Below are 144179 nucleotides of genomic sequence, written 5' to 3' on the forward strand. Positions count from 1 at the left end.
CTGCCACAGGCAATGCATGGCCATGAGCACATGATGGATGAATCCATCCATGCCATGAGTGCTGCCATGCCTCAGGCGTGTGAGCACATGGCTTCCTCCATCGAGAGGTTGGTGACCTTTATCGAGAGCCAGAGCCCACAAGTGCATGCAAACCTGCACACCATTGCCTTGGCCATGATCCCTATGCTGCAGATGTCTTTCTGGGTGTTTATACGATCACTAGTTCTATTATTCGGTCCAACAACTCAGCTTCTGAGAAATTGCATTCTTTGTCCTTACTACGGCATCTGCTGACCAACTGCTCTATTGATTCCTGTGGCTATTGCCCGTAGGACATCAATTCTAGGCGGTGAATTCTAAAATTCACTCTTAATCTGAGTTCATCTTCCAGCACTTTCCATATCTTTGGGGATCTTTCTGGTCCTCTTCAGATATACCTGAGGAATTTATTCTGTGTGATCCCTTATTTCCAATCGCTACCTTTATTTTTACAGCCTGTTTTTCTGGTTCTACCATGTCTTGGTTTGTAAAGCACAATTACATGCTCTGTTGGAAAAGTTTGAACTCGGATAGAATATCCAAGGCTTTCCAGTTCATGCTGGGAAAATTGGTATCCGTCTTCCTGCTGTTCCTTTTGTTATAAAAAGGCAATCACATGACACTAGCTGTTTGTCAATTCAAATTGCAGTCCCACGCATCGTGACAGCAAGGCTGCCTTGGAGCTTTCCTGCCACTAACAAAATACAGAACCAATGTCATGATGTCAGGTCTCCGGGCGAGTGCGTCCGCACTGATTTTTCAGCCCCCCACGTCTCCACTCCCACTCCTGCTAATCGGATAAAATCCAGCCCATTGTGTGCAATCTTGCTTCTTTGAATTATTAAAACTTCTGCCTGTCTTAATATTACCATTTTAGACGACACTGTTTGATATTTCTGTTGCATCATATGCCCAGCGCCTCCTAGGACAGGGTTTTAATTAATTTTAAATCTGTGGAGAAAATGAGATCAAATGCTTTAGTGTGATTAATATGAACCAATACTATGAATATTAATTCAAGAAAAGGAAAATAGAATAACTTTTATTTTCTACACCTCTCATTTCAATGTTTAATTATTTTTTGAACTGAAAGAAAGAAGCAAGAAGAACATGCATTTATATAGCACCTTCCACAACTTCAGGCCATCGTAAAGCACTTTACAGCCAATGATCTACATTTGAAGTGCAGTCACTGTTGTAATGCAGGAAATGCAGCAGCTAATTTGCGCACAGTAAGCTCCCACCAACAGCAATGTGGTAATGACCAGAAAATAGGCTTATTAGTGGTGTTGGTTAGGGGATAGATATTGGCTGGGACACTGGGTAGAACTGGAATATAAATATCAGGAGACAATGTACAGACTGGGTCTCTGTTCTCTTGAAAAGAGAATGCTGAGGGGTGACCGAATAGAGGCCTTTCAAATTATGAAAGATTTTGACAGACAGAGAGAGAATGTTTCCACTTATGGGGAAGAGAAAAACTAGAGGCCAGCAATATAAGATAGTCACGAAGAAATCAGATAGAGAGTTCTGAAGAAACTTCTTTATTCAGAGAGTGGTGAGAATGTGGAACTTGCTGCATCAGGGAGTGGTTGTAGCAAATAGCATTAATGCATTTAAAGGGAGGTTAGATAAACATATGAGGGAGAAGGGAATAGGAGCTTATGCTGATAGATTTCGATAAGAAAAAACAGGAGGAGGCTCGGTGGAGCATATACATTGATATGGACTGGTTGGGCCGAATGGCCTGTTTCTGTGTTGTATATCCTATATAATCCCATGTAAACTCCTCTGCTCTTCTTCAAATAACACAACAAACAAACAAGATATACTAATAATAAGTATGCTTTTTAAAATGGTGCTAAAAAGAATATTTACATTGTTCCAGGTTATTAAATATATTTACAATAATAAACAACCACCTTCTCATACCACAAGTCTGGAGTGTGATGGAATACTCTCCACTTGCCTGGATGAGTGCAGTTCCAACAACACTCAAGAAGCTCGACACCATCCAGGGCAAAGCACCCCATCCATCACCTTCAACATTCACTCCCTGCACCAACGACACATAGTGACAGCAGTGTGTATCATCTACAAGATGCATGGCAGCAACTCACCAAAGCTCCTTAGACAGCACCTTCCACGACCTCTACCACCTAGAAGGTCAAGAGCAGCAGATGCATGGGAACACCACCACCTACAAGTTCCCCTCCAAGCCACACACCATCCTAACTTGGAACTATATCACCGTTCCTTCACTGTCGCTGATCAAAATGCCGGAACTTCCTCTCTAACAGCACTGTGTATGTGCCTACAACACATGGACTTCAGCGGTTGATGAAGGCAGCTCACCACCGCCTTCTCAAGGGCAATTAGGGATGGGCAATAAATGCGAGCCGAGCCAGTGACACCCACATCCTGTGAAAGAATAAAAAACATTCTTCAAATAAGATGATTTTTTTTCTGCTTTTGGCCTGAAATTATAAATTACAGTTTAATTTTCTTCATTTTTAGAAAGTTCCTTTTTACACTTTCAGTAAATATCATTTGAATGATGGTGTTATTAAGGTTTGAGAATATCCTTGTTCGGCAAATTTTCCTCGTTTTAAAAAGAGACTCAAGATATTCTCAAGAGAAATTACATTTTCTAAGGAAAAGAAACAGAGAATACATTTCTCAGAGTCTGCCAAGGATTATAATTTTTGTTTCCTCAGCATCCTTTTTAATTCTGTTCCATGTTAATGCTTTTCTGGTGTTCACAGTTTCAGTTCAATTTCTACTTTCCCTCCACCTATTTTATTCACATGCATTAATGATTTATCTTACAGGTGCTGCATAACCCCCTTCCCAGATAATTACAGAAGAGAAAAAGATGATAATTTTAAAATCTAAATAAACACATCCATATTACTAATTCTTTTGGGCCTCCTTATCTCGAGAGACAATGGATACGCGCCTGGAGGTGGTCAGTGGTTTGTGAAGCAGCGACTGGAGTGGCTATAAAGGCCAATTCTGGAGTGACAGGCTCTTCCACAGGTGCTGCAGAGAAATTTGTTTGTTGGGGCTGTTGCACAGTTGGCTCTCCCCTTGCGCCTCTGACTTTTTTCCTGCCAACTACTAAGTCTCTTCGACTCGCCACAATTTAGCCCTGTCTTTATGGCTGCCCGCCAGCTCTGGCGAATGCTGGCAACTGACTCCCACGACTTGTGATCAATGTCACACGATTTCATGTCGCGTTTGCAGACGTCTTTATAGCGGAGACATGGACGGCCAGTGGGTCTGATACCAGTGGCGAGCTCGCTGTACAATGTGTCTTTGGGGATTCTGCCATCTTCCATGCGGCTCACATGGCCAAGCCATCTCAAGCGCCGCTGACTCAGTAGTGTGTATAAGCTGGGGGTGTTGGCCGCTTCAAGGACTTCTGTGTTGGAGATATAGTCCTGCCACCTGATGCCAAGTATTCTCCGGAGGCAGCGAAGATGGAATGAATTGAGACGTCGCTCTTGGCTGGCATACGTTGTCCAGGCCTCGCTGCCATAGAGCAAGGTACTGAGGACACAGGCCTGATACACTCGGACTTTTGTGTTCCGTGTCAGTGTGCCATTTTCCCACACTCTCTTGGCCAGTCTGGACATAGCAGTGGAAGCCTTACCCATGCGCTTGTTGATTTCTGCATCTAGAGACAGGTTACTGGTGATAGTTGAGCCTAGGTAGGTGAACTCTTGAACCACTTCCAGAGCGTGGTCGCCAATATTGATGGATGGAGCATTTCTGATGTCCTGCCCCATGATGTTCGTTTTCTTGAGGCTGATGGTTAGGCCAAATTCATTGCAGGCAGCCGCAAACCTGTCGATGAGACTCTGCAGGCACTCTTCAGTGTGAGATTTTAAAGCAGCATCGTCAGCAAAGAGGAGCTCTCTGATGAGGACTTTCCGTACTTTGGACTTCGCTCTTAGACGGGCAAGGTTGAACAACCTGCCCCCTGATCTTGTGTGGAGGAAAATTCCTTCTTCAGAGGATTTGAACGCATGTGAAAGCAGCAGGAAGAAGAAAATCCCAAAAAGTGTGGGTGCGAGAACACAGCCCTGTTTCACACCACTCAGGATAGGAAAGGGCTCTGATGAGGAGCCACCATGTTGAATTGTGCCTTTCATATTGTCATGGAATGAGGTGATGATACTTAGTAGCTTTGGTGGACATCCAATCTTTTCTAGTAGTCTGAAGAGACCACGTCTGCTGACGAGGTCAAAGGCTTTGGTGAGATCAATGAAAGCAATGTAGAGGGGCATCTGTTGTTCACGGCATTTCTCCTGTATCTGACGAAGGGAGAACAGCATGTCAATGGTCGTTCTCTCTGCACGAAAGCCACACTGTGCCTCAGGGTAGACGCGCTCGGCCAGCTTCTGGAGCCTGTTCAGAGCGACTCGAGCAAAGACTTTCCCCACTATGCTGAGCAGGGAGATTCCACGGTAGTTGTTGCAGTCACCGCGGTCACCTTTGTTTTTATAGAGGGTGATGATATTGGCATCGCGCATGTCCTGGGGTACTGCTCCCTCGTCCCAGCACAGGCATAGCAGTTCATGTAGTGCTGAGAGTATAGCAGGCTTGGCACTCTTGATTATTTCAGGGGTAATGCTGTCCTTCCCAGGGGCTTTTCCGCTGGCTAGAGAATCAATGGCATCACTGAGTTCCAATTTGGTTGGCTGTATGTCCAGCTCATCCATGACTGGTAGAGACTGGGCTGCATTGAGGGCAGTCTCAGTGACAGCATTCTCCCTGGAGTACAGTTCTAGGTAGTGCTCAACCCAGCGGTCCATTTGTTTGCGTTGGTCAGTGATTATGTCCCCCGATTTAGATTTGAGGGGGGCGATCTTCTTGATGGTTGGCCCAAGAGCTCTCTTCATGCCATCATACATTCCTCTGATGTTTCCGGTGTCTGAGGCCCACTGAATATGACTGCATAGGTGTTGCCAGTAGTCATTTGCGCAACGCCTAGCTGTTCTTTGTGCAGTACTTCTGGCTGCTTTAAGTGCTGCGGATGTTAAATCGCTGGGGGCTTTCTTGTAGTTCAACAGTGCAATGCGCTTAGCGGCTATGACAGATTCCAGCTCTTCATTATGAGATTGAAACCAGTCTGCATTTCTCTTCGCACTTTTGCCGTAGGTGGTCAAAGCTGACTCATAGATGGCGTCTCTGATGTGGGCCCACACCACATCAATTACCAATTACATTCTATTTTATAGGAGAGTGATGGTTCATATTTAATAAGTGACAGTTAGCATTTTTCAAATATTCTTTAAAAAAGAATTGCCCCTCGCCCACTTATCACACAAAGCAAATTTTCATCTCAGGTAAATATATTTTCATTCTTATCGGAGACAACAGAAACTGATTACAGTCTAATCATTCACAAATCCTGGATAGGAAGCTGATCAGAGAAGGACTTAAACTTAAATTGAGTCTATTCAATTCAATTTTGACACTGCTGAAAAATGCTTTGGAAATTTCATGTTGTTCAATTCACTAATCTGATTCTGACCTGAAGTAAGTAGTCAATCTTCAAAGAAACTGAGGAAGGTTACATGAGTTCCTCCTTAACGACCTTTAGTGAAATTTTAATGAGCAAAACAATTGGCTTCCTCTCCCGACATTTTGCCCCTGTTCACAAATCCACATTTAGAGGAATCAGAATCTTCACATTATTGCTGAACAGATAGGACTGTTCCATTTATTACAGTTGCAATATTACTTGAGGAGTAATGTAGGAGGATAAAGGGCAGAAATAAAATAGGATCAAACTGAAAAATCTTAATGGGAGACAACTGTGTTGCATGTTCCTCAGTACAATAAAAGCAACTCAATAGCAGTAATTGGAAAACAGAAAAAGATACAACAACCCTTGTTTAGGTGTAATCACATTAGAAAATTGGAGCATTCATAAATTGAATTTAGGATTTGCAATGTTAGCATACAGCTGGACCGTAACCTAAAACTGTACATCGTCTTTCTGATCCTTCAATTAATTCTGTTCACCTCTTGCGTCCTCATTCCCACAAAAATATCACCATCAGTGCATCCTCCGATATTCTACTCTCAATTCTTGACTTTACTCACTACACCTGTCTCTGAACTTGGACAACAGTTTATCAATGCCTCATGCTGACCTCACGATACCTAGGTCATCATAATCCCACCACTGCACTTTAACTCTGGACTCCTTCACACTATCTCTTATCTCTTTCTTGCTTCCCATTTCCCATCAGGTTTTTATGTATCCTGATTTTTAAGTAACCAGATCTACATAACTTGAGCTTTACCTGCGTCCATTCGCGTACGCATTTTGGCTGCCATTCCAAATCTGAATCTATTCTATTCTACTTCTTTTTCCACTTTTTATGCTCTTTTTAACATCTTTTATCTTTACACCCTCCTAGACCTCTCTTGTCTATCATTATGCCTCCTTTCACTTCTCCACTCTCAGGTATTCTGCCCTCCAACTCCGATCCTAACCTTTCAGTACTCCTCGACCTATCTGCTCTCTTGCCACCACTCAAGGCTTGATAAGCCTATAGCTTCCCTCTGTGCCTCTCCTGGCATTCTCCAAAGGGCTCATTCAGGCATTCAACAGTGGCTTATTACAAGCAGCGACCCCTAGTGTACCACCTACCCTCTCACCACATTTTCCACGCGGCTTGCCTGCTGGGGGCTAACTTTACCAATCTCCTTTCCATCCAACTCACCCCTCCCACTGCTAACCCTGTGGGCTCTGCCAGGAGGTCAGCTTGCACCACCCTTCTACACATCTCCCTCCAGCATGTCCCTTCACTTGTGAACAAGGCCCTTGCCATCCATAAACTTATTGTGGGCGATTGCATTGTGGCCTTAACAGAAATCTGACTGAGGGGTCAGAAGAGGACACTGAGAGGTCAAAAAATTTGGAAGAAGGGTCACTGACCCGAAATGTTAACTCTGCTTCTCTTTCCACAGATTCTGCCAGACCTGCTGAGTGGTTCTAGCATTTCTTGTTTTTATTTCAGATTTCCAGCATCCGCAGTATTTTGCTTTTATTCCTCTAAAGTACCCCGTTACCCTAACCCTGAACTTGCATCTTTCTACATTTCTCTCTTATCTCACCTTATGCCCTCTCTAAGCTTATATTGTCCATTAGATCCATCTCCAGCTCTCTCAACCCCATTCCCACTAAACTGGTGACCACCCAACTGTCACTCCTGGTCCCCATGTTAGCCGATATTTTTCAGGTGCTGTTCCTCTGTCGTTAAATCTGCCATCATCACCCCTTTCTGCAGAAAACCAACCCTTGACCACAATGTTTTTGCAAACTACCATCCAATCTCCCATCTCCCTTTCTTCTCCAAAGTTCTTGAATGTATTGTTGCCTCCAAAATCCATGCTTTCATCTTTCATTCATCTTTCCTGGTAGTCTATGTTTGAATCCCTCCAATAGATTTCCGACCTCCATTGCCTTGCTTCTCCCTACCTCTATAATCTCCTCCAGCCCCATAACCCACCGAGATATCTTTGATCATCTAATTCTGACTTCTTGACCATTCCCAATTTTGCTCCACTATTCTTCAGTTTGCTCCTAATTTGATTGTGCTCTTTATCCTTTCTTTTTCTCTCTTCAAGTAACGTTGCTTGTAAAGTGGATGAAATACTCACAGCTGCTCAGCAATAATGTAAATAGATGGACAAGTCCTGGAACAAGTGAAAAGGTTCACATACCTTGGGCAAATTATCACAGATGATAGTGGTGGTGGGGGTGGGGGTGGTGGGGGAAGGACACGTGATTGTGAGATCTGAAGGGGAATTGAGATAGTCAAGACCAGCTTTGTCAGAATGAAGGATGTGCTAACATCAAAGAAACGGAACCTGAATCTTCGAGGTGCTACATTTTGTCAGCTATGTTATATATGCCTTGGAGACGTGGAAGACAAACAGACTGCTGCTAAGCTGAATGCATTCAGGATGTGGACATCTAGAAGGATGTTCTGCATATCCTACATAGACTAATGAGGAGGAGCTGGAAATGACTGTAGTAAAGCGGAATATTGTGCATAACATCAAAGAGAGAAAGATACAATATTTTGGTCACATCATTAGAGCAGAAGGTAAATAGAGACAATTACTGGAAGGAAAGATCGATGGAAAACGTAGGAGAGAGAAGCAGAGGAGAAAATGGATGGCAGATATAATGGACTGGATACAGTTGACCTATGCAGAATGTAAAAGGGCAGCACAGGACAGACAGACAGAGGTGGAGCTCCTTCTGGGAAGAAGATAACACCAACAAATAAACAAAAGGATTCTGATTCCTCTAAATTTGAATTCATGAACAGTACTGAAGCATTGGGAGATGGAGCCAATTCTTTGCTTGTTGAGATTTTATTAAAAGTCATTACTGAGGAACTCATGGAGCCTTCCTCCGTTTTTTTGAAGGTTGAATATTTACTCAATGGGAACAGAGTTGAAGCTATTAGAATTTATTCATTCAAATGCAAATTATATATATATATATATATATATATATACACACAGTATGTGAGTAATTTGTAAACTTGAAATATAGTAAGTGCAGTATGCTTGGGAGGAAAAGGTAACTTTGGACTTATGGTTCCCAAAGTTCTCCACCACAAGTATTTTTCTTGTCTCATGTCTGGGTCTGATAGAGATTGACTAGTCAATGATTAGTCAACAAATCTATTATCATTGTACATGCTGTTGTGGGTGACTTTAAGAGCAGACCACCTTAAGAAGTTGTAAGTGAAGATCACTGGAGGAAGTGAGGTCATGTCACACATGACCAGTCAGTTCTGGGTGGAGCCTGACAGAGCAAGACATGCTTAGATGTGGCTCGTGCATTAACTGTTTATGTGTATATAGATAAAGTATAAGAAAACCCATGTTTCCTTTGGATATTGCTTATAGTCCTGTGAGTCTTGCAATAGATCACAGACCAAAAGGATCAAGTAATATTTGGGATATAAGTTTTCTGAAGACCACCATAGATTACATTGTGGCAATGGTTTATTTTGTTTTTCTGAAGAACACACCAAGTGCATACAAAGAACAGCAGACTGCATACCTAGAGTGGCTGAAGATCCTGGATGGAAGTCAGCAGAAGCCCCCACAACACTGTAGCAAGCTAGACTGCAGCCAGGACCCTGGGACGTGTTGAAACTCTATGAGTACGGCAGGCAATTTTCTAGGAGACCTCAGCTTTCACTTAGCCTGGCAATAGGTCAAATTTGAAAATCAGGAGCTGAAGCCATTACTGTTTCAGCTTTCCCATTTCATTTTGCTTTGTGAGTGAGGTCTAAGCCAGAAAGTGCAGGAAGAACAGTGTCACTGGAGGTCCAGCACAAAGCAAAAGGCTGGTTGTGGCAGCTGCTGGTACTGCACCTTCCAGCCCTCTAGAAAAAAACTTCTCAGTTTAAAAAAAATGACAGCTCACAATTAAGAAAAACAAATCAGCTGGTGTAAACACATCTGTCTGTTAAAAAAATGTAGTCTCTCACTCTTAAAAGGAATAAGCCTGTAAAGGTGAACCTGTCTCACAAAGGAAACAGAAAGAAGTGTGCTTGTGAAAAAGAAAACCCGTGAAAAAGACTGTTCTTCTTTCTTTTGGGCCTCCTTATCTCGAGAGACAATGGATACGCGCCTGGAGGTGGTCAGTGGTTTGTGAAGCAGCGCCTGGAGTGGCTATAAAGGCCAATTCTGGAGTGACAGGCTCTTCCACAGGTGCTGCAGAGAAATTTGTTTGTTGGGGCTGTTGCACAGTTGGCTCTCCCCTTGCGCCTCTGTCTTTTTTCCTGCCAACTACTAAGTCTCTTCGACTCGCCACAATTTAGCCCTGTCTTTATGGCTGCCCGCCAGCTCTGGCGAATGCTGGCAACTGACTCCCACGACTTGTGATCAATGTCACACGATTTCATGTCGCGTTTGCAGACGTCTTTATAACGGAGACATGGACGGCCGGTGGGTCTGATACCAGTGGCGAGCTCGCTGTACAATGTGTCTTTGGGGATCCTGCCATCTTCCATGCGGCTCACATGGCCAAGCCATCTCAAGCGCCGCTGACTCAGTAGTGTGTATAAGCTGGGGGTGTTGGCCGCTTCAAGGACTTCTGTGTTGGAGATATAGTCCTGCCACCTGATGCCAAGTATTCTCCGAAGGCAGCGAAGATGGAATGAATTGAGACGTCGCTCTTGGCTGGCATACGTTGTCCAGGCCTCGCTGCCGTAGAGCAAGGTACTGAGGACACAGGCCTGATACACTCGGACTTTTGTGTTCCGTGTCAGTGCGCCATTTTCCCACACTCTCTTGGCCAGTCTGGACATAGCAGTGGAAGCCTTACCCATGCGCTTGTTGATTTCTGCATCTAGAGACAGGTTACTGGTGATAGTTGAGCCTAGGTAGGTGAACTCTTGAACCACTTCCAGAGCGTGGTCGCCAATATTGATGGATGGAGCATTTCTGACATCCTGCCCCATGATGTTCGTTTTCTTGAGGCTGATGGTTAGGCCAAATTCATTGCAGGCAGACGCAAACCTGTCGATGAGACTCTGCAGGCATTCTTCAGTGTGAGATGTTAAAGCAGCATCGTCAGCAAAGAGGAGTTCTCTGATGAGGACTTTCCGTACTTTGGACTTCGCTCTTAGACGGGCAAGGTTGAACAACCTGCCCCCTGATCTTGTGTGGAGGAAAATTCCTTCTTCAGAGGATTTGAACGCATGTGAAAGCAGCAGGGAGAAGAAAATCCCAAAAAGTGTGGGTGCGAGAACACAGCCCTGTTTCACACCACTCAGGATAGGAAAGGGCTGTATTTATAAAAAATCAGGATCATTAAGACAATGGCTTTCAGATATCCAGTTATGGACTGGAAGACGTTGGACATAGCTTTTCAATTTAAACTATTCCAACAGTGAATGGTGCTGTATTTCATTGATGAAGAAGTGAGCAGACCAGAGAAACAAGCTGCCAAAATTAAGATCACACTGAGCAACGAGGGTTTGCAATACATTACTATGTAAGGATTGTCAGCTGAGGATCAGGATGACCCTACCAAGATATGGGCATTCCTGGAGCCATGCAGAAAGCCAAACTCAGATGCTGCACACAGGAAAAGGGGCAGATCACAGGCAGAGACAATGTCCTACATGGCAGACTAGTCAGAAAAGTAAAAGTCCATGGGATACAGGGGAATGCGGCAAGTTGGATCCAAAATTGGCTCAGAGACAAGAAACAAAGAGTAATGGTCGACAGTTATTTTTGGGAATGGAAAGCGGTTTCCAGTGGCCTTCCACAGGACTCAGTATTGGGTCCCTTGCTGTTTGTGGTACATTTTAATGATTTGGACTTAAATGAAGGAGGCATGATTGGAAAATTTGCAGATGTTACAAAAATTGGCCGAGTAGTTGATAGTGAATAGGATAGCTGTAGACTCCAGAATGATATCAATGGTTCGGTTGAGTGGGTGGAAAAATGACAAATGGAATTCAATCCACAGAAGTGTGAGGTAATGCATTTGGAAAGGGCAAATAAAGCAAGGGAATACACAATAAACAGGAGGATATTGAGAGGGGTAGAAGAAGTGAGAGACCTTGGAGTGCATGTCCACAGGTCCCTGAAGGTAGCAGGACAGGTAGATAGAGTGGTGAAGAAGGCATAAGGAATGCTTTCCTTTATTGGCCAAGGTATAGAATACAAAAGCAGGGATGTAATGCTGGAACTGTATAAAATGCTGGTTAGGCCACAGCTGGAGTATTGCGTACAGTTCTGGTCACCACACACTGGAAGGGGATAATTGCTCTGGACAGAGTACAGAGGAGATTGAAGAGAATATGGCCAGTGCGTGAAAATTGCAAGTATGAGCAAAGATTGGGTAGGCTAGGGTTGTTTTCCTTAGAACAGAGGAGGCTGGGGGATGACTTAATTGAGGTGCATAAAATTATGAGGGGCATAGATAGACAGGAAGGACCTGTTTCCCCTAACGGAGAGATCAATTACCAGGAGGCACAGATTTAAGGTGATTGTTAGAAGGATTAGAGGGGACATGAGGAAAAGCTTTTTGACCCAGAGGGTGGTGGGTGTCTGGAATTCACTGTCCAGATCGGTGGTGGAGGCAGAAACCCTCAACTCATTTAAAAGGTACCTGGATCTGCACCTGAAGTGCTGTAACCTGCAAGGCTTTGGACGAAGTGCTAGAAGGTGTGATTAGATTGAGTGGCTTGTTTTTTTCAACTGGCGCAGACATGATGGGCTGAATGGCCTCTTCCTGTGTCGTAACTGTTCTATGGCTCTATGGTCTGCAAGACAGGATAGCAAACACAACACGATGTATACCAACATACAACAAAAGCCCAAGCAGGTACATCAGATCGGCAGAGAGACGGACTGCCAGGAGGTCACAGATGAAAAATGCACTTGAGCAAACAGCGAGCAAGCATTCCACATAGTTAACTTGGATCAACATGCCAATTCTATTTTGTAATCTGAGGAATTCACCATGATCAGGATTGTATGTCTGCAGAACAGCGGTAAGCACAAGCTCAGAGTAAAATGTGACACCAGAGCATGCATATATTGTGCATATCTGTATCCTGAAGGGCATGTACTTAAAGAAATGGGAATCTGTGGTGCAACCCACCGCAGCTAGGCTAACTGCCTACAATGGTTCTCCAATCAAGTGCATTGGAACGATAACCTTACAGCAAGGGCCAACACAATTTTTTTATATGGTAAACACAACTGGACTAGCTGTTGCGGGACTTCCAGCATGCCAAGATTACAAATCGTCACAATAGATGAAGTCAGTAACTCACTGAAGATGATAGAAAACACCCAGGTCGAGTGTATCAAGTTGGTCCATGTAAAGGATGACAAAAAGTCTGGGAGTATTGACATGAAGAGGCGATATGACTCTGAATCTCTCCTCGGCTTCAGTTCATTGCAGCAAGTACCCAGAGGCCAGGAGGAATGCCGATGATTGGTGATGTTGCCAGTCATCATTTTCCTCAGCTTTCCAAACAAAGGAAGAGGTTCATGATAACCAAGTCGGGACGAATAAGCAAACCTCCTCTACATTTTAGAGAGTGTTAAATTTGTTTAACTGTAAATAACGTTTTGCTTTAATCATGTATAGTTAGTCTGAAATGCAACATCATCGTTTGTTTTTTATCTTTGGAAAAACAGACCTGAAATGTTAACTCTGCTTCTCTCTCCACAGATGCTGCCTGACCTGCTGAGTATTTCCAGCACTTTCTGTTTTTATTTCATATTTCCAGCATCTGCAGTATTTTGCTTTTATTTAAGATGTATTTAGATGTGGCTCGTCCAGTAACTGTATATATATGTTCCAGTTAAAGTAGCACAAAATCCACATTTACTTTGGATATTACTTGTAGTCCTGTGAGTCTTACAATATATCACACACCAAAAGGATCAAGTAATATTACACATGTGACTACCAGGATAGTAGAAGGTGAACTAGATGGACCTTGGTCTTTTTTTTTCTAGCAATTCTTATGTCCCAATGTTGACTTTACCAGTATCAAAACTAGATTGAAACTGATGTTGTAACTTATGCCTTTCAGTGAAAACATTGACTTGCATTCGTGTCACACCTTTCACGTCTTTCAGAAAAATTTCAAAGTTCTTCACATGCAATGAATGACTTTGTTGACAGCAATTATCATTGTGGCACTGTTGGTGTAAAATGAACTGGGAGAGACACCAATGGAAATGCATGAAACAGCGTTTGCTGTAAAACTGAAATTATATTAGCAGATTCTTACTTTAGGGATTCATGCCTAATCCTAATATATATAGATCTGATATTTCCAGAATCTTTGTCTCCAGTTCTTTAGATTTAGTTCACTATATACAATCTTTGATGGTGATTTTTTTCCCCTTTTCTCACAAATTGAATTACTTCGTCTCCTTCTGTCTTAGTTTTTGATCCTTTACAAGCACACAGTTAGTGACTGCTGGTTGCTCTGTGCACACAAGAGGTGAACCATGGCAGTAAGTGTCATCAGACTAGTCAACTAGAAGTACATCACAGTGAATCCCATCTTGTCTGCATGTCCACATTTCCATCTGGCATCTTGGATAGTGATCACAATTGCAAACTCCAGGCTATCTCCTCTCTCGAACCCAAGTGCGCTAATATTGGTCATAACTCTCTAAAGCTAAATTAGTACACATCAGAGATGATGAATTTTTTTGTGTCAGTTCAATTTTCTCCCCTCCCTGTCTCTGGTTCAACAGACAACAGCCACTCAACTACGTCTCACCCAATGGCCGGGATCTGGTTCTCCTCCCGATGTCGTTCTCCCTGTCTGGGGTTGGGGGTGGGGGATGGCCGGAAGATCAGAGTGGCAGCGGCCTGCCACGGAACCCCGCTCCAGGATCACCAGGCCCAATATTCCCGGCAGCGGGGAAGCTCTGTGGCGGGCATGATTTGAAAGGGACGCCAGAGCGATCTTACCTGCAGTTCTGGATCTTCAGTGTGATGTATGGCATTCACGCGCCTTCACTTTCCCATCCAGGGAAAGCTGGCACCACCGAGGTGGGGAAGGGGGGATCTCTGCATTTTTAGTGTAGTGGTGGGGGGTAGGGAATGGGTGAACTCTGCACAGTGCAGTTGGAGGGGGGAAGGGGTCAACTCTGCATTGGTAGTGTAGTTGGTGGGGGGAGGGACAGGGGAAACTCTGCAGTTTCTTTGTAGGGCTGGCAGAAACAGCTGACACCATTCACTCTATCATCAAGCCCGCCCTCGCCACATGATTGGGGGGAGGGGGGGGCAACCACCCTGTATATGATAATGAGCTGCCGGGTAAATCCTGGCTCGGGTATAAAATTAAAACACGACCTGGGCCCAACCCGACCACAGCCAACCAGAACCCGACTGGTGCCCGAGTCCTTTAATTTTTTTTCATGCCCAACCCAACCTGAAAATGTCAAACATGTTGTCGAAACAGAAAACAATCGCGTCAAAACGTAGATTAAAAAGAAAACAATACCAAACAAAACAGTACAGTCCAGCCCGACCCGACCTGAGCCCAAATATAGACCCGACCCCACCCGAACCCGACACATGCAGTCGGGCTTGGTCAGGTTCAGGTTAGGTAGCCAGGCTTTACTGCCTGGCTCAAGATCACGGTGGCATAGTGGCAGGTGGCCCATGCATGCGGGCTGCCACTTTTTATGCCAGCCGCCATACCACAAGATTCAGCCCAATGTGTGTGTAAGGCTAGACAGAGTGTTGGTACACTGTTTGACTTGGGGGACATTGCAGCTAGGCAGTCATGAGCTGGCATGGGAACAGGAGTAGGCCATTCAGCCCCTTGGGCCTGTTGTGCCATTCAATCAGATCATGGCTGATCTGTGCCTCAACTCCATTTACGCACCTGTGCTCCATATTCCTTCATACCTAAACCCAATGAAAATCTATCAACCTCATTCCTGAAAACTCCAATTAACCCAGCATCAATGCTCTCACTAAGCTGACCGGTGCATGGCTGTGCAGCAACCTCAAAGGTATCGTGCAGGCCTCACTTGTGATCAATAACATGTATGTGCAGCCGCACAAAAAAATTTAAAGTGACCACGCACTGATCATTGCCCAGCCTGCCAGCATTTTGGGGGGAAGGAGTTCTAGATTCCCACTACCTTTTGTTTTAGTACATGCTTTGTGATTTCACTCTGGAATGGCTCTAATTTTAACATTGTGCTTTCCTGTTCTGGTTTCCTCCACAAGTTCCAGGAAGGGTCACTGGCTAAAAACATAGTGGATGAACTCTTACTGATTTTACCCTCCATAACCCATGGTACTGAGGTCAATTGTAGCTCTTCTACCATCTATGGTAAACTAAGGATCACACTTTTGTCTTTTTCTCAGTCTGTGTCAGTTTCAGTGTTAATCTGGGCTGTGCAGTAACTGACTGAACCATCTGAGCAAGCCAATCAACCTTTTGAACATTGAAGAGATTTAAATTGTAGCAAGCATTTTTAGATATTCCTTCCTCACCAAAAGTCTGAAGTGTTTCCGTCCCAGTAATGCAGTCACTGTGCGTCACTGGCTCTGTGGGAAATGTTGAATTGAGCCTGATAGGAAGGCGTGAAATCAGGCAGCCAATTTCGGACCGAAATTCCAAAATGAAATAATTTCTGTACAGTCTAATATGCTGGAATTATACAGTGTTTTGCCCCAATAAGATCTGTTCTTTCTTAATGCAGAAAAAAGGCAAATAATATACACAAACAGAAATGGTGACAAAACATATATAGATAACACTGAAAGCCACACACAATACATTTGCATTTATATTGCTTCTTGTTCACAAGAAGCTTTAACTTCTTGTCTGCCAGGAATTTAACTTGTGTAGTACAGACGTTGTCCATGGTGCACTATGTTTCGCCAGCTTGACCATCTGATCTTCACAGGCCTAAAACTGGGTGAGATGCAGCTGCACATCCATATTGGAGGGTGAGGGAGAGTGCACATGGCTGCTGGGGTGTTAATGAGGCCCTACTGTTAAAGTAGAATAGGCCTCGTACCTCAGTCTTGGTGAGTTTCTATTGTACATCCTGCAGACTCAGCAGCTATGGTATGCCAGTGGTGGAGGGAATGGATGTTTAAGCTGGTGGGTAATGTGCTGATTAAGTGGATTGCTTTGTCCTGGATGTTGTTGAACTTCTTGAGTGTTTTAGCTGAACTCATCCGGGCAATGAACCCTCCTGCCTTGTGCGTTGTAAGTGATGCAGAGGCTTTGGGGAGTTAGGAGACATTAGGCTGGATTTTACAGCCCCCTTGATGTCGGGAGTCATGGCAGAGGGGCCAGAAAAATGCTTCCGGGAGAGACCTACCACGGGCCTTGATGCTGGGAAGGCCCAGCCCGATGTTGCTAGCGGCGGCAAAGTCTCGTGGCAGCACCCCGTCGCTTAGCAACAGGACCAAAATTTACATAGGCAAATTTATTTAAATAACCGTCCATTCCAGTGCCATACTGGCGGCCAGTACTCCCATGGTATCGGGTCTCCGTCTGGAGATCCGAGGTGGAACACTGGTGGGGAGGGGGAGCAGGGAATTTCTCAGTGCGGGGGGTGGGTGGGGAGCAGTGTCAGAATTATTTAATTGGTCTAGGGGATGGTGGGTAGGGGTAAAGTTTAAGGTTGATGAACATTGGGGGGAAGGTCGAGAGCGTTAGCTAAGTGTTTTGGCTGGGGAGAAGGCAGGTTTTTATTTCCATGGTTATTAGGCGTGGGGAGAGGGTCAGGATAAATTTATTTTATTTTCTAAGAAAACTGTATCTTTAAAAATTTAAATTGAAATGAAGGGCTCAAAGCCCTTTAAAATGGCATCGGCGCCTGCACAGCTGGCACCTGATGCCATTGCCAGGGACGGACTGCCTGCCCCCTCCATGTCATCGGGAGGGAGGGGGGTGGTTTGCTCCGGCCAGATAAGTGAGCCGCCGCGTTTAATTTCGTAGCAGCTCTGTGAAGCTTGGCCCGCGCATGCGGGCTGCCATTGTTTATGGCCACTGCCGCAACATAAATTTGAGCCAATTGAATACCATTGAATTACCACTGAATACTCAACCTCTGCCAGGCTCCAGCAGCCACAGCATTTACGTAGCTGGTCCAGTTGAGTTTCTGGTCAGCGAGGACTGCCAAGATATTGATGGTGGAGTATTTGGCGATGGTATTCACTCCGCCATTGGTGGCTGCTCCTTCAGTTGCCTGGACCCCAAGCTCTGGAATACATTCCCTACACCTCTCCACCTCGCTTTCCTCCTTTAAGACATTCCTTAAAGCCTACCTGTTTAACCAAGCTTTTGGCCATCTGACCTAATATCTCCTTTTGTGGCTCAGTGTTATACTATGTTTTATAATGCCCCTGTAAAGTGCCTTGGGACGTTTTATTACGTTAAAGGTGCTAAATAAATATAAGTTGTTGTTGTTTATTGTTGTAATGTTATTGAGGAAGTGGTTAGGCTCATTTTCGTTGGAGTTGGTCATTGCCTGGCACATGTTTGTCACAAATGTTGCTTGCCATTTATTAGCTCGAGCCTGGATGCAGTCCAGGTCTTGCTGAATGCGGGCGATGATGTTTCATTATCTGTGAAACTGCAAATGATGCCCAGGAGTTAAAACATTTCCCTTTTCAGTGAGAATGAAGCTACAAAGTAAAATGTACCCTTCTGTGCAGATTTATCCCTGTTTTTTCAAGCTCACTGACTTGCTATGAGATCTCACAATCCCTGAGGGCCTGTGAGATCTCCGTAAATGGCTTTCTACCCATTTCATTTAATGAGAAAAAAGAGTGATTTTTATTTTTGAAAAGCAAAAGTTCAAATTGGAGGGGAGAAAAGCTTTTAATTAACTGTCGAGGAAAAAGTTTTTTTTTGAGAAATGTTCTGAAAATTAAGCACTGGCATTCATTAGATATCTATTTACAGTATGTTGCCAGCAGCTAGCAATGTTTAAAGTTTTAATTAATGTGTTTAAAAATATAGTCTTGCACTCATAGGAATATAAGAACAGAAGTAGACGATTCGAATTGAGCCTGTTCCGCCATTCAGTTAGATCATGGCTGGACAGTATCTTAACTCTGTCTAATATAAAAGCAAAATACTGCGGATGCTGGAAAAGGTCACTGACCTGAAATGTTAACTCTGCTTCTTTCTCCACAGATGCTGCCAGAGCTGCTGAGTATTTCCAGCATTTCTTGTTTTTATTTCTTAACTCTGTCTACTCACTTTGGTTCTAGAACCCTTAATGCCCACGCCAAACAAAAATTTATCAATCTCAGTTTTGAAATTTTCAACAGACCCCTTTGGCAGGACCTTTCGGTCCCACCAGGGGTGGGAACAGAGGCAGATGGATGCTGATAATAGCAGCGCCGGTCAGCCTGCTGGTTTCCCACTGCTGTTCCTGCTGCTGGCGGGTTTCATCAATGCAGGGGAAGGCCGGCTTCGAGAATCTGCCCGGTTCAGAAATAAGTCCAATTAAGCTGGTTAAAGGTCTCATTGAGAGGGCCAGTTTGAGATTTTGGTGGGAGTGCAAGGGCTGCATGCTGGGTCGGGGGGAAGACCAGCTGCATAGAGGCGGCAACACAGCGGGGAGCCCGTCACAGCCGCCCCATGAAATTAGGTGGTCCACATGAAAGGGAAAATGGCTGCAAGGGACACTCAGCCTTTGGCACACTGGTGCTATCAGGTGTGCACAGGTTGAGGGGAGAGTGGTCACAGTGCAGGGGGTTGTCACCTTCCTGGCATCGTGGGAGCATAAGAGTTGGGGGCAAGGCTTCCAGATACAATTGGGAGGTCACCTGAGTGCAAGGAAGGCAGCAGCTGGCAATGGGAGCATGACTCTCAGATTTCAGGTCTAGTGGCGATGAGGAGCAACATCCTCCGCAGGAAGAGCAGAGCCCGGGGCATGAGGATGGCAGCAGAGAGGAACGAGGGGCAGGAAGGTGACAGAGGCCATGCCCTTGTCTTAGGATCTACAGGCAAAGAAGGAGCTACCTGAAGATGTCGGAGAACCAGTGCCGCAACAGACTGCAGCTTTCCAGGCAGATGATCACAGAGATTTGTGCTCACGTGGTGGAGAAGCTGACTCCTCGCAGCACTGCTCATCATGCCTGCCAGTAACCATCAAATTCACTGTGGCTTGAACTTCTTGGCCTCTGGCTCCTTCCAAGGATCAGCTGCAGACCTTAGTGGTGTGTCGCTATTGGCAGCACGCCACTGCATCTCACAGGTTACTGATGCCCTTTCTGTGAGAGTAGGACAGTACATTCATTTCCAGACAGATGGGGCCTCACAGGGACAAAGGGCCATGGGTTTTTCCTCCATCACTGGAGGAAAAGTGAGCAGCCAGTGAGATTCATCAACAGGAAGGGCTTCCACTCACTCAATGTTTAACTGTCTGCAACCACAACAAGGGCTTCCTTCATGTGTGTGCTCTCATTCCTAGCAGCTGCCATGACTCCTTCATCCTCCAGCAATCCAGGGTGCCACAGCTCTTTGGTCCACCCCATCCCCCCAAACCATGTGGATGGATTTCAAGGGACAAGGGTTGCCCCTTGAAGAGATGGACCCTGAGACGGAGCCACAGAGGCCATAACACCCAAACCCATCTGTTCATAAGGACCACCATCGAGCAGGCCATCATTCTGAAGATGTGGTTCTTGTGCCTGGATCGGTCGGGTTGCACCCTGCAGTACACTCCTGCAAGGATCTCGCACATTGTGGTGGTCTGCTACGCTTTTCATATCATAGCCTTCCAGAGAGGTGTGGTCCCTGAAGAGGGTGAAGTGCTGGATCATCAGAGGAAGAGAAGGAGCAGGACTTGGAAGAGGAGGAGGAAGAGGAGGTAGACGAAGAAGATGCAAAACACAGAGGTGCCCCAGCTGCACAGGGAGGTGAGCAGTCCTGGTGCAGCACTCAAGGATTTCATCAAGATGCCACCAACGTAGGGAACATCTGATCCAGCCACGTTTCAGCTGAGCTCTTCTAACCCGGGACAATGGCACAGTCTGGAAAACACTTTGAGATACTTCCATTGTAGATGCAGCCTGGAATAAATCCACTCTTACTGCCAATGAAGGATGCACATCTGTCTAGATGTTTCACTGTTCTCTTTCAAGGATTCTCGCTCATTTCCACCATTTCATCCCTCTTTTCCTGTCTCGCCATTAAAGAATGGAAGCTCACACATCTGGCATCATGTGTCAATGTTTGCAAAATGTTAAAAAATAGTAAAGTGCACATTTACAAGTGAAACAAATCCCAATGACCCACTCAGTGCTTTGCCCGGCGCGGTGGCTTCAACCTTCAGCCACTTCTGCGCAGTGCTCCCCTTGTGGCCTCGGATGAAGTGGAGGCAGTGTGCTCACTTGTCTTTGCTTGCAGCTGAGATGCATGTGGCGGTCATCCTTATTGTAGAGTAGCCAGTGGGGTCACTTCCAGAGGCTGCTGCAGGGGCATCTCCATCACTTGGCACTGCTGCACAGATGGTCCCACAGTCAGAGGGGCCAAGAAGGCCAGTGATGATGATGGCACCCCGTCAGGGGTTGCACTCTCATCCATCTCGGTGACTGCCTCAGATCTTGGCTAGCACTCTGGATGGCTGGAGGGGAGCACCAGCTGGGGCGCAACTGGCAATCCCTCCAAACATCTCCGCGCCATGAGTGGCACTGGTTGGTCCATGCTACAGAATGTGGCATGCATCCTGTGAACATCAGTGCGCAATTCCTGGATGCACGCCAAGTGCTGACGCATATGGCTGTCCATGAGGTTGGCCATTCTCTCAATGGAGGAGCTCACGCATTCAAAGCCCTGAGCCACGGTGGTGCACATGAGCTGAATGGACTTCTCCATACTCAGCCCATGACCGTGCACTGCCTCAGGGAACTCTGACATGTGGGAGAACATCTGTTGCCGCTTATCTAGGTACAGCCTCATTTCTTGACTCCTGAGGCCATGCATCTGTGTCCAGCTGAGCATGGCTGTGTCTGTCCTCTATCCTCTGAGGGGGGCTGTCCATAGCTGTCTCTGCCTCTGTCACTTCCTCCTGCTTACTCAAGAAGTGCTCATCACCCAGTGATACCCTATCTAAGTGTGTGTGAGGACCCACTGAGGTGACTGTATCTGCGCTGGTGGAGTGTGTTCTTGTAAGGTGTGACGGTGCTTGTGTTGACATCTGTGCTGGCGGCTCTTATCCTTGTGCAGACACAGGAATCGGTCCTTCCCCTCGGCATCTGGATCTGTGGGAGACACAAGAAAAGATCATGAGAACTAGCCTTACAGAGTAGAAACCGCTGCTGTACTGCAGCTTCCTGACGCAGCTGAGTTTGTGGCATGCTGTCGGACAGGGTGTAAGACTTAGGCTTGGGAGTCACAGATACCCAAAGAAGGGGGCCGAACTCATAATGTGATTTTAAAATAGTTTGTTAATAAGCAACAGTTTAAATATAATGTATATTAAGAAGTAGCAGTTTAAATATGATGATGCATAAGCTAAATAGACAGAAGAAGTATAAGGGACATAAGATTTTGTAACCGATTTCTGCAGCTGGAACGGCAGTCTTCCTCTCTGTCTCACTCTTTCTCTCTGTCTTTTCTCCTGCTCCAGTTAGCTGAGGTGTCAGGTAGGTGTCTATCTTCTGCCAGATGGGGGCTGCTGTCTCTGCTCCTCCGAGAATCTATTGGTATACCTTATTTTTAGGGGCTGGCAATCACTTCTTCGAACCTTTCTAACCAATGACTACAGGAAGGTACCCAAGGTGTCAGGGGTCATCCTTGTCCATCATTCTGCCCCCCGAAGTCACTTTTCACCTTATCTTGTGCTTGGTATTATTTGTAAACTTCTGCCTGACACTTGTCTAGACAGGGTACGAGGTTCCATCTTATCAGCTTTAGGAATGTCTTGTTTCGGAGCCTGTGTTAGAGTTATGTCTTTGGCAGAGATAGCAGGCCTGTCCTGGCCTGTCTGCTATAGAATCTTTCTTAATAAGAGAGAGAGAACTATTTCTAAAAGAATTCTATACCATTATGAGAATTATCACAGTGGTGGAGTGCACTCCACCCCCTTCATCTACACATTGCAATATTAATTCACCCTCTCCACCAGGAATGCCCATCTTGCCTTCCCCTACTTGCTCATGGTTAGCCACCCTGGAAATCTCCATTGCGCCCTCCTCCATGGCAGTGACGATGTGTAAGATGGGCACTCCCCGTCTGGTCTGCAGTCTTTCATGGGCATTATGTGCTCTTTTCTCTTGCAAGGACAAAAGAGAAAGATAAGGCACTGCTGGCCTCTATGGCCAATGCCATTGGCTCATTGACATAAGAAGCTGCATGTATCAGTGCTGGCAGGTCCTCAGCAGCGCTATGGCGTGTACCCCAGACACACATTCCTCCCATTTTCAGGAGCAGCATGCGCCCTCAGGCTCCTCAGCTGGAGTGTCTGCTGGAGGTTGAATACCCAGAGGCCTGTCACCAGGATCTGGTGTTGCACTCACCTTGCCAGAGTGTGTAAGGTCATTAAAAACCGTTTCTAGAACTGTACACATTCTTCCTGACCACACTCTGTCAGCTCACGTTCTCAGCCATCTCTATCCATTCTGCTTGGTTTGGGATGATGGCCTTCTCCTGTCACCCTCTGGAAAGAGGATCTCCCTCCTCTCCCTCACTGCCTCAAGGAGGCTGCCCAGGTCTGCATCTGCAAAGTGAGGTACAGCCCTGACCTGGGTTCCAGCCCTCTGCCTTTTCTGCTTCATGTCTGCTGCTGCAGCTGAATGAGAAAAACAGTGGCCACAGAAATGGCTGCCATGGTCTGTTTAAATCGTGCCTGCTCAGTCCCACCTCCATTCTGCTCCCACAGCTGCTAACTGGCTGCCCAATCCACCCTCCAGCAAATTAACACGCTGCCCCCGTGAAAAACAGGGCCTGTGACTGCTTCCCTGGCACCCCTCCACCACCGCACCCTCCCCCCACCCCCCACCCCGGCCCCCCTACCCCCACCAGGGGCAGGATCGGAACATGGAAACAGTACTGATGTCCATTTCCAGACCCCAGAAGGAAAATCAGTACCCTGGCTTCAATAGCATTTTGGAGGAGAGATTTCTAGATTTCCACTACCCTTTGCATGACATTGTGACATCACTCCTGAACAGCCTAACTCAAGTTCTAAGATTATGCCCCCTTGTTCTCTTTAGTTTCTCAATATAGTTTCTCTTTATTAAATCCTTTAATCATCAGACACCTCAATTAGAATCCAAGCCTAGCCTCAGCAACTAGTCCTCATAATTTAATTATTTTTGCCTTAGTGAATGCTGGTGGATTCCAGTGAATCTGCACTGCATGCCCTCAAGGTCAATGTATCCTTCCTGAGGGTAGGTGTCCAGAACTGAATGCAGTTCTCCAGATGGGATCTCACCAGAGCTCGGTGCAGCTGTAACATAACTTCATCCCCTTTGTATTGCAGTTCCCCTTGAAATATAACCAATATTCCTTTAGCCCTTTTATAAGTTATTTTTGAACATGTCCACTAGCTTTAATGATTACTGTACTTAGATTCTTAAATCTTTCTGCTTATCCACAGTTCTTCACTCTCACCATTTAGAAAATACTCTGATTGATCTTTCTGAGGTTCAAAGTGAATGATCTCACACGTTCCCACATTAAACTCCATCTGGCACAAATTTGCCTACTCATTTAATCTATCAACATCCATTTTCATCTTTCTGCTCCCATCTACACTATTTGCTGCACCACCTAACTTAGTGCCCTCAACAAACTTAGATATATGGCTCTCTGTTCCTTCATCTAAGCCATTTATAAATACAGTGAAAAGCTGCAGCCCCTGTACAGATGCCTGGGAGACACCAGTAGTCACATTCTGCCAATTTGAGCATGTACACATTGTCCCTACTCTGTCACCTACCTAACAATTCCCTGCACGCTCATTTTTGTAACAGTCACTTACATGAAACGTTGTCAAATACTTTCTGGAAGTCCATATAAATAATATCCATAGACAATCCCTTATCTACCATTTCAGTTACCTCCTCAAAAATCCAACTAGGTTTGTTAGACATGACGTACCCTTTACCCTTTACCAGTTCATGCTGGGACTCTTTTGAACAGCTCATATGTGTTTAATTCCTTTGCCATTTTGTCCCTAACAACAAATTCTAATAACTTCCCCATTTTCTAACCCAAGGGGACAATTTCTGAATCGAAAGAGTTTTGGAAGATCATGACTAACTCATCAACAATTTTCTCACCTACTTTAAATAACCTGGACTGGAAACCATTGGGATCCTGAAACTTTGTTTATCTTTAATCTCTAGTTTCTCCATCACCATTTTAAACTTTTATTGAATCTAGTTTGTTACTCCCCTTTGTTCTATTCTAGAAAGCCAATTGAATAAGGATGGAAACAAAGCCAATCTTTACACAATTTTATTTGCATTTATTTACAGAGATACTCATTACAAGCATGCATCTCCAAATCCAACAACCAGTTTCAGTCTGTGTCTATTTATAGGGGCACAAGTGAATCTCCAGTTAATGCCCACCACCTGCATACAATTAAACACAATTAATACAAAATTAACACCCTTGATTTATTTTTAATTTTCCTTGCATCTCTGGCAGTTAATCCTCATCCTCTACTGTGAAGACAAATACGAAATAACTATTTAGTAAGTCTGCCATTTCCTGATTTACAATTATAATATCACCTGAGATGGTCATTAAGGGTCCCACATTACACACATTAAGATTCATTGAAGATACAGGGCTGTGTAGTACCAGAATTGAATGTCTTGTGGTTACAGATCTGTAACTGGAGGTGATGAATTAAGTGTATTGTACATGAAGCAAATCATTGGTGTATGAGCATCAATGTGATTTTTTTATTTCTTTGTTTCTATAGTGTTTATTCTAAATGTGCCTCATGACAATTCTGTACGCTTAGCTTTAATTTGTACACCGTTAAGGTAACAGGCCTTGAAATTAGTCAATGTCTAGTTGAGCTGTCCCTGTATTGACAGTTTCTCTGTTCTACCAGTGACTCGTTCCACCTCCTGCAAACAAAATTTTGCCCAGTTTCTTTACAGACTACCCTTGATGCTTCATGGGATTTTTAAAATATACTGTTAGTTTATGATCCACATTCTGAGCCTCACACTCTTCTTTTTATTTTTATCACGACTGTCAGAAACCTCTTGAAGTTCAGCATGCACAGTGAATTACCTTGAAGTGCATTCAAATATCATGTAGATCTGAAGTGCTTAAAGTCAGGCCACAGTTCAACAAAGATGCATCCATAGCACTCTTTATACAGAGATCAGCTACAACATGACTTCTGTTTGCAGCACTTGGCACTGCCAGGTCCCACAGCTATTGATATTGACTGTAAAACACATCCTTGAAAGATAAATTTATAATTTGGGTACTAGACAATTTTATTGGTTAAACAGTCCTTTACCGTTGACACCGGGTTAAGGGCTCAATGTTTTTTTCAAATGTATATTTTCCTACCCCAAGCCTATATTTCCACATTCCTGTCCTCTCCTCACAGTCGAACATATTTTCCATCAGGAGGTAGTGAATAGTGATTAAGAACAAGGGCCCTATCTGATTCTCTGCAGCCCCAGGGTATTGTGGCCATACGGTCCCTTACTGCCAGGCCAGCTGGAGATCAGCCAACTCAGCACTCACTGCAGATCAAATCTGGGGTTTTCCTTCTCTATATGACTTACTGCAATTAACCACTGAGGAACTGGGGGAGTTTGGTCTGCTTAAAACCCACATCAGGAGGTGATAACTTTGACATCAGTACTTACTTGGGCAGAAGGAGAGAAGTGAACAGAGAACTCAGCATCAATTAGTCCATTGGAGACCACTGTTGTAGATTTCAACCATTCTGTTGAGCAGACACATTTGAAATGTCCCCTAGTCTAATCTCTCTTAACTGTACCTGCTCCACAAACCTTTTACAGAAAAAAGCTATTATTTCAATAACACTTGTAACAGTATGAGATGATGGGGGACTGTCTGGTTATGTAGCAATTTTTAAAAAAGATGCTTCAAATGATAACATTTTTGTCCTGCTTCGGACTAAAGCCAAGCTACTTGAAGGGAAAAAAAATTGTAGGGCTATGTGGAGGGACTATGGGTGTGGGACTAGATGAGAAGCTCTTTCAGGGAGGCAGCATGGGCATGATGACACAGAAGCACTAAACGATGCAAGAATACACTTACATAGCAATACATGGAAATATACAGAAATTTCAACACAGTAAATGGGCCATTGGGCCTAATCAGTTCACGTCAGAATTTAAGCTCGATGTGAGCAAATAGTCAAAATGGCATTTACACAGTCAATTCACATATTCATTCATCCTCTTTTCCTTCCTTCACCTCTTAACCTTGAATACTGATATAAAGCAGGGACCTTCTCGGGATTTCTCCCACTGCACTGCTGTAACATTGCTGGAGATTCCGTGGGAATAGCATGGAGTGGGGGAGTCCCAAAAAGATTTACCCCAATGAGATGACAGGATCTGGGGAACATGGCGCGTAGACGTGATTCGGACTATTTGATCACATGCAGGGTCAACGCTGATATGGACTGGTTGGGCCCAATGAATTTTTTCCGTAATTGCCATTTCTTTGTATTTCTGTGTAAATGTTTTCTTGTATCATTTTGGGAGTAGAAATTGCTTTGTGGTTGCAATTTTCAACAATCCATTGAATATGAATATATCGTTTTTGACAGATATGCATTAGAGAGGGTACTGTCAGATGCTAGACAGAGTACATCTCAGGAGTTATAGTCATCTAAATAAGAAAGAAAAATTTGCATTTCTGTAGCATCTTTCATGAATCTCAGGATATCTCAACATGTTTTACAGCTAATGAAGTACTTTCGAAGTGCAGTCAATGTAGGAAGCGCGGCAGTCAATTTGCACACAGCAAGCTCCCACAACAGTAGTGTGATAATGGTCGTATAATCTGCATTTAATGATGTTAGTTGAGGGATAAATATTGGCCAGAACACCAGGGAGAATGGCACTGCTCTTCTTCAAAATGGTGCTATGGGATCTTTTACATCCACTGAAAGGACAAAGGGGACCTCAATTTAACATCGCATATGAAAGATGGCCCCTCTGAGAGTGCAGCACTCCTTCAGTACTGCACTGAACTGTTGATTTAGATTTTCTGCTCAAGTCTTCAAAATGGGACTTGAACTGCACAACCTTCTGATTTAGATGCCGAGAGTGCTACCAACTGAGCCAAAGCTGACACATATCAGGCAATCATATAAACTGCTTTGGTCCCAATTCTGCATCCTCCATAATAGGTACCGATAAGATGACACATGGCAGCAAGTCAAATAAACTTTAATGTGATTGATGCAGATGTGGTAGGGTCAACAACTGGTTGAGTTCTGCACTGGATGGCACATGCAGTGACAGGACCTTATGGAGAGGAACTATTTGCGTAAGGTGAGACATCCATCTAAAACAGGATTTTGAAGCTGGCGTCTGCATTCTGGATAAAATGAAACCAGTGAATGTTTAGGATGTGATGTTGGCAGCATGTATAGGAAACTCAGACACTGATCTGTTTCTGGAACGGTCAAGCTATTAGAGCTGTAGAGTTGGATGATGAGATGCTGTGGGAGCAAAGTTTGTAATGTAAGTAGATGTGAGAGCTTCTCTGTAGTATAATCAGTGGTCTCATAAGTCTAACAACTATTTTAATACAACCAATTATCTCAGAAGCACAGTTTACCAAGGAACAAATATAACTCCATACGAGTGAACTGAATGACTAACATGAAGACTGATGTTGATGATTTAAGCTGAGGTCCCACAGATCTATGTTTTGCATTACTGTCTTTGGTCAGAATCTGTTGTGCTGCTTCATTCAAGGCTGGAAGGACAGTCAAAATGTTGGACGATTTGTTGGTGAGCAGGCTAGATTGACGATCATACCTGTTTAGTACTAATGAGGGGCTCAACATGATCCTGGAGTCAGGGCACGTCCTTAGTTAACAGTAGTGTTACTGTTCATTGACCCTCTCTCTATGAGTCCTTTTATGAGGTGACGGCACTCTTAATTACATGTACTATCCTTAATGTTTTCAACAGTGTGTTACTTCCACTGCCGATAACACATAGCTGGGAGTTAAGCTCTAGTAGTTTATACATTCCAGTGGGATTCATGGCCAAGAGACTACTTTTGAGTAACATGTCTTCACCTAAAACTCTTGGAAGACTTGCTTCTTCATGTAGCCCCCAACCTCTATTCACAGGCTGCTCAGCTATGGGATGTTTGCAGAGCCATGATTCAGAGCTGTGTTTCCTTTCTTACTCTGTCAATGGGAACATACTGGGATGCCACCTGCTAACTGCTCAGTATGAAACGAATGAGATCTGGAGCATATTATGTAGGCTCAGACTGACGACATTCTTTACTTCCTTATTTAAAGAAACTTCTTTATCCAGAGAGTGGTTAGAATGTGGAACTTGCTACCACAGTTGAAACCAATAGCATAGCTGCATTTAAAGCAAAGTTAGATTAAAAACATGAGGGAGAAAGGTCATACTAATAAGGTTAGATGAAGAAATGGGAGAGCAGGCTTGTGTGAAGCATTAACACTGGCATGGGCCAGTAGGACCACATAGCTTGTTTCTGTTCCATGTAATTCATGTAATGCTGTCACTCTGAGGTACATTGTGTTGGAGCATTACCAAGAAAAGCCTTTGGGTAAACTATTACTAGAGATTGTGGCAGTCTATAAAAAAATGAATGCGTGATAAACTGAAAGATGATTGTAACTTGTGACTGGTAACTTCTCTCCTAGTTCTATACCATTGTTTATTATGGGGCAATTTCTGCAGTCTCACATAACAGGGCCATTGATTGGAGACTGTCATATTTATGTAATTGAACTAGTAATCCAGGGAATGTGTGTTTAAATCTCATCATGGAAGTTTGAGAATGTGAATTTAGTTTTAAAAATATGGGAATAAAAAGTGGGTAATAGTAAATGTGACCACAAAAACTTAATTGGTTCACCAATGTTCTTAAGGGAAGGAAACCTGCAGTTCTTCCCTGGTCTGGCCTATATGTGACTCTAGTCCCTTACCAATGTGGTTGACATTTAATTGCTCTCTGAACTGGCCTAGCAAGCACTCAGTTGTATCACCACTTTCTCAGGGCAACTAGGGGTGCGCAATAAATACCCAGCTTCGCTAGCAACACCCACACCCCAAGAATGAATATGAAAAAAGACTCGGCTGGTGGGGACAGCTCACCTGGGTTGTAGTGCTCCCAATTTTTGGTGATTAATCATGAGCAGAAAATCAGATGGGTCGTGAATTTGGCACAGTGAATGCAAAGCCTGATTCTCGGATCTGAGCATTTGCTAAGCAAGGCTGTGAGCCAAGAATTAATGTTGCAAGTTGACTAAAAGTCTACTGGAGAAATTATTACTCCCAGTGAACTGTTTTACATGCTAAAAATGTTTATTTGGAAGTTAGGCACCTGCTGATTTGCAGCCTCCAGTGTATTCTGCTCGTTAAAATTAACGTGAGGATTAGTATCCTATAATATAAATACCAAATGACAGTATAGAGTTAGGGAACAGTGCCATATTTCTTCTCAAGTTTGTTCCATTTGACTGTGTATTTAGGATGTTTGTGGGAAATTTTCTGAGGAAAAAAATGGCAAATTTTATTTAAGGTTTTGGAGGAGATCCCACTTTTCAACTCTGTCTGCAGTCACACCACTCATAGTGTCACAAAGCAGAAAATATCGCTTCACTGTCAAACAAGCATTAATCAGACAATGATAACAGAGTTCTGGTCTACTTTCATCTTGGAGCATGCAAACTTCAGAGGTGCATGAGGGGGTGGAGAGGGGATTGTGGAGTTGGTGGTGGGTGTTCTCAAAGGAAATTTTGTCACCTTAAGGGGTAAATTGGTATCAATCTCCCTCCAATTTGATCTTACGTCTCACCAGGGACCTACACAACCAAGGTCCACTAGTATATTGTCAAGCAACAGATTTGCATCCTTTGCAACACTGAATACTGGCAGATCTCTATAAGGAGTAAATGTTCTATGGAAAAGGAGATTTTCAAACTACTTTCAAACTTTTGGCTGTTCTCCCACATTCTACCCTCTGTAAACATGAGGTCATGCAAAACTCAGCTACCCGTGTTCTTACTCGTACCTAGTCCCATTCCCCTATCACCCAATACCCTGCCGATAGTGGGATGTTCGAACTGTAAAAAATACTCTGACTTCAAACAATGGTTCATTATCACTTCTTCACTTTTTGTGATCAGTGATCAATGACCCTGCATATAAAACTTAGATTCCTGTTTACTCTTTTGTCCACCTTAGATAACGTTGTTGTTATCCATTCCAGCAAAGCCTTGTTTAAATGCTGCAGCCTTGAGCTATTTATTACTGAGCTGCACCTTTTCTAAAAAAAATGTAGTTGTTCACTGGCTTTTTGCCTAATCTCCCCCATCTTTAATTGCTTCACTCTGCAGCCCCAGGATCTTTTCAGATGATGTAACGGCTGTTATGAAAAGACTATTATTTATTTGGCTTGAGCTTAGGGATACCAGTAATACTGTGTCAATTTAAATGCCAGCTGAATGTTCTCACTTCAATATGAGATTCTCTGCCAGTCCTGCTGTGAGGGTTTACATCTGCATGGTGATTCTCTGATCCTCTGTGTGGTGACCTTATGACCCTCTGCATGGTGACCCTGTGACATTTCACATGGTGGCCCTCTGACCGACTGCTGGTGACGCTTTGCACTGTGATCCTCTTCACTGTAACTATCTGTATGACGACCCTCTGACCCTGTGAACAGTGACCCACCGCATTTTGGAAAAAGCTGGAGTTCCCTGCATGGACATTCAGCCTAATCTGTTTTTAATGTCCAAATCGACCAATCTGATAGGTTGATTTGATACTGGGAAGTAGGTACAGGTAGAATTCACTGGCCTCGTCTGCACTAACTACGGTGGCAGTGGCCCAAACAATGATGAGACATGTGAGCCCGAAACACGGGTGAGAATGCCATATGATAACACAGTGTTTGACTTATTTGGTCATCAATGACCCTATTTATAAGCCTATATTCATGACTGGGTTTTTCTGAGTTGATATTTGAATTGTCAGCTTTTCTTTGAGCTGTTCATCAACTTCTATGAATTTTCTGGGCTCCAATGTTGAGAGGGGAGCAGAACACCCGAAAACACTGTCTTTAAAGATCCTGTACATGGGTGGTTTTAAATATTTTGACTTTATCCCATTCATAAAAATAGCATTCAATCTGCCAGCAGGCCAAAACATACTACAGGAGAGGGATACATCTAGAACTTTATAAAATTATAATTTTTATTTCTATAATAGTATAATAATATATTTTATAATTATTTTTTCACAGGATCATTGACACTTACAGAACACCACAGAAGAAGGTCATTGAGCCTATCGTGTCTAGTAATAATTGTCGTAGAGTTATTTATGGCACAGAAGGAGGCCATTCAACCCATCGTGTCCTTGCCAGTTCTCCACAGAGCTATGCAGTCAGTCCCACTCCCTGGCTCAATCCCTGTAGCCCTGCAAGTCTATTTCTCTCAGGGGGACATCCAACTTCCATCTGAAGTCATTGATCATCGCCACATCCACCACCCTTGTGGGCAGCGAGTTCCAAGTTATTACCACCCGCTGCGTAAAAAAATGCTCCCTCATATTCCCCCTGCATCTTTTGCCCAAAACTTTCAATCGGTGTCTCCTAGTCCTTGTGCCATTTGTTAATAGGAACAGCTTTTCCTTGTCTAACTTATCTAAGCCTGTCATAATCTTGTACACTCCTATTAAACCTCTCCTCAATTTCCTTTGTTCTATGGAGAATAACCCATGCTTTTAGAACCTAACCTTGTAACTAAAATCCTTCATCCGTGAAACCATTCTGGTAAATAGGATCATAGGATTATGTGAAATAGGAGCAGGAGTAGGCCATTCTGCCTTTCGAGCCTGCTCCACCATTCAAACTGATCATGGCTGATCGTCTACCTCTCCGCCATTTTCCCACACTATCCCCATATCCCTTGATATCATTAGTATTCAGAAATCTATCGATTTCTGTCTTGGACATGCTCAATGATTGATTTTCGACAGCCCTCTAGGGTAGATAATTCCACAGATTCACCACCCTCTGAGTAAAAAAATTCCTTCTTATCTCAGTCTTAAATGACCTGCCCCTTATTCTAAGACTGTGTCCCCTGGTTCTAGACTCACCAGCCAGAGAAAACATCCTATCCAGACCTACCCTGTCACGCCGAGTAAGAATTTTGTAAATTTCAATGAGATCACCTCTCATTCTTAGAAACTCTGGAGAATACAGGCCCAAGTTCTGTAATCTCTCCTCAAAAGATAATTCTGCCATCCCAGGGATTAGTCTGGTGACCATCTGTTGCACTCTCGCTATGGCAAGAATATCCTTCCTTAGATAAGGAGAACAAAACTGTACACAATACTCCAGGTGCGGTCTCACCAATGCTTTATACAATTGAAGCAATACATCTTTATTCCAGTAATTAAATCTCCTTGCAACCAAGGGCAACATATCATTTGCCTTCTGAATTGCTTACTGCTCCTGCGTACTAGTTTTTAGTGACTCATGAACAAGGACACCCAGGTTTCTTTGGACATCAACACTTCCCAACCTCTCACCATTTAAGAAATACTCTGCCTTTCTGTTTTTTCCACCAAAGTGGATCACTTCACACTTATTCGCATTATATTCCATCTGCCACGTTCTTGCCTATTGAAATCCCCTTGAAGCTTCCTTGCATCTTCCTCACAACTTACATTCCCACCTAGAGCTTAATTCTATGCCACCCCAGCGGGTCGGATGGTGGCGTGGGGGCAGATGGGGGAGGCGTAAAATTGAGTGGGAGGCTCTGGGAGGCCTTCCCAACCCGCTCTCGCCTCCGGCCAAATTTACGGCGGTCAGGGTGGATAAGGCCCGCCTGCCTGCCCCAGGCCAATCAAAGCCCTTAAGGGGCCATGTAACGGCCCCTTAAGGGCATTCGCTGCCTCCACGTGTATTTTACCTGCGGCAAGCGGGCGCACTGGGGATGTGAAAGGCCACCCAGTGATAGCTGCTGGCCTATGCAAGCCAGGGGGTGCCATGGCAATAGGGCACAGGGTGCCCAATTGAGGGCCGCCCTCGCCTCCCAACTCACTCCTGGACTCATGATGCCCCCCTCCCCCCAAATGACTACCCTTGCCTCGCCGCCACGACTGACCACCCCGCTACCCCCCCCCCCCCCCCCCACAATCAAGGCAAGCCCAACTTCCCTGAGGTCCTGGCTCCATGACGCCAGCTGGGTTGCAGTCCCAGAAGTGGCCACCGCTCCTCGTGGCGCTGCTGGGACTAAGTGGCTGGCAGCTCACTGAGGTGGGACCTCCTCCCTCAAGCGGGTGGAAGTTCCGTCTCGGGACAATTAAAGCATGGGGACCCTGCAAAATGTGGGTTGGATCCCCGGGCTAGGCCGAAGCGGGCTCGCCACCAACGTTTACTATGGTGGTGAAGTCCCGTCCTCCTATGGTAAAATCCAGCCCTTAGTTTGTGTCATCTGCAAATTTGGAAATATTACAATTGGTTCCCAATCGAAATCATTTATATAGATTGTAAACAGTTGTGGCCGAAGCACTGATCCTTACGGTACCCCACTAGTAACAGCCTACCGTCCTGAGAAAGACTCATTTATTCCTACTCTCTGCTTTATGCCTGTTCACCAATTCTCAATCCATTGCAGTATATTATCCCCAATCCCATGTGCTCTAATTTTGTTTACTAACCTCCTGTGTGGGACCTTATCAAAAGCCTTCTGAAAATCCAAATACACCACATCCACTGGTTCTCCTTTATCTATGCTATAAGTAACATTCTCAAAAAACTCCAACAGGTTTGCCAAACATGATTTCCCTTTCACAAATCCATGTTGACTCTGCCCAATCATAGTTTCCAAGTGTCTAGTTATGTCATCCTTTGGAATAGATTCTAACATTTTCCCTACTACTGACGTCAAGCTAACAGGTCTGGAGTTCTCCATTTTCTCTCTCACTCCGTCTTAAATAGTGGTGTTACATTTGCTACTTTCCACTCTGCAGGAACCCTTCTAGAATCTATACAATTTTGAAAGATAACCACCAATGCATCCACCATCTCTATAGCCAACTCATTCAATACTCTGGGATGTGGATCATCTGGTCCAGGGGATTTATCAGCTTTCAATCTAATTAATTTTTCAAGTACTACATCTTTATTGATATTAATTGGTCCTCATTTTTACCAATCCCTTTGTTCCCTAGCATTTCTGGGAGATTTTCTGTTTCTTCCTCGGTGATTGTTTAGTCTCTCCACCGTATCCTCAATCTCCACCACAAACCTTCTTGTCTCTACTTGCAATGGACCTACATTCATCCTTGCTAACTATTTCCTTTTCACATTCCTAAAGAAGGTTTTATTGTTCGCCTTTATGTTTCTAGCTAGCTTATATTCATAATCTCTTTTCCCTTTCTCTATCAGTTTTTGGTCCTCCTTTGTTGGACTCTAAATTTCTCCCAATCCTTGGGCTTACCACTTTTACTGGTAACCTTATAAGCCACTTCCTTTGACTAAATGTAATGCTTAACTTCTTTTGTTAGTCACGGTTGATTCACCTCTCCCGTTGGGTTTTTGTATCTTAGAGGAATATATATTTGTTGTAAACTGTGTAATACTTCTTTAAATACTAGCCATTGCCTGTCTACCATCAAATATTTTAATGTATTTTCCCAATCCACCACAGCCAACTTGCCCCTCATGCCTTCATAGTTTCCTTTGTTCAGATTTAAGACCCTAGTTTCAGAATAAACTATATCTCTTTCAAACTTAATGTAGAATTCTACCATATTGTGGTCACTATTTCCTAATGGCTCCTTTACAGCAAGGTTATTGATTAGCCCTTTCTCATTGCATAATACTAAATCTAAAATAGTCCAAACCCTAGTTAGTTCTTCAACATACTGCTCTAAAAACACATCGCGTACACACTGCAGGAATTAATCCTCCGTAGCATTAGTGCTAATTAGGTTTACCCAATCTATATGTAAATTGAAGTTGGCCATTATTACTATATTGCCCATAGTACATGCAGCTCTAATTTCCTGATTTATATCGTGCCCAACATTACAACGACAGTTTCGTGGACTTTAACAACTCCCACCAATGTTTGCTGCCCCTTGCTGTTTCTTAGCTCCACCCAGACTGATTCAACATCTTGCTCCTTCGATCTAAGATTCTCTCTCACTCATGTACTGATATTGTCCCTTATTAACAGCGCTACCTCATCTCCTTTTCCCCTTCGTCTATCCCTCCTAAATGATGAATATCCCTGAATATTCATAGAACATAGAACATAGAACAGTACAGCACAGTACAGGCCCTTCGGCCCACGATGTGGTGCCGAACCTTTAACCTATTCTAAGATCAAACTAACTACCTACCCTTCATTCTACTATCATCCATGTACCTATCCAATAGTCACTTAAATGCCCCTAATGTATCTGCTTCTACTACTACCGCTGGCAGCGCATTCCATGCACCCACCACTCTCTGTGTAAAGAACCTACCTCTGACATCTCCCCGAAACCTTCCTCCAATCACCTTAAAATTATGCCCCCTGGTGATAGCCCTTTCCACCCTGGGAAAAAGTCTCTGGCTATCCACTCTATCTATGCCTCTCATCATCTTGTACCCCTCTAACAAGTCACCTCTCATCCTTCTTCGCTCCAATGAGAAAAGCCCCAGCTCCCTCAATCTTTCTTCGTAGGACATGCCCTCCAGTCCAGGCAGCATCCTGGTAAATCTCCTCTGCACCCTCTCTAAAGCTTCCACATCCTTCCTATAATGAGGCGACCAGAACTGAACACAATATTCCAAGTGTGGTCGAACCAGGGCCTTATAGAGCTGCAGCATAACCTCTCGGCTCTTAAACTCAATCCCCCTGTTAATGAAAGCCAACACACCATGCACCTTCTTAACAACCCTATCAACTTGGGTGGCAGATTCCCAGTCCTGGTCACCCTGTAACTACGTCTCCATAATGGCAATTAAATCATAGCCATTTAGCTCTATTTGTGCCTTCAAATCATCTACCCTATAGCAAATGCTGTGTGCATTCAGATAGAGTGCCCTTAAGTTTGTCTTAACATTATTCCTCATTTCGATCCGATTTGATGCTTGCCTTCGTCTTATCTGCCTTTCAATTTCGCTTACTACTTCTGTACTTCCTGTTCCTAGTTTTGCTTCCCTTCTATCTGAGCTCCCAACACCCTGACAATTTAGTTTAACTCCTCCCCAACAGCGCTAGCAAATCTCCCTGCGAGGATGTTATCCCCAGTCCTGCTAAGGTGCAACCCGTCCATCTTGCACAGGTCCCACCCAGCCCAGAACAGATCCCAATGCCTCAGAAATCTGATGCCCTCCCTCCTGCACCAATTCTCCAGCCATGTGTTAAATCACTTAATCCCCCTATTCCTATGCTCACTAGTACGTGGCACTGGGAGTAATCCTGAAATTACTGCTTTTGAGGTCCTGCTTTTTAATTTCTTTCCTAACTCCTTAAACTCTACTTTCAGGACCTCATCCCTCTTCTTACCTATGTCATTGGTACCAGTGTGGACCACAACCTCTGGCTGTTCACCCTCCCCCAAAAGAATGCCTTGCAGCCTCTCTGTGCTATCCTTGACCCTGGCACGGGGGAGGCATCATACCATCCTGGAGTCACGTCTGCAGCTGTAGAAACGCCTGTCTGTTCCTCTAACTAACGAATCCCCTATTACTACTGCCCTTCTAGCCTTCTTCTTCCCCTCCTGTGCAGCTGAGCCACCCATGATGCCACGCACTTGGCTCTTGCTGCACTCCACTCAGGAACCAGTATTCAAAATGGAAAATGAGTTAACAAGCGAGATCGACTCAGGGGTCTCCTGCACTACCTGCCTGGTTCTCAGACTGCCTGATAGTCACCCATTCCCTCTCTGCCTGCACATTCTTAACCTGTGGTGTGACCACCTCCCTAAACATGCTATCCACGTAGTTCTCTGCCTCGTGGATGCACCACAGTGACTCCAGCCACCGCTTGAGTTCTGAAACCAGGAGCTCAAGCTTCTGCAGCCGGTGACACTTACTGCAGATGTGTTTGTCAAGGACACATGATGCGCCCACAACTTCCCATATACCACAGGAGGCACATTCCACTCAGCCGAGCTGCCCTACCATACCTTAGCTTTACAAACTAATTATTGCTATTGTAATAAGTAGAATAACTTACCAGTTACTCACCAATTAGCTTCTTCCCCTCTCCTGAAGTAAGAACCAAATATTGGAGGCTGTAAAGGCAGAAAAAGAAAAGAAAGAGACAAAGAAGCATTTTGTTCCCCTTGTCACTGAAATCTCTCACATGCCAACTCATAGCCTCTCACTCTGTCCAAGCAGCACTTTCTAATGAATAATTCCTAATAAATCACACCAACTAAAACCATAGTAGTACTAACCTTACCATTTATAAGGTAGCTATTTGAGGGTTAAAAAAATATTTTTTTTTCTGATTTTCCAGCTATATACGGGCACTCTAACAGCAGTTACTCACCAACCAATCAGTTTACAGTTTTCCCGTGATATCACTGTTAGGTTTTTTTCACTCTTCAAACCCAGCGCACGCTGACTCCCAGCCATAGCCGCAACCACAGACTGCCTCTTCGGTATTCCAGGTAACTGTAGGCCTCAAACCCCAGTCTTGATTTATAGGTGCCTCTCCAATGCGATTCCTCCCAGGTCCATTGCCTCTCTGTTCACCCAGGTAAGTCTCCTCTGCAGCCTCTCAAGGACCCTCACATCCTTCCTGAAGTGTGGCAATACTCCAGTTGGGGCCTAACCAGAGCTTTATAAAGGTTCAGCATAACTTCCCTGTTTTTGTACTCAATGCCTCTATTTATGAAGCCCAAGATCCCATATGCTTTACTAACTACTCTCTCAATATGTCCTTTCACCTTCAAAGATCGATGCACATGCAGCCCCAGGTCGCTCTGTTCCTGCACACTCTTTAGAACTGTGACATTAAGTATATGTTGCCTCTCCCTATTCCTTCTGCCAAAATGTATCACCTTACACTTGTCAGGATTAAACTCCATCTACCACTTCTCTGTCCATTTTGCTAGCCTATCTATGTCCTTTTGCAGATGGTTCATATCATCCTCACTGTTTTCTGCACCTCCAAGTTTGGTGTCATCAACAAATTTTGAGATTCTACTCTATCCCAAGATCTAAGTCATTAATAAATATTAAAAAAAACAGTGGTCCCAGCACTGGCCCTTAAGGAACACCACTGTCTACCATCTTTCAGTCTGAAAAGCAACCACAAGCCAATTTTTTATCCAATTGGACACTGACCCTCCTGTTCCATGAGCTTCAATTTTTTTAATCAGCCTTTTATCTGGTATCTTATCAAATGCTTTCTTAAAACTTTACCCACCACTGATATTAGACTAACTGGCCTGTAGTTGTTCGGACTGTCCTTGCACCCATTCTTGAATAAGGGTGTCACATTTGCCATGCTCCGATCCTCTGGCACCTCCCCCCTGTACAGGGAAGATTGGAAAATTATTGCACGCCATTCCACTATCTCCATCCCCACTTCTTTTAGCAACCTAGGATGCAAGCCATCTGGACCAGGTGACTTGTCTAACCTAAGCATAGCTAGCCTTTTTAGTACCTCCTCTTCTCAATTTTTATCCTATCCATTGCCTCTATTCTCTCCACTTTTACTGATGTAATTAAGGATCGTATCTCCTGAGAGTTCCTCTTTTCCATATTTTTCTTGGAAGTGTAAAAAAGGAAGTAAGTGTGATAGAAAAGGGTGACAACATTTTAAAAAATGGTGCTGTATCATTTTTATTACATGCTAAACATGCCTCTTTTTATTACATGCCTCTGAAGAAGGAATTTTCCTCCACACAAGATCAGGAGGCAGGTTGTTCAACCTTGCCCGTCTAAGAGCGAAGTCCAAAGTACGGAAATTCCTCATCAGGGAACTCCTCTTTGCTGACGATGCTGCTTTAACATCTCACACTGAAGAGTGCCTGCAGAGTCTCATCGACAGGTTTGCGGCTGCCTGCAATGAATTTGGCCTAACCAACAGCCTCAAGAAAACGATCATCATGGGGCAGGACGTCAGAAATGCTCCATCCATCAATATTGGCGACCACGCTCTGGAAGTGGTTCAAGAGTTCACCTACCTAGGCTCAACTATCACCAGTAACCTGTCTCTAGATGCAGAAATCAACAAGCGCATGGGAAAGGCTTCCACTGCTATGTCCAGATTGGCCAAGAGAGTGTGGGAAAATGGCGCACTGACACGGAACACAAAAGTCCGAGTGTATCAAGCCTGTGTCCTCAGTACCTTGCTCTACGGCAGCAAGGTCTGGACAACGTATGTCAGCCAAGAGTGACGTCTCAATTCATTCCATCTTCTCTGCCTCCGGAGAATACTTGGCATCAGGTGGCAGGATCGCATCTCCAACACAGAAGTCCTCGAGGTGGCCAACATCCCCAGCTTATACACACTACGGAGTCAGCGGCGCTTGAGATGGCTTGGCCATGTGAGCCGCATGGAAGATGGCAGGATCCCCAAAGACACATTGTACAGCGGGCTCGCCACTGGTATCAGACCCACCGGCCGTCCATGTCTCCGCTATAAAGACGTCTGCAAACGCGACATGAAATCCTGTGACATTGATCACAAGTCGTGGGAGTCTGTTGCCAGCATTCGCCAGAGCTGGCGGGCAGCCATAAAGACGGGGCTAAAATGTGGCGAGTCAAAGAGACTTAGTAGTTGGCAGGAAAAAAGACAGAGGTTCAAGGGGAGAGCCAACTGTGCAACAGCCCCGACAAACAAATTTCTCTGCAGCACCTGTGGAAGAGCCTGTCACTCTAGAATTGGCCTTTATATCCACTCCAGGCGCTGCTTCACAAACCACTAACCACCTCCAGGCACTTACCCATTGTCTCTCGAGATAAGGAGGCCAAAGAAACTCCTATTCTTACTTTTATTGCCTGAACATTTGATAACTCCAATGCTCTATTGCTGGCCTTTCAATGTCCACCATCTAAAGACTCCAACTTGTCCAAAATGTACTTGTTTGCATCCTATTCCACATTGGCCTGTTCATCCATTACCCCTTGATCCCTGTATCCAATGCATCTAATTTAAAATCCCTGCCCTTATCTTCAAATTACACAACCTTGCTCCTCCCTATCTCTACCACCTCCTCTAGCAATGCAAGAAACCTGTCCTTATATTAGATTACTAGTTTCAGCACTAGTGTGTTATATGGTTTAAACATTAATGGCACTAGAAGACCATGAATAAGATCTTAAAGGCTAAAAATTCTTCTGCCCCATTTTGTGGGTGCAGGGGTTGCGATTTGCAACCTGCCCACGCTGATTCGATTGGAGGTGGGCAACGTGGAAACTTGGAGGTCCCATCTTAATTCCATTGGGATCAAGTATGGTCCAAGATATTGACTTCCACTATGCCGCTGTCGCTGCCTCTGCACTTAGCAAGCAGCCAAATAGCATTATGCTAAGAGCATGTGATGTAGCCAGCCTGCTCTTCTTAAAGGCAGTCAGTCCCTCTTAAAGGGAAACTGTATTGAATAATAGTTTGGGAATTTAAAACATGGAAAATAGAACACCAGGGCAGAGGGAGGGTCCCAAGGTGACAGATGTGGCTTTGGTGGTGTGGGTGGGCATGAGGAGAGATGCCATGTTTCCAGGGTGGGACAGACACTTTGCATTAGTAGAAATCTTAAAAATTACCTTACCTACAATTTGGGTGCCTGGCCCTTTAAGGAGCGCAGTGGGGCGCTGGCAACGGTAGCCTTCTCAAGCGGGAGCACTGTGCATGCTGCATCGAATGTGGCACTATGGAGATGAAATTCATGCCTGAAGTATTATGCTCATTAAATCCTTATACCTTCCTATACAAACACCAATTAAATTATTTAATGTAACTATAAAATGTTTATTTGTCATAATCAATGCAGAAATATGTAAACAGGCATAATTGTTGAATTATTGACAGAAGATTTGCATTTATAATGAACACGACTTTTTAATGAATCTCAGTACAGCTCTAACAATAAAACATTTGATCAAGATATAACCTTTTCATTGTAAGTTGACCATCACATGTGCTGAAAAGCTATGTTTTATAGAGCGCTCAGTTTACATGATAGCCCAGGCTTGTACCCAAACACAGATATTTCAGTTGAGTTACATTAATCTTTTTTTGTTTTGCTTCCAGCAATAGTTCTGGCAGATATTCACTCAAATTGGCAAAGATTTAAGCTAAAAACAAATCACACAACTAAAAGCTGCCCTGTAGCACAGGTGGTACGACAGCTGTGGGCCTGAGTCTCAGGGCTACCAATCAGTCCAGCTTTCCTGCCTATGCTGCAATCAGTTTCATTCTTTCTTGTCAAAGCCTCTAGCTGGACTATCACATTACAGTGGAATGGTACATCTTAAAGAGAGAGAAGCCTCTTAGTTTTCTTCACTTCTTACAGGTGCTTCATCCAGTATCTCAGACAGAGGTGGTGCAAGGAAAGCTTGCAAGAAAGGATATAATTGGGCTGGATTTTACAGTGCCCCCACCCCCCCCACTCCGATGTCGGGGGTCGTGGTGGGGGGGGGGCTGGAAAATGCCTCCTGGAGAAGCCCGCTATTCTCCCTGACGCCGGGAAGGCCTGGCCCCATATTGCTGGCGGCGGTGAGGACTCGTGGTGGCCCTCCCGCCACTGGGGAAAGGGAGCCAAATTTACATATTAAAAAATGCAAATGAAGGAATTAATGATGTGCCCACTCCCGTTGTCCATTCCACTCCGATATTGTTGCTGGTGGCCAGCACTCCCGCGCCTTCGTATCTCTGTCCAGAGATCTGAGCATAACACTGGTGGGGAGCGGTGAGCAGACAAGTATTTCAGTGTGGATATGGGGGGAGTGGGTCAAACTCTTCCGATTGGTATAGGGGTGGTGGGAAGGAATAAAGTGCATAGTGTATGAACTTTGGGGTGTGGGGGGTGGAAGTTCAAGTGTACAAGGTAAGTATTTTGGGGGGAGAGAGAGCAAGGAATGAATTGTATGGTTATTGGGGGGGGGGCGTGGGAGAGGGGCTAGAAACATTTATTTGATTTTTTCGGATCTGTTTTAAATCACTATCCCTTTAAAAATTAAAATTGTAACATAGGGCCCGAAGCCCTTTAAAAATGGCATCGGCATCTGCGCAGTGGCACCTGACACTATTTCCACGTCATGGGGAGGGGCAGTCCACCCTGGCCATTTAAAAGAGCTGCCACACTAAATATCATGGCAGCTCCGCGACATGCAGTCCGCACGGGTTGACTACCATTTTTGAAGCTCACCGCTGAGCCAGCCGGACACGCCAAGGCACTTTATAGTCAATGAAGTACTTGTGAAGTGTAATCACTGGGGAGAGCTCCACTGCTGTTCGTCAGAATAGTGCCATGGGGTCATTCACACACAACTGAGAGGGCAGACTGGGCCTTGATTAATATCTCATCTGAAAGACGCGATCTCTGACAGTGCAGCCGTTCCTCAGTACTGAACTGAAGTGTTGACATTGATTTTTGTGTTCAAGTCCTGAAGTTTAAAAATCAATTAAAATCCAAATAAAGAAAGATCTGTTGTCTATATTGCACTTCTCAAATCTTCACCATGACTTTCACTATCAATGAATTTTTGAAGTGTGGTTGATGTTGCTTTGTAAGCAAATGTGGCAGTAAATGTGTACACAGCAAGGCCCCATAAACACCAAGGAAATGAATGACTGGTTGATCTGTCTTAGTGGTATTGGTTGAGGGATAAATGTTTGCCAGAGCATTGGGAGAACTCCCTAGTTCTCTTTGAGTCGTGTTGTGAGATTTTTTACATTCCTAAGAGGGCAAACAGGGTCTCAGCCTTGTCCAAAAGGGACCTCCAACAGTGCAACACCCCACTCCACCCCCTAACTGCATTAGATGACCAGCCTAGAATATATGCTGAAGTCTCTGGAAGGGCCTTCGAACACATGACTTTCTGACACTGAGCCCAGAATTCTAAAACTGAGCCAAGGTAATTGGCACATTGATTGGCATACCTGAGGTTTTATCACATCTACTCTGGAGAGCAACCAGCAGCAAGAAAGGATCCTGCACTTCTATAAAAGCAAAATACTGCGGATGCTGGAAATCTGAAACAAAAACAAGAAATGCTGGATTCACTCAGCAGGTCTGGCAGCATCTGTGGAAAGAGAAGCAGAGTTAACGTTTCGGGTCAGTGACCCTTCCGAAGAAGGGTCACTGACCCGAAACGTTAACTCTGCTTCTCTTTCCACAGATGCTGCCAGACCTGCTGAGTGAATCCAGCATTTCTTGTTTTTGTTCCTGCACTTCTATCCTGTGGCAAGTTTCCCACATGCAGAGCATTGGTGGAAATTGACAACCAAAAATGTTGGCACAGTTTGGCCCAAGTTATCTATTGTCAATGAACCTGGAGACATAATGGCAATTTGTCAGGCAGAAGCTTTAGTTCTGTCTAAAAAAGAGACACTAGATGTTTCCCTGTTCAACACTCCACTTTTAATCCCTTCTATAGGAATAATTTTAACGGATAAATAGAAACTGCACTGTCTGCCCTAGAGATTCACATAATGGTGCACCATCAACTTATTTCAAGAAGCAGTCAACCTGAAGACATAAATTGCAAGATCTGGTGCGTTCTCCATGGAACTATATTAATGCACATGTATCATTTCTAAAGTGCTGTGTTCCTGAATTTTCATTCTACTGGTGCTGTTTAGTAAATAACTAAAGTACATCTGCTGAGTTCTTAGAATTACACACTTCTTTGTTTGTTATGTGGTTTGCTGAAATAAAGATGGAAGCAAATGGAACGATGAGTGTTAGATCTCAGACGGCGTGGAGAGAATTTGTAAATATATATGAAACAGACTTGCATTTATATAACACCTTTCATGACCTCAGGATATCACAAAGCACTTCACAGCCTATGAACTATTTTTGAAGTGTGGTCACTGTTTTAATATAGGAAATGCAGTAGACAGTTTGTACACAGCATGCTCCCACAAACAGCAATGTCATAATGACCAGATTATCTGCTTTTTTGTAATATTGACCGAGGGATAAATATTGGCCCAGGACACCAGGGATAACTCCCCTGCTCTTCTTCAGAATAGTGCCATAGGATCCTTTACATCCAGCTAAGAGAACAGATAGGGAGTGGGTTTAATCTCTCATCCAAAAGATGGCATTTCTAACTGTGCAGTACTGCATTGCAGTGTCAACCTTAATTTGTACATTGAAGTTCTGGAGTGGGACTTGAACCCACATCTTTCTGATTAATGGGCAAGGGTACTACCAACTGAGCCACAGCTGACAGATAATACAAAAAAATGAATAAGTACTGGTCCAATTCCGCAATATAATTATAAAGGTGATTGGATGAAACCATGTGATCCAATTGTAGTTATTTGACAAACCTGTTTTTCTTAGAATTTGCGATTGAACTTTCTGGATTAGTTGCATTTATCAAGAATTACCATTGTGAATAACAGTATATAATTTATTAATAGATTTGATTATTTAAATACAGATACCATGAAATAAAAGTGTTAGCTATTGCTGTATAGTTTTGATCAACTTTATTAGAATGTGATTAAATCAACCAATAATTCAAGCCTCATTCAGTTATTTAGAATACAGATATTAGAATGCACAGTAATATCATTGAATTTGCCCTTGTTTATGTCACTATTTGCCTTCTGGTGTAGGCAAATGAACTCCACAGGAAATTTGGATGTAATTCCCACTTGCAAGATTGGCACAGAACTCAGCATAACCTGCAGTCCAGGAAATTTAAGGGCCAACATGAACTGAGAACGTTTGACATTTTAACTGGACTGACACACTTTGGAAGGCTCCTTTCCATCGCACTTACATACCTGCCCTGTTTCTGGATTTGAAACATCAATTTTGATCAAAGCTTCTATTGATTTGTTGAGTTTCTATTAGTAGAGTTGTACGGCATTCCAGAGAAAGTCTTACGCCGGAATTTTATGCCACCCCAGCGAGCTGGATGGTGGGTTGGGGGGGGTGGTGGAGGGGGGGTTGTTGGGTGGCGTAAAATTGAGCGGGAGGCTCCGGGAGGCCTTCCCGACCCGCTTCCGCCTCTGCCCCATTTTACGTGGGGCGGGGGGGCGGGGCGAGAAATGCACCGCCCGCCCCAGACCAATCAAGGCCCTTAAGTGGCCTTCGCCAGCTCCACAGGGATTTTACCTGTGGCAAGCGGTCGTCCGGGAGACGTGAAAGGCTGTCCAGTGAATGCTGTCGGCCTCTCAGCACCCCAGGGATGGGCCCTGACAAACGGGCACAGGGTGCTTTATTGAGGGTGGCCTCCGCTTCTCCAACCAGCCGTAAGACCCAAGACGCCCCCCCACTTCACCCCAAACGACCACCCTTGCCTCACTTGGGCACGACCGATTTCCCCGGCGAGGCAAACCAAACTTACCTGGACTCCTGACTCCATGGCCTTGGGTGGGCTGCAATCCCAGCAGAGGCCACCGCTCGATGATTGGCCGGCAGCTCAATGAGGCGGGACTTCCTCCCTCAAGCGGGTGGAAGTCCCACCTCAGACCAATTAAAGCCTGGGGACCCGTAAGATGCGGGATGGATCCCCGGGCTGGGTGGAAGTGGGTTCCCCGCTGACTTTTATATTAGTGACCAGCTCCTGTCCGCCTGGTGTAAAATCCTGCCCTTGGACTCTGGTAAAGTTTAACTAACAACTTTTTATTATTTACAATTACTATATACACACTCCACAAGCCTCCTCAGCTATCATCCTTCGTGCTGCTATACCTTCTTCTTCTCAAGGCTATGTAACTGTTACATCATCGCTCATGCAGTGGGAGGGGTCTCTCTCACTGTCTTCTGTATTAACCCTTTATATCTTTATACTACGTCCCCCCCGCAAGTCTTTATCCAACATTTTCCCAAACATATATACATTTATGACTTCTCTACTACTCTCTCTTCTGCCCCGCAACCACCACCTCCACCCCCCCCCTCCCCCCCACCCCTCAAGTTTCTGATTTTACAGATTCAGTCTCATCCGAGGATTGACAGCTCTCCCTGATCCGGGATGATTAATAGTCTTCATAGAAAGCCTGGGTTGCTGATTTGGTTTTTTGTTTCTATGGGTTGTAGTATTCCTTTCAGTTTGGGTTTGTTCCTCTTCATCTGGATCTTGCAGATGGATTACTGGCTGTTGCTTTTACAGAATAGGAATGATATTCCTCCGATTCCTTTGTGTGTTCCCTTCATTTGTTAACATACGATCGCTGATAGTTTTCATGTTTATGGATTTCTGTATCTCAATGTACCAGGTCACATATCCAAACTTTTTGACCATTGTTTAATTTGGTAGGCCTCTCGCTCAAAATCTCCTTCTGTAATTCTGGGTTTGTTTCCTTCTGTAGGAGCTTTCTCTTTCTCGAACTTTCTTGTAGTCTCGAGTCTTGAATCTAGGCATTATTTGTTGAGGCAATACTGGAAGCTGTGTTCTTAACTTCCTTCCCATTAGTAATTCTGCTGGTGATAATCCGCAAAGCAGTGGCGTTGAACAATAAACTAGAAGTGAGATAGGAAGATCTTAATTTTTCTTGAGTAAAGATTTTATGGTGCACATACTTGTTCTACTTGCCAAATGAGTGTGAATACCTCCGTGGGTTCGTAAGATGCTGAAAGCCCATCTTCATGGCAAACTGGGTAAAACAGATATCTATGAACTGTGGACTGTTGTCTGATAATATTTCATCTGGATTCCCATGTGTCGCGAAGATATCTGAAAAGATTCTGATAACTACCTCGGTGGCTGTCGAATTTAATCGTTGGACTCTATCGACCCGGAAAAAGTAGTCAATAATGATAATATATGACTTCCCACCAAACATGAATAAATCCGTGCCTAGCCTTTGCCAAGGTCTGGTTGGAAATTGGGTAGTCAACAGCAGTTCGCGGTATTCTGGTGATGGATGATCTACAGTTGCCTTCGATAACACATTGGCTAACGATTGGAAGGAATTGTTTACCATTATCTGCTTGACTTCGGCTACCTTTTCAATCAAGTGCAGTTCCAACATGCATTCCTGTTCAGTAAAGAAAATTCTTGATTCTGTAAGACATATAAGGTCTCTACCAGTAGTCTGCCTCTGTGCTGAAGAGTTGCTTAGAGTTTGCCTTTCACTTGCCGTTGTGTCCTGACTGCACCATGCAATTGTATATCTGTCAGTTGCAAGTGATATCTGTTCACCCAAGGCTCTTGGTCAGACAATATCGTGGCGCTACTCCCTGTGTCAAGCTTAAAACTCGTGAGGTGTCCATTCATGTAGATGTCTGCTGTCCAGAAATCTTGGTCAGGATTACTGATTTCTCCCAAGAAATCTCTTGGTGCTTTCTCTTGTGGGTATTGCTGTACTTAATTCACTGCTCTTTGCATGAAGGTCTTCTGCTTTGTACCTTTAAGTGCAGAAATTTTGCTGTGGCACATCTTCCCATGGTGTCCAGTTTTTCCACAATTAAAACACTAAGCTTTACTTGCTGGGCACTGCTCTCATCTGTGGGTCTTCTTGGCTCCACAGTGCTGACCAAGTTTTCCTATTTCATCCGCCTTCTCACTTGTATGTTTTTTCTGTTCCTTAAAATTTTTCTCTGACTTTGGCTTAACCAGTTGGACAGGCATTGGACTCCTTCTCATCCACGGCTTGCTTTCAACTCGTAGGATGCCCCTATTCTGTTTGCAAACTTCAGCCTGCCTTATAATTTGAATGGCCTTTTCCAGTGTAAGGTCTTCCTTGGATTGCAACAGGTCTGACAAGGATTCATCCACTATGCTGATGACTATCCTGTCTCTGATTACTTCTGCCTTTAATTCAACATATTCACAACCTTCTGCCAATCTATACAGGTCATTAATATAGGAGCCTACAGATTCACCAATCACCTATGCCCGTTAATTAAATTTGGCTCTTTCCAAGATTTTATTGGTACGGAGATTAAAATATTTATCAAAGGCTTGGAGTACCTCTTTGAATTTATCGGTAGCCTTGTTGCTCCTTTGTCAGACAATTATGTCATCTGCAGTTGCCCCTACTGAATATAGAAGGTTGTTCACTTCAGATTTTGTATGGAATTGTGAAGAGATTATAAACTTTAGGAACTTTTTTCTTCATCATAGCCAATTTTGAATCTGATTGGGTCCCTCTTGATTCTGGAAGCTCTCAATCATTCCCAATTTTGGATCCATATTGCTTTCTTAATAGGCTTTTTATGGTATTCCCCTCTCTTTAAGAAATTCTACTTGTCTTTTTTTCAGGCTTGCTTGCTTTAATGGAGGTCGTCAGCAGTTTTTGCGAGTTCCCCACTGTTTTAATGGGCTTTATAGGGGTTCCCCTTTCTTTAATAAATTCACTGTTTCTTTCAGGCTTGTTTGCCTTAATGGAGGTCCCCAGTTGTTTTTGAGAGTTTGACACTATTTTAATAGGCTTTTCAAGGATTTTCCCCTTTCTTTGAGAAATGCAGTTTGTTTGTGTTTTTTCAGGATTGCTTGCCTTAATGGAGGCGTCCCTGCTGTTTTGGGGGATTTCCTGTGCTTCTCAAGAGTTCCCACGCTTTTCAGGGGTTTCCCGCTCTTTGACCTCACATTCAGCCCGAGTCAAGGATTGGGTTTCTCCCCACTTTTTTTAGCTTTCTGAGCATAATGCCTTTAGAAAAATACCACCAGCTATTCAAAGGCTTTTAGCGCGATCACCGACTGTCAATATTTTGACTCGCCTGACCGTTGGATTTTACTTTGCAGGACCCTATGCTTTTGTTCTGTGGTGCAGCCTGTATTTCTGTGCTCTGACTCTCCTTATACTGCAGCTTCTATGCATTTTTGTATAATTTTGCAGTCTGACCAGAACACTATGAGATTGGATTTTACTGTGTTCCTATGATTATTCTTGAGAGGGGTTCAAACAATTCTAAATGCGATGTGTTTTTGCTGGGGATTTTTTTCTGGCTTATAAGTAAAGCTTTGGTGAAATGCAAGTCACTTTGCAAAGAATAAAATTTGAGTGAATGAGGCTTTTATCGAACAAAAGGATTTATGTATAAAGTCACTGGACAAGGTCATTATGGTGTTACACTTGCTGGTGTGACTTACCAAGACTCTTTGAAAAGTAAGTCTTTAAATAGTTATAAGGTATTTTAAATCCCTGGCTTGTTTATGTGGGTTTCTATTGTGCAGGTAGGAGCTCACTCTAGCTAAGAAATATGTATAAATCCCAAATTTCTAGTGGGACAAGCCATGAAATAAAGGTTGGTGGGATCTCCTGCTGGAATTGCACAAATCCAGGGAATGCTAACCTTAAAAGTGGGATAGACAGCATGGACGAGCAGCAAATTAGTTGAAATTGGAAAGATTTTAAAATTCTGCCACCTCCCTATTATTTCATTTTGGAGATGTCTGTCACCTTAAAGCATTGATCACACAAACGATTTGCATAGCCGTAGCAGAACATTTACAATCTTATCGTCATCCAGACAGGCAGGAGCTGAGGTCCGTCAAAGTAGTCCCAGGAACACAGCCAACTTTGTTCATAACATGGCACATTTTCTATGCAGTTATCTCTTACCTTCTAAGCTTGAGGTCCAATGAGGACATTTGCACTCTCATGTTGCTATCTGTCCACTTGATCCTTGATCTCAGCAGAGGTATTCTGTATGATGATCGCTGTGGATAGGTGTTCAATTCTCGAAGGTTTGCTAAAAGACCAACTTGCTGGGAGTTGAGTAAGTGCAGCTAGTTAGGTATATATGCTATGCTTGTTACAGAGGGCAAGTATGCAAGTGTGCATTGAAATCACAAATTGTAGGATGACCTCAAACTTCAAGTTTCAGACTTTAGATTTCCAGGATGATTCAGCGAGAATGTAATGGGGTGTGGGAGAGCCAATCATAATTGAGATTTACACAGGAATGAAACACGATGCTGATTGATATTAGTATAGAGACTGTAAACTAATGACATATGTTTGCAAAGAAAACCCTTCGAGAAGGGATACATGCTGCAGGATCAATGGGTTGAATTTTAACACCAAAAAACAGGTGGGTTGGGGCCATAAGAATATAAAATAAAGCAATAGGCCATTCAGCCCTTTGAACCTGCTTCACCATTCAACAAGATCATGGCTGATCTTCTACCTCAACTCCACCTTCATGCACTTTCCCATATCTCTTGATTCTCTTGGTATCCAAAAACCTATTGACCTCTGCATTGCATATAATCAACAACTGAGCATCCAGAGCTCTCTGCGGTAGAGAATTCCAAAGATTCACAACCCCTTGAGTGATGAGATTTCTCCTCATCTCAGTCCTAAATGGCTGATCTCTTATTCTAAGACTGTGACCTCTAGTTCTAGACTCCCCAGCCACAGAAAACAACCTCCCAGAATCTGTCATGTCAATCCTCTTAAGAATGTTATATGTTTCAATGAGGTCACCTCTCATTCTTCTAAATTCTAGGAAAAATAGGCCTAGTCTACTCAATCTTTCCTCCTATGACAATCCTCTCATCCGAGGAATCAGTCTAGTGAAACTTTGTTGCACTCCCTCTCGGGAAAGGATGTCCTTCCTTAGGTATGGAGACCAAAATTGTACACAATACCCCCTGGTGTGGTCTCACTAAGGCACTATATAATTGTAGTCAGACTGCTTTAGTTTTATACTCCAATAAAAATATTAAAAATCTGAAACCCATCTCCAACCTGCCACTTCAGGGTTTAACAGAGGAGGGACATGGGGCAGAAGCCAACCTGCTTGCAAGAAGAGGCATTACTTGCTGCCAGGAGAGGAGCAGGCATCCTTCCCTCCAGCTCCCTAAATTCCGAACCCCACCCCCTCCCCCCCACCACCCCATTCAAAGACCTCCAGGGTTGGGGATTAGACCCCCATACTCCCAAGGTTGGGGATTAGACACCCACCCCCAGGATCAGAATCCACCAGATCGTGGTTCATGCCTACCTGGTTCTGCAGCCTGCTCTGGTGCCCTCACCACCCTACTGGAAGCCAAATCTGTCAATCAGCTGACTTCAGGACCGAAGATTGCATACCAAGGGGTTAAAACTCTACAGCACGTGGAGAAAGCCGGACCGGGTTTCCAGTAGGAAGCTCCACCCTCCCCGTTTATGTAACCCTGTTAATATCCAGGCCAATATTTGCAGAGGTCTGGGTTCCATCTCCACTCTAGATACTTGAGTACTTAACCTAGTCTGAGACTCCAGGGCAGTACTGAAGGTGTGCTGCATTCTCAAAGGGGTCATCATTCAGATGAGGCCTCATCTGCCCTGTCAGGTAGATGTAAAAGATCCCACGACACTGTTCAAAGCAGAGCAGGGGAGTTCTTCCCAGTGTTCTGCCTAATATTTATCTCTCAAACAGATATTCCAGTCATTATCACATTGCTAGTTGTGGGACCTTGTGTGTAAATTGGCTGATGCCTTTCCTACATAAATTTCAAATGTATTTCATTGGCTGTGAAACATTTTGCGATGTACTGCAGCTGTAATAGGCGCTATATAAATGCAAGTGTTTCTTTCTTTCACAGATTCAAATTTTGTAAATAGTGCCAATTGAGTATAATTTATAATAATGAAGACATTAGAATACTTGCAGGCAGGACAGTTAAGTGGAAAATGAACTTTTTTCATAGCTAAATGTGAGTATATCTTAGAAACTAAGAAACTAAATAGGGTAGAAAAGCAAAGGTGTCTAGGGATACAGATGAACAAATCATTAGTAGCAGAACTGTAGGTTAACAAAGCAATAACAAATGCTAACAAAGCACTGGGATTTATTTCTAGGGGCATTGAGCTCAAAAGTAGTGAAGTTATGTTAAACTTGAATAGGACCCTAGTCAGGCCATACTTGTGTACTCTGCACTATTGTGGTCTTCATACTATAAAAAAGGACAAAGCAGAACTGGAGAAAGTACAAAAAAAGGTTTACAGGGATGGTACCAGAACTGAGAGATTACAGCCATTGGAAAAAAATTGAACAGGCTATTTTTGAAAGAAGAGAAGACTTAGAATTGATTTGATAGAGGTCTTTAAAATCATGACTGGGTTGGAGAGGGTAAATATGGAGAGAATGTTTCTAATTGTGGGAGAATCCAAAACTAAGGGCAGTAAATACAAGATAGTTACTGATAAATTCAATAGAGAGATAAGGAGAAATGTCTTTTTTTCAGACAGCATGGGATTTGCAACCACAGAAGTGGCTGAGACAAATAGCTAAGATGCTTTCGAAATGAAACTAGATGAGTTCATGAATAAAGAGGGAATATAAAGATATGCTGAAAGGATAAGATGAGGTAGATGGAATGTGAGGAGGATCGTGTTGCATATAACCACCAGTTAAGACTGAATGGCCTGTTTCTGTGCTTTAAATTCTATGTAATAATGACCAGAAAAGTCATGAATTCTATTAATCGAGCATGACTCCCGACCCAATTCTTTGATCTTTGTTCCTATTGGCCAAGGTTGTTAAGGACAGCCGTATGCATTCAATGTCATCTGTGTTTTACAGAAAGGCTATGGTGGGATTGTAGCAGATGAGGTCCTTTTATGTGAAAGGCATATGTTGTGCATTGTGAAGATGAGTGTTAGATCTCCAACTGCTTCTTTCCCCCAAATGAGAAAAGTTAATACAAGATGATGTGTTCAGGTGTTTGAAGTAATGCCTTTTTTTAACAACACATAAGCACAGAACAGCTGTCAAGGACTTTGCTTCAAACAGCGTGACACTCATGAGATCATGTGGATGTTTATGAAGCATAGTGCTTGACCAGCCAGTCTGGTCTGCTGCTCGCATTCACCTAGGACAAGACTTACTCACCCCAGATTGCTGTTCATGCCACATTGACTTTGTTTTATCCCGCTTGACTAATTTGCCAAACAGCTACCTAACATCTTTTGCATAATGCACTTTCCAGTGACTTTGCCTCGGGGACTCATTCATCATGGCAGAGGCAATGGATTATGGACATCTGCCAACAAGCAAGGAATGAACAGCAACTTACATACCCTGACTTTCCGGGCACAGGGTTTTTGCCTCAGTATGGAGGTGGGCGAGTGCATAGTTTCACGCCGCTGGCTGGCATGCTGGTTTGCTGGCACCGTCCCGCCCCCCAAGCCATTTTCCTGCAGTCCGGATCAAGGGCAGAATTGCTACCCGCCTGCATCCGGCGAGTAGCTTGTTAAGATAATTAAAAAGCCAGTTAAGGCCATTGAAATTTCCAGTTGGCCTGCGGGCCCTCTGCAGCACTGTGTGCACGGTAGCTGCCTGGAGGCAACCTGTCTCTTCCCCTTACCCGCAACGGCAGCCTACAGCTCCTTCTGTGCTGGAGGGCCTCCTATTGGCCCTCCAGCTTCAAGAGATTGCCTGCCATCCCTAATTAGATGGCAAGCGTGCTCTCTGGTCATTAACTGGCCAATCCAGGCAAAGTAGCTGTCAAGTTGCTGCTCCCGACGCAGTGTGGTATCAGGACACGCATTTGACCTCAACAACAAGGTCCTGACTCAAAACACAAAAAATTGCCTTCTATTTTTCAAACAGCTTTACATAGAATTTACACAAAGATCAGACCATTTGACCCAACTCATCCAAGCCAGTATTTATGCTCCATATGAGCCTCCTGCCACCTTCCATCATCACTCTACCAGCATAATCTAATCCTTTCTCTCGCATATACTTATCTAAATTCCCCTTAAATACATCTGTGCTCTTCGTCTCAACCACTTCTTGGGGTAGTAAGTTCCACATTTTAACCACTCACTGGGCAAAGAAGTTTCTCCTGAATTCCTTATTGGTTTTATTAGTGACTATCTTATATTTTTGACCCCTAGTTTTGGATTCTCCCACAAGTGGAAGCATGTTCTGAATGTCAACAGTTTAGCTTGATATCTGGAGAAGTGATGTTGAAAGACCAAACAATGGCAATTTTGGCATTGTGCACCCAATAGGAAGCTGAGCTGACAGGGACGAACATCAGAGGCAGGACTGCAAGGACCAGGCCATAATTCTCCAAACCATGCTCCCTGAGACCTCAGGCAGAATCTTAGCTGCGAATGGGTGGAGGGGGCTCAAATATGGCAGGGGTTTAAATCCCCCCAAAAAGATGCAGGTTGGGAACCCAGCATGATCCCACTGACTTCTGGTTTTAACCCAGGCAGATTTGCAGGTGAATGGGAAACCTCATGGAGCTATCAGGGAAGTAATGAAAATATGGAAATAGGCAACTAACTGAGGATTTAACCCAGCTTTCTGACTTTAACAGCCAATGCATGGGTTTCCCGAGCTGTGTGAATCCTGCCAGGATCAACAAGGTGAGAGCACAGATGGGACTCATTGTTCAATGAAACTGACGTGCTGGGTATCCTTTAAAGAGTGAAATTACATATGAACATACGAACATACGAATTAGGAGCAGGTGTAGGCTATTCGTCACCTCGAGTCTGCCCTGCCATTCTATAAGGTCATGGCTGATCTGTTTGTGGACTCAACTCCACTTTCCTGCCTACCCCCAATATCCTTTGACTCCCTTGTTTGTCAAGAATCTGTCTACCACTGCCTTAAAAACATTCAATGACCTTTCCTCCACCGCTCTCTGGGAAAGAGAGTTCCACAGACTCATGACCCTCTGAGAGAAAAAAAAAAATTCCTTATATCTGTCTTAAATTTTTAAACTGTGCTCTCTAGTTTTAGTCTCACCCACAAGGGGAAACATCCTTTCAACATTCACCCTATCAAGTCCCCTCAGGATCTTATATGTTTCAACAAGATCACCTCTCATCCTTCTAAACTCCAATGAATACAGATCCAACCTGTCCAGTCTATCCCCATAGGATAACCTTCTCATCCCAAGAATCAGTCAAGTAAGCATTCTCTGAACTGCTTCCAATGCAATTATAGCCTTTCTTAAGTAAGGAGACCAAAACTGCACACAATACTCTATATGTGGTCTCACCAATGCCCTGTACAACTGTAGCAAAGCATCTCTACTTTTATATTCCATTTCCCTTTCAATAAATGACAACATTGCATTTGGCTTCTTAATCACTTGCTGTACCGGCATACGAACTTTTTGTGTGTTGTGTACTAGACCCCAGATCCCTCTCCATCTCCGTCTCAGAGTTCTGCATTCTTCATTTAAATAATATGTTGCTTTTCTATTTTTCCAGCCAAAGTGGACAAGTTTACACTTTCCCACATTATACTCCATCTGCCAAATCTTTGCCCACTCATTTAACCTATCTATATCATTTTGCAGACTCCTTATGTCCTTTTCACAAATTACTCTCCTACCTATCTTTGTGTCATCCACAGCCACAGTGAAAGATTTGGGCTCACAGAACTTGTTCTGAGAGCCTAATTTCACTGCCTTGAAGGTGATTTCCAACTTTTTGGAAGTCATTTCACTTACCTTGGACTTTATTCACCTTGATCTCAACTTCCTTGCTGTCAGCCTTCACTGCAGCACGAGAGCAACTTATGTGGAAGTAGCCTGGACCTCTGATGGGGAGCAACAGTAGCAGCCACACCTACAATGGTCGCACCAGGAGCCACACCAATGGCTGGAGCACCACCAGCACCAGGAGCAGCAACAATAGCAACAGCAGCTGCCTTCTGTGCAGCCACATGCTGCTCCACATGACAGAGGGGAACAAAGAGCTTCAGTTCAACAGAGATGATAACCCCAGAACAGGGTATACAGACAGAGAATCAGCTTCCTGGACACAACAGAGCAACAGTGCCTCTGGAGGCTTAGGCTTTCATGGCAGCTTGTTACTGATATCTGCAACCTCCTGGAACATGACCTCCTTCCAAGGGGGCCAGGTGGGCATGCATTGCCAGTGGTCATCAAGGTCTCTACAGCCCTGAAATTCTTCACCTCTGGCTACTTCCAGGGATCTGCTTGTGATATCTCCAGGATCTCTCAAGTTGCTGCCCATGAAAACATCTCTCAGGTCACTGATGCCTTGTTTTCCACAAATTATGTTCATTTTGCCACTGATCAGGCCAGTCAAATACAGAGGGCTGTCGGCTTCACTACAGTGCCTGGGTTCCCACAGATGCAGGGAGTTATTCACTGTGCACATGTGGCAATCAAGGTGCCCTCAGATCAACCTGAAGTCTTCATTAATTGCACAGGATTCCACTCCCTCAATGTTCAGATTGTTTGTCTCCACCAGCAGGTGATCATGCATGCCTGCGCAGCTAACATGGAGGCTGCCATGATTCATTCATTCTGTGGCACACATCTCCTACAGGTTTTCCCTCCTCCACACAGCATCAGCGGCTGGTCCCCGAGAGACAAGGGCTACCTTCTGAGGGCCTTTCTGATGAATCCTACCAGTGAACCAGAGGAGAGATGCAACAGCAGCTACATCACCACGGTGGCGAAAATAGATCAAGGTAGGTCAAAGACATGGGTTGGTGCTGACATAGGAAAGGCTTCAAACTTGACATACTGTATATCATTTCACTTATTGGTGTCATCAATTCAACATGAGTGATTGTTAAGTGCCAAGTGGCAATGTGATATCTAATCTTGACACCAGGTCTGTGGGCCACCCCCCATCTCTCCATCGCCAATGTCTAATGTGTGTGCCACCTGCCAATCTCCAAGGCACCCTCCTCCACTGTGGTCAGGGTGGCAATGGCTGCAGGTCAACACCCAATTCTCTGCCTCTCCCAGGAGTTGTTGCACTCTCTTCTGAAATGAGAGAAAACAATGAGTTATGAGTACGAGAAGTGGAACGTGTGTTGAGAATGGAATGAGAACATTTGTGGTGACTGACTTTGAGGGATGGTGTGAGATATCAATAGGATGAAGGTGACTATGAGTGTTGGCTGTTCAGATGGGGATTTAAGGAGGTGCCTGGAGAGAAAGGAATGTGTGGAACTATAAGGTGTGTCAGTTAGAGGAATGCGGTGCAGGAGAATGCTAGGGAAAATTAGGGAATGATGGATGCTGCCTGAAAATGGTACATCATTCACCTTTCCTGACTTAATGAGGTCATTAAACCTTTTCTGACACTGTATCCAGGTCCTGGGCACCACACTGCAGCTGCTCACAGCCTCTGCAACCTTCGGCCATGCCAATTTAGTTTGGGTGGGTGGCCTCTTCACGCCTTTCAAAGGAAACAGCACCTCCCCTCTAGCCCTCACTCCTCCAGCATGACCTCCAGGGAAAAGTCAAAGAACCGAGGAGGATGGGGTGCAGGGGACAACATCCTTCCCACATCTTCTTTCCATTTATTTGCCTCCACTAGCCTTCACAATCAAAGTTTCTTGCAGCCATTCTGACCCCTACCAGGGTCCTTTTAAATATAAAGCCTTCATTCACAGAGTCGTCATCACGCCCGCACTCTGTGATTGGTCAGGAAACCTGGAAGTAGGATCCTAATGCCATGGCTGGGCTAAAAAGCCACAGGAAAGCCCGCTGATAAAACAAATGGGTTCCCTACCTGCTCCGGCCCTCCCCACTGCATGTGGGTCTGCTCAGATAAAGTTCTGCCCATCAACTCCCCATTCATGATGTTGACTCATACAGCTACCTATTAGAGTTCGACTTTTGACAAATAAAATTTAAAATTAATTCTTCAATACATGAATGCAAAGAAAAAAAGATCCAGTTTAGCAGTGACATATTTTTAAGTTACATGGGGGCTTACATTGTTCTGAGCATTGCAGTTATTATAGGTGCTAATTGGGCACCTATTTAATATGTAGTTATCATTTAATTGAGTGGGCACTGTAATATTACTTGTTCCTTTGGTGTGTGATCTATTGTAAAACGCACAGGACTACAAAATATATATTCCACCACTGCCACCATATAATATTACTTGTTTCTTTGGTGTGATTTATTGTAAGATTCGCAGGACTACAAGTCATATCCAAAGTAAACATGGGTTTAACCGGGACATGTGTCATAGTTACTGCACGAGCTACATCTTGCTCTGTTGGGTTCCACCCACAACTAACTGGTCATGTGTGACATGACATCACTTCCTCCAGTGATCTTCACTTACAGCTACTGAAGTTGGTCCACCGTTAAGGTCATCCCACAAATAGATTTTGTCCATACTTATATATTTGTTCTTGGAAGTAAAGGAGTTAATGCACATTAATTTGTTAACCTGTTTTCTGTGGTTTATTTTGCTTGATAAAAGTCTGCTAAGCAGCAATTAACAGGCAATGGGCAATTTAACTCAGTATTTTATTGATCTGAATATTGCTGTAATTTTTTTTATAAATGAAACTGGTATTTAGCACCAGAGGGAGCAGACAAACTTCAAGAGGTGACAGAGCGGGAGATCGCTTGAGAAAATTGTCATAGACAAGTCTTTCAGTAAACATAGTTACTTGAGTGTAACAACAAGGCCCTGAATTTCCACGAGCTGCCTGTTGCTGCATCGTCATGACTTTTCTGGAACTGAGGTGGAAAACCTGTTTCAGTAAAGTGGTGGCAGAATGGCTAAGGAAATGCAGAATCCAAGTCTGATGATTTTAAACAAGGGGAGTATAAAGAGCAGGAACAGGAGGAGACATTGTCCCAGAAGATCCAAGTACATAGGAAATGAACCTTCAGAATCCACAAGGTGTCTTCTTCGCTCAGTTGGTAGCCCTCTCAGTTCTGAGCCAGAGGTTCTGAGTTCAGGAACCACTCTGATTGAGAATGTGGCCTTGACATGAAATGTAGGCCCTGAGTGAGATTGAGGCCTTGACTGCTTCAGAACATTCTGTAAATGGAGAGTGGTGAAGTAAATGTATCTACCTAAAATCAGCCTGCCCCTGGGAACCCTCCATTCCAGAGGTCTAAGGACAAGTCATATTGCAGGATTTCACTGGACACCCACTGAGTAATGTCCCAAGAAAATGAATTAAAAGGTAGGGAACATCTCATTTATGTACATGCCTGCAACAGCTTTGCTCTATCACCAATATGGACCCAGAACTATTCCTCACCAGCACCCATGGAGGCCTTGGAAATTTTGATGCAATATGACAGGGGAGGGGCAGCAATTTGGCAAATCCAATCCACGCTCCTTTTTCTCCTGACCATTTTACTGTGGGAAATGGGCATTCCCAAGGAACAAAAAGTCATGAAAATCAGGCCCACGATATCTCCTGCCTTCTCTTAAAAAGGTTATGTCAATTTGAAGGATTTATCAGGTTGGTCTAAACTTTGGAATGGCTAAGAACAGCACACACTTAAACTCCAGCTTTTAAACCTGTTACCGAGTGCTTGTGGTGCATCAAACCAATCCAATTGACATCAGTGCACTGATTTACTATGACAGTACTGTTATACTCTTGATAGTCTCACTCACCACATTGATTTTAGAATTCTAATTAAATTCCCTGCATCACTCAGCATAGATAATCTGTCTGCGATTAACTGTCACTCCGAGTTGAAATTCTTTTCTGAAACGATGTAGCTCTATAGTTAAGGATTGAGAAAGTTTGAAAAGGTTTAGTTTTCAAAGAATAGTTGATTATAAAGTGAGCAGGGGCATGGAACAACAACTGACAATCAGCAAGGAGGCAAAGATCTATCCACGTTTTATGATGCTAATCATTATTTTATCACTAGGCTGTATAAACTAAACCAGTTATAGAGTGGTGAATTGTCCCCATACATACACACATTCTCAATAATTTATGGTTGAACAATCTAGCTGCTGCACTTTTGCTTTCCGATGTAACGGGTTAGACACAAAGTTTTTATAAGTTCTTCTTAAAGTATATGCATAAAGTAATGAGATTGGAATATTGATTGAAAATTTCAATGTGTTTATCAGTGTCGAAGAACTGGATTAATAAGGCCTGATTTATTTTTGCGTGCCAGTATAAGAAAGTTATAACTGGTTAAGACAACACTAGAATTTCCTGGAACATAAACAGAAATAGCTGGAAACACTCAGCAGACCAGGCAGCTTCTGTGGAGAGAGAAATAGAATTCATCAGAAGTGGTCCTGATGAAAGCTCATTGACCTGAAATGTTAACTCTGTTTCTTTCTCCACAGATACATCCTGACCTGCTGAGTGTTTCCAACGTTTTCTGTTTTCATTTCAGACTTCCAGCACCCTCAGTATTTCGCTTTAGTTCTCAAATTCCATGGGTCAATCAACGCGCAGATTTATTTGCAGGCGCAGATTGTTACGACCAGGCGAGAAGGGGTCTAGGGGTTCGCTCTCAGCCTTTGCCTGGTTTAACCGTAACAGGATTTAATTTTAAAATACTGTGTTTTTAGCTCCCCCTCAATGAATCCTTGTTCACTGCTCCAATTGTAAGGCAAAGAAATCAAACAGGTTTCCTTGGATTTAAGTAAGAAAGGTAGAAGTTTATTAATCTTAAACTCTAATCCGGTTAACGACTACAAATATGCAACACGACCACACTAGCATGCATACACGATAAACACACATGCAAAGACAGACAAAAAAAGTAGAAGGAATAAAGGGGAAAAGTTTGAGGCAATATCTGGTAGTTACGGTCCTTTAAGTTTAAAGTGGAATTTTTGGTTGCCGGTCAGTCTTGCTGTTCGTTGAGGCCCAGTTCACGCTTCAACTTGTTCCGATGTAGGAGCTTTTTCTCTCTTGAGGTTTACATCTCTTCCGTGGGTCCGGTGGCTTGGGGAGAAAGCGAGAGAGCTAGCCAGGAGAGAGATGTTTTCTTGTTCTAGGTTTCAGTTCAAACAGCCTTCTGACCCTTTCTCTGTGGCACAATTAAAAAAAAAACAGGTTGCCCAGCAGGTTCATCATGTGACTAGCTCCTTTAACCAGTCCTGACTCTGTGGATTGTATCATCTTAGCAGGGCCTGTAATGCGTTTCGTTCCACCTTCAATGCCTGGTGATCAAAATCTATTTGGGTTAATTGGAGCAGGGAATAGCCCTTTGTCTCCACAAGCAACATCTCTTAATATGCAAATGGCCTTACAGCCCAGTGTCTTTTGATCTTCAAACGAGTCATTTCTTCACTCCAGCAACGGTTTAAAATCAATGTTCGTATGACAAAATTAATATGCCTCATTCTTAATAGGTGGGGGGTGGGGGGGGGGTCTGCATGACAAGATAAAGAAGGACCCTATTGGTGGGAGTTGAAAATTGTCTGCAGAGAAAATTCAAAGGATTGGCACAATTTAAGCGAAGTGTCCCAATAAGGCTGACAAAAATTTTGAGACCCTTTAGAAAGGCCAAAAAGGCACCTCAACTGTAGGAATTACTTTTTCTACCTCCCACATTGAGTGGTATAGTATAAGGGTATCAAAGGGTTAATCTTGAGACATTGTAAAGATTACCACCCACCATGATGATATGAGAGATCATGTGGGAGAGACTTGAGAACAGTTACAGAGTGGCTTTTGAAGGAGACACACAGGATAGTGTGAAGTGTATCAAGTTGTTTTGAAATAAATATTAATGTTAAATTCTACAGTCTAAAGACCTCTCTGGTAGACTAAATACAGCAGCAAGCATACAGAACCCAAACATATAACAAGTGGTAGAGTGGGGTTTGTCAACTTCAATGTGCCTTAACGGAAACACACGGATATACAGGCTGGAATTTAACATGTCCTGGTTGGGTCGTGGGACTGACCTGGAAGAAGGTGCTGGTGGCCTGTTTAAAGAGCCGCCAGCACCCAATGTCGCCAAGCCAACAATCACTCGACGTCTGTTGAATCTTTAGACATTATCTTTCCATTAATTATTTCCATTAGGCTGATTATATTGGAAAGCTAGTTGGCTGGAAGCAGAAAGCCTGTCAAAATGGCGTGGGAAGGTATTGTGTGGCATGACTGACGTCTTCCTACCACCATGCCATGTTACCAATGGCAGGAAAGGTGGCAGACAGTCGACCCGCCCAGAGCCCAATTGAACCACTTAAGTGGCCAATTAAGGGCCTCTTACTGCCTCCGCTGGCATTTTACCAGCTGCTGGGGGGCCCACCGCCACCTGGGGAGACCGCCTGGTAAAAGCTCGCAGCCTCCCAGTGGGCTCTTGGGGCGGGGGGGTGCGGGGCTTCTTTTTGGGCACTCTTTGGTTCATGGCTGGGCCCCCTGCCAGCAATGGTCATCTCCGTGGCAACAGCACATGTGTCCTTCACAGCACCAACCCCCCCCCCCCTCCTCCCCCCCACCCCTTCCAAGGCCTGCCTCACTGGCCCTGGTGCCCCCAGACCCCAGCATCAAGACGCCCTCATCCTCCAGGTGCAGGCAAGGAACAGAGGAGTTTAGCACCTGACACCCCCTGTTTGCTGGCTACTGAAATGGAAGGAATGCTGCACAAGATATTTGGGAAGACGGTTATCCTCCTTGCTGGTCCAGGGCACCATCACTGTATGTCCACATTGGAACATTAGAACATAAGAACAGGTGTAAACCATTTAAGCCCTCAATGAGATCATGGCTGATCTGCGACTTAACTCAATGTACCCATCTTTGCCCCATATCCCTTAGTACCGTTAGCTAACAAAAATCTATCCATCTCAGTTTTAAATCTAAGAATTGATCTAGCATTAACTGCCATTTGGGGAAGTGAGTTCCAAACGTCTAGCACCCTTGCATGAAGAGGTATTTCCTAATTTCACTTCTGAAAAGTCTGGCTCTAATTTTTTGACTATGCCCCTACTCCTAGACTCCCTAACCAGCAGAAATAGTTTCTCCCAATCTAACCCATCTGTTTCCTTTAATATCTTGAAAACTTTGATCAAATCACCCCTTAACCTTCTAAATCCCACGGAATATAACGTTTGTGTAATCTCCCCTCGTAATTTAACCCTTGGAGTCCAGGTATCATTCTGGTAAACTTATGCTGTGCTCCCTCCAAGGCCAATATATCTTTCCTAAGGTGTGATGTCCAGAGCTGTTCATCATACTCCAGGTGCGGTCCAACCAGGGCTATGTATAGCTGAAGCATGACTACCCCCTTGTCTTCTATTCCTCTAGATACAAAGGTCATGACTCCATTATCATTTTTGATTATTTTCTCCCCCTGTTCATGACATTTTAATGATCTATGTTCTGGAATCCCAAGGCTCTTTGGACCTCCACTGTTACTAGCTTTTCACCATTTAGAAAATATCCTGTTCTATCTTTTTTTGAGTCCAAAGTGGATGACCTCACATTTGCCTACGTTGAAATCCATTTACCACAGTTTTATCCATTCACTTAATCTGTCAATATCTCCTTGCAATTTTATGCTTCCATTTACACTGCTTACAATGCCGACTATCTTTGTGTCATCAGCAAGTGCGGATATGTGGTTTTCTATCCCACCATCTAATTCATTACAGCATGTCTGAAAGAAATGGAGGCAGGATTGTGGCCACAGCTGGTGGTACTGTCACTGTCTGTGCTCGCCCTAAATTGCATGGTAACAACAGGTACCCTTGCCACAAAAGGCACAGAACTGAAATGCGAGCCATGTGAAGGCAGATCTCCACCAGTCTTTGCCAGGTAGATGCAGCAATGCCTGCAAATATGGCTGGCAGCATATTGGTGGGGATAGTCCTTCAGGCTTTACTGGCCACCCTGGCATGCCTTCTTTCACGGACTACCACGTAAAACATATGCTGCTGCGACTGGGAGGCTTTGGAAGATCCCTCCAGCATGTTAGTCAGTCAGATCTACACCCCACTCTGTGGAATCTCCCCAAAACACATTTTTTTTCTTTACTTGTCCCATTACTACCCCCTTTTGCCTGGCACTACCATCCTTTCTGTCATTTAATCTCTCCTCCCTTCCATCCTCTTTTGTTCTTCTCTCCACCCCCACCCCCCCACCCCCTCCCCACTCATTTCCCTATCTCTGTATTTGCTTAAAGCCTCCAACTTTTTCCAGTTCCACTGAAAGGTCATCAAGCTGAAACGATAACTCTGTTTCTCTCTGCGCAGATGCTGCCTGACCTGCTGAGTATTTCCAGCAATTTCTGTTTATATTTACGATTTCCAGCATTTGCTCAATTTTGCTTTTGTATTTTGTTTCAGGCTGATTTTTCTGTTGGAGCTGGAAGTTCTATCATTGCTTTGAGATGCAGAACCATATTCCGCAAGATTCATTTGAGCGCCATCTCTGATTGCATTTTATTTTAAAATGAACAAATTATAAATCAATCACAGCAAATTCATTGTGAATCGATTTGTTATTCTTTATAGGTTAAACTGAAATGACATGTACATAAAATACCTCCTCATTTTGAATCGTATTAAATATTTTTACCACTGTACATTAATCACATCCTAACTAGCCAAAGAAAATGGTTGTTCCCAGATGGAAGATAAAATTGTAAATAAATCACAAAAAACACATTTGGTGCAATTTTCACAGTCCATCAACAGCTCGTTACACCCAAACACACAGAAAATGACTTGTTTGTATAAAGGAATCCTATTTCAAGTAGAAGCTTCTTTTAAACTGGTCTCCACCATCTCAAGGAAAATATGAATTTACCTTTAAATTCATTTCCGCGCCTATACCTCAAGGGAAGACAGGACAAAAAGTGCACCACAGAGGAAAGAGGTTAAAGTTCCTTTGCTACTTCATGAAGCAAACAGCCCAGTTTCAATGTCTTTTTTAATCGTTCATGGGATATGGGCATCACTGGCTAGGCTAGCATTTATTGCCCGTCCCAAATTGCCCTTGAAAAGGTGGTGGTGAGCTGCCTTCTTGAACTGCTGCAGTCCTTGGGGTGTAGGTACACCAACATTGTTGTTAGGCAGGGTGAAGAGGAACAAAGAAGTTTTCTGACTTCAGGCAGAAACATTCGACACCCTTTCCTGCACTTTCAGCTTTTCATATCCTGCTTAAAAACAGACGTGAGGAACTGATCTGCTTTTCAGTTTGTTGTGCTCCCTAGGAGTTCTGAGCAGCACCTCACATGATTGAATAGCTGCAGATTTTTCTCTTTCCACACGCACGAGCAAATACAATCATTATTTCAATTTCAAGCCACATGAATAGATGGACAGCACGCAGAACCTAAAAAAGAGCAGCACAAGGGATTCAATTCTGAGGCCCCCCTGGGCAAAGTCCAGTGAAATTCCCACAGCAACCTAGGGAGTTTTCCAAATATAGGACAAATGCAACAAGCCATCCCTTTCAAATAGAGCAATCCGACCTTTCTGTCATATTACCATAATCCTTCAATCCTTTCTGTCTCTAGAAGTGCATCTAATTACCCATTGATCCTATTTATTTTGCTTGCTTCAATGCCATCCCTTGTAACTTATTCCACACAGATCTTTCAGAAAAATCTCTGTCTGACCTGTCTAAATTCAAAATTTTTAACTTGCATCTCCTGAGATTTTCCAGGATCAACTTTGCCTTTATAATTCTGACCTCAAGCTGTTGTGTTCATTTTTATTTACTTTTAGTAAATCTCCTGCAGTAACAGCTCTAGAGTAACCATCAGCTTGGACATCCCTACTTCGCACACAGTTATGCCTAATCCAATGAAATAAATTGGGTTATCTTGTTACTTTTGTATTTTTGTAATCTTCCCCTGGAGAACAGCATGAAGTGGTGCAAGGATTTGGAGGCTGATTAACAGTCTGACAGGGTTGTATGGTCATTATTTTCATAGCCCCACAACCTTCCCTTCAAGAACAGTGTGCAGTGATGGAAGGATTCACGGGCTGATTAACAGTCTGACAGACCACAAGGTGAATTCTCCTTCCGTGGCTGTAATCATCTTTACACCAGCTGATAGGATGGTTAGTCTCATATGACAGGAGTATTTTACATGCTCCCACAACCCATACGATGAGGCGGGAGCCACCCAAACCCACCAGACATGAGTATTCTGCTGAATGTCAATGCAGAATTCAGAGTCAGAGCTTTTCCTGGGACTGTCTGGGAGTGGAGTTCGAATCCTGCACCTTCAACTCAGAGCGGGGAATGTTAACACTGAGCTAAAGACACACTATGATATAGCTTGATCACATTACATAATGCAATCAAAACCTTGTACTAAGCAGTGATATTTGAAACAGATTTGAAATCAACAATCATAAATTTGGGGTAGGGAAGCTTTCATTTTCTCGACAGTTGTTCCTAAGTTGTTTTATTTCCCTTCTGACTAGCTGCTTCAAACATAATTCTCACGAAACAGGGCCAGTAATAAAATACTGAGTGAAATGTACCAATATTTCAGCTGTCCTATTAAAGGGATCTGATTTGTTCAACACAATTTTAAATTCTATTCCTCATGTTTGAAGCTCTCCATGGGTTCACCTTTCCTGTCTCTGTAATCGCCACCCCTTTAATTAAACTTTCCTTTCTCTAACTCCAGCTTCTTGTGTATCCTCATTCCTTCGCCCAGCTGTGCCTTCAGCCTCTTAGGGCCTACATTTGGAAGTTCCCTCTGTAAACCTCTCTGCCACTCCAACTCTCTTTCCTCCTCTCTAATTGTCTGTAGTAACAGAAATAATGGCCTCCATATTAAACCCTCCCACCTTTCTGCCAATATGGGTGAGGGATGGCCGGGAGGAGATTAAAAATTAAGAATTGGGAAATGTGTCCCCAACTTGCTGCATACTTGCCTTCCACCATTTTTATGCCATCAGGTTGTGTGCCTTGGAGAGGCAGGACACTTCATGATTATATTTTAATCAGGCCCACACAGTGCAATTGGAATCCTGATTTTAGTGTAACAGCTGCCAATGAGGTTTCCCACAGCATTCCTTGTGGGCCAGGAGGCAGGATTGCTTTCTCCGGCGCCTCAGAGAAGCCTTCTGCCGTGATCGGTAACTATGCACTTCTGACTCCTCTGCAGCCCAGATCTCTCCCTGGCTATTACCTCACCCTCCCCTCGCCCCATCAAACTCCCAACCCAAGCCCTGATCACTCCTTCACCTCCTGCTGCTGGTTCACCTGACCGGCACATGGCCAGCCTATCAATTTAACCGGCTGCCAGGCGGGAAATGGAAGAAAAAATTATAGAGGGTCCTCCTGTAAAATTCAGCATGGCCTCTGTGTCACCAGCACTCTGGAATGCCCCACACCTCCCGTCCCTCGGCTACCATGCTCCCCAATTACTTCCCTGCGTCCCCTTAAATATCAGGGCCAATGTGTTAATGCAACAAATGCAGAAAAAATGATCACAGAGGAACAGAAATCTGATGTTCTCAGAAACCCCTATTATCAGGAACTCCAGTTTGAAAATCTGTGCCCCGCTCTACACTCTGCCAGGAGGATGAATCCATTGAAAGTTTTCAGATCTTTAAACTCACCCTCATTTCAGGATGCCACTTATTTTTGAATGACCATCTGCCCTTTTGATGTACATATCTTACTACTGATGTCTTTTATATATAAAATAAAATAAATGGTGGGTTCGTAACAGTCTAAATCCTCCGGGGTCACGTAAAAACCCTCAATCCACAACAACAATCAGTTGCACTTTGTGCATTTGGCACTTGGTTGACTCTGCACTCTGCTGACATTTTTCTTCGGGTGGATGATGGTGCATTTCATTCTCCCTGGAACATGCGAGGGAAATAATGAAACACCACAGACATCTGTTTGAAACAACATCTGCAGTGTTATCACTACCTCGACTTTGCACTGCTTATCCTGGCTGAATAGGCTGGAATTGGCTGATAATACCTGAACCTGATCATATGACTATCTCCTTCAGCTCCTTCTACAGAATATTTCTCCTCTAGCCAGCTCTAAACTTGCATGTTTCCAGTAAATTCAATGGTCAAGGGAGGTGGGACTGGTCAAAAAGGAATTCTGCTCAATATCCTGGTTCATTGTCGCACATCTATTATTTCTTAGCGATCCAAAAAGGAACCCAAGATAATTGTCTCTGCTTAGTGATTACAATACATTAAAGCACCTTAAAATTAAACTGTAAAAGAGTTTATTGTGCTGAACAGTTTTCATTTAATGCAGTGAATAGAAACATAGAAAATTTATAGCACAGCAGGAAGCTATTCAACCCATCGTGCCTGTGCCAAGCAATGAAGAGCTATCCAGCCTAATCACACCTTCCTGCTCTTGGTCCATAGCCTTGTAGGTCACAGCACTTCAAGTGCATATTCAAGAATTTTTTTAATGCAATGAGTGTTTCTGCCTCTACCACCCTTTCAGGCAGTGAGTTCCAGACAACCCTCTGGGGAAAAGAATTCTCCTCTCTAATCCTTCTGCCAATTATTTTACATCTATACCCCCTGGTTATTGACCGCTCTGCTAATGGAAATAGGTGCTTCCTATCAACTCTATCTAGGCCTCTCATAATTTTGTACACCTCAATTAAATCTCCCCTCAGCCTCCACGTTCCAAAGAAAACAACACCAGCCTATCTAATCTTCCATCATAGCTAAGATTCTCCATTCCTGTCCACATCCTTGTCAATCTTCTCTGTCCCTTTCCGGTGCAATCACATCCTTCCTGTAATGCGAGGACCAGCACAGTACTAGAGCTGTGGCCCAACTAGTGTTTTATACAGTTCTAGCATATCTTGCCTGCTCTTATCTTATCTTCAATGCCTTGACTAGTAAAGGAAAATATCCCATATTCCTTCTTCACAACCTTATCTTCTTGTCCTGCTGCCTTCAGGGATTGGTGGACATACACTCCAAGGTCCCTCTGTACATCTATACTTCCTCTCTTTTTAAACAGCAGTACAAAGTTAGCAGTCCTCAAGTTCTCCAACATCATGCCTGTAGCCACAGAGGATTGAAAATGATAGTCAAAGCCTCCGTTAATTCAATCCTTGCTTCTCTTAGCAGCCTGGGATACATTTTATCTGGGCCTGGTCATATATCCACTTTCAAGAATTCTAAACCCCTTAATATTTCCTATGTTTATCCCATCCAATATTTCACACTCCTCCTCCTTAGCTACATTGCTTGCATCACCCCCTCTTTTGTGAGACAAATGCAAACTATTCATTAAGAATCATTTCCACATCTTCCAAATTCACACACAAGTTAGATCTTTGGTCACTAATTGGCTACACACTTTCCTCTTGTTATTGTCTTGCTCTTTATGCATTTATAAAACATGTTTGTATTTTCCTTGGTTTTACTTGCCAATATCTTTTCATGCCCTCTCTTTGCTTTCCTAATTTCCTTTTTAATTTCACCCCTGCACTTTCTATACTCTAGGCTTTCTGCAGTATTAAACTACTGGTATCTGACATTTTTTGCCTTATTCTAATTTGCTTGCTCCTTGACATCCTGGAAGGTATATATTTAATAAGGTCTATTATCCATCCTTTTCCTTTGTGGGAACATATTTTTTCTGAACCCTCCCTATCTCCTCCTTGAATGCTTCCCACTGCTCAGACACTGATTTACCTTCAAGTATCTGTTTCCAGTTCACTTTTGGAAAATCACAACTCAATTTAGTAATTTGGCCTTTCCACAACTTAAAACTTTTGCTTTTTGTCTATCTTCGTCCTTTTCCAGAACTAAATCTAACCAAATCATGATCACTACCACAAAAATGCTCTCCCACTGATACCCCATCCATCTGTCCAGATTCATTCCATAAAACTAAATCCAGAACCACCCCCTCTCTTGTTGGGCCTGCTATGTATTGGCTAAAAAAGTTCTCTTGAATGCATTTTTAAAATTCTGTGCCCTCTATATCTTTTACACTAATTTTATCCCAGTTAATATTAGGTTAGTTGAAATCCCTTACTATTACTGTCCTATTGTTTCTGCACTTCTCAGCAATTTGTCTACATATTTGCTCTTCTATCTCCTTCTGACTGTTGAGGGGTCTATTGTATACTTGCAGCAGTATTATTGACCCTTTCTTGATCCTCAGTTCAACCCATAATGGCCTCATTTGATGCTCCTTCCAGCATTTCATCTCTCATTACATCTGTGATTATTTCTTTCACCAACATTGCGACTTTCCCTCCTTTACTATCCCCCTCCCTACCCCACTTGAAATCCCAGTAACCAGGAAGCCATGTTTCAGTAATAGCGACAATATCATACTTTCAAGTGTCGATCTGCACCCTCAGCTCATCTGCTTTATTCACTGGACTCCTTGCAGTGAAGTATGTGTCATTAATCACTGAACATCTCCTTTGTTGTCTTTCTTCTTGCCTTTGTTTTCTCTGTCTTCCATATTCACTTATTAATTTTGTTTTCCATTTGCAGCTTTGCTTCTCTCCCTTCTGAATCTATGCTCAGGTTCCCACCCCCCTGCCAAGCTAGTTTAAACCCTTTTCAAAAGGACTAGCAATCCTCCCCCCTGCCCGATTGGTCCTGGCCTCCTTGAGGTACAGGTCTGACCTGCTCTAAAACCAGTCCTAATGCCCCAGGAATCTAAAGCCCTCCCTCCTGCACTATTTCTCCAGCTATATATTCAGCTGCCGTATCCTCCTTTTTCTGTATTACTAGCATGAGCCATCGGGAGTAATCCAGAGATGACTACTTTTGAGGTCCTACTTTTTAATTTCTTTCCTAGCTCCCTAAAATCTGCCTGCAGGACCTCATCCCTCTTTCTTTCTATGTCATTGGTACCGTTAAGGACCACGACTGCTGGTTGTTCACCTTCTCCCTTCAGAATGCTCTGCAGTCTGCAGTCGCTCAATGGCATCCTTGACCCAGGGAGGCAATATATCACTCTTTGGCTGCAGAAACACCTGTCTGTTCCCCTATCAAATCTCCTATTCAATATTGCTTTTTTGAACTTTCCTGGAGTAACCAAAATATTCAGAACTGAAAGTATTCATAACTGAATACTGTAATATGGACCAAGATATCTAGGAGTGCTAATGTTACAGCTCCTATCAAACAGCCAGTTAAAAACTGCTATAAATATAAATATTATTTATATATAAATATTATTTTGGACTCCTGCTAGTCTGGTAGCTGTGGGTTGAAAGATGATTGATGAGTCACAAACTACAAACTGCTACCTACCCCTTGCCTGCTACAGAACCTAAACTACAAACTGCATCTTTTGAATAAGGAAATTAATTCATTAAACTGTTCAAATGATGTAAAAGAATAACTTAAAATTTAGTATCAGAAAAACCGAAGATACAAGAAATGCACCAACCCTTTTTTAAGTTGTTTTAATACAGAAAAAAGTCTCCTTTAAAGTAACTCTATAAGATGAAGTTACAGGAACATAGGAACAAGATGAGGCCATTTAGCACCTTGAGTTAGCTCCACCATTCAATTAGATTATGGCTGGTCTGTATCTCCTCTCCTTAAACTCGGTAAGTTTACCTAACAAAAATCTATCAATCTCAGTCATGAAAATGTCAATTGACCCAACAGCCTTTTTGAGGAAATTGTTTGATCATTGGATTACACTACATTTGCAGGCTTCACTAATTTAGGATCAAATTTCTTCCTCTATAATCTAGTCAACAATGTATTTATTTAAATAGTTTAGTGTCTTATCCTTTAACTGCTATAGGTGCGTTAGCACACTGGTGTTTTCTTTTGGCTAGGTATTTGTAATAGAAATATTATCAACACTGAGCAGCAGAAAGATTCAACTCTTACTTTCTACCTACAACAAAAAATAAGAAAATTGGCTCAAGTAAAATCCAAACTAACTGATGTTTTTCTATTTGAATAGGATACAGGGATAAGGTGGTCATAGCAAACAGGTAAACTGACACTCGGTCTGGTTCCCTCACTGTGGCTATCTGAAAGATCACTGCATCACTAACAATGATATTTTAATAATGTATATGTACAATGGAAGTAAAAATGGAATACCCAAATGCTAAAACATTCTGCGGTTTCTGATGTCACATTTTCTGGGCGGGACTGAAGAGAGGCGAGTCGAAAAGACTCAGCAGTTGGCAGAAAAAGAGACAGCAGTGTAAGGAGAGAGCCAACTGTGTTACAGCCCTGACAACCAATTTCACCTGCAGCACCTGTGGAAGAGTCTGTCACTCTAGAATTGGCCTTTATATCCACTACAGGCGCTGCTCCACAAACCACTGACCACCTCCAGGTGCTTACCCATTGTCTCTCGAGACAAGGAGGCCAAAAAGGAACAGGAAAATTTCTCAGAAGACAACATTTTGACATTTAAACAAAACATTTCGAGAGTGGGTGCAGGAATGGTTATCCCTAAGCATGTCTGAAAACATTCTCAGAGAATGATTATTTTGTTTCTCCAATGTATTCTTTTCCTGCCCTTTCCCAATCTTAGCACAGTCAAGGTCGCCTTTATTGTAGCCTGAATAATACTGTGGCAAAGTATCTGAACACCAAATACCATGTTATGAACAGTAACTGCATCATTATATATAAAAACAATGGGTGACTGAATTTCATTCTCGGGACAGGGATGGTTGGTGAGAGTGGGGGGGGGGGGTTTGTCTTCCCAGGTATGTGGGAGCCCTCCAGAGGCCACGGATTGCTCCCAAAGAGGGAACACTCGACCCCGCTAAGAGGCAGTCAGGTTTTACCTGACGGTGTCTCCCCGTGGCGGCGAACCCCTCCGCCTCCCTCAAAATTGAGGTGGAGGTGGGAAGAGGCCTTAAGTGTCCATTAATTGGCTACGTAAGGGCCTCATTTGGCCTGGGGCGGGAAGGCTGTCCGCCCCAGACAAAATGGCAGGGTTCTTGGGCAAGGTCGGACATGTGCCTGCTTCCAAGGGCAGAGTAAAATTCTGCCCGGTAGCTCCATCCATATTACTTCCTGTTTCAAAAGCAAAATACAGCAGATGCTGGGAATCTGAAATAAAAAGAGAAAATGCTGAGAAATACTCAGCAACATCTGTGGATAGAGAAACAGAGTTAACTTTTCTTTGAAAGTTCATCGACCTGAAACATTAACTTTGTTTCTCTCTCCAGAAATGCTGCCAGAACTGCTAAGTATTTCCAGCATTTTCTGCTATTATTTTACTTCCTACATCATTTGGATGCAGCAAGTGTAAGTTGTTTGTGAATTAAATTGTATACCATATGGTAATTATAAATCAATAATAAATATAACACTTTGCACATTACAGATATTATGTAAGAGCCATCTGGCTACCGTTAATCTAATTAACTATTGATTGTTTCCAATTATTTCTGAGGATAGACAGCAGGATTATGACTGTCAGAGGCAATTTGCTAACAGCCCAGTAATTTAGTCCACACTCTTAAGTTAAATAGCTGCCTAGTCAATGGTGTCACAAGTGCTTTCTACAGCAGGAAAACTGGAATTGTGAGGCCGCAGTATATCAGAATATGAGTAAGAGGAAGCAGTGTCCTGTAAAACTGGACTTCTAAGTACCAGCATTTATTTATTTTTATTTTTTTATTTTGCACAGTGGCGCAGTGGTGAGCACCGCAACCTCACAGCTCCCGCGACCTGGGTTCAATTCTGGGTACTGCCTGTGTGGAGTTTGCAAGTTCTCCCTGTGTCTGCGTGGGTTTCTGCCGGGTGCTCCGGTTTCCTCCCACAGCCAAAAGACTTGCAGGTTGATAGGTAAATTGGCCATTATAAATTGCCCCTAATATAGGTAGGTGGTAGGGAAATATAGGGACAGGTGGGGATGTGGTAGGAATATGGGATTAGTGTAGGATTAGTATAAATGGGTGGTTGATGGTCGGCACAGACTCGGTGGGCCGAAGGGCCTGTTTCAGTGCTGTATCTCTAAACTAAACTAAACTAAACTAAATAAATAAAATAAAATTAAAAAAAAAAATAAATAAAAATAAATAAAAAATGAGTAAGAGGAAACAGTGTCCTGTAAAACTGGACTTCGAAATACTAACATTTAAATAGACCATTCCTTATTTGTACCTTGATTCAGGGTTGATCATTTATATAAATTAGAAAAGCGTCTGGTTTCTTTCTAGAGTTTAGTAGAATCGCACCATCCACCAGCCTGGGCTGTCCAATCCCACTGCACAGCCTTATGGAATCTTTCTCTGCTCAAGAATAAAGTTGCTACAGGAATGTGAGTTGTAATATTCTAATTGTCATATTTATCATCGTGCTGCTCACAACAGTTCACTGGGCCACATGTCAAAGGCTCAACAGCGTTCCCTTTACAAAATACATCCCATTACTGCCCACTTTTTTACATACACCACTGGGCTTAAATGGAAAGTTCTCCATATAGGTAGTGAACACACACCTTGGGGGTAAATTATGGTTTTGGCGATAGCTAATCAGTTGTCTGTTGTACATCACTCCCGATCAAAATCAGGCGGGTGTATAACAGGCATTCAATCTGGTATCACTATTGCCAGACGTTAAAATGGTCGCCCTTTGAGTTTATCTGGTCCTCATTCTCCAGTCTGGAGTATGTCGGTCGGATAATATAATTTGATTGTATGCATTAATCCGGCATTTAATTCAGGCTGTCATTTCAGCCACTTCAATGCCCGGCCAAAGCTTTCAGATCAAACTTTTATCAGTCTGGAATGCTTCCTGCATTCCTACTCCTTTTGCTATTGTTTCTCAGACTGGCTCAGCCCACCACACACTGCCACCATGAGGAGAACTGGATTTTGGTACATTATTAGGTTTGCATATGTAGGTAACCTATTGCAAACTGTATCATTTGTCTGTTCATTTAAAGCCCATTTGCACTAAGGCCAGCTGGAACTGTCAAGTCGATGAGCATTCTAAGATTTTCTTTTCAACCTCCCATTTATTCCTTCGGCTGCCGTGAAAATTTGTTAAGAAGAAATTTGCTAGAAGAAAAATGTTGCCTGCCCTCATAGCAACTTCTGTTTTTGCAAGGATCCATTTTTAATATTCATTCTCAGACTGTGGGCTTCGCTAACAAGGCCAGCATTTATTTCCCATCCCTCGTTGGAAAGGTGAGCCTTCTCCTTAAATTGCTGCAGCCTGTGTGAAGAAGGTGCCCCCACAATGCTGTTAGAGAGTTGCAGGATTTTGACCCAGTGATGACAAAGGAAGAATTTAGAATATAAACGCAGTATTCAATCATCAAGTTGTTACATGGGCTTGATGGGGTCTCTGAATCTGAAACCAATCTCAGACATTTTAAAGATTTACTAGAAACATTAGCATACACACACAGACACGCACCCACACATGAGATCAGATACACATGCACATGCACAAGTGCTTAACTTAATTGTACATGTTATCTGATGCTATCGTGTAAATGTGCATTATATTTGTGTCAACAGAGATAAGGTGAAAGAAAAGATCAAACAAGAATTGGATGACTAGAAATTGGAAGCATCATAGAAAAGAAGTTAAAAAAATGCAAAAATGGCTGGTTTTACCATGACTGAATAAACAAATGGAGGCAAAACATCTCTCTGTATTGTAAGGCTTCCAATAGTTGTGCCAGGTATACAATCCTTTAAATGATGCTGCATACGCTGCTGGCAAGCTTATTGAAATGTCACACACACAACTGTCAGACAGTCAGTGATGGTCTAGCTGCCTGCTTGTCTTTCAGTCAAGTGGAATCTTCCTTGTACGTCCTTGGATTCCCCGTCTAACTCTACAGGACATAATTTGAAAAGAAAAGTAAATATTCTGTTACTCTAGCACTGAGTACAATATGACGTAACTCACAGCTTTAGGCTCCAGCACATAGGATGAGACAAAGACTGGAGTGAATTCTTTTGTTCTTTTGGGCCTCCTTATCTCGAGAGACAATGGATACGCGCCTGGAGGTGGTCAGTGGTTTGTGAAGCAGCGCCTGGAGTGGCTATAAAGGCCAATTCTGGAGTGACAGGCTCTTCCACAGGTGCTGCAGAGAAATTTGTTTGTTGGGGCTGTTGCACAGTTGGCTCTCCCCTTGCGCCTCTGTCTTTTTTCCTGCCAACTACTAAGTCTCTTCGACTCGCCACAATTTAGCCCTGTCTTTATGGCTGCCCGCCAGCTCTGGCGAATGCTGGCAACTGACTCCCACGACTTGTGATCAATGTCACACGATTTCATGTCGCGTTTGCAGACGTCTTTATAACAGAGACATGGACGGCCGGTGGGTCTGATACCAGTGGCGAGCTCGCTGTACAATGTGTCTTTGGGGATCCTGCCATCTTCCATGCGGCTCACATGGCCAAGCCATCTCAAGCGCCGCTGACTCAGTAGTGTGTATAAGCTGGGGGTGTTGGCCGCTTCAAGGACTTCTGTGTTGGAGATATAGTCCTGCCACCTGATGCCAAGTATTCTCCGAAGGCAGCGAAGATGGAATGAATTGAGACGTCGCTCTTGGCTGGCATACGTTGTCCAGGCCTCGCTGCCGTAGAGCAAGGTACTGAGGACACAGGCCTGATACACTCGGACTTTTGTGTTCCGTGTCAGTGCGCCATTTTCCCACACTCTCTTGGCCAGTCTGGACATAGCAGTGGAAGCCTTACCCATGCGCTTGTTGATTTCTGCATCTAGAGACAGGTTACTGGTGATAGTTGAGCCTAGGTAGGTGAACTCTTGAACCACTTCCAGAGCGTGGTCGCCAATATTGATGGATGGAGCATTTCTGACATCCTGCCCCATGATGTTCGTTTTCTTGAGGCTGATGGTTAGGCCAAATTCATTGCAGGCAGACGCAAACCTGTCGATGAGACTCTGCAGGCATTCTTCAGTGTGAGATGTTAAAGCAGCATCGTCAGCAAAGAGGAGTTCTCTGATGAGGACTTTCCGTACTTTGGACTTCGCTCTTAGACGGGCAAGGTTGAACAACCTGCCCCCTGATCTTGTGTGGAGGAAAATTCCTTCTTCAGAGGATTTGAACGCATGTGAAAGCAGCAGGGAGAAGAAAATCCCAAAAAGTGTGGGTGCGAGAACACAGCCCTGTTTCACACCACTCAGGATAGGAAAGGGCTCTGATGAGGAGCCACCATGTTGAATTGTGCCTTTCATATTGTCATGGAATGAGGTGATGATACTTAGTAGCTTTGGTGGACATCCGATCTTTTCTAGTAGTCTGAAGAGACCACGTCTGCTGACGAGGTCAAAGGCTTTGGTGAGATCAATGAAAGCAATGTAGAGGGGCATCTGTTGTTCACGGCATTTCTCCTGTATCTGACGAAGGGAGAACAGCATGTCAATAGTCGATCTCTCTGCACGAAGGCCACACGAATTACAAACAGCATAACACACATGCTATACATCTGATGACACACACATGCTTCTTTGAATCTTTCATTTCAGTGTCATTTAGAGCAGTATTACGGGGCTGAATTTTTGGGTTGGGGGCAGGAAACGGAAGTTGGGACTGTTTCCGAGTTCCAAACCTGCTCCCCGTAGGGGAAACAGTTTTGAGTTATTAGTTAAGAATTTTCACTGGGGCAACCCCTTAATTAGCACGGGGACGGGTTTGGCAGCCAATTAGCGTGGGGGTGGCAACAGAGGTGGGTCAAATGAAGTGTGGGCCTGATTTAAAGTTACCTCAGCAGCCATTACTGTGGTTGCTGTTTCCCTGCTGAAGGAGCAGAGAGAAGACTATCATTGAGCTTTGGGCTGCATCTCTGTATTTCATAGTGTCTCAGGAGAGCCGGAGGTCTGGGACCCAGGGCAGGGCAGCCCCTGGTTTTTCTGACAATGACCTTGAAGTGAGCCTGGAGGCCATCAGGTAGAGGAGGGAGGTCCTTTTCCCAGAGGATTGGCAGGAGGAGGCCACCCATACAGGCAAAGCAGGCCTGGGTTGAAGTAGCTGCCACTTTGAGTAGCAGAGGTGTTGTTAGATGAAATAAAAACAAGAGATGCTGGAACCACTCAGCAGGTCTGGCAGCATCTGTGGAAAGAGAAGCAGAGTTAACGTTTCGGGTCAGTGACCCTTCATCGGATTGTTAGATGATCCTGGATCCAGTGTAGGAAGCAGTTCAATGACCTCATATGCTCTGACAAGGTGAGTGCAACCCCCCAACCCTCAGAACAGGCCTCTGGGTATTCCCCCTCCAGCAGACACACCAGCTGAGGAGCCTCAGGGCACAGGCCACTCCTGAACATTTACTGACCCCCCCTCAGAATGGCTCAGAGCCACAGTGCAGTTGAACACCTTCTAATGAATAGGAGCAGATGCCATCGTTGATAGAGGGCAGCAGTGTCTCACCTCACTCTCTTTTATCCTTGCAAGAGAAACAGGCACATAATGCTGACAGAGGGCTGAAACAGGTGGAAGGGTGTCATGCCTACAACGAATCACACCACTGGAGAATTGAGCCATGGAAATAGCCACGATTCGTGGACGAGAAGGAAGCCAGCAGAACTTGCTGGAAGTGCGAGTTGATAAGGGTGTGGTGAGAGAAATGGAGCTTCTAGGATCCTGATGGGGCCAACAGTGAATCTCCTTAATGACACTTAGGGATTGAAGAAGAAACAAAGAACGGCAGAGAAGAAGGGTGAATTAGAGTCAAATCAGGTACAGAAAGAGAAACAGAAAGGGAAAGAAAGATTGGATTAAGAGAGGGATACAAGAGACAGAGAAGAAGTAAGCAAAATATTAAATTTTAAGTTTTAAAAATCTTAAACTATTTACTACATACTGGAATGAGACTCGACAGTTTAAATTGTTCACTTTTTGGGCTTGAGGGATTGATTGGCAATGCATTAACAATTATTACATAATTAAAAGCCATTTACGCTGTTAATTTTGAGCCCCACTTTTGGCAGCAGGTTTAATGAACAATTAATGTGCAAATTCAGCAAGTTCTTAAAATAACAGGGACACTAAGGATGAGCTGGCTTTCATGTGAGGTAAATGGTGGAGAGGTTTAAATCAACCAGCAAGTTCTGGAGATTCGCAACTTACCTTCTGCTCCTGAACTTTCTGCCTAATTTGCACATTATTAACACCGTGGGCTGCATTTTTCAAGCTCGCCGTCGATCTCATCGGCGAGCTTCAAAGATGGCGGCACACACGCGCAGGCTTCACTCCATGGAGCTGCCGTGATATTAAATGCAGTGGTTCATTTGCATGGCTGGGGCGGAACACTCCCCCACCCCCGCCACCGATGAGTTGGAGGGGTGGGTGTTCCATCTGAGCAACAGCGTCCAGCGCCAGTGCACCGGCACTGACGCCCATTTTAATGGGCTTGCAGTCCTTACACTTAATTTAAATGTTTTAAGTTATATGCATTTAAAAGTTAATCATAAAAGATAAATAAATGTGTCTATCCCCTCTGCTTCCCCCACCTCCAATAACCTCATTCCTTGCCCTCTCCCTGCCAAAATGCTTACCTTGTGTACTTGACCTATCAAACCCCAAAGTTCACAAAGTTTTATCTTTAACCCTTCCCACCGCCCTTCCTACACCAATCATATTGGCTTGATCCTGCTCCGCCCCCCTCCCACAGTGAAATACTTACCTCAGCCACGCCCCCGCATCAGTGTTCCCATATCGGACCTCCAGATGGAGACCCGAAGGCACGGGAGTCCGGACAACCGACCACAATATTGGAGTGGGATGGCCAGCGGGAGCAGGTAAGTCATTAATTCATTAATTTACCTTCATTAACATATTTAAATACTGCTCCTATCGCCGGGGCGGTGGGGTGAGCACCACAAGACCTCTCCGCCGCCAGCAATATGGGGCTGGGCTTTCCCGGCATCAAGCGGCCCATAGAGGGCCTCTCCCGGAGGCATTTTCAGGGGCCCCCCCAACGTCGGGGGTCAGTAAAATTCAGCCTTGTGTATCAGTAATGCACTGTTATTTTGCCAGGAAGATTTGGCCTCAATGTCAGTCGGAGGTCAAACAAGTTGATGTCTCATTTCTTCTGAAAACATCAAAGTGGAATGATTCCTGGATTGAGAGAGGCTATATCAAAACAGATAAATGCAGGATTGGTAAAGTATCCAGTCTGAAATAAAAGTTTTAAATTAGATCTGCAGAGAGCTATATAATAAACTAGCAGAGACCCGCAAATCATTGGCAGTCAAATTAGTATCTTTATTGCAACAGTACTTTTCAATACAAGATTTCTAGTCATTCTTTCACTAAAGACTTTTAACAGAATCAAAACCTGTCACTCTGGAAAAAGCTGCATAAAGTCATCCATGTGCAAAAAAAAGCCGAGGGATATAAAATAAAAACAGAAAGTACTGGAAATACTCAGCAGGTCAGGCAGCATCTGTGGAGCGAGAAGCAGAGTTAACGTTTCAGGTCAGTGACCTTTCATCAGAACTAGCAAAGGTTAGAAATGAATTCGGTTTTAAGCAAGTGAAAGGGGGGGGAGGGCAGTTCATGGGGAAGAGAACAAAAGAAGTGTGTGATAGCGCAGAGTGCAGAAGAGATTAAGTAACAAAGTTGTCATGAGACAAAGACAAAGAGCATGTTCATAAAAGCAAAATACTGCAGATGCTGGATATCTGAAATAAAAGTTCTGATGAAAAGTCACAGACCTGAAACAGTGGGCTGGATTTTAAAGCCCCTCCTCTGCCGGAAACGGCAATGAAGATCGGTATGGAGGAGGCCTGCTACCGGCCGCGACGGCGGCTGGCCCGTACTGATCTCGACGGCGGCGGTGAGGCCACGTGGCAGCCGCCCCTCTGCTTGGCGATGGGACCTACGTTAAAATATGTTGGTCGGGGGGATGATGGGAAGGGGTAAAAGACAAAGGTGCCAAATTTTGGTGGGGGTGGGGGGGGTGGTAGGTCAAATTTTCAATATAGGTATTCTGGGGGTGAGGGGGGTGGGGAAGGGCAGGAATGTTGTGATATGTCATTGGGCTGGGGTGGGGGGGGGGGGGGGGGAAGAGAATGCATGGAAAGACTTGTCCATTCATTTCTTACACTTTAAGGTAATTGGCCTTTAAAAATTGCAATGCTTATTTTGGTCTGCAAGCCTTTTAAAAATGGCACCGTGGCGCCGGACGCCATTGCCAGCGACGACTCCCCCTCCACATGATCGGCGGGGTGTTGTGGCCATGATAATGAGCTGCCGCGTTTGAAATCACGGTGGCTCAGCGACGTCATCCCGTGCATGTGAGCCACATTTTTCGACTCCCGCTGCCTATTTCGGCGATGGCGTCTTAAAATTCAGCCCGATATCTCTGCTTCTCTCTAGATAGATGCTGCCAGACATGCTGAGTATTTCCAGCACTTTCTGTTTTTATTTCAAAGAGCATGTTCATGCTTAGGGTGAAAGACAAAGCATTAGTCCAGAGGGTGTTAATGGTGAAATAATGAGCAGCTCTGCCCACATGAAAAACAGGCACATGGTCAAAAAATAAAATAAAATAATAAAATAAGAAAAATTATATTAAAAGAAGGCCAGTCATGCTCTGAAATTGTTGAGCTCAAGGTTGAGTCCGCAAGGCTGTAGAGTGCCTAATCGCTGGAACACTGCAGCAGGCCAAGGACAGAAATGTGGGCATGAGGGCAGGGGGGGGGGGGTGTTGAAATGGCAAGTAACCGGAAGTTCGGGGTCATATTTTCAGACTGAGCGGAGGTGTTCCTAGGAATATAAATACAGATTTTGTCAACAGTCTGGTCTTGTGACTTGTTTATTGTGTTATGAAGAGGCTTCTATATTTTTTTGTTAAGTATTTTTTGAGGACTCATATTTAAATTGTGGAGATGGATTCATTGGAAGGCTGAAGATCTCATAAATGCTGGACTTTGCTTTGTTGTTGACAGTTCATTGAAAGGACACTGAGATGTTGTTTGAAAACAACCTTTGCTGGAAATCATATGCTTTGGGCTCAGTAAACAACAGAAACCTTGGTGACCTGGGGAAGATGTTTATAGAGAAGCCACATGTCAAGGTTTCTGGAAGTCAAGAGGTTGACTTTCTGTTTGGGATTTGGATATTGTTTTAGTTTAGTTGGGGTGTGAGCTGTTTTGAAGGCAGTTAGTCTTTTGCCTGCCAAGGAAAAAGAAACCAGCCAGCTCACCTTTATCTCTACCTCTTTGAAGAAAACCTACAAAGATCCAATGTGGGAGAACTAAAATCTCTGGTACTGCATCTCTCCTGAGAAACTGGAAAAACCTGCCAGATTAATTTTCAATGCCGTCTGAAAAGAACTGTTTTAGAACAGATCCCAGTGACCCATCTCTGTATACCCAGACACCAGACCAAAAGGGACAACTGACTTCCTTCCATATCTTCTCTTCTTCAAGAATTAGCAAGTATTTGGCCTAAGTATTCTATTTTTGTCTTTTCTTTTTGTAGCATACCTCTGCAGAGAGCATTTATGTATTTTTTTTTCTCTGTGTGTGAGTGTATGGGCTGAATTTTACCAGCCCACAGTGGCGGAGGGGCCTGGAAAAAACTTCCGGGAGAGGTTTGCCACGGGCTTCGATGCCTATAAGGCCCACCCATTTTACCGGCGGCTGCGAAGCCTTGTTGTGGCCCCCGCCACTCGGCAGCGGAGCCTTGATCTAATTATTTTTTTAAATTGTAATGAATGAATAATGACTTACCTTGAAGCGACGGCTGTCCCACGCCGATATTCCGGCCAGGGGCCAGAACTCCCACGCCTGCAAATCTCCATTCAGAGGTCCAAGGCGTAATACTGGTGGGGAGGGTGGAGGAGTGAAGTTTACAGGGTGGTGCGGGGGAGCGGGGAAAACTCTTCCTATTGGTGCAGGGGAGGGGGGGGTGGATGGTAGGAAGGGGTTGAGGGTTAAAGTTAATAAAGTTCAGGGGGTGGGGGGAAAGGTCAGGATCAGAATAACAGCTTTTTTGCGGGGAAGGGCAATTAATGAATTGATTAGTCATTGGGGGTGGTGGGGGAGGGGATTGAAAATATTAATAAATGTCTAACTTTATTTTTGAATATTCTGTGACTTTAAAAACAAACGTGTAACTGAAGGGCTTGTAGCTGTTTAAAAATGGCGTCGCGCATGCTCGGTGGCGCTGGACGACGTTGCCGGGGATGGTGCGCCAGCCTCCTCTATGTCATCGGGGGCGGGCGCTCTGTCCCCTCCATGCTAATGAGCCAGCGCGCAAAGTATATATTTTTAAAGCTTGCTGCATCGAGCTATTAAAAGTCAACCCTAAGTGTGAGGAATTTAAAAAGGGAACTTTCATATTTCAATCCGTGTGTTAATGCTTTGCTTCGTTACTGGATAAGTCTTGTTTGATAATAAACTGATAATTTTGTTGTTTATTGAAGAAACCCGTTTGGTGTATTTTATTCTGGGAAAAGGAGTAGAGTATATGATTGACCAAATCGGTAACTGGGTAAACATTTTTTAAAATATATGTTGTGGCCTGCGGAGAAGTGGGACTTGAAAAGATAGTGCACTCTTCCCACCTCGGTCATAACAATTGTCATAAAATCTGAAAGTCTAATTGGAAATTGTCTTCTCCGGAGTTGAAAAGGCAGGTTTACATCTGATGGACTCAATATTATTCAAGGAATAAACACTCTATTTCCTTGAAATCTGCCTGTTATAATTTCAGCATGTATCATCAAAGAAAACAGCGTCCTAATTAACAATCTTGACATGACAAATCCTTGTTTAGGATTCACGTTTCGTAGCAACATTACAACTGCTCCTTCCTTGGAATGCCTATTGGAGTTAGACTGTGTTGAAATTCTGGAGGGTATAGACTGTAATCATCTTCTTTATCTATAGAATCAATGCTAATATATTCTTTTAATTTACCTGACAGTTTTTCTAAAACCTTTTCAATCAAATTTAGTGAATCTTAATTTTTACCTCAAATAGCTTTCGAATAATAAGTTGTATCAACTCACTGGACCCGCCATTTTGCCAAATTTCACCAATACCAATATCTCATTCACCCCTCTCTCCCACCCCTCCCATGCCATTCCCTCTCTCCTCTGCCGTCCCATCCCACGCCATCACCTCACTCCCTGTCATCCCACGCCATCCCCATCCGATGTCATTCCATCCTTCCCATGCCATCCTTCCCATGCCTCCCTATTCCACCACATTTCTATATTGACCCTGACCACAACACTCCCCCAACCCCTCTGCAAGCAGCAGTTCCATGGCAAATATTTTGAAAATCATCTAATTAAAAGACCTCCCAATGGCCCATGTGTCTCCATGTGCGCCCGTCACCACCCACTAAATCAACCCACCACAGACGAGCCCATTAAACTGACCAATCAAAACAGTCAGGGAAGAAAAAAGCTGTGCATTATTATTATAGATTAATTTAATCCTATTATCTGGCTGAGTCAAAATATTGGTTTTTCATTCTTCTAATGGGATATACCTCCATGTTCATTTTCCAAAGAGATTTAAACCCTTGGAGAATTAAGTTGGTACCTATAATTAATCTCTTCTCAAACAAAGTTATGGTTTTAGTGAGTTTGGCTGTCTAAAACAAATTTCCATCTGCCCCGATCTCTTTTCACAATTAATATTTTGAACATCTTTCAAGATATATGGAACAAAGATGGGTAAATGGAGTTGAGGTACAGATCAGCCATGATCTAATTGAATGGCAGAGCAAGATCGAGTGAGCTAAGTACCCTACTCATGTTGTTATGTTCTTATGTTAGAAGAGAGATGGGTTTGGTAAAAATGTGATGCAAATTGCAATATCATATTAGGTATTTACAAACTCATTTGGAAAATTACATCAACCCTTTCCTGCTGGTGACAGTCCCGCTCTAACAAACACTCTTCATCATTTTGCAATCTGCCTACTAATAAGGATATTTTGATTAAACCGAAACAGGGTCATGAAATGTTTGAACTAAGTTTATTATAATGCGTGTATTACAATGAGACAGAATTATCAACAGCTTGGGAAAATGTAAATTCTCCTCTTGAAGCTGTGGAGTGGCTCAGTAGGGGAGTGAACAATGCATTTTCTACGCTACAGGTTAAACCAATTATGCAGAAATGATATTCTTGGAGTCCAACAATTGAGTTTAGCATTCATCTGATCAAGTCCATGTTACTTCGAAGATGTGCTTAGTTCAAGAGTTCTTTCATTATTCTAAATAGATTTGGTAATTAATGGTTCTGGTGATTTCAAGAAAACTAACCAGAATTAAGTCTCAGATAAGTGAGAGTGGACAGAATGTTATAGGATTAAATTGACCCTATCAATGCCGACTCTATCAGGAAATGCATGGCTACAATGCACATTGATCCAAATCATTACATGCACTTTGAAGAAAAGGAACAAAATGACCTGTACACAAGTTCGGCAAATCCTGATTGACGATACCATGTCAGCAGGCAATGTATTCCGTTATGCAATGCAAAGTCAAGTTGTTCCCCAAGCTACGGCGATGTGTTTTTGTTTGTTATGCTGTTGCTATTTGGGGTCTTATCCAGTTTATTTTATACACAGATGCGGCTGAGGATAATTCCAAATGGAAATTAAAGCCTCTAGCAAAACCTGTGGAATGCAGATCATTTATGAATCTAAAGTGGCCTTGGCAAATGTTTCTGAAGGCCGGCCATACCTGTACTAGGGTTATAATGGAGAATTTGACATTAGTTCTGAGAGTGTATTTTAAACATCTTGATTAAGTATAATGAGAATTGAATAATGTTTCTCCAGTACAAGCAGCATGAAGGGACATTTCCTTATGATGTGTGTGGACATTGCATGGTGAGGGATGGAAAGGGTTTGTTCCAAAAATTGTTCCAATTTCTGAAGGCCCAGTGGTTCATGTTGAAGCCTTTGAAATCGAGGTGGTTGCACAAAATGGGCAATAGCGAATTGGAAGCCTCTTATACACCCACTTTCTATACAACTGACGTTAATAAGAAAATCAATTGGGGGGCATGGTGTAAAGCGGGCATCTCATTTACTATCACTCATTTTGCCAAAGATCGACTACACCCTTTGAATCTCTTCAAGCTGTATATTGCCAGTTTATGGATAAATATGAGACAGTACTATTTATGGATTCCTGGGTTGTCTTGTTGCATTTAGTTTGATGCTGTTTTTTCATTTTGCGGTTAATGTTTTTGCAGTATTCTTCTTTATCCTCTTCCCCACTTCCCTGCTCACTGCCACCTACCAGCAATCATTTAAGGGAGTTTCAATTTCAATTTAAGTGTCCAATCCTGATAGAATGGACATTCCTCTTTCCCTCAAGGAGTGAGAGAACAATGGAGAGTTCCACAGGAATTCACAGAAGTGGTTCGCCTGCACCTGAGGCTGCCTTATGGATAGAGGCAGCTCTACGGTCCCACCAATGTCACTTGGGCATATCTGTAGAGATCTGTCTTTTTTGCAAAAGGAAGCAGTCTTGGAACTTTGCTCTCTCCTGCAGGTCCATCATCCAGCACTGGCACAGTTCTGCCCCCTCAGCGTAAGGAATCACTGCCTTTAACCTTTACAGCACCATTCCTTTTAAGGTGCCTCAAGTGGCATCTGTCAGATCAACCAGTCTGATGTGACCTCCTTCGCCTATCATTGGTCTTTTTTTATTCATTCATGGGATGTGAAAATTACTGACAAGGCTAGCATATGTTGACCATCCCTAATTGCCCTTGTGAAGGTGGTGGTGAGCCACCTTCTTGAACTGCTGCAGTCCATCTGATGTAGGTACATGCACTGTGTTGTTAGGAAGGGAGCTGCAGGTTTTTGGCCCAGTGACAGTGAAGAACGGCCTTATAGTTTCAAGTCAGAATGATGTGTGGCTTGGAGGGGATCTTGCAGGTGGTGATGCGTCTGCTACCCTTGTCCTTCTAGGCGGTAGAGGTCATAGGTTTATCAAAGGAGGCTTGGCGAGTTGCTGCAGTGCATCTTGTAGATGGCACACACTGCTGACACTGTGTGCCTGTGGTGGAGGGAGTGAATGTTTAAGGTTGACCAAACAAGCTACATTGTCTTGGTGCATGGTTCAGCTTCTTGAGTGTTGTCGGAGTTGCACCCACGCAAGATAATGGAGAGTATTCCATCTCATTCCTGACTTGTTTCTTGAGTATGGTGGGTAGGCTTTGAGGAGTCAGGATATGAGTTACTTACTGCAGAATTCCCAGCCTCTGACCAGCTCTTGCAGCCACAGTATGGATGGTCCAGTTAAGTTTCTGGTCAATGGTAACCCTTGGGATGTTGATGCTGGGGGATTCAGCGATGGCAATTCAGTTGAATGCCAAGGGGAGATGGTTAGATTCTCTTTGTTGTAGGTGGTCATTGCCTGTGAGGTGCAAATGTTACTTACCACTTATCAGCCAAGCCTGAATGTTGTCCAGATCTTGCCTCATATGGAAACGGACTGCTTCAGTATCCGAGGAATTGTGAATGGTACTGAACACTGTGAAATCATCAGCGAGCATCTCCATTTCTGACCTTATGATGGAAGGAAGATCATTAGTGAAGCATCTTAAGATGGTTGGGCCTGGGACACTACCCTAAGGAACTCCTGCAGTGATGAACTGGGGCTTGGAGTGTGTGGTTTGGAGGGGAACGTACGTTCCCATGCGTCTTCTGCCCTTGTCCTTCCAGGGTTAAAGACCTTCTTGTGGAGCGAGCAGCAGTGGGAGAAGGGTCTGCACCATTTCAGAATGGCTGGGCTCCTAACAGTGCAGGACTTGATCAATGGATGGACTCCTTTTATCAACTATAAGCCCACCATTACACTCCACTTTACCTTGGTCACAAAGCAGCCCATGTCCATCCATATCCTGCTACAAAATTCTGCCCCAATACAAAAGAACTCTTTTGGGGCTGGGTGGAGATGGGGGCTGGTTTGAAGGACTGAATGGCCTCCTCCTGTTCCTGCCTAATATATTTATTATACAAACATGGATATTGCAGCCCATCTCAATACAAAGTGCAGGCATTGTGCTGGTACCAAAGTCAATCAAAGGGATATGAAAAGGAAATTTTGTTCATCAAGGTGCATTCAGAGAATCAAATCTTGCAATAGTTTGTTCTGAAATCTTCTTTATGGAAAGCAATGTTCAGCTTAAACAGTCCATTTGTGCAAGCTGTAAAATATCTCTGCTGTTATTTTACTGCAGTTTAATTGCCCACAATTCTTTGTTAGCGAGTTGTTGCTCCTAATTTATCAGCGAAAAGTTGGAGGTTTCAGTTCCAAAGCTGGTTTATCTTTCGGAAGTGATTTTGGGCATGTGATAAAACAATTGATTTTCCCCTAGTTAAAGAGTCATTGTTTGTTAATGGTTCTAGCTGTTAATCAATAAGCTAAAAGCCAAGAATTTAAGCTCCCTGGGCAGTTAGTTCCATCAGTGACTGCTTCTTGATCATAATTGAAAAGGCTGCTTAAAATGATTCAAGCTATTCTTATAAAAAAAATCCAGATAAAATTCTCATTAGTATCATTTCATCAAGATTTATTTATAACTTGTTGCTGACAATGCATTAGAACAGTGAACAGAAGCAAAGATTTCTCATTGGAAATGCCAATCTTTAAATGAATATATTCCTGGGCTTATTAAAGAAGTTAACACAGGTGAACTTCACTTAGTACAAGAAAAATGCAACCACAGCAATATAAAGGGATTCATAGTTAGCTGGTTGATGTTGATTGTAATGAATTCTTCTATGTTGTCTGATGCAGCATAAATGAGATGTGTGGTGTCCAGTTGGTTGAAGATCTCAAACAGGTTTATCAACAGCTAAGTTATATAAAGTACAGAGCTAACTATTTACAGAACCTTACTCTGGGTGTTACAATTGCAGAGTGACTATAATCTTCTAGTCACATGACTGCATCCTGGTACTTAGCGCATTAGAATACTAAGATATTAAAGGGACATCACTCTTAAAGGCAATTATACAACAACACCCTTCTTTCCAAAGATAACTCTCGTATGCTAAAAGTAAAAGTACATAACATTAAGTATCAAAATTATTTACATAGGGATAGATATTATGAACTTTACAAGTATAGAGGCTCAAAAGTCTATATATTGTTTTGGTGGTTTGACAACTCTTGCCCGGAGAATTGCTTCTCATCTGTTGCAGTTCTTTCTGAAGTTTCTCCCTCTCTGCATTCAGTTTCTGTTGTTCTGCCTTCAGCCTGCTAATATACTGTGTTGCTTTTCCCAAGATGACAACTTTTGAGGCCTTATCATTCTTGGAAAGTTTCAGCACCTCATCTTGAAGAACCAACAGACAATGCTTCAAATCATTCCTCCTCTGACTCTTCAGTACATTGCGTGTCCTTTGCCTCTCCTCATCCTTCGTGTCTGAAAGACTGGGGCTCAAGATTGAGGACTTATTAGGGGAGGAGGACTTGGCCTCATGGAGGTACCTGTCCATTTTGGCTCATTGTGGTGCTGGCGGTTCTCTAGAGAGCAGAAGTGACGGTGCGGCATAGTTGTGCTGTTACTGGGTTTCCAGATGGCACCATTTGATAAGGTCCTGCATGGGAGATTAGTCAAGAAGGTAAGAGCCCATGGGATCCAGGGCAATTTGGCAAATTTGGATCTAAAATTGGCTTAGTGGCAGGAGGCAGAAGGTGATGGTCGAGAGTTGTTTTTGCGATTGGAAGCCTGTGACCAGTGGTGTACCGCAGGGATCGGTGCTGGGACCCTTGCTGTTTGTAGTGTACATAAATGGTTTAGACATGAATATAGGAGGCATGATCAGTAAGTTCGCAGATGACACAAAAATTGGTGGTGTCGTAAATAGTAAGGAGGAAAGACTTAGATTACAGGACGATATAGATGGGTTGGTAAGATGGGCAGAGCAGTGGCAAATGGCATTTAATCCTGAGAGTGGTAGGAATATGGGATTAATGTAGGATTAGTATAAATGGGTGGTGGATGGTCGGCACAGACTCGGTGGGCCGAAGGGCTTGTTTCAGTGCTGTATCTCTAAATAAAATAAATAAATAAGTGTGAGGTGATGCATTTTGGGAGGACTAATAAGGAAAGACAATGGGTAATAGGACCCTAGGAATTACAGAGGGTCAGAGGGACCTTGGTGTACTTGTCCATAGATCACTGAAGGCAGCAGCACAGGTAGATATAGTGGTTAGGAAGGCATATGGGATACTTGCCTTTATTAGCCAAGGCATAGAATATAAGATAAGGGAGGTTTTAATGGAGCTGTAGAAAACACTAGTTAGGCACAGCTGGAGTACTGTGTACAGTTCTGGTCGCCACACTATAGGAAGGATGTGATTGCACTGGAAAGGGTGCAGTGGAGATTCGCGAGGATGTTGCCTGGGCTGGAGCATTTCAGCTATGAAGAGAGACTGGATAGGTTAGGGTTGTTTTCCTTAGAGAAGAGAAGGCTGTGGGGAGACCTGATAGAGGTATACAAAATTATGAGGGGCATAGATAGGGTAGAACTGATTCCCTTAGCCTAGGTGTCAATAACCAGGGGGCATTGATTTAAGGTAAGGGGCAGGAGGGTTAGAAGGGATTTGAGGAAAATTTTCACCCAGAGAGTAGTTGGAGGGGTGTTAGAGGCAGGAACCCTCACAACATTTAAGAAGTATTTAGAGGAGCACTTGAAATGCCATTGCATACAAGGCTATAGGCCAAGTGCTGGAAAATGGGATTAGAATAGATTGGCTTGGTGGCTGGCGTGGACACGGTGGGCCGAAGGGTCTGTTTCTACTTTCTTTGGCCTACTCCTGCTCCTATTTTCTATGTTTCTATGTTTCTGTGCTATATAACTCTATTACTCTATTTGATGCCAGCCAGAGTCTGTGAGTGGGTTCTGGTCTTTGGAGATTTCCCCTTGGCAATGCTCTCGTGGAAATTTATGATGTTCAGGTCCATGCACGCTTGTAGTCCTGCCACTACTGGTCCACTCGTATCTACTCGGTGGAACATTTGTGGTTTCCATGCTGACTTGCCATAGCTGCATTGCATTGTCAGTGTGCCACTGCAAGGGATGGGTGACCCATTGTATGCAGATAACTTGGCAGTTGTCAGTTGTATCATTGATTTCCAACAACCTCGCTACATATCCTTCAGGATCTGGACTGGTAGCATATTTTCACTAGCGCTGGTGTCAATCTTAATCCTGAGTGTATGTTTGCCCACATTCTTTGGGCACTTGATGTTAATAGTGTTGAAAGCTTCCAGTCGTTTGACTTTATCCACATGATGTGTTAGGTTCACAATGTGGAACACCTATTCATCTTCTGGCTGAGAATTACTCCTTGTTGAGTCTTGTCTCAGGTCTCTTTCTCTGTGGACTTTGTGCATCGGCTTACGCTTACACAGGCCTCTGGGGCTCTTCTTGCTACTGTTGTTCTGTTTCTGCACCCATCTTCTGTTTGGCTGTGTCCTGCTGCGGCTTCTGGCTGCATCTTTGGAGTCAGATTTCTTGCATAGGCAGGCCCAGTGTCCTTTTGCACCACACGCCTTGCACAGGTCAGGAAATTTAGGGCAATTTTGCCGTGACAGACCACACTTACCACACAGCTTGCTTTCTCTTTTTGACCTGGTTATAGTGCCGATACTGTTGACTGCATCTCGTGTTTGCAGGTGCTGTTATCCAGGTACAATGCCTTCATATTTCCTGCAATTTTCCCCAAGTGGTCTTTCTGAAACAATTCAATGGATGTTGATACAATTACCAGCTCCATTATTTGGTTCAACAGCTAAATTTCTGAGAAGTCGCTCTTCCTACAGCATCTACCGATGAACTGGTCTATTGATTCTTGTGGCTGTAGCCTGTAGGACATCAAGTCCAGGCAGTGAATTCTAAAATTCACTGTTAATCAGAGTTGATCCTCTAGCACTATCCATATCTTTGCAGGATCTTTCTGGTCCTCGTCAGATAATCCAGAGCTGTTGATTCAGTGTAATCCCTTATTTCCAATTGCTATTAATATTTTTACAGCCTGTTTTTCTGGTTCTACAATTATTTGGTCTATGAAGAATAACTGCATTTTGTGTTTGAACAGTTGGAATTTGGATAGGATATCCAAGGCCTTCCAGTTTATGCTGGGAAATTTGGTATCCATATTTCTGCTGTTCTTTTGCTTTAAAACTTGCTTTAACACTTGTTCCATGACTCTGCACTGTTTCCCCTTTAAAAGACTCTCTTATTTATACTAGCTTCTTTGATTGACAGGAGCAGGTGTTTGCTAGTGCTGTTTATTTTGCTTCCAGCACTTAAGCCTGTTCGATTTACACAGCCACTTAATAGGAAGTTCAAGGTGTTTTTTGCTAGAATTTGTTTATGTTCTTCAGGCTCAAGTGGTTTTTATGAGTTAATTTTTTTCTGTGGCTTGGTGAATAGAAGCTCTTATTTATGCTTGAGTGGTTTAATGTTTTTTTTTAAACTCCCCCCACCAAACGGCACAAAGTTTAAAGGTCAAACCTTCCCACCATCTCCTACACCAATTACATTCACTTGACCCTGTTCCTCCCACCCCCACCTGCACTGAAAATCTTACCTCCTCCCCCCTCCCCACCAGCGTGGTGCTGCATTTCTCCGGATGGGGATTTGAAGGCGATGGAGTGCCAGCTGCCGTGCCAAAGATCATGGTGGGCCCTCAGGAATGCAGGCAAGTCTATTTAAATGCATTCATTTTATTGATTTGAATATTTTAATTGAGGTCCCATCGCTCAGCGGCGGGGAAGTTGCCACAGAGCCTGGCTGCTGCCGAAGGATCCGGCCAGGCTCTCACGATGTTGAGGTCCATGGCGGGCCTCATCTGGAGCCATGTTCAGCATCCCCCCACCCCCCTCGGAACCCGATGCCTGGGGGAAAACAAAATCCAGCCCATTAACTCTGATTCCCTTTCCACAGATGCTGCCTAAACTGCTGAGTATTTCCAGCATTTTCTGTTTTTTAATTTCAGATTTCTGGCCTCCACAGTATTTTGCCTTTGGATTACTAGTCCAGTAACATCACCCCTATGCTACCATATCCCAGAAGTTAGAAAGCTACAAGAGGGAAAAAGAAACAGAGGATTATGTTAATCAGGTTAAATGAAGTGGATATGAGGAGGCTGTTCTGGAGCATAAACACTGGCTTGGACCATTTGGGCTAAATGGACTGTCTCTGCACTGCACATCCTATGTAATGCTGTGCAAGTGATAAGTTAGCTCAGGTTTCTGCAACTGTTTGATATTTTACTTTTCATTTTAACAATAATGATGAATTATTGCAGCTACAAGTATGGGTAAAATACACCTCTGTGAAGCTTCATAGTGTGTCAGCAATGGATGTATGGAACAGTATTCCAACAGCTGGGAGAAATCCTTTTATATTACTAACTCCCATTTCACTTTCCTAAGATTGTAGCCTGCATATCCCCCAGCAGTTTCACAACTACATACCCCAAATTCAAGTAAACAGTATTCTGTGCCTTGGGGCATGTCAATGTTTTTAAATTTTACAGAGTATATCAGCAGGACGTGGGAGCTGGCAGCTGCAGGCTCAACTCCGCTCACCTCTGCTGCAGTTAGACTTATTCTTCCAATTTACTAAACTCGTGGCCACTTGTGCTACCTGCCTTCAGGCTAGATATCAGCTTTACATCCTTCAGATATTGGGTCTTAAAGTATCAATGCCTCTTACAATTACTGTAGGCCTTTATTCAGATTGTGCTTCATAGGTTGGTTTAATTTGACTATTTGCTAAGTGACCACTTATTCCAAAGTGAAAATATTATTTGTGTGCAACGGACAATCTTATGATTGCCTCCAGTGTTCTGCCAGAATGCATTAGGTTTTACCAAATGAATACAATTAAATTTACTGAAATTATTACACTTATTTCTTCATCAGCTGAAGTTTTTCCATTTCAATCTCCAGAAAGAAGTGCTATGCCCATCAGGAATTACAAGAGCCAATTTTCCCCTTTGTCTCTGTATTGATTTTTTTTTAAAGTAATTCATTGGGATGCAGGCATCATTGGCAAGATTTGCATTTAGTGTCCTTTCCTAGCTGCCTTTGAAAAGGTGGTGGTGTGCCATTGAACCATCACTGTTCAGGTGACAGTGCTGAATTCCAGGATTTTGACCCAGCAACAATGAAGGAATGGCGAAATATGTCCAAGTCAGGTTGGCATGTGACTTTGAGGGGAACCTGGAGGTGATGGTTCTCCCATGCACCTGCTACCCTTGTCCTTCGAGGTGCTGATATCATAACACCAGAGTCAGGTCTAACTCCAAACGCGGTGCCTTCTCACAAGGCCTGTGCTTGGACCACTTATAACAACTGCAGTGACAATCTGTGCTATGTGGAGATCACTGGATATCCTGAGCTCTTCTTAAACTGAAGCTGAGTTCTTTCCCTATTTTGATGAAACAAATGCTACCAGCTACTCTCACTTGTAGCACTTGTGGGAATGTCTGACTGATGCGCTGGCTGATCACTTCTTGGATTGAAAAAGGTCATTGAAACGGAAATGGAACCAAAGTAGAGTTGGATTCAGAAACAGCTTTAACTTTACATGAATACATAATTGTAATGTCGTGCAATGTCAGTTGCATCAGTGGCCTGGTCTTTTAAAGGTTTGGTTTCTTAAAGGTGAACCCCTTATTCGACCACAAATATATCACCAAGCTTCACTCTGAATGGAAGACAGATAAAGTGCGAACAGCCACAATTCACGCCTACTCAACCCTACATGCACTCCAATGCAAAGCTTGAGGGATTGAGACAAGTTTTAAAAACAGAGGTTAAAGACACATGCAGACCAATGGATGCACGCAAAAGTTAGTGAGACGAAAGGAGGCAAAGTCCTGGCTCGGCAAGAGAAACCATCGAAAATTAACTTACAATTTGACCCAAGAGTGCTTAGGGTAGTTCAGAGAAAAGGCACCATGATCGTAGCAAAGAGAGGAAACTGCATTGTGAAGAGAAATGTAACCTTCTTCAAAAATGTCAAAGCTAAAACTATTCCAGAAGAAAGCGACAAAGATGATTTTGATGAATTCACTCCTGTGACAAATCAAGAAGCAGCTCAGCCAAACCAAGCACAGCCAAGATTGATACTGCAAGATCCACAGAGATCACTGAGAATTCACCAATTTCCTGTGCGATTTAAAAACTATGTCATGCATCGATGATGAATGGAGCCAGGTGGGAACAAAGTCCTGGTAATGAAGGTAATGTACCAGAAATCTATCCCCTCCTGAAGTTTCAAACTTCAGTCCAACCAAGTTTTGTTCAATGTAACTTTGCGATTGTTAATTTTTTAAAGTAATGGGGGAGCTTTAAAATAATAGGGTAATGTAATGCCATGGAGTGGTGACTTAACCTTTAAGAAACTGTACCTTTAAGAGATCAGGCCACTGATGCAACTAATGACATCATCAGGCATATATAAGTTGACCAGTTTGAAACACTCACTCAGTAAATGACTGCCCAGAGCATGTATAATACACCAGTAAGGAAAGACCTGCTGGACCTCAAATCATGTCGTGTAGATAAGTAAGACAATAAATATTGTTTGTGTTGAATCTGAATATAAAGCCAGCTGTTGTCATTTAAAGAAGACTTAAGAACATAGCACAACACTGCACAGATCTAACAGTCCAATGTTGCAAAACATGCAGGCCTTCCAATATCCTCCCACTCCAGTCTAACCAGGAGCTCAGTAGTTGGTTTGTAAGTGAGGTCAGGACCGGGTGTATCCACCAGGCCTTGCATGGGGCAACCTTCATCCACCCTAAACATTGTCCCCTTTGTCAGAGGGATGTGGCAAGGAGGTGGGAATTTCCAGGCTGTGGTTCTCCTTGGTTACACCAGCCAGCCAGTTTTCCAGGTGCGGGAAGGCATATTGTACAGCCCACTTGTGGCCTGGACAACAAAAAGAGAAACAATTTGCATTTATATAGTGCCTTTATTGTAATAATACATCCCGAAGTGCTTCACGGGATTGTTATCAGACAAAAATTGGCACCAAGTCACATAAGGAGATATTAGGATGGATGACCAAAAACTTGGTCAAAGAAATAGGTTTTAAGAAGGGCCTTAAAGGAGGCAAAAGAGGCAGAGAGGTTTAGGGAGGGAATTCCAGAGCTTAGGACCAAAGCAGCGGAAGGCACGGCCACCAATAGTTGGGCAAGAAATCAGAATTGGAGGAGGTCTGAAGACCATGATCAGCGTAAAGGGGAACCTGCTGTCCACTTCTAAAGTTGCAAGTTGCTGCCACTGTAAAGATGAAAGGCAGCTCAGTGCCACCTTTCCCAGCCTGATACCCCTCCCCCAACCCTACACTGGTCAGCATCTGAGGTGCATGCATAGTGCAGCAGGTGCCTACCAGAAATACTTGTAAAAGGGAACCTTCCCCTGACACTGGGGTTTCTGATGGGCAGATCTTCTCACTCAAACCAGGATCAAAGGCGCCTAGATGTTTGGGCCTAAAATATTTAGATTCAATGAACTGGAATTGTACCTTTTACAATTGATTAAGGAAATCTTTAATGTAGGACAGATGACAATGGTTGACTGGAGCACTACAATCAGGATGATTAAAGTGGCTGCTCACACATTCTAACAATCTCTTTCCACAGATGCTGCCAGACCTGCTGAGTGATTCCAGCATTTCTTGTTTTTGTTTCAGATTTCCAGCATCCGCAGTATTTTGCTTTTATTCTAACAATTGTTGATAGTCGTAGACTCAAACATACCTGATCATCAATTTAACTGCACGAGCACAATGCATCACACGGTCTCATAACATGTAGGAGCTGCCTAAAATCCCATCACAATAATGTAATGGTTGAGGCACCTATACAGACATGGAACCAATCCAATAATTATAACAAAGTAACTTCCTGTGAGCGTAAGGCTGTAATGTGTGTAGAAGAGCCTGACAATCTGTCTGGGATGAAACAAGGACAATGGAAACGACAGAGATCAGTTTTATTATGATGCCATTGATGGCAAGAATGAGATATAAAAGATTGGAATACAGTCGGTGTGCGGACGCATGAGCAGATTTCATTTATCAGTTTTTATAGCCCTATCACCGACTCTGTCTCAACACTGTCCATTCATCAGTGGAACTCCCGGGGGGGGGCTCTGAATTTTCAATGCACTTCAGATTTTCCATGCAATTCCATTTGACAAAGAAGTGAATCTTGAGAGCAAGACTAGTACCAACTTAATAAACTCCCATAAAAACTAATGATTGACTGTGTTGCCAATGAGAGACTGCAGGCTGTCATCAGCATAAAATCAACACTGGGAATGTAAACATGGTATTGCATATTGGCAATGTACAAAGTACACTTCCAACTCAAATATTCGTAAACATGTATTCAAATTTGCATTATTCCAGTCAAATAATGCTGTGTTTGAAATTTGTCAGTGGATTTAGATACAAGTCATTGCTTAACCATGGATACAAAGAGAACAAAAGCAGTCAGGGTAGAATGACTCATACTAAACAGCACATGTTGGGGAACCGACACTCCAAGGACTTCAGTAGTTCAAGAAGGCAACCCACCACCACCTTCTCAAGGGCAATTAGGGATGAGCAATAAATGCTGGCCTAGCCAGTGACACCCACATCCCACGAATGAATAAAAAAAGGGGTAAAAGCAGTCTTCTTCTTCTTCTTTGGCCTCCTTTTCTCGAGAGACAATGGGTAAGTGCCTAGAGGTGGTTAGTGATTTGTGGAGCAGTGCCTGGAGTGGCTATAAATGCCAATTCTAGAGTGACAGACTCTTCCACAGGCGCTGCAGATAAAAGTGGTTGTCGGGGCTGTTACACAGTTGGCTCTCTCCTTGCACTTCTGCCTTTTTTCCTGCCAACTACTAAGTCTCTTCAACTCGCCACTCTTTAGCCCCGCCTTTATGGCTGTCCGCCAGCTCTGGCGATCACTGGCAACTGACTCCCACAACTTGTGGTCAATGTCACAGGACTTCATGTCGCGTTTGCAGACGTCTTTAAAGCGGAGACATGGACGGCCGGTGGGTCTGATACCAGTGACGGGCTCGCTGTACAATGCGTCCTTGAGGATCCTGCCATCTTCCATGTGGCTCACATGGCCAAGCCATCTCTGCTCGAAAGCTGCACTATGCCTCAGGGTAGACACGCTCAGCCAGCTTCTGGAGTCTGTTTAAAACGACACGAGCGAAGACGTTCCCCATTATGCTGAGCAGGGAGATTCCACGGTAAAATGCTGGAAACACACAGCAGTTCAGGGAGCAGCCGTGGAGAAAGAGACAAGGTGAACGTTTCAAGTCGATGACCTTTCATCAGAACCATGATGTTGGAGTAAACTTGCTGAACAGTCCAGCAACTAATGGGGCAAAGGGGAGATAAGCAATCGGCAGACTACGCAGAGAGTTGTTATGTCGGATTTCCACCTGTTTACCATCCCATACCTGGTCAGTTTGTGTACTGGTGGCAGAAGCACTTGCTTGTTAACTAAATTAAAATGAGGAGATCATTTGAATATCCATCCAATTTCCTGATGTTTGATCTGCTTTAATGTTCAGTCATCTACCTTCCCATATAAACTACCTCCACCTCCAAACCCACCATGGGAGACAGCATAAAACTGGGTGGGATGGTGGTGATGGGGGGGAGGGGGAGGGGTTCTTGCCACCTTCCCGCCTCTGGTGAAATTAAGTCTGGAGCGGGAAGGCCTGCCACCAATTGAGGCCCTCAACTAGGCAATTAATCCCTGTTACAGCTACGTGTTGCAGCACTGGTGGTTTCTACTTTTCAGCTCCTCACATGACTACAGCATGTGGATTTTCATTAGAGTTTAGCCCCTTGGTATTTTATTTTTCACATAAACAGACAGCGACAGGTTTTCTCGCAGGTTTTAAAATCAGAAAATCAATTGTTTATTGATCAATATGCCTTTTCCTGAAATTGTCACAACTGCATCCATTCACACATCGCTCGCACACACAAAGAAGAGACAGGTAGAGAAGGGAAAAAAGAAGTGACTTTTAATGGGGGGAGGTCACAATAAACCTGTTGCATTCTCTTGGAAATCAAGTCCTCGATGTGTGCAGGCCTGAGATGATTGTAGATTTCTCTCTTGATTGAAGGTTCATAGCAACATAGAAAATAGGAGCAGGAGCAGGCCATTCGGCCCTTCGCGCCTGCTCTACCATTCATTATGATCATGGCTGATCATCCAATTTAGTAGCCTGTTTCCGCTTTCGCCCCATACCCTTTGATCCCTTTAGACCCAAGAGCTATATCTAACTCCTTCTTGAATACATACAATGTTTTGGCCTCAACTGCTTTCTGTGGTAGTGAATTCCACAGGCTCACCACTCTCTGGGTAAATAAATTTCTCCTCATCTCAGTCCTGAAAGGTTTACCCCGTATCCTCAGACTATGATAAAAGCAAAGTACTGTGGATGCTGGAACTCTGAAATAAAAACAAAAATGCTGGAAATACTCAGCAGGTTTGGCAGCATCTGTGGAGACAGAAGCAGAATTAACGTTTCAGGTCAGTGACCCTTCTTCAGAACTGGCAAATATTAGAAATGTGAAAGGTTATAAGCAAGTAAAGTGGGGGTGGGGCAAGAGATAACAAAGGAGAAGGTGTAGATAGGACAAGGTCACAGAATAGCTGACCAGAAGATCCCGGAGCAAAGGCAAACAATATGTTAATGGTGTGTTGAAAGACAAAGCATTAGTACAGATAGGGTGTTAATGGATTGAAAAGTGAACAGCAGCAAGTCTGCCATTCGGAAAAATACCCATTTATCCCTACTCTTTGTTTCCTGTCCGCCAACCAATTTTCTATCCATTGCAATACACTACCCCCAATCCCATGCGCTTTAATTTTACATGCTAATCTCTTATGTGGAACTTTGTCGAAAGCCTTCTGAAAGTCCAAATAAACCATATCCACTGGCTCCCCCTCATCAACTCTACTAGTTACATCCTCAAGGAATTCTAGTAGATTTGTCAAGCATGATTTCCCTTTTGTAAATCCATGCTGACTCTACCCGATTCTACCACTGTTCTCCAAGTGCTCTGCTATAAAATCTTTGATAATGGACTTTAGAATTTTTCCCACTACCGACGTCCGGCTGACTGGTCTATAATTCCCTGCTTTCTCTCTACCTCTCTTTTTAAATAGTGGGGTTACATTATCTACCCTCCAATCTGTAGGAACTGTTCCAGAGTCTATAGAATCTTGGAAGATGAGCACCAATGCATTCACTATTTCCAGGGCCACTTCCTTAGGTACTCTGAGATGAAGATTATCAGGCCCTGGGGATTTATCGGCCTTCAGTCCCATCAATTTCCCCTACACCATTTCTCTACTAATACTGATTTCTTTCAGTTCCTCTCTCTCACTAAGCCCTGTGTTCCCCAACATTTCTGTTATGATATTTGTGTCCTCCTTTGTGAAGACAGAACCAAAGTATGCATTTAGTTGGTCAGCCATTTCTTTCTTCCCAATAATAAATTCCCCTGTTTCTAAGGGACCTACATTTGTCTTCACCAATCTTTTTCTCTTCACATAGATATAGAAACTTTTAGAGTCAGTTTTTATGTTCCCCGCAAGCTTGCTCTCGTACTCTATTTTCCCCTTCTTAATCCCTTGGTCCTCCTTTGCTGAATTCTAAACTGCTCCCAATCCTCAGATCTATTAGTTTTCCTGGCAAATTTATATGCCTCTTCCTTGGATCTAATGCTATCTCTAATTTCCCTTGTAAGCCATGGTTTGACTACCTTTCCCGTTTTACTTTTGCGCCAGACAGGGATAAACAATTGTTGCAGTTCATCCATGCGCTCTTTAAATGTTTGCCATTGCCTATCCACTGTCATCCCTTTTAGTAACGTTTCCCAATCCGTCATGGCCAACTCGCGCGTCATACCTTTGTAGTTTCCTTTACTAAGATTCAGGACCCTTGTCTCAGAATCAACTACATCACTCTCCATCTTGATGAAGAATTCTATCATATTATGGTCGCTCATCCCCAAGGGGTCTCGCACCACTAGATTGTCAATTATTCCTCTCTCATTACACAATGCCCAGTCTAGGATGGCCTGTTCTCTAGTTGCTTCCTCAACGTATTGGTCCAGAAAACCATCCCGTATACACTCCAAGAATTCCTCCTCTATGGTATTGTGACTAATTTGATTTGCCCAATCTATATGCAGATTAAAGTCACCCATAATTACAGATGTTCCTTTATCACATGCATCTCTAATTTCCTGTTTAATGCCATTCTCAACATTACCACTACAATTTAGGGGTCTATATACAACCCCCGCAAACGTTTTTTGCCCCTTAGTGTTTCTCAGCTCTACCCATACAGATTCCACATCATCAGAGCTAATATCTTTCCTCACTATTGCATTAATTTCCTCTTCAGTTGAAGATGGTGGGTTACTTCTAGTTCTCAGTGCTGTATACTGTAGATGTCAGGTTCTGCAGCAGGGCACATGCCTTCTGGCCTGGCTGGAACACAAGCTCTTAGGATGTTGCTTTTCTCCCTCTCTTTCTGACTGTCGTTTTTTTAAGGTACAACTGTGTCATCTCTCACCGCCTGGTAGGAGACATTCTCATCTTTTCCCCTTGGTGATCGCACAATGGCCCGGACATGGCTACTTCACACCTTCTTTGTTTGAGAAGAAGACATTCAATTCTGGCACTTAAGGCCCTCCTCCTGCCACCGCGGATATTTTACCCTCGGCTCCAGATGGCAGAAGCCTCAGAACCCCGCCTGGTAAAACCAGTCAGCCTTCTTGTGGGCTGGGGGGGGGGATCCTCCTGATCAGGCACCCTGTGCCCACAGAGGGCCTCCCTCAAAGCCCCAACTGCCCCCAAAGCACAACTCCCCCTGCGCCCCCTAACTGACCCCCTTTGCCTCACTGGGACCCAGCCAATTGTCCCCGGCGAGGCCCTAAAAACTTACCTGTCTTCCAGGGCAGTCTGACTTTTTGGCTGGTGGGTGGGGCCTCCCACCCAACAAAAAATTCCAGCATTATATGTGATTCAATATCAGAATTGTTCACTTTTGAGCAGGAAAGCTTGCACCGTCTTGCATTTGATTTACAGAGTAAAGGAACTGAAAGCGAAGAAGATCAGCCAGAAACTTTAGAGCTGAATTCCCAAAGATGTTCACAGGACTAGGAAAGCTGAAGACAGCATATCATATAACCTTCTGGCTAGAAACGAAGCCAGTGTGCCTGTTTACATCCAGAAAAGATCCTCACCCAATCTTGCCAAAGGTAAAGAAACAAATCAATGCTATGGTGTAGCAAGGAGTTATTTCACCTGTGATAGAGCCTCCAAGCTGGTGTTCAGGTTTGATTACAGTACAAAAACCAAATTGATTTATCAGCATTTGCTTTGACCTTACACAGCTGAGCAAAGCAGTTGAACGCAAAGTCCATCCTATGTTGTCTGTAAATGAGAGCTTGGCTAAATTGGAGAAAAGTTCAATCTTCATGAAGCTGGATGCAAATAGAGGTTTTTGGCAACTACACCTCGATGAAGAGTCTAAGTTGCTCAAAACCTTCATTATACCCCATTTGGAAGCTTTTGTTTCAACAGAGTACCCTTTAATATCACATCAGCGCCTGAAATCTTTCAGAGAACAATGTCAAGCATTCTATAAGGACTAGATGGAGTCGTATGTCATATGGATGATGTCCTGATCCATGGATCCACTCAGGCAGGACATGATACTAGTGTGAGAGCAATGTTGCAACACTTAGAGAAAGCAGAATTTACGCTCAATAACAAATGTGAGTTCTTGCAGCCGATTGTCAAGTTCCTTGGACATATTGTAGATGGATCTGGTGTAAGAGCTGATCCACAGAAGACAGGAGCAATCAAGGAGTTTCCAGCTCCAAGACTGAGCTGCAGAGATTCATGGGTATGGTGAACCAAGTTGAAAAGTTTCTACCTAGCTGTAGTCAATGAGCCACTATGTCAGCTGTTATGACAAGACAATACATGGTGCTGGGAGGAAGCACAACAGAGATCTTTTGAGAAAATCAAAGAGATGCTGCTATCACCTGATCTGTTTGCTCACTATAACCCAGAGCTACCCACTAACATTGCTGCAGATGCATCTTCTACAGGACTGGGAGCTGTACTATTTCAGGTACAGACGGATGGAAAGTGCAGACCAGTTTACTATGCAAACCTTTCACTGACAGACTGAACAGAGATATGCAGTGATAGAGAAAGAAGCGCTAGTTGCTCCATGGGCTTGCGAGAAATTTATCAGATTACGTTCTTGGTCTTCACTTCAAGGCAGAGACACACCACACACTTTTGGTGATTCTCTTAAATTTGAAGCAAATAGCAAAAAGGCCTCCACGAGTACAAAGATTCAGACTGAGGATTACGCGGTTTGATGCAAAGACAGAGTATGTTCCAGGAAAGCAGCAGAATATAGACGATGCTTTGTCCCACATTCCAGTAGCAAGCCCCAAACAAGGTGATTTAGCTCTTGCTGAAGAGGTAGGAAGTTTTGCACCGACAACAATCACAACCTTACCAGTAACAACTCAGAGACTGAATGAAATCAGAAATGCACAGAAATCTGATGAAGTACGTGTTCAGGTCAACGAGTACTGTGTCAAAGGATGGCCAGCATATATTCCACATAATCCCATTCTCAGACAGTGCTATGAACAGAGAGGACATCTCAGTGTAGTTGATGACTTACTCATCTATGACGAAAGATTGGTCATTCCGAGAGTTCTGAGACTAGACATACTACAAAGATTGCACCAAGGACATTTAGGCATCACAAAATGTTGAGTCAGAGCAAGATATTCTGTTTGGTGGCCAGGTCTCTCAAAATCACTTGAACCGATAATATTAAGATGTATTACTTGTGCTATTCATCGTCAGGAGATAAGAGAACCATTGATGCTATCTTCCTTTCCATCACGACCATGGGAACCTCTTGAGATGGACCTATTCGAACACAGGAAAAATGTTCTTGATTGTAATAGACTATTTCTCAAGGTGAACAGAAGTCAAACAACTGCAGAGTCACACTTCTGAAGCAGTAATTACATTGTTGAAGGAGATATTTACAACACATGGAATCCCAGACCTTGTAATCTCAGACAATAGACTGCAGTTTGACAAAAAATACTTTACAGAGTTCACGGTATCGTTTGGATTTGTTCATACCAACAGCTCACCAAGATACCTTCAAGGCAGTGGTGAAGCTGAAAGAGGACTGCGTACAGTAAGCACATTGCTGAAGAAGAATGAGAGAATGTCCAACTTGCACTTTTGAGCTATCATTAAACTCCACTTCAAATGATCTAGTACCACGTGAACTCCTAATGGAAAGAAGACTCCCTACTCATGCCACAAGTACGAGTTGATGACTTGGACAAAATGAGGGAGAGGGAAGATAGAGATCGTTGCAATCAGATGTGGAACTATGACAAACAACACAAGGCATGGAACCTACCAGGCATCCAACCAGGACAGCCTGTTTGGATCCGAGACTGAAACAATTATGGAGGAGTAGTTGAACAGAAACCACATCCACGGTCCTACCTTATCCAAACAGAGCATGGTATGGTGAGACGGAACAGATGTTCATTGGTGGCTATACAGAAGCAGCCTCCTATCCAGGAGAACCAATCATCTCCAAAATTCAATGAACCGGAGATGCTACATTCATCCACCAATCCAGAAGACAACCCGAATGATGAACCTGAGTTATCTACTAATTCCACTATTGCATAGCAGAGTCAGGGAGACCACTTACAGCACTCAAAACCTCAATCCCCTCCAAAGGAGAAGAGGACTCGTTACGGTAGACTTGTGAAATCACCACAGCGATAGTTCATGTAGAAATGGAAATCAGAGATTTAGGGGGAGATGTAGTATAATGTGGTACACTGGACATTGGGTTGTTACTGGGCTAATATGCTAATAACAGGAAGTGATGTAACACCACATGGTGAGGTTTACTCGTGCAGTCTCTTGGAAGATGTAAGCCATAGCAGTAAGCTGTGTTTCAATAAAGCTCCTGTTTCTTTTAACCCATCTGACTCTTCAGATATCCTGTACTAGACTAACAGTACGCAGAATATTCCGCTCACCACCACCTCATTCCACACTTCACCAGCTGTCAAATAGGGACTGGAGTATTACGCTGCTCCATCACTGGCTGTTGACTCGGTTTCTGCCTTCATAATTATTGGGCCATAAATTGGGGCCTCAAAAATGCACAGGTCACAACCCTGGCAGTTACACTGCGATCGGGCACAGTAGTACCCTCCAGTGCTGATCGCACCAGACTTGGCAGGGTCAGTGGGAGGGGACCTCCATATACACGGGGCCTGCCTTTCCCTGGGTTATCAGTCCAGGCCTCGACATTACTAATTCAGGAACCTAATCACTACATTGCCCAATCCGTAAGTTTTGTGTTTTTTAAAGTGGTTCAGGAGAAGTTCACTCAATTTCATTCATGTTCTAATGTATTCATTAAATCAAGGCCAGTTACATCTCAGCTAAATGTGAAAAAACTCTCGCTGCTTGCACATTAAATTCAGGATGATGGTTGGTAGCGGGAGCCGCTTCAACCTCAGGATGTTAAGTATCCAGTAACACTTATTACAAGATATACAACAGGATAAATTCCACAGAAGCTAATAAGAAACAGTTTGATTTTATAAATCTATTATAGGCGTTTTTTGAAAATCTAAAGTTACAATTATTTTCAGCATCTCCCTTAATACTTACTGTTACTGTGCACAAAATGTTCAAACACTCTCTGTTTACATATTGGAAATAATTTGACAAAAATGCGTAGGCATCATATTCTAAACAGAACAGTCTGGACATTACAGCTGACCCCAGGAGCTATTGAAGGTGATGGATCAAGACCCACTTAATTCTGAGCCATGTCTCATAGCAATGCAGAACTTCTAATCCTATTGCAGGAGGGAGTATAAATATCTTATCAATTCATCACATATGCCTATCTATTAGTATATTAAAAATGGTATGTCAGCACACTCTGGCATCACACTCCAGATATTGCACTTTAATATAGAAGCAAAACAATATTAACAAGCTGTGCATTTCTGAGCTGCAGCCTGAAACTGACAAGCATAATTTAATCTTCAACCTTCCCCGACCAAACAACAAATCACCCTGAGTGGCCTCTGGTTTTATTTATAGCAATTAGTCTTTCTGGCCCTTTTAGGGGGAGAACAGAATTTTGCCTTAGCAGCAGAATAATATATGGTGCAGTAAAGTTTTATATGTTTGTCATTGTTAACCAGCATATCATCTCATACACCACAAACACTGCCAAGGAATGTTGACTAGTAATGTATTCAAACAGTCTGTCGTGTGTTCACAGACATGCTGCAGATATCAAGCTTTGCTGCAGATGCAATGCAATCTTTAAATGCTGGGTACTTCTGGGTTTGAGCCTGAAACTGACTCGCACATTCTACTCTGTAAATACCCTGGGTCATCCCAGTCATGTCCAAGTGTTTACTTTCCTTTTAGTGAACAATGTAATCAAATTCCCAGTAAGATTGCAGCATTAGTTCTGATAAAGTATTTCACTTTCCCTTGGGTTGTATCTGAAGGTGTGCCTGAGTCAGCTGATGGCTGTCATAACATAACATCATTCTAAAACTGCCATAAATTTTGCGGCTGTTCTTAAAGGAAATTCTGGTCTCATTGAAGGACCTGGAAAGAAAGTTCATTAACACTGCACCTTAAAAAAATGCAATGCATTTGTATCCAACTTCCCTTCAACAAACACAATAACAAGGTTTCTTTTTTTACTGGTTTCCCTTGTTTGGCTTTCAAACGTTGATTCTTTGGATGAATCCTGAGGATAGTACGTTATCACCATGGAATTTTTTTCTTCAAATGTTAATGCATATTATCATTCTCTTTCGCCTTTACTCCATGAGGGAAATGTGGGTCTCTTTGTCTGATATGTCTGATAAAAGTTTCCATCCTGGTGCATTAGCTATTGTTGTATTTGTGTGGAAGGTCATTTAGCAACAGTTTAACAAAAAGCCAGATTTGGCTTGAAGTCTCTTATGATTCTCCCCTGAAGATATGTTTTTATTTATCTAACTGCTACATTGTTGAAGAATCCATTGGATTTCTTTTGCATTTTGTTCGATAGTTTGGAAAGCTAACAAGTGCATTCTCCAGTTTAAAGTATGGTAACACCCACTGAGAGTGACCACTGTTTTCAGAGTAAAGAGTGCCAAAATGAAGGAAGATCTTGAGTTAATGGAAAAAAAGACATGCATTTATATGGCACCTTTCACAACCTCAGGAAGTCCCAAAGCATTTTACAGCCAATGAAGTACTATTAAAATGTAGTCACTGTTGTAATATAGGAAATGTGACAGCAAGCTGCCAGCAATGTAATCATGAACATATAATCTGTTTTATGATGTTGCTGGGGGAAAAAATATTGGCCAGGACACCAGGGAGAACTCCCCTGCTCTTCTTCGAAATAGTGGACTGAATTTTGTTGGGGGTCCAGACGCCGGGCCGGAAAGCCGGGGGAAACCCCTCCTCGGTCGTTTGGGGGAACCCCCCAGCTGCAGCTTTTGGCACTCAGGCAATTAACTTGTCCCTTTAAAAGACAGGATCCCGCCTCCAAGAGCTGCTGGCCAATCAGAAGGCCGGCAGCTCTTCAATCTCAGCAGCGCCACTGGGAGCCGTGGCTGTTGTGATATTGTTTTAATTGCTTCAATACTGATTAACATACTATTGAATATGTAAACAGTTTAGTATACATCATCACAGGAAGTGTTGCAGGTTAACGTGATATAGTAGTTGGAGCAGTGTTAGTCAGCTGGTGTGTGTACTGAAGAGCTCTCCTAGAATCCTGTTATTCTTAAATAAAAAAAAACCCTTTGTTTACTTTACCAATCATTGTTATAGTGTTTGGTACGTTTGTGTTAACAGACAATAACATAATATGGGGGCAGTGATGTAGATATGTACAACGTGTTAGCAGCAGTATTCAACATAGTGACAGCGATCACAAGCATGGTATCGTTGACAACAGGGAAACAGCTGGAAGAAGCAACAGCAGTGAGGTTTAAGACCGGATTTGAAAATCACTCAAGAATTGGTACTCCGAGAGAGTGAGTAATCGAAAGGGGAATTTTATCGGAACAGTAGTCGACAAGAAAGGCAGTATTCTGGTGGAATCGGGCTCAAAACAAATGTTGATCTGAATCGGGACTGCGAGACTGCACTGCCATTAAGTGCCCCGAGTTATCCTGCTGAAAAGAGCTCCATGGGTGGAGTCTCCCCATGCAGAGGCTGAAAGCCTGCCCTGCAGCCATATAAATCAGGGCGTGTCAGAGGTCCAGTGCTGCAGACCCAGTACACCTGCATTGTTTATCCTCGAAAAAAATGTCATTAAAGAAAAAGTAGTTTAAGGGGAAAGCCCTGGCAAAAAGAATTTTTGTGAAGCAAGAAATTTTGGTGCCATGGCAACAAAATATAGAGCTATGAATTGGAAGATTCCAGACATCCTTCATGAATTCCAACTATTTTGACAGCGTATGGAGTTAGACTTTGCAGTGGCAGAACCCAACAAACAAGCGATAAAAATAAAGATAGCAATTGGCAAGAAGGTCTCCAGCGCATCAACACTCTGGACTGTCAGAAGCAGACCAGAAAGATCTATCTAAACTCTGGACAACGCTGGAAGATCAGTTTAGAGTCAAGGTCAACTTCAGAATCCATTGATTCGAACTGACAGCCTACAGAAAACAACCCAAAGAAACTATTGACCAGTTCATCAGTAGATGTCAAGACAAAGGCAGAGATCGTGATTTCTTAGACGCAGAACTTTCCAAGAGAATAATGGAACTGGTAATCGCATCAACTCCAATAGAGGCATTCCAAAAGGATCTACTTGATAAGAAAAAAGGATACAACATCCGCAGTCTACTCAAAGCTGGCAGAAAATATGAAGCCATAGCTGCGAAGGAGCAGCAACAACCATTGGTGAAGTAGCCAAGGCACCTTGACAGGGAAAGGCATGTGGCAAGAGCAGTCTAATGCATCAGCCACATAGCTGTCCTGCCTTCAGAGATACCTGCAAGGCGTGTGGTCTAAAGAGACATTGAGCAAGACTGTGTTGAAAATCTGGCAACAAAGAAGCAGTCAGAAGCCATAGCTAAACAAAAAACAACATTGCCCCGTGGCAAGAATAAAAAAAAGAGTTCACCAAGTACCATTTCAAGCATAGGCACGAGGTAGGCAGAGAAGCGAGCAGCAAATAAAGCAGTGAAAGAGACAAGCTCAAGCTAGAAAGTGAACAAGCTTTCCATACAGAGACAGTCACACAGCATATGGATGCGATCATACAACAGGAAGCTTTCACCACAGTTGAAATTATATGTCCTAACAAAAATGGCAAGCGCAAGCTATGACTGAAGATAGACACTGGGGCAAGCACTAACATTTTACCACTGCGGATACTCAAAGACAAATATCTAGTGAAGTAGAAGTCTTTGTTACAGCCAACATGAGCTAGACTCTCGGCATATAATGGTTCACCAATCTACTGCATGGGAGGATTGATGTTGAAGTGCAGATATGGAAGTACCGCATGGTCGCCACAAGTTTTCTATGTTGTTGACACCAATGGTCCAGCAGTAGCAGGACTGCAGCGTGCTGTGAACTCTATATTGTGACAATTCACGAGATTAGTAAACAGCCAATGCTAGATAATCAAGGCAAGTGTGACCCTATTGAGTCTATTCAGATCTGCAACAGAAATACACAGATAGTTTTGACACCGTGGGCAGTTTTATAATAAATGCCGTTCTTCATCTGAAAGACAATATAGTTCCTTCCGTAGATCCATCATGGAAGTGCAATGTCCATATAAAAGACAAGTTGAAGGCCGAGCTTGACATGATGCAACAACAAAGGATTATTCGCCGTGTTCAGCAACATACAGATTGATGTAAATCTATAGCCACTGTAATTAGGAAAGATGGTACCATTAGAGTAAGCCTAGATCCCAGAACATTAAATCAAGCACTCAACAGGTGTCCTCACAAGATGTCTACTCTCGAGGAGCTCAACCCAAGGATTGCAAGAGCCAAGTTCTTCTCAAAGTTGAATGCAAAGCATGGATACTGGTCAGTGCACCTTTCCGAGGATTCGCAGGAACTAATAACAATCAGAACACCATTTGGGAGATATTGCTTTCTACAGTTACCATTTGGTCTGTCAGTGAGTCAGGACCTGTTCCAACAACATATGGATCACATTACCGAAAGTGTTCCTGGCTGTGATTGCATTGCGAATGACATAGCGGTCATGGGATGTACCAACGTAGAGCATGACAAAAATCTTCACATTCACAATGGAGACGGCTTCAAGAGAAGGTCTCATATTTAATAGCAAATAATGTGCTATCAATGTGACCAATTTTAATTTCTTTGGTTCAATCTATTCTGACACTGAAATACGACTGGATCCCAGAATGTTGTGAATATACAAACAATGCCTACTCCTCAAGTAAGATTTACAGAGGTGTTTGGGCCTGTTTAACTTCTCAATACCATATATCTCGAATTTCTCTGAGAAGTCATCATCACTGCATGAACTTCTCAAAAAAGATATGCTGTTCCTGTGGTATGAAGATCAGCAGCACACATGCGGTTTGCTAAAACAGTCACATTCTGCTGAAGTATGTTTACAATACTATGACCCAAGAAAAGAAACTACACTTGAAGTAGGTGTTTCACAATAGGGTCCCAGAGCATGTCTGTTACAGGAAGGTAGACCAATTGCGTTCGGTTCTAAACGTTTGTCACCCGCTCAGGCGAACTATTCAAACATAGAATGAGAAACATTGACATTAGTGTTCGGTATCACCATATTTCATACTACCTATTTGGCAAACACTTTATTGTCAAGACTGATCACATGCTGCTCGAAATGATTTGACAAAAACCACTCAACAGTACGCCACCTCAACTCCAAAGATTGCTAATCAAAGTACAGGGATATGATTGCAAGACCAATTTCAAACCTGGAAATCTCATGGTTACATCTGACACATTAAGGAGGCTACCCAACCCCAAGAAGATAGAAGATATACCATTGGATGTCAAAGTGGACAAAGTAGATGTGGAACTAGAAGATGGCACAGTGGCGCAGTGGTTAGCACCACAGTCTCACAGCTCTAGCAACCTGGGTTCAGTTCTGGGTACTGCCTGTGTGGAGTTTGTAAGTTCTCCCTGTGACTGCGTGGGTTTCTGCTGGGTGCTCAGGTTTCCTTCCACAGCCAAAAACTTGCAGGTTGGTAGGTAAATTGGCCATTGTAAATTGCTCCTAGTAGGTAGGTGGTAGAATGTGATAGGGAATATGGGATTAATGTAGGATTAGTATAAATGGGTGGTTGTTGGTTGGCATAGAGTTGGTGGGCTGAAGAGCCTGTTTCAGTGCTGTATCCACTCTATGACTCTAAAATATTGGGTGGCACAGTGGCGCAGTGGTTGGCACCGCAGCCTCACAGCTCCAGGGACCTGGGTTCAATTCTGGGTACTGCCTGTGCCGAGTTTGCAAGTTCTCCCTGTGACCGTGTGGGTTTTCGCCGGGTGCTCTGGTTTCCTCCCACCGCCAAAGACTTGCAGGTGATAGGTAAATTGGCCATTATAGATTGCCCCTAGTGCAGGTAGGTGGTAGGGAATATGGGATTACCGTAGGGTTAGTATAAATGGGTGGTTCTTGGTCGGCTCAGACTCGGTGGGCCGAAGGGCCTGTTTCAGTGCTGTATCTCTAAAATAAGAAATAAAAATGTGTACACAATTAACCTTATGTGATTTGGGCAGAAAAATGTGAAGAGCTCCCGAGAGAAACTTCCCAAGATCCTGTCCTCAGAGCATTATGGCAGCTCATCATCAGTGGATGGCCAGTTACGATGCAAGAGGTTCCCACAGACTTGAGAACCTTTTGGGCATATCCTGATGAATTAGGGATATCAAGTGGAGTCATTTTTAAGGGCAGACAGGTATTGATACCAAAATCTCTTCATTAAGATATCCTTACCCAATTACATCAAAGTCACATGGGCATTGAAAGATCAAGATGACTTGCACATGAGACTATTCACCAGGGATCAATAACAACATAGGATGAGCAATGAGGATCTGCGATGCATGTCAGGAATATCAACCGAGTCAACACAAAGAGACACTCCATCCTTATGATCTTCCATCACATCCATGGTCAAGAATAGCTACTGACTTATTTACTGTCAGAGATGATGACTTCTTACTTATTACCAACTACTTCTCCAAATTTCCTATCATTTGCAAACTGAGGGATACATCAAGTACATTGATAGAAAACACGATGAGTGCAGTTTTCAGTCTCTTTGGTTCCCCAGAAGAGATACTGTCCCCAATTCACAGATAAGCCATTCCAAGAAATGTGCGCAAAGTGGGCTGAAAATCATGTTCTTCATCTCCACAGTATCCAAGTCAAATGGGCTAGCAGAAAGGATGGTGCCAATGGTAAAGTCATGAAGCTTCAAATATAAGGAGACCAATCAAGGCATTCAAATAGCAATGTTGCACCTATGAGCAACATCACTAGATATGGGATTACCATTCCCGACAAATCAGGACAGCTCTTCCCAGTCATTATCCGATCAGATCATTGTCAGTCCAAGATAAATTATTGGTAAGACAAGAGAAAATGAAAATCACACACGACAAACATACAGGCATGGAGTAGCCTCCTCTGCAGGTCGAACAGAAGGTCAGAGTGATCCATCCGCAAGAGAAGACATGGCTCCTCGCAAAAGTATCGAAGGTCTGTAATGAGCCACAGTCATATGAGGTTGCCACCCCGAATGGAGCAATGTTGAGGATGAATAGATGTCAGCTGAAAGAGTTACCCAACAGCATTGTACCTAATACTGCTGTAGCATCAAGTGCACGTTCACTTTCAAATTCTGAGAGTGGAGTTAAGGAAGATGACACGTACAGCACTCAATTACGAGATAATTTTCAGTTTAGATCTATGAGTCAAGAGAAAAGAATTGACAATTCCAGGGCTCAGCAAAGTTTCACTGTTACCAGATCAGATCAAGTCAGCAGACCGCCTGTACGTGTCAGAGATACTTGAATAATGAATGTGTAAGTCCATACATGTGCAAATACTGTTCACAATTATCCTATTTCATTATCGGCATAGCTTATAACATGCAATTTTTCTATTTAGAGAAAGGGAGATTTTGTGATATTGCTTTAATTGCTTTAATACAGATTAACATACTACTGAATATCTAAATAGTTTAGTATGCATCATCACAGGAAGTATGCAAGTGATGTAATAGTTACAGCAGTAAGTCAGGAGATAGCACATGTATTGAACAGCTCTCCTAGAATCCTGTTATTCTTCAATAAAGAACCCTTCATTTAGTTGACCAATCATTGCTATAGTGTTCGGTACATTTGTGTCAAGAGCCAATAACACACCAGTGGCCACTGCTGGAACTGCACCTAGCTTGGCGAAGCATCATGGATGCAGTCCACGAACCAAGTAAGTGGGGTTGGTTTGCTGGGGCCAGTCAGGCAGGCCCCGGTGAGTTGGGTTGCCACCAGGGGGGACCTCCGTGGGCCAGAGAGTGCCTGATCATGTTTCTGATCACTCTTTGTCCATTTGCAGATACTGCTCATAAAGCCAGCCTATGCAACATGCAGTGAAAAGCATGGAGACTTCTTTTTGGAGGGAGCGGGGGAATCATACTATAAGGCACAACCATATATATTCCAGCACTTTGATCACTGTTTCAATATTCCAAATGCATGCGCTGCAAGTAATTATATGTTTTTATCTACTTATTTGTAGCACCTCACAGCTTCTGTTTATGGGTTCTGGACTGTTTCAATGGATATCCAGTCAAATCTTTGAACACAGGCAGACATTTACAGAGTAGTGCTGGATGAATGTGACATTCCTAGAATTTGGCAGTGAGTATTAGCAGCATTCAACACAATGTGCATATTCAGGAAGCCAAATTGCTGTCTAGTAATATAGATTAGACAGGATTATGTAGGGTGCCAGATCTGATTGATTGTGCAGGACATCTAGCACTTGAATGAATACTGCTACACAATGTGCTCTGCACTGGACTTCCCAGAGGTTGAAACAGCTGATTAAAACAAAATCACTTATGCCTTTACTTGCAAAACATTTTGCACTGCTAGCTGTATTATTATCTATTAATGACTATCCCAATTTTCAACAATGGAACTAATAAAATGAATCTTGACTTTTATGAATCTCACAGTGATTTCTCCACATTTTGCCCCTACCATGTAGATTATTCACCTTTCTATTCTTTCTTTAAGTATGCTTCACAACTTGGACTTCTTTGCCAAGAAAAAGGCGCACTAATAATGAGAAGAAACAGCCTGAGATTTTATTCCTTGTGGTACAAAACTCTGTATCGAAGTCCAACTGGCAACAACAACCTGTATTTCTATAGCGCCTTTAGCATAAAACATCCCAAAGTAATTCACAGGAGCTTTATAAAGCAAACCTTGATACTGAACCTCATGAGGAGCTATTAGGGGTGATTACTAAAGCTTGGTGAAAGAAAAAAGTTTTAAGGAGCACCTTAACGGAGAAAAGAGAGATGAAGAGGTTTAAGGAGGGAACTCTAGAGATTAGAGTTTTGGCAGCTAAAGACATGGCCACTAATTTTGGAGCAATTGGATGCTCAAAAGGCCAGATTTAGAGAAACACAAATATCTTGGAGGGTTGTGGGGCTGGAGGAGATTACAGAGATAGGGAGTGACGAGGCCATGGAGGAATTTGAAAATAGGATGCTAATTTTAAAATCGAGGTGTTGTTTTACGGGGAGCCATGGGTGCGAGTAAGGACATTGTCAGCAGAGTTTTGCGTTTACAGAGGGTAGAATGTGGGAAGCTGGCCAGGTGTGTATCGGAATAGTCAAGTCAAGAGGTAACAAAGGTGTGGATGAGGGCTTCAGTAGCAGATGAGCTGAGGCTAGGGCATATTTGGGTGAGGTTACGGAGGTGGGAATAGGTGGTCTTCATGACGGTATAGATATGTGCTCAAAAGCTCATCTCAGGGTCATATAAGACACCAAGCTTGTGAACGGTCCGGTTCAGGCTTAGACAATTGTTGGGGAGAAGAATGGAATTGGTGGCTAGGGAATGGAGTTTGTAGTGGGGAGTGAAGACAATGGCTTCAGTCTTCCCAATATTTACTTGGAGGAAATTTCTGCTCATCCAGTACTAGATGCCAGACAAGCAATCAGACAATTTAGAAAAATTGGAGAAGGCGAGAGGTGATTGTAAGGTAGAGCTGGGTGTCACCAGTGTAGATGTGAATACTGACACGCGAAAGCAAATAGCAAAAGTCATTACCCACAATGTTATTGGCATGACTGTAATTTAAACTTCTCACTAAAGAGGCACAAGATGTGCCTTTGAACTGCCACCATACCAAGCTGTCTTTTAATTCAGCAATCTTGTTAATCTGGCATGACATCTTTCAATGATGGTGGTTCTTTCAGGACTGAGATATTTATCTGGAACTCTTGTTTGTCAAAGAAAGTCAGGTCAAAACCCACCATTAGTATCAAAGAATTGAAACTTGAAATCAATAAGTTATACGCACTCCAGAATACCCTACAGAAGTGTAATGTAGGAGAAATTCTGACAATGTTAAACCTGGATTCTGTACCATTAATTCTACTGTGCTCCTCATCAGACTGACCTATTGCTACATTAAAACATGCAAGTCATGCAGTGAAACCTGTCTCATTTTTCTTAGCAGCGAATTATATCACATTGAGTAATCATGGAACAAGTTGAATGAAATGAAAAAAAATTACTGTGGCTGTAAACAAACTGAAAGATGAATGTTAAGCCAAGGAACGAATTTTGAAACACAAAATATGCCAACTTTCCATTAAATGTCAGCTTTCAAGCACGTGTCAAAGGATAAACAGAAGTTTCTATTATAGAAGGCTTCAAGAGTCATTTAGCTTCAGATGATTTTTAGTTTGTTCTACTTACACAAAGTTTCAAACCATTTTTTTTTGCCAGATAAAAGTATTTACAGTCTGAGACTGTCTACAGATAACAAGTTAACATGAAGTTCAGTATACAGCTACTGCAAAGGATAGTCTCAAATGTTCACAGAATCATACAGCACAGGAGTGGGCTAATAGGCTGTAGAACTTCTTTGTCTACTCATTCTGGTTGAGACATGAGAATTACGGGAATAATGGAATACACTCATACTTCTGGAATAATTATCCAACTTTATTAGGTTCACTGAAAATATCTCAAAACATGCGATCCGAACCTAGATCCAACTATGGATGACTACTTGGCACTAATTAAATATTATTATTGGCTATCCGTCACAGGTGAGGATGACTATCTTCCATGAGTCCAAAGATGGTTGATGAGGCTGATACAGGATCTACAGACTTATAGCATGTAGGGCATTTGTTGTCATGTGGGATGTCTGGTCATGTAGTTCGGGTCATGGCTTGTTCTTTCCGCCGCTCTCACTTTTCCTCTTCACTTTGTCTTCGTTGGTTCTTAAAATGCTGGGTTCCTTCCCACAGACTCTGCCTCCATCTGGTTCGGTCCAGGGTGATGGTCTCCCAGAAGTTGATGTCAATGTTGCATTTTTTCATGTTGGCTTTCAGCACATCCTTGAAACACTTCTTCTGTCCTCCTCTGCTGTGTCTGCACTGCCTAAGCTGGGAGAAGAAGACCTGCTTTGGGAGCCTGGTATCTGACATCCGAACTATATGACCAACCCAATGAAGTTATTTAATCTACTTTTTAATTCTTTAGACTATTTCCATTCTTTAAACCCTTTAATCTCAGATGACTCCAATCAAAAACTAAGATCACCCCGACTTCAATCATTGACCTCCAATACGCGATGGTGCTGCAGCATGAGTTGTGTCGGAAATGGATCTTCAGAGAATCGTCAATGTATTTACTGAAGCATATGAGAAGATGGGACTTACACTGAACATCCAGGAAAAAAAATTGTTTGAAATATGAAGCAAGTGAAATACGTACAACCACCATGAAGTGGTGAACTTCATGTTGATTGTAATTCAGTAGCAACTGACCAACTTGCTCCTTCTCTACGGTTGCAACACCAAAGTTTCTTTAACAGTTCATTTTATGGCTTTACTTCTAGGGAGTGGCACAATATTATTCTGACAGTGGCTTATAACCCAATTAGTATATGTTTTAGGCCAAAAGGGGATGGTGGTGTAGTAGTAATATTATTGGACTAATAATCCAAATACCAGACTAATGCGCTGGGGACATGAATTTAAATCCCATCACAGCAACTGGCGGAATTCAAATTCAATTAATTAATAAATCTAGAATTAAAAGTTAATCTCAGTAATGGTGACCATGAAACTTCTGGATTGTCAAAGAAAACCCGACTGGTTCACTAATGTCCTTTAGGGAAGGAAATCTGCTGCCCTTACTTAGTCTGGACTACATGTAGCTCCAGACCCATAGCAATGTGGTTGATTCTTAAATTCCCTCTGTAATGTTCTAGCAAGCCACTCAGTTGTATCAAACTGTTACAGAAAAGTCAACTAAGAATAAAACCAGACAAGCCACCCAGCATCCACCTAGGCACTGGAAACAACATGACACACCCTGCCCAGTCGACCCTGCAAAGGCTTCCTCACTAACATCTGGGGACTTGTGCCTAAATTGGGAGTGTTGTCCCACAGACTAGTCAAGCCCAGCCTGACGTACTAATACTCACCTAGTCACACTTTACAGCCAATGTCCCAGACTTTTCCATCACCATCCCTGGGTATGTCCTGTCCCACAAGAAGGACTGACCCACCAGAGTTGGCGACACAGTGGTATACATTCTTGACTTAATTGCCCTGGGAGTCTTCAACATTGACTCCGGACCTGATGAAGTCTCATGGCACCAAGTCAAAGATGGGCAAGGAAACCTCCTGCTGAATACCACCTACTGCCCCCCCCGCCCCCTTAGCTGATGAATCAGTACTCCTCCAAGTTGAAAACAACTTGGAAGAAGCACAGAGGGTAGCAAGGGCACAGAATGTATTCTGGATGGGGGACATCAATGCCCATCACCAAGACTAGCTCAGTAGCACCACAGCTGGCCTAGTCCTAAAGGGCATAGCTGCTAGATTGGGCCTGCTGTAGGTGCTGAGGGAACCAACAAGAGGGAAAAACCTGCTTGACCTCACCCTCACCAATCTACCTGTCACAGATGTATCAGTCCATGACAGTATTGGTAGGAGTGACCACTGCACAGTCCTTGTGAAGACAAAGATCTGGCTTCACAGTGAAGATACCATCCATCGTGTTATGTAACACTACCACTGTGTTAAAAGGGATAGATTCAGAACAGATCTAGCAGCTCAAAACTGGGCATCCATGAGGTGCTGTGGACCATCAGCAGCAGCAGAACTGTATTCAATCACAATCTGTAACCTCATGGTCTGGCATATCCCTTGCTCTACCTTTACCATCAAGCTAGGGGATCAACCCTGTTTCAATAAGGAGTGCAGGAAAGCATGCCAGGAGCAGCACCTAGCATACCTAAAAACGAGGTGCCAACCTGGTGAAGCTACAACAGAGGACTATATACAGGCTAAACAGCAGAAGCAGCATGTGATAGACAGAGCTAAGCAATCCCACAATCAGTGGATCAGATAAAAGCTTTGCAGTCCTGCCTCATCCAGTCGTGAATGGTGTTGCAGAATTAAACAACTAACCGGAGGAGGTAGATGGTCCACAAACATCCCCATCCTCAATGATGGGGGACGCCAGTACATCAGTGCAAAAGACAAGGCAAAAGCATTTTCAACCATCTTCAGCCAGAAGTGCCGAGTGGATGATCCATCGTAGCCTCATCCCGATGTCCCCAGAATCGCAGATGTCAATCTTCAGCCAATTCGATTCACTTCATGTGATATCAAGAACCAGCTGAAGACACTGGATACAGCAAAGGCTACGGGTCCTGACAACATCCTGACAATAGAACTGAAGACTTGTGCTTTAGAGCTAGCTGCGCCCCTAACCAAGCTGTTCCAGTGCAGCTATAACACTGGCATCTACCCGACAATATGGTAAATTGCCCAGGTATGTACTGTCCACAGAGCAGGATGAATCCAATTTGACCAAATACTGCCCTATCAGCCTACTCTCAGTCATCAGCAAAGTGATGGAAGGTATCGTCAACAGTGCTATCAAGCAGCACTTACGCAGCAATAACCTGCTTTCCAATGCTGAATTTGGGTTCCGCCAGGGTCACTGAGCACCAGACCTCACTACAGTCTTAGTTCAAACATGGACAAAAGAGTTGAATTCAAGACGTGAGGTGAGAGTGACTGCCCTTGACATCAAGGCAGTATTTGATCACGTGTGGCATCAAGGAGCCCTAGCAAAACTGACGTCATTAGGAATCAGAGGGAAAACTCTCCACTGGTTGGAGTCATACCTAGCACAAAGGAAGATGGTTGTGGTCGTTGGAGGACAAACACCTAAGTCCCAGGACATCAGTGCAGGAGTTCATCAGGGCAGTGTCCTAGGCCCAACCATCTTCAGCTCCTTCAAAAATGACCTTCCCTCCATCATAAGGTCAGAAGTGGGAATGTTCGCTGATGATTACACAGTATTCAGTACCATTAACGATGCTGAAGCAGTCTGTGCTCGTATGCGGCAAGACCTGGGCAACATCCAGGCTTCAGCTGATAAATGACAAGTAACATTCGTGCCATACAAGTGCCAGGCAATTATCATCTCCAACAAAAGAGAATCAAACCATCTCCCCTTGACATTCAATGGCATTACCATCGCTGAATCCCCCAGTATCAACATCCAGCGGTTACCATTGACCAGAAACTGAACTGGAGCACCCACATAAATACAGTGGCTACAAGAGCAGGTCAGAGACTGGGAATTTTGTGGTGAGTAACTCACTTTCTGACTCCCCAAAATCTGTCCACCATCTATAAGGCACAAGTCAGGAATGTGATGGAATACCCTCCACTTGACTGAATCAGTGCAGCTCCAACAACAGTCAAGAGGTTCAACACCATCCAGGACAAAGCAGCCCGCTTGATCGGCATCCCATCCACCACCCCAAAAATTCACTTCCTCCACCACTGACGCAAAGTGGCAACTGTGTGTACCATATATAAGATGTACTCCAGTAACTCTCCAGCCTCCTTTGACAGCAGCTTCCAAATCCGCAACCTCTACCACCTAGAAGGACAAGGGCAGCAGATGTATAGGAACACCATCGCATGAAAGTTCCCCTCCAAGCCACACACCATCCTGACTTGGACTACACCATTGTCCCTTCACTGTCACTGGGTCAAAAACCAGGAACTCCCTTTCTAACAGCACTGGGGGTGTTCCTACACTAGCTGGACTGCAACAATTCAAGAAGGCATCTCACCACCAACTTCTCAAGGGAAATTAGGGATGGGCAACAAATACTGGCCTTACTAGTGATGCCACATAAGGTTGTCCCATGTAAGATTAAAAATCCTATCACATGCTGAGCCTTTTGTTTGAAAAAGCCCACCCTAGCAGAGCCAATCTTCTTTAAACTTCCTTCAGTCAGTTTACATCAGTTCAGGGTACTTGGGGGTGGTTCCTTATCCTCTGATGTTCAGCTGGACTCAGTTGCATTGGCATTCTCCCAAATGAGTTTGTGTCTTTAGCCCACCAGCCATTGTTTAGTTGTTGATGCCTTGTCTGAAGTGTCAATGTAATGAGTTCTTTTTATGTTGTCTGATGCAACATAAATGAGATGTGTGGAGTCCAGTTGGTTGAAGATCTCAAACAGGTTTATTATAGCTAACTATTATATACAGTACAGAGCTAACTATTTACAGAACCTTCCTGTAGGTGTTACAGTTACAGAGTGAGACTGGCTTATAATCACATGTCTGCATCCTGGCACGTAGCTCATTAGCATACTAAGATCTTAAAGGGACATTACTCTTAAAGGCAATCACAAAACAGTCAAACCTTGTTAATTCTTAAGCTCTGCTAACACATTTCAAACATAGATGTTTCATCTCTGAACACTATGGCTTTGTTCAACTTCATGGCACTGATGGGAAAAAAATACAATTATTACAGAATACTACAGTTCAGCAAGTTTTAACAGAAACTAAAGTGTCCTCAGATCTCATAGCATAATGGTAGTTTGGTCAAACTTCAGCATAAAGTCAATTTTTAGTAAAGTCATTACTGTCTTACAAGGCTCACTGTGCTTGTGCCATCTCTTTGACAGAGTTTTCCAATTAGTTCGACTGCCCTGCTCTTTCCTCCATAAGCCCTGCAATTTATTCGTCTTCAAGTATATATCTAATTCCCTTTTGAAAGTTATTATTGAATCTACTTCCATCACCCTTTTAGGCAGTGCATTCCAGATCAGAACAACTCACAGTGTAAGATTTCTCCTTAACTGGTTCTTTTGCCAATAATCATAAATCATTTTTCTTTGGATATCGACCTTCCTTCCAGTGAAAACAGTTCCCCCTGTTTATTCTATCAAAATTGCTCAAAGGTTTGAACCCCTCTGTTAAATTTCTCCTTAACCATCTGTGTTCCAAGGAGAACCATCTCAACCCCCTTTTCTAGTCTCTCCATGTAACTGAACTCCTTCATCCCTGCTACCATTCTAGTAAATCTCCTAAGCACCCTCTCCAAAACATATTATATTAACTTGGTCTGTTCATTTTTTAAAAATTATTTTTCTCCGCTTTTGTTCCTCTCTGCCTCTTTGTAATCCAAAATGGAATGAAAAAGTAATAACTTTATTAAAGATTGAAAAACAAAAATATATTAGTAGCTCAGCCTCAGCTGACAGGCTCCATCTTGCAGTTTTCTGCTTGTGATAATCTGACTTAAAACAATTGGCTAATAGATGATGAAGTATGCTATTAAAAGAATGTGTCTAAATCACGTACATAAACAGCAACAGAAACTTGCATTTATATAGCCCCTCTGTCAGAGTAAAACATCTGAAGGTACTTCACAGGAGCGTCTCTTTGGCCTCCTCATCTCGAGAGACAATGGATAAGCGCCTGGAGGTGGTCAGTGGTTTGTGAAGCAGCGCCTGGAGTGGCTATAAAGGCCAATTCTAGAGTGACAGGCTCTTCCACAGGTGCTGCAGAGGAATTTGTTTGTTGGGGCTGTTACACAGTTGGCTCTCCCCTTGCGCCTCTGTCTTTTTTCCTGCCAACTGCTAAGTCTCTTCGACTCGCCACACTTTAGCCCCGCGTTTATGGCTGCCCGCCAGCTCTGGCGAACGCTGGCAACTGACTCCCACGACTTGTGATCAATGTCACAGGACTTCATGTCGCATTTGCAGACGTCTTTAAAGCGGAGACATGGACGGCCGATGGGTCTGATACCAGTGGCCAGCTCGCTGTACAATGTGTCTTTGGGGATCCTGCCATCTACCATGCAGCTCACATGGCCAAGCCATCTCAAGCGCCGCTGACTCAGTAGTGTGTATAAGCTGGGGATGTTGGCCGCCTCGAGGACTTCTGTGTTGGAGATACGGTCCTGCCACCTGATGCCAAGTATTCTCCGGAGGCAACGAAGGTGGAATGAATTGAGACGTCGCTCTTGGCTGACATACGTTGTCCAGGCCTCGCTGCCATAGAGCAAGGTACTGAGGACACAGGCCTGATACACTCGGACTTTTGTGTTCCATGTCAGTGCGCCATTTTCCCACACTCTCTTGGCCAGTCTGGACATAGCAGTGGAAGCCTTTCCCATGCGCTTGTTGATTTCTGCATCTAGAGACAGGTTACTGGTAATAGTTGAGCCTAGGTAGGTGAACTCTTGAACCAATTCCAGAGTGTGGTCGCCAATATTGATGGATGGAGCATTTCTGACGTCCTGCCCCATGATGTTTGTTTTCTTGAGGCTGATGGTTAGGCCAAATTCATTGCAGGCAGCCGCAAACCTGTCGATGAGACTCTGCAGGCACTCTTCAGTGTGAGATGTTAAAGCAGCATCGTCAGCAAAGAGGAGTTCCCTGATGAGGACTTTCCGTACTTTGGACTTCGCTCTTAGACGGGCAAGGTTGAACAACCTGCCCCCTGATCTTGTGTGGAGGAAAATTCCTTCTTCAGAGGACTTGAACGCATGAGAAAGCAGCAGGGAGAAGAAAATCCCAAACAGTGTGGGTGCGAGAACACAGCCCTGTTTCACGCCACTCAGGATAGGAAAGGGGTCTGATGAGGAGCCACCATGTTGAATTGTGCCTTTCATATTGTCATGGAATGAGGTGATGATACTTAGTAGCTTTGGTGGACATCCAATCTTTTCTAGTAGTCTGAAGAGACCACGTCTGCTGACGAGGTCAAAGACTTTGGTGAGATCAATGAAAGCAATGTAGAGGGGCATCTGTTGTTCACGGCATTTCTCCTGTATCTGACAAAGGGAGAACAGCATGTCAACGGTCGATCTCTCTGCACGAAAGCCACACTGTGCCTCAGGGTAGACGTGCTCGGAGTGTAATCAGGAGTGTAATCAGATGATAACTGACATGAGCCAAAGAAGGAGACATTAGGACAGGTGACCAAAAGCTTGGTCAAAGAAGTAGGTTTTAAGGAGTATCTTAAAGAAGGACTGAGAGGCAGAGAGGGTTAGGGAGTGAATTCCAGACCTTAGGGCCGAGGCACAGCCACCAATGGTGGGGCGAAGAAAGTGGAGGATGCACTGATTTGAAATATTTGACACATACTTAAGTACTTGGTATAGCCAACTGTGTTTCAAATGTATTTGCTGTGCCATTGGTTGCAGTTCCTATGCCATCATCTGAGGAGGTTAACTCTGAACTCTTATTGTACTTCTTCGCCAGCACCAAATCAAAAAATTGGTCCTATAAATTCAGTCAATAGGTTGTAAAGAAGATACACAACTTAACTCAGTGGTCTATTGCAAAAAAATAACAGTGAATTGGCTCTGTATAATTTACCTGCTTCAAGTTCAGGAGTTAATGCAGTTTCCTTGACCATTATTCTACACAGTCACTGACTGTCCTGGATGATTTATCATTTCTGAAGTCGGTATGCTGGCTCTGGAAGGAAAACCAATAGGCCCTCCCAAAAAAGAGTAGTGTTCTCGCATGATACATTCTTGATATTTTCATTCCTTTACAGTAGGGCAGTGTTCCGGGAAGAATTGTTAAGTGCTGAAATAGAACTTTTGTATGAAATTCTATAAATATTTTGGTGTCCACACAGTTAGGAAATGTTATGGACACATAAACCTCAACAATGTAATTCCAAGCATTTTCATTGCTTGAACAGTTTCCTTTTGTAGGGAACAGTAATTTATCAGACCTGTTCTTTCTTCATGCTCCATACATCATTATTCTTCTCATCTACTTGATAGGTAAAACTTTAAGAATGTAGAAACAGCATTGGCCATTCAGACCCTTGAGGATTTTCTGCCATTCAATTGGTTAATGGTTGATCTATGTCATTTCTCCATTTACCTGCTTTGTATTACCCTTGCCTAATAAAAGTCTATTAATTTTAGTTATGAAATTTTCAATTGACCCAGCCTCAACAACTTTTTGGGGAAAAGGTTTCCAGATGTCCTTTGCCCTTTGTGTGAAGGCGTGATTCCTGACATCACCTCAAATGACTTGGCTCTAATTTAAAGAACCAGTTTCCTGATGAAGATTAGTTAGCTAAAAAGCAAAACAACAGCTGCTTCTTTGCAAGACATTCTATTCCAACCAATTTCATCTCCACTGCATGAAGTGAGACACTTCGGGGTCAGTCTTCAATAAGAAGTCTAAACAAATTTTATAATAAGGAGCTTGGAGGTTTTATATTGAGGATCTGGTAGCCACACCATGTCCAAAGATTCATAAAGTCTATGCATCTCCCGTTATGTTCTGCCTGCTGAGGAAACCTGTTATAATTAGATGATCAGCTGCCTAAAGGTAGCCTTGGTTTAAACCCCTTCTTCAATATATCCATACATAGAGTTCCAAAGGGTTTCTGTCGGGAATCTCTAGCCTGGAAAATTTAATTAGCTCTGTAGTCCTGGGACCTAATGCAGTGCCTGCGATATTTTTGACTGAGTCCACAGGTCTCCTTTCCAATATCCAATAAAATTGATATTCCTTAACGAGAATGCCTTTATGGTCAATTGAAGCGCTATCTCTTACAAAGGACTTGCACCCTCCAGAGGAGCAGTAGTTCCACATTAAAAAACTTGCATTCAATTTCTCTCTGAACTCTTTGAAGCTGGGAGCCTCCAGCAGTTGTACCTTGTACATGTGTAATTAGATGAATGGTTGGTATAAGGAAACTTTCCCCAAAATGAAATACCAGGACACAAAACTGGTAAACGGAAACTGACTTCATCGGGAGCATAAAACCAATGCAGCCATCTCAATAACTGTCCTTCTCAGTTTCCATCCAGCTAAATTCATTGTAACAATAAGTTGGCAATTATGGCAATCTTTGCATGTCACAATTTTACCATTGTGCCCTGGCATTACTTAATTCACCTACTGAAATAATTAGATATTTTAGGAATGAAATTGGACTTTTCCAGTCATGTAGAATGTGCTCCTAGTGATCCTAGTTCTAGGCAGCCCATTTTAGACTGAACACAGTTTTCTTTACCATTGAAATTAAAATGGGCTGGTGATTCAATATGAACACATTTTGCGCGACTGGTGAAGACCAATTTCGTTCCCTTTGTTTCTTTAAATTTAATCTTCAAAAAACATTGAATGTGACTTGTCAAGATAAGCCCACACAAATTAATTGAAATGATGAATGCAAAATTCCCCATGTTAGGAATATTGTTGATGGAGGTACATTACACAATTGTGGACCCTCCGACTGTTCATCATGGTGGAGAATCTGGATGAGGCAAGCAGTTACCGCAAAAGACTTCCTGCCTTCCAGTGAGATACCAGAAGAAATGTGGCCAGGGACTCAATTTGAAGTGAGTTGCAACTTTGTTTCTCACTGCTATACTTGGGCCAGTGGCTGTCACTGATGTGAGGACAGAAAAGTGTGCTAATATAAAAGGAACATTGCTCTAGTGCTTGCATTCTTTTCTGAAGACTATGTATGTCTAACTGCAGAAGTTCTTGATGATAAATCTAGTAAGAGATACAGTTATATTCGGACCATTGTCGAACTAGTAACATTGCTAGTCCAGTAACATAATCTCTACGGGTACAGTGGTATTATGATAATGTTACTAGAATAGTAATCCAGAAACCTTGACTATTAATCCAGAGAATGTGAATTCAAATCCCATCCTGTTTCATTCAATTTGAAATAAAAACTGAAAATAAAAAGCTGGTTTCAGTAAAAAAAAAATGACCACAATGCTGTCAATTGTCACAAAAACCTAATTGGGTTCACTAATAAGGCAGGGAAATCTTACCCAGTCTGGCTTCTTCATAGCTCCAGTCCCACATCAAAGTGGTTGACTCTTAACTGCTCTCTGGACCTCTCTAGCAAGCCATTCAGTTGTATCTACAGCGATTTCAAAAATAAGTCCCACCACCACTTTATCAGGGTAACCAGAGATTGGCAATGAATGCCTGCCTTGCCAGCAACGCCCACATCCGAGAATGAATTTTTAAAAAATAGGCAGAAACAGCCATTGTTGCTCATTGTCAGCATGACTGCAACCAGCAAGAGATTCAGTTCAGCGAGAGGAAGAAACACAGCATATGGAGATTTAAAAACACACAATGCCTGGGTACACATGATCAGGAGTTGCAGTCAGTGAAAGCCACAAGTGACAAGTAAAAGCTGGCCATCTGTGGGTGTGGGTTTAAGTGGTGTAGCTTCCACTCACTTTAATTAGGAACCTATCAGCTTCGGCAAAGAGGAGAGTAAAGTAAAATTAAATAATTCAGAGGAACACATCTAGAAAAATCAAAGGAAAGCAACAGAATGAAAAAGATAGGCCACGATATAAAAACCTAGACATTACTGTTGGTGTGCAAATGCTCAATACGTTTACACAGCATTCCATTGCCCGCTAATGTACTGGTACAGTTAATCTAAGGATTATCTTGCTTAAAATAGGTTAACACATTAAAATGGTGGACAAACAAATATTATTGAATTAATTGAACAGAATCATAGGCACCGATTTTAACTTTGTGACATGCTGGGAGGGATGGGGGATGGGGGGCTTTGTGCACGGAAAACCCGGAAGTAAGTGAAGCATGTCTGTCAGCGGCTATTTAATCCAGCCACCTCACAATAATTTTATTTCTAGGTTTCCCGTCCAATCAGCGTCAGTAGGTGTGACGTGGACCCGTATGATGTAATTTCAACTCCAGTATTTAAAGGGACACTCCAAACATGCAAGCTGAAGGTGTTTGGAGTTGTGAAGAAAAGACAAATAAGTGGCAGAATGGATTCCACATAGGCAAAGGCTGTGTCTCGTTTCAGTAACGCTTCCTTGGATGTGCTGCTGGGGGCTGTGAGGAGTCAGCGAGAGATGCTGTTCCCCACCAACAGGATGAAGGAACCTGCAGCTGAGGCCAAGAAGGTGTGGTTGGAGATAGTGGAGGAGGTCAGCATCAGGAACGTGGTGCCACACTTCTGGATTTAGTGCAGAAAGTACTTTGATGACATAAACAGGCCAGGAAAGGTGAGAACAGTGACACATTCACCTACATCCTGCAGTACGCATCACCCCACCCCCCCGCCCTCTGCCTTGTCAAGCCTACTCCAGACATTACTCCTCACAACCACTTACCTTGCGGGTGAACCCATCCTTCTCTTACTATGCAGTTCCTGACATCTCCATCTATTCATCCACCACTGCCACTCACCTTCATCCTTATGCAATGTCATGCCTCTCCTTTATATTCACCCCCACCAAAGGCACTTGGTCCATCAGATGTCACTACACTCAGGCATCTGTCTCTTCTTTCCCTCCTTGGAGGGAGGAGAGAGCGCAGAACATTAGGGAGAGGGAGAAAACCAGAAGGGACCTTCCAAACACTTTGCTGCTGACAAGTGCAGAGGAGGCATGGAGATCAGTGGAGTTTCGTCATCTCTGGATGTTGGAAATGGGGAGACGGGGAGCTCCCAGCCACCTGGTGATGCTGTTAAATAAAAGTCACCCACATGTCATATGGCACTTAGTCATGTGGACATAATTTCAACAGCGAGTGAAGAATGATCATCTTCATAGGGATAACGTGCAACATATTTTTACCTTGCCAGGACTAATTCATGTCTTTTATCTCAGACAGGTCCTTCCCATGTGCAGCGGCAGTCGGTGGGGGTCGTTAATGAGGATTCCTTAGAGGAGCGAAGTATGTCTGGGGGTGCACCATCACAGAACCCAAGCAGACCATGCACCAGTTCAGATATTCACACATTGGTGGATCAAATAAGGCAGATAGTTGGGTTTCACCTGTTGAGTCACACTTCATGGGCGGAATATCAGCCCCACAGAGGCGGGGGAAACAGTAAATTTGGAAAAAGGCAGGTTGGGTCAGCTCCCTAACACATTCTTGCCTCCATGCCCTTTTTCCAGACGTGAGCCAAAAGTGGCAGTGGCTACCCATCTGGAGGCAGCGGACAGACAATTAGGGTAATTTTAAGAGTCAATTTGAAAGGTTGAACCGAATGCCAAACGATCCCGTCAAAGGCGCACAAGCCCCTCTAGAATCCCTCGTGACAGCAGAGACAAATTTCAAAGTATTATTTCTTCTGTAAAGTTTTGTCTATTCTCCAAAGTTTTACCCCTGGTCCTATACTTGTCTCAGAAGACTGAATGAATCATAACTAGTCCAACCGTGCAAATTACACCCTGTTGAAACACTGGGCCAAATAATCGTTCTTCATTCCATACTTTGTGCCCTCACATTTCTGTTTGTTGTTACTTTGTTTTAAATCACATTTGTTTCAAAAGATCTGTAAAAATGCAACTAAAGACAGCAGAAAATTAGAGCTTAAAACAGGACACATTGACAACTACTGTGGAATGTCATAAGGAGCTAGTAGAGCTGTAGAAAATGCACAAATGTCCAAAGTGCTACACGAGACACACAGAGGCCCTGGAATCTGAAAGGTAATGTCTGAATTCCCTGTGTGTAGGTTTTTTTTGTGTTGTCATATAGATATGATACATTAGAGTTTCGTCCAGTGAAATAGCTTCTCCTCAATTTCCAGGATTAGATAAAAGTTATTTTCCCCCTCTGTCCACTTCAGCCCTGCCAATTATCTGAAGTTTGACACGATGTGGCATTCCCACAACACAAACTCAACCTTTCAACTCTTTGAAATATAACTCAAATATATTCATACCTGTTCTAGCATTGATGGGTGGAAGTGGAAATAAAGCAATAGCCCACTTGAAACTGACTTTGAACTTTCCTTAAATTAATGCAACAATGAGTCACACATGTATGTGAAATACATAAGCCACACTATATACCAACACAATCAATCATTCAATTTTGTGTGTGGGAATGTAAAGCAATCTGAGTTACCATATTAGTTAGAAGTACAGTTACACATACAATGTTTCCTAATTTTTGAAAGAGGGGTCCAGGTGGTTCTAAAAGAGTTTTCAGTCCCCAAACTGTACAATTGCAAAAATCTGTCAGCTTTGTCTTCATTGTATATACAAATTACTGCTCAAATTTCCAATTTTTGTGTTCTGTTGATGATAAATTAGACACAGAGGGAGGAGTATTACTTTTTAGGTAACATGTGACATATTTATAATAGCAAGGGGCACTAACCTCTCATTGAAACACCTTCCAACAAGCAACTTTGAGATTATTGTGTGCCTGAATTGAAAGAGTTGCAATGATACCTGCTAATTCCGCAACCGGGTGAAAAGTACTTCCTCAACAAAAAAGCAGAAGATAAAAGTGTTGAACACATTCCTTATTATGTGACAATTACCAAGCCAATGATTTGTAACCCACATTGTCTCCCACTGTTCCCTTGTTCACTTGGTTGTTCCTTCCTAATACTGCAATAAAGTTCTCTGCTACAATTCTTCAATACTTTCTTTGGCATATTACGTCCTCCGAATTTACTTTAATAGATCCTATCCTTGCTGAGGTTTCCTCATGGATACCAACTTTTGATTGATTTCCTACCAAAATGCCCCCATGCAACTTTTAACATCTTCTCCATAAACTTGAGGTCATCCAAAACTCTACTGCCGCTGCCCTATCTTACACCAAATCCTGTTCACCCATCATCCCCTGTACTCACTGACCGACACTGGCTCCTGATTAAGCAACACCTTGATTTTAAAATTCTCATCCTAGTTTTCAAATCCCTCTATATACTGGCCCCTCCCTATCTCTGTAATCTTCTCCAGCTCTACAACCCTCCAAAATATCCGCGCTCCTCTGATTCTGGCCTTTTGAGCCTCCCCAGTTTTAATCACTCCACCGTTGGTGGCTGTGCCTTCAGCTGCCTGGACCTTAAGCTCTGAAATTCCCTCCATAAACCTCTCCATCTCGCTACCTCACTTTCCTCCTTTAAGACACTCCATAAAACCTGCCTCTTAAGTGAAGCTTTTGGTCATTTTCCCTAATATCTCCTTATGCTTCAGTTATACAGGGCATTGGTGAGACCACATCTGAAGTACAGTGTACAGTATTGGTCTCCTTATTTAAGAATTCCTTATTGGAAGCAGTTCAGAGAAGGTTTCCCAGACTAATACTTGGAATAGGTGGGTTGTCTTATGAGGAAAGGTTGGATAGGCTAGGCGTGTATCCACTGGAGTACAGAAGAGTAAGAGGCGACTTGATTGAGACGTATAAGATCCTGAAGGGTCTTGACAGGGTGGATGAGGAAAGGATGTTTCCCCTTGTGGAAGAATCTAGAACTAGAGGTCAGTATTTAAAAAGAAGGGTCACCCATTTAAGACAGAGATGAGGAGAAATTGTTTCTCTGAGGGCCGTCAGTCTTTCGAACTCTTCCTCAAAAGGCAGTGGAAGCAAAGTCTTTAAATATTTTTAAGGCAGAGGTAGATAGATTCTTGATAAGCAAGTGGGTGAGAGGTTATCCGGGGTAGGCAGGAATGTGGAGTCGAGGTTACAATCAGATCAGCCGTGATCTTATTGAATGGTGGAGCAGGCTTAATTGGCACCCCATGCACTAACATTCACTCCCTCCACCACCGATGCACAGTGGCAGCAGTGTGTACCATTTACAAGATGCACTGCAGCAATGCACCAAGGCTCCTTAGACAGCATCTTCCAAACCCGCGACCTCTACCAACTAGAAGGACAAGGGCAGCAGATGCATGGGAACACCATCACCTGCAAGTTCCCATCCAAGCCACACACCATCCTGACTTGGAACTATATCACCATTCCTTCACTGTCACTGGGTCAAAATCCTGGAACTCCCTTCCTAACAGCACTGTTGGTGTACCTACCCCACATGGACTGCAGCGGTTCAAGAAGGCAGCTCACCACCACCTTCTCAAGGGCAATTAGGGATGGGCAATAAATGCTGTCCTAGCCAGCGACCCCCACATCCCATGAATGAATTAAAAAAATGGCTCGTGGGGACTAGTGGTCTACTCCTGCTCCTAATTCATATGTTCGTATGTGGCTTGGTGCCATATTTTGTATTGTAATGCCTTTAAGTGCCTTGGGATGTTTTATTACATTAAAGATGCTATATAAATACAAGTTGTTGTTCTTGGGTATTGTCAAAAAACTTGATGCGACTGATAAAGGTGCCTGTGTGGGGCCATTTCTAACCAATGAAGAAATACTGCCTGTTTAGTAGCCCCATGTTGGATGCCAAAATGTGAGTAATCTTTGTGCAGTTTGGTGTCTTTCACGAAGAGGCTTGAGGGTTTTGTTCAAAAGTATAAAGGTTTAATTAAGAAGGTACAAGTAGTAAAAACGTTAAAATACCACCATACAATTATAAAATACTAAGTAAGACAATGAAATACAATCTGACAAAGCTTAACACCAACAAGGTTCCAATGTGATCAATCTCAAATGGCCTTGTGATAACACTTGAGTGGTTCCGTCTCCATCCGTGAATATTTTAGTATCTATGCTTTACGTGCAGCCTTAAATACCTTCATCCACATTTGTATTGCACAACTTTGAACCTGGTTTGGACCCGCATGTTAATCAGTTTCAAGGTTGCCCAAGCCAAGCAGCCAAGTGTTGACTCCTGCAAATTCCACAGGCAGAAACAGATAATAACACTTCCTATGCCACTAGCCTACAAACATAAGATACTAAATGGAGACAGAGTATGTCTCATTATATGGTATTCATCAAGAGTGCACTAACTGAACAAGTCTCAGACAATATTTTGGCTGAAAGGCTGCTGATGCAACAACATTCAATATAAAGCCTTATTCTACAGAAAGCCTGAAAAAGGTTTTTCTTACAATTATTCACAAGTTATGTATTCTGAGAAATGTGCAACCTACTTAAGCTAGAGGTTTATGTACGTCAAGAGAGAAGCCTGGTTAGGATAGTCTCTGTTCAAAATAATTTATAAGTGTATATTCCCATGCATGCAAGACTTCTGATGATATTTAAGCTTACGAGAGGTATGATAATGAAAAATACAGACTCAAATTGAAGAGTTATAAAAATGGACTTTACCATTTAAAAAATGGACAATGCTGCTAAAGATGGTCCTGAGTATTCGAACATTGCCACACTGTCTATTTAGAAGAAAGGAGCCTAACCAGTGTTATGAAAGTGCTTCCATTTTTTGTTAAATGTTTTTTGAGGACTCATATTTAAAGTGTGGAATTGGATTCATTTTGCAAGGCTGAAGATTTCACAGATAATGAACTTAGTTTTATGTTGAAAGTTCACTGCAAGGATACTTGAGGTGTTGTGTTTGAAAACGACCTTTACTGGATATCACATGCCTTAAGATAAATAAACAACAGAAACCTTGGTGTCTTAGGGGAGATGTTTACAGAGAAGTGACATGTCAAGATTTATGAGGTCAGGTGTTGGTTTGGCTTCTGAGATATTGGTTTGGTTCAATTTGGGTGTGGACAGTGTTGAAATGCAGTTGGTTTGGGTAGTCAGCTGAAAAGGAAACCCCAAGTTTATCTATCCTGCACCTCTCTAAGAGACCCAGAGAAATCCAGTTTGTCAGCTCCTCTTTCCCTACCTCTTTGAAATAATCCTGCCAGAGTGTGATAACTGAAACCCCTGATGCCACATTTCTCTTGGAAAGCCTACCAGACTAATTCTCCATATCTCCAGAACGAGCTGCTTCTGAAAAGATCTTTGTGACCCGTCTCTGTGTACCAGGATGCCAGACTAAAAGGGACAACTGATATTCTTCTACTTTTTTCTTCAAGAGTTAGCAAATATTTGGCCAAAGTATTTTTTTTCTTTTTTTTTGTAAAAGGCCTCTGCAGAGGGAATTTCTTTATTTTTTTCAGAGCGTGTGTGAGAGTTTGTGTATGGAGTATTTAAAAAGGGAACTTTCAGATTCCAATCTGTGTGTTCATACTTTGCTTCACTACTGGATAAGTTCTGTTTTTATAATAAACTGATAATTTTGTTGTTTATTAAAGGAATACACCTGGTTGGTGTATTTTATTCTGGGATAAAGAATAGAGTATATGATTGACCATATTGGTAACTGGGTAAACATTTAAAATATATGTTGTGACCTGTGGAGAAGTGGAACTAGAAAAGACAGTGCACTCCTCCTGCCTTGATCATAACACCAGGTTGAGTAGTGTCAATTACACCCATCCTGAAACATTCCTGAATTGAATGTGTTCTACTGAAACTAAGAAGATATGAAGTGGTAACATCATAACTGGATTATTCTCATCCTGGGCCATTATGTGATCACAATGGGGGAGAGACGAAAGCTTCTCCTACCAGAATCTGATATGACAAACTTTTTATCTTAAGTGGCGGTCCTCAAAGCAGACAGAGAGATCATTCCCAGCCAACACAGTTGAACATCAGCACTGTCTGCAATCCAAAGTGAGCTGTCAGGAGAGTGCAACAGCCCAAAGAATACCAGACAACCAGCAAACGGGCCTGCAACTTTAAAAATTCACCTTCCTTGGAGGATCCTCCAGGTTATTCTTGAAACACCAGACTTATCCAACCTGAACTCTATATACCTCTTACTCTGTACTTTTTCTATCTATCTTCTGCTGACAGTGCATGTGAGAGTGATTACATGTGTGAGTGGTGTTGCGACAATTTTGGGATCAGGCATATTGCTCAATAAATAATTAATCTTCTGTTTTAAATCTATAAATAAAACTGTCACTGTCTGTTTATTTGACAAATAACACACAAAGAGATTAAACCCTAATAACAAAAAAAAACACTTGTGGGAGTTGAACAGTGGGAACCACCCAAACCTCTCACCATGTGGCCATAGTAAATGTAACACAGATTTCAGCTCATCTTTTTGACATTTTTCACCCTACCTTTCAACACAGTCTCAGTGGTGTTGGCTGAGGGGGGAGATGTTAGCTAGGACACTGGGAGAACTCTCTGCCCTTATTTGAACAGTCTACTTGAAGCATCAAAATAGAGTTTCAGTTTAACATCTCATCTGAAAGACTAAACATTCAACAGTGCAGGAGGATCTCAGTAGCACACGGAAATGCCAACCAAGATTATAATTTAGTCTTGGAGTGGAGTGAACCTTAAAACCACGATTTTCTGACTCAGGTGGAGAATGCCACCAACTGAACCAAGCTGATACCCAATGCAATTGCCTCATAGACTATTCATTAATCGTCTCTCATCATTCAAGCTTGCAGGTGCGAAGTGTCTTGGGAAATTATAATTGAGTAAAGATGCTGTTTGCATAAGGATGATATACTTAATATCAGAAATTGTGCATAACATGAGAAAGCAGTAAGTATCACTTCTATCACATTATAATTCTATTTTGGATAAAATCTAAGTGTTTATCTGGTCAGATACACAGAGAATGTGGTGCTGGAACAATGTTCCAGGTTGTAACCAGTCTTGAGAAAGAAAGATCTGCTGATCATTCTCCACTTTGTTATCAAGCAATGTACCAAACCACCTGAACAGGAGCATGTGAATATTAATGCCGGGAAAGTTCAAGGAAAGAGTTACTTGAATCCTCAACTTATTTACTATTCAATCAAGCAATTCTGAGGGACCATGAATCAAAGAATAAATAAAATCATCAGCTTCTTCTGTGATAGCAATGGCTCTTTCAGCTATTCGGTAGTTATAATGCAATCTATTATAGATAATAATTCAGGCAAACCAGTGACTACTGTTGGATCAACAACGAATCAAACAACTAACTGCATAATATCCAAACTGAGGAAAGGACTCTCTGAGATCAAACAGGGATTTCAATGTGCAATAAATCAAGGCTTATCAGACATTAATGAAGCCGTCCAGACATTCGGATGACATCCTTGACCAGATGCATATCAAACAGTAGGAAACCTGGAGACATCTAAAAGAGAGCAATGCTCTTTTCATCAATCTGTCATTAACCATTGATAGATCAAGCATCGTATCCATTGAAAATCATCAAGTTGGTAGTGATCACTTAGTGCACATGGATCAAGATATCCTTTGCTCAGAGCACAGATATTTGCCAATACTGCTCCTGTGTCTGTTATTTGCATTCCATAAATTGTTTCCTTCAAGTTTCTCCTGGCTAGTGAGTCTAGAATCGAGGGACATAATCTTAGAATAAGGGATAGGCCATTTAAGACTGAGATGAGGAGGAATCTCTTCAGTCAGAGGATGGTGAATCATTGGAATTCTCTACCCAGAGGGCTGTGGAAGCTCAACCACTAGGCATGTTCAAGACAGAAATCGATAGATTTCTGGAGACAAATGACAATCAAGGGATATAGAGATAGCGCAGGAAAATGGCATTGAGGTAGATGATCAGCTATAATCTAATCGAATGGTGAAGCAGTCTCAATGGGCTGAATGACCTACCCCTGTTCCTAAGTCAGGCATTCTACCCTTTAGTATTCACCTGCTGAGAAAAAGTATAAGGGTTGTTGGGCTTTGGAGGCACACTCAGTATGAGCAAATAATTCATGCTGCCATCCAGTGCAGTGCTGAGGGAATGTTGCATGGCCTTTTGGATGAGGTGTTAAACCGTGGCACACCAACTGCTGTCTCAGGTGAATGTAAACGAAACAATGACACTATTTGAAGAACAGCAGGGGAGTTCTCCCAGTGTCCTGGCTAACATTTAGCCCTCAACAAATACTTAAAAGACAGATGCTCTGATCATTTACTTCATTGCTGTATGCGAGGCCTTTCTGTGCCTGAATTGATTGCTGTGTTTCCTACGTTAACCAGTGATTACACTTTAGCAGTACTACATTGGCTGCAATGTGCTTCTGGGGTCATGAGAGGCACAAGTTTGCTCTTTCTTTGCAAATAGCACTTTTTGTGTTGGTATCAGTCACTTGTAGGTCTGAGAAGGCTCACAATTGACTGAAAAGTACGCAAGTTCAGGTTTTGAATTAAACGAGTAAAGCCCTATGTGAAGAAAGCAGGCAGTCAAATTACAACTACCTAAGAAGAAAGTGGCATTGTCTTGTTCACATTGCCTGGGTAGCCACCAAGGGAAGAGGTACTGAGAGACCTTCCACTTAGAGCTCGTATGGGGATTGGGCGGGGTAGGGGGGTGGTGGTGCGAGGTGGGGGCAGTCACTGCAAACCAAAGCTCCCTGGAGCTGGGAAAGAGATCACTTTGCAGTCCTCAAGTAAAGCACTGTGAGGGTACAGGGACAAAGGTTCAGGAGACTATCTAGACCTACAACCTGAACTTGTAACTAGCTGCAGAAGGGAACCAGGAGAGGGGCTGTTAAGCAGTGGAAACAGGCTTACAAAGCACTCTAGAATAAAATTCTATCTGATTTTATTCTAATAAAACCCAAAGTGAACATTGTACACAGTATTATGGTGATCGGACACACTTCTGATTCTCAATTACAACAGTTAATGATACATGATACAATAATCATAGACTATAAACATTTTATGTTGACATGGTCACACAGTAGAATTATGTGCAGCTTTTCATCCATGGTAATTATCACTGCGACTTGGTTAACTTTACTTGGCCTAAGGCCTATAAGCTATGGGAACAGGACTGATTCACTAAAGTATCTTGAAAAATGAATGTGGATATTATAAAATACATTGACTTAGGAGATACGGCACATTACATCGCTATCTGTGCAGATCTGATCGTCAAAAAATTGAAATGCTCGAATAATTCAGCCTTGGAGCGCAGGAAAGATGTAAAATTAGACTAAATATGGAATATGTTTGGACCATAAAATAATTAATCCATTTATTTCAGAAGGCTGATTTAAATTACACAAACTTTGATGCCAAACATCAAATCACTACTTATGAACTCAGGAGTGGCATGTTTTCATTTAATCACTTCCCAGAGTCGCAGAATGAGATGATGAAACGGACACATCAGTTAAACCCACTGACAGCTCACATTCACATCAAACAGGTGGTCATGCAGTCACTTCTTTTTGAAAACATTTTTGATGAATTTTGCTCTGAACACGATGACAAATTGATGGACAAGATTGGGCAGACATTTGCCTCTTTGTCACCAAAGTTCGGCATGTTGCAATCCCAGGCCACAAACTGCGTGGCTTGGATGTAGTTCAGAGTGCTCTCTACTGTAGCCAATCACAAGGCTGATTGTGCATGCATGACAGCAGTAATCTACCACAGCTAATCATAATTGGCTACGGTAGATTACCGTTGCCTTGCGCAATCATAAGAATGATTGGCTACGAGACATTACCGCTGCCATATACAATCACAAGAATGATTATACATGACAGTGGGATTCTTACGTAGCCAATCATAAAAGCGATTGTGAAAGGCTGTAGTAATCTCATGTGCCTTAATTATATGTCCTTTTCTCATATATACGAATGTTCAATTTTAAAATATACATGTCAATCCAGCGGCCTTTACACTTTGACAGGCCAATGCACTGGACAGATAAACTTGCCAGAGAGTACATTTTCCTTTTGTTGTGTGTTTGTTTGTTTCATTGTGCTTAAAAGTAAAATTAGCAGACATAGATGAAGCCTGTCTTGATGTGTCCAGGACGTAAAGCTATTTTCATGATGAGAAGCTCACAAAAATACAAACAGCTACCACACGCATTTTTCTGCTGATTTTCTTTTCCACGTAACTTCCATTTGCTCACACAGGGAGAATCATGTGATGGTGGCTCATTATGACCTTCCTTTACCTAGCTCGCCCATCTTCCAACTAATGGGAGGCATGTAAAGAAAAAAACTGAATATCTGATAAGTAATCCAGTTTTATTTTCACCACAAAACAGAAATTCAGATTCCCATTGCCATTAATGCTCTCTTCAGTACTGGCAGCAAGCAATTGCGGCACAATGAATGTCAAAATCTGAGAGCAGAAGAGGACACTCTATTGCATCAATGTGATATTCCTATTAGTCACACAAAATGTCCTTGCTGCTCCTTGCAGTGAGGCTGTCACATTACATTGTAGACTTTCGCCATGAGGTACTTGACTGAAACAGCCCAGGGTCATTTCAATCCAACAGCTGAAGGAAAAGAGACTTTGAATCTAACCTGCTTGAGCATTCAAACCTTGGACTCAGAAAGTAGAAAACTTATTTCCTCTGAGTCCTCTCCAATCCCCGATATGATACAATATGCAACTGTAAAGGTAATAAAAATAGGATCACACAGGTATTACAGTCTAAAACAATAAAAATAGCTAAGCTCTTCAGAATGACACATCACTAGATGATAACACCTTCCATTTACGTCTGCCATCGGAATTGTGAGAAGTAGTAGGACATTTTCCAGTTACTTTTCAACCATTCATGTAGATGCTGACATATAGTTATAGAGAAATTTACACCACAGAAACAGGCTATTGGCCTCAACTGGTCTATGCCAGTATTTAGGTTCCACTCGAACATCTTACACCTTCCCTCCTGACCTGTATGTATAATAGTGGCAGAGTGTCTCTGTAGCCTGGGGGAGGACTGGGTGATGAGTATCTTGGTATCAAGTGATGACCATATAACAATTTTAAAAAAAATTCAGGATTAGATTTAGCATACATGCCCACAATAGACCTCTATTACTATATAAGAAGTGAGGGACAATCACTGGATTTTGTACCAATTACCAAAATGATGAAATATTACATAGAATTACATCAAATATACAACACAGAAACAGGCCATTCAGCCCAATCAATCCATGTCAGCATTTATGCTCCACTTGAGACTCTCCTATCTTCCTCATCTAACTCTATCAGCATAACCCTCTATTCCCTTCTCTCCCAAGTGCTTATCCAGTTTCCCCTGAAATGCATTTATACTACTCACCTCAACCACTCACAGTGGTAGCGATTTCTACATTCTCACCACTCTCTAGGGCAGGATTTTGCCTTTTGGTTTGGGACCCCGATGTCAGGGTCAAATGGGGGTCACAACCCCGCACTGTCGGGGAAACAGTCACTTGGCAGCGATTTTCCCTGAATTGGTCAATTGGTGGCCAGAAGGTGGGCTCGCGTCCAATTAAAGACAGTGGGAAGGAGGCCCTCCAGCTCGGAAGCAGATGAAGCCTGCAGTTCATGTGAGAGAGAGAGAGAGAGAGAGAGGGTCTCCATTTTGAAGACACCCTCTCTGCACAATTTAAAACTTTGAAATAAAAAAATGGTCTCAGCAGCCAGGCCACATTTGTAGAGGGGAAGCCTCTCCACAGGTCGGCCTCTGGCTGCAGCTAAGGCCAGGCAGGTGGAGAGGGTCTCTGCTGCCGGTAGGCTGCCCCCAGGCAGATGGCCTAGTTTGGAAAATTCCAGTGGGCCTCTGTAAATGGCCAATTAAGGCCAATTAACTTACCTCAATTGGCTACCTGCATTTTTTTTTAAGAACTGACGGCTTTTATTATTCTGCTTGCGGGCAGGGAGCCCTTCCGACCCCCATCCCAACTCTGGGAAAAAGGCCCAGATGGGCACAGCAGATGGGCACAGCAGCTGGTGGCACACATTTTTGCGCCCACCTGCCTCTCTACTCATTTCATAGGGGGGTGAAAATTCAGCCCCTGAGTAAAGAGGTTTCATCTGAATTTCCTATTTGACTTGGTGACTGTCTATATATCCACGGCCTGTAGGTTTGCTCTTCCCCACGAGTGGAAACACTAACCAGGATTTTGCAGTGTTAATGTCAGCAAAGCTGTCAGTGTTCAGTCATTTCACCTTCAAATCTGACAGCAACGTTTGGGGCCGAATTTTGTGAGGCTGTTTGGAGCGGGAATAGAGGTGTGGGGGGGCCGGAAAATAGCGTCGGACACGTGCCATCACCTTGCCCCGACCATAAAATATGGACCACCTCTCTGTGTCTAGCAGAACTTTTCATTATTTTGAAGACCCGTATTAGGCCACTGCTCAGCCTTCTCTTTTCAAGAGACAAATCTCCCAACCTGTTTATCCTTTCCTGACTGGTATACCTTCACAGTCCTGTCATCATCATTGTAATTCATTTTTGCAGCCTCTATATCCTTTTTTGTAATTTGGCAACCCTAAATGTACACAGTACTCCAAGTGTCGTCTAACCAAGGTTCGATACAAATTTAGCTTCTCTACTTTTCAATTCTATCCCTCTAGAAATAAATCCTAGTGTTTGTTTTTTTCATTTTTAATGGCCTTATTTATCTGGGTTGCTACTTATATTGATTTGTGTATTTGTACTCCCAGTTCCTTTTGTTTTTCTACCCCATTTAGATTCTTATTTTCCAAGTCATGTGCAACCTCCTTAATTTTCTTACCAAATGAACTACCTCCTAATCTATGTTGAAATTCATTTGCAAATTTTATGCCCGTTGTGCAAGTTTATTCTTGTACTTTGTTGCAGTCCTCTTCTGTATTGGTTACTGTCAGAACCCCCTCCCCCACAACCACCAACCACACCCCCCCAATCTGCTAATTTGGTGTCATCTGCAAATTTAGAAATTGTCTTTATAATTCCAAAGTCTAAATTGTTAATGTAATCATCAAGTTGTAAAATAAGCCTTTCAATCTAACTGCATCTCATCGATCTATATTCTGGACTGTTTTTAGTTGCCAGCTTTATTGAAGCTTGTGTTCAGGTTTTACTTGCTGTCCTGCCTGTGGTGAATGTGTACTGAGATGTGTAACAAACCCTCCTTAAGCTTCATTAAATATTGGTACCTTTTCTGAATTCATACAAGTGGGTGTAAAGACAAAGATAACATATTCATGGAGAGAAAAGCTGCTGTGTTGGAATTAGCTGCATATCAAGATACCCTTGACATGAATGTGTCAATGTCATAAGAACCTTGGGGATAAAAGAACAGTACATGTGATGGGAAGTTCCAGGAACAGTAATATTTAGGCCCGGGAGGGTAAGCACGCCGCATCCTTTTCCTTTCCTGGAATTTGCTTTGAGCCACTTTTAATTGACCCCTTCAGGTAGATAAGAGAGTGTTTTGGTTTTCAATACCCTGATAATGTGGGTCACTTTTTAAACTTCATAAACCCAGATAATTTTGTTAGGACTATCAAGACTGCTCTCATCTACTTCCTTACACTGATATGTGCATTTTCTTCCTCCATGAAATTCGACATCCTTGTAATATTTTGGATTGGATACTATTTTCAATCTACTTACTCACTCACTGATATAGGTCACGCCAAATTTGTTTCTCACTCTTAACATGATTTGCATAATTTCCACTGGAATTACACAGAAAATGCAGCACAGAAACAGGCCATTAGGCTCAACACACCTGTGCTAGTGCTTATCCTCCACACAAGCCTTCTCACACACTACGTCAAGAGCATGTCCTTCGAGTCCTTTTTCCCTCATGTACTTACCTAGCTGCCCTTTAAAGCCATCTACTCAACTGTTCCATCTGGTAGCAAATTCAACCGTCCAACCACTCTCTTGGTAAAGAAGTTTCTCCAGATTACTAGGAACTAATTTCTTATTTATTATCAACTTCCTTTTCAAGATTTGGAGCACATAATCTAGGCTAATATGTTAGCACAGCACTGAGGGAATGCTGTGTTGTTGGAGGTGCCCTGTTTCTGATGAGGCATTAAAGCTGAGGCTTGTTACACTTCAATATTAAGAAATCCAATGGCACTATTTAAAGAAGAGCAGAGAACTTGCTTGATGCCTTTGCTAATATTCCTCCTTCAATCAACACTGCCAAACAACACTCGGGTGGACCAATTGGGATGTTACAACATGGCCTCTGTATTTGGTGAATTAAAATAGTTACTGTGCTTCAAAGAAAATGATTCTGACAGGTCAACAACCTGTAAAGTTTAACACTGTTTCTCTCTCCACAGATGCGGTCTGACCTGCTGTGTATTTCCAGCATTTTCCATTTTTATGATAAATAATTCACTGTCTGTGAAGCATTTTGAGACATGATAATGGCTCCATAAGTGGTTTAGATTGCGAATGGTATAAATCATAATGTGAGAATGTGAAAAATAAGGTTATTATGGAGCTGTGTTCAAAACGGCACAGTGCACACTTATTCAGTGTCTGAAATCATAGACACGCACAGACACTTCCCGAAAAGTACAGCTGATTATTTATGCCCCAAGTTTCGAGATGCACTGGAGAAGAAAAGTCCCTCTAGTGGGTAATATTTCCAGGGTATTGTTCACTTTCAAACAAGAGCATTTATCTTGACACTCGAGGCAACTTGACATGCAAACTTTGGGCTTTCAAAGAGCTGATAACTGTGTGAAACTCTCCTGGGTTTTCAGGAAACTGCTCTTGTTCTTTGGGAATCCAACCTGAATGGGCTGCACCTCCTGAGGTTCTCACTGCGAACCTTTTGCATTCCAAGCCTGAGTTTATAAATCTGTTTGGAGAAATTATCGAGAAAAATAACTGTCATAATTCCACATTGAGATCACTGGGAGGCAAATTGTTGGCAGCGTATTCAGGCACTAATTATCCTCCGAGCTGGCCAAGTTGGGGGCCGCAATTTTACGAGGAGATGGTGGCCCCGCCCATTGGCCAGAAAGCTAGGGGGACGCTCGCCTCTGCTGGGTCTAAAAGCCACGCTGCTATTTTGTGTGGCTCAGCCCCTTAAATGGCTGCAGTTGGGGCTTCCGCCCTCTGAGGCAGGAAGTCCCACCTCCGAGAATTGCCATCCAATCAGCGGGCCGGCAGCTCTTTAGTCAAAGCAGCACCACGGGAGCAGTGGCCACTGCTGGGACTGCACCCAGCCAGAAGAAGAACATGGATGCTAGCCTCCGAAAAGCTGTGGGGGTTGGGCCTCCCAAGAGACAATCCACTAAGCCCTGGTGAGGAGTGGTGGGGATAGGGTGAACAGTAGGGTGGTGATGTTGTTACAGCGGGGGAAGCCCATGTTGGCGGGGGACCCCTCTGTGGGGAACAGGGTGCCTGATCAGGAGAGTCCCCCACAACCTGCATGGTTGCTGCCAGGTAATACTAGGCGGCCTCCTCAGGTGCTGAGGTGCCCATCTGCCACTGGTA

Source organism: Heterodontus francisci, chromosome 2 (genome assembly GCF_036365525.1).
Source record: "Heterodontus francisci isolate sHetFra1 chromosome 2, sHetFra1.hap1, whole genome shotgun sequence".
NCBI classification, from domain to species: domain Eukaryota; kingdom Metazoa; phylum Chordata; class Chondrichthyes; order Heterodontiformes; family Heterodontidae; genus Heterodontus; species Heterodontus francisci.